Source organism: Felis catus, chromosome A1 (genome assembly GCF_018350175.1).
Source record: "Felis catus isolate Fca126 chromosome A1, F.catus_Fca126_mat1.0, whole genome shotgun sequence".
In the NCBI taxonomy this organism is placed as follows: Eukaryota; Metazoa; Chordata; class Mammalia; order Carnivora; family Felidae; genus Felis; species Felis catus.
The window spans coordinates 92,167,398-92,310,264 of NC_058368.1; the positions used below are offsets into that span (position 1 = coordinate 92,167,398).

Consider the following 142,867-nt stretch of genomic DNA (forward strand, 5'->3'; position numbering starts at 1 on the left):
TGCTGTTCTGCCTCCACGCTATGTTAAGTCCAAGATGATGCAGCCGGGGTTGTCCAGAGACTGGCACACAGGGAGCGCTTCGTTCCCCTCTCTTGGGCCTCAAGGTTGAGAAAGCCCCTCCCAGCACCCCTGCACTGTAATTAGTCCATCTGCCCCTCACTGTACTGAGAGAAGCTGAATTGCTGGGCGAGGTCAGTTGAGGATATGGAACCTCTGTTGTACATCTGAACAGATACACTACTCCATTATGCTGTGCTCGGGTGGTGCAGTGCGCAACGCACACAACTGCACCCAGCAGCACTGAGATCACCCTCTGAGGGGTAGTCATTTTGGAGCACAGCTGTTGAATCCATCCTCCTGAACTTTGGGACTTCAATCCCTTCCTCTAGCATTTAGGGTGTCCTATTTATTGTTAACCAAACCACCCTTAACCAGTCCCCAGACTCCTTTGACCACTGGCCCAAATCTTTGGCAGTCAAATGCCTTGAAGGAATGATCTGCCTTGCAGAGCCCCTCACCTCCCACTCTTGTTGGTCCCCGGCTTCCCTCCAGATAATTCCTCCAAGGTCACTCCCCAGTTCCATGGTCTCCCTCGGCTCCCCTCCTTCACCTCTCCTGGACATCGTGTGATCAGTGGTAATCTGCCCACATGCGGGGAACACTGAAGGATGCTCCTGCCTTTCATCTTCTCCCTCTCGCCTCAGAAACGTGGTCCTCCCACCCTCAAGCTATGACCAAGTCCTTGCTACCACATTTTGCCTACCCCGAGTCTGGTCCCGTGGGTCTAGTTCTGTCTCAGTGTGGCAGAATGAAGCCACCCCCACCCTAGAGTCAGAGCCCACCACGACCTGAGGGGGGCAGACTGCCCAGAAGGGCAGCGAAGCCTGGAGGGCTGTGGGAGGTGGCAGGAACCTTGGCCTTCGGCGTCTCTCCCACCTGAGGCTCCCCTGACCTTGGCGTCCCCAGCCCTGCCCTACCCCCCTACCAGCTTATAACTAAGAGAGGTGCCATCTTTTTCCCCCGTCCCCTTCCGCTCAGCCCCAGGTGACAAACTGGTGGTCCATGACACATTTGTTCGGCACGCCACTCTTTTCTGAAGTTTCAGTTAGCTGCTATCATTTAAAAACTAACTGATTTCACTCAGGAATCCAGAATTCAAGTTTCTTTTTGAGAACTCAGAAGATCTGGCCCACCCCAGGCCCGCATTCCTGCATGGTGATAGCCAGAGAGAGCTGGTCTCGGCTGTTCCCTTTCTGTGAGGCTTGCACAGAAACCTGCAGTTTTAACCCTCTGCATTGTCCTGGCCACCCATGTCAGCGGCCTGGCTTCAGAACTGCATCTTGGCACGAGGCCATCCGTCCAGGGGAAGGAAAAGCCCTTAGGTGTGGGCTTGCGAAGACGGGGAGAGCAGGGCGAGCAGGAAGGCGGGGCGGACAGTCCCAGGTGAGAGCCACGTCCCAGTCTCTCTCCATCACTCTTTATTGCTAGCAGCGTCCCAGGCACCCTGTGTGTGTCCTGTCCTGGCTCAAGCCCACCTCTGGGGGCTGGGCTGCTGCAAATGTGCGGCTTGCGGTCCGCTGCTTCAGGCCACCCCACATCCTAGGGGAGGTGGGCCCCGGGGCCTGAGGCTTTATCCAGAGCCTGAGTAAGCAGTGTGGCCTGTGGGCACAGGCTTCCTTACTGTCCAGCTGGCTCAGCCAAATGTGCACCAGGGGGTGGCAGCCTTGTCGCAGTCCAACATGATGTTGAGAACAGTGCAGGGGGCCCCGCCCACAGACAAGGCTGTGCGGGAATCCACACGGTACTTCACGGTGTTCAGGCCTCCCTCCCGGTCCACCTTGAACTGCTCCTGGGGAGGACATGGAGAGAGAGCATGCACTCAGGGCTTTGAGGCCGCCGGCTGCCCGCAGCTGCGCCCCACCAGTAAGCAAGAGGGCTGAGATCGTTCAGGTGGGCTAATATGGCTCCTAAAGAAGAGGCTGTTTGGGGGACGGTGGTTCCCGTGTCACAGGTCCGCCTGGGACGCTGGCACCGATAGCTGAGGCCCTCCCTTGTTCCCTGCCTGCATGGACGCTGAGGTCTCAGCTTACCCACGTGGCCAGGTGCCCATAGCGGCCACCAGCACAGGGCACAGTGCCCAAGCAGAATGCCCAGAGACTGGCCTGGGCCACGCAGGGGAGGGCAGGGCCATCTGGGCCGGAGGAGAGCTTGGTGAAACGCTTGGCCCTGTTGCTTCCCCACATCACCACCTAACCATCCCCAGTCAGGGGACCAGCCAGCACCTGTTTTTGAGCTGCGATGCGCTTCTGGTCCCTCTTCCGCCAGGCTGGGTCATGCAGGTGGCGAAATGTCTTGTACCCAGTTGTGATTCCCGAGGGGCGGAAAAGCTAAGAAGGCCAAAGAAGTTGGGTCAGGCCGCCCTCCTGGAGCCCCGGTTCTCACCGCTAGTCCTCTGGGGTCCCACCGCCTGCCACGGGCCACGGGCAGGGGCCTGTACTGCCATTCTGCAGAAGAGGTATGCCTATCGGGGGCCAGGCTGAGATCAGAACTGGGGGTGTCATCCCTAAGCCCCAGGAATGTCATCTGAGGGCAGGGAAGGGAACCCTGGGGCAGCCCCGATGCTGAAGAGGTGGGGAGCCCTGAGGGGAGTATTACCTGCAGCCCGGCCCCTTTGATGCGACGGTAGAACTCGTCATCTTCGCGGCCCCAGCCCCAGAAGCGGTTGGACATCCCGTTGCACTGACACAGAGACAGGGAGAGTCACTTGCCCCATCCTCCCAGGGCGCTCCCTGGTCTCTGACCACCCAGGAGTAGGCCAAAGCCCCCTTTCTCCTCCTCCTCCCCTGGAGGTTCTAATTGCACCCAGAGGCTTATAGTTCCCGCAACCTCTGAGCTACTGGAGGACAGCCATCACATGCCAGGCCCCTTGCCTGTTCTCATGGGCCCTTGAGTCTGTGTGACACGATTGGTTTCTCAAAAATGTCTGACTGGGGGCCCCTGGGGGGCTCAGTCGGTTGAGTGTCACTTCTGGTTTCAGCGCAGGTCATGATCTCACAGTTTTTGAGTTTGAGCCCCGTGTCGGGCTCCGTGCTGATGGCACAGAGTCTGCTTGGGATTCTTTCTCTTTCCCTCTCTCTCTGCCCCTCCTCTGCTCTCTCTCTCTCTCTCTCAGAATAAATAGATTAAAAAAAAAAAAAAGGCTGACTGGTGGAAGGCACCTCTTCAGGGCAACTGGCAATGGGCGGAAGTGCCAACTCCTGCTTGATTTCTGCCTGCCCGATACCCCCCTTTCTCCTGGGAGGCTCTGCCCTGGTCTCTTCCTGTGGGGAGAGGGGCAGCTGGGCCCTGCGACAGACACCTATTAGCCACCCAACTCAGGGCTTCATTTCTGTAAAGCTGGCTTCAGCCGCAGCCCGAAGAAAAGGGCAAAAGACCAGTGTCTAAGCCACTCGGTCCTTCCCACTCTCTCCCCTCACCCTCACCTACTCCCCAACCTCCCTCCACCTTCACTCCCTCACTGGCCCCCCCCCTCCACCTCCAGCCACAACAATGGACTCAGGGGTAGCCCCCTCTCCCCCACCCCTACTCAAGTCAGGCCAATCAGGAGCCAGGGTGGCGCAGTTCTGGGACTCCTGTCCCGGCTGCTGGGGAAGAGACCTCACCGTCCACTGAACCCGGGCCTGGGTGCACGCAGCGTGCATCCAGGATGGCCACCGTGCACCTCATAGGCCTGAGAACAAATCCACTCCAGAGAAAGCCGAGCTGAGAGACGTCCTTGGTGACGCTAAGAGGCCTGGCAAGCCACCCCTGAAGCCAGCCCAGACTGTTCCATTGAGAACCAACGAACCCCGAGTCTCCCGAAGCCAGCTCACAGGGGGTTCCCGCTACTGCGGCTGAATCCTCCCTGACTGGCTCGGTCCGGCTCCTGGACTCCCTTGACCGGTCAGGGCAGGACCCTCTCATCCGCCGGGCCTGGGACCGTCCCTCCTCCTGCCCATGCCCGCCCCAGGCGGGCGCCCCCCGGCCTCACCAGCTGGTAGTGCTGCTTGGAGAGCAGCAGGATGCCGCCCACGTAGGTCTTGTAGTGGTAGAGCGGGTGCAGCTCCGGGGAGGCCACGTGGAAGGGCCCGGCCTCGGGGAAGCCATAGTCCAGTTCCTCGTTGAGGGGGAGCAGGTCCACGTCGTGCATGGCGATGTAGTCCGTGCTGTTGCTGCTCTCCAGGAAGCCCACGTTGACGAGGGCCGCCCGGTTGAACCTGCACGGGTGGGGGGCGGTGAGGTCGCGCTCCCCAAACTGCGTGACAGCCTGTCCTCTGTGGCGCCCGCCCCCCCAGCGCCTGTGCCGCCTTCCCACCCGACGCCGACTTCCCCGTGGGGCTACCCCCCCGCCTGCCGTCTGCTCATCACACAGACGTCTACCGACTGCCAGCTATGTGCCAGACACCGTCCGGCCCACTGGGGCTACGGCGGAGAGAAATCAAAGCCCTGCCCTCCAGGAGCTGAGGTTCTGATAAGAGGAAACAGAAATCAATAAGGGAATATGTAACCAGCCAGCCAATGGCAAGGGCCACGGAGGAGAGAAGCGCGCGCAGGGTGAGGAGAGGAGAGCATGCTGGGGGGCGGGGCAGGTGTTCTTGCAGACAGGGCCAGCAGGAAGGCCAGGGTAATGGTGTGACATGTGAAGGCCTGAGGGAATGAGCCAGAAGCAGGTAGAGGGAGTGGGTCTCCAAGGAGAGGGGAAGGCAATTGCCAAGGCCCGAGGCAGGAGCGGACACCTGTGTGACCAAGCAGGGTGACCAGGAGGGCTTCAGGGATGAGGCCAGTGGGGGACTGGCCCCTGACAGGCTTGGGCTGTGACCCCGGTACCACGCAGGAGCCCCTGCAGGGCTGAGAGCAGAGCCAGGATGTGCTGTGACTTCCAGTTTAACAGGATCACTCTAGCTGGGGTGCTGAGAAGAGAAGGGAGGCTCAGGGTTGGAAGGCTACGATCATCTGGGTGGGAGACGATGGTGATTTAGCTCAGGGAGGTGGTGAGAAGTGGGCAGATTTGAGACACATTCCGAGGGACGGGGTGTGCTGAGGGAAAGCGAGGAGGTGACAATGACTCGAAGGCTTTTTGGCCTGAGCAACCGGAAGCGAGGAGCTGCCATCTCCTGAAATAGGGAAGAGGGCGGGTGGGAAAGCAGACATTCAGCCTTGATCATGTGAAGCTTGGGATGCTCGGGACCACCAGACGGAGGGTTATGTGGTGACCAGACACAGGGGGCTGGAGGTCAGGAGAGTGGTCTAGGCCGGGAATACACAGACTTGGGGGCCACCAGGGCACAGAAGGGGTTTAGTGCCACGAGGCCGGATGACATTCCCAGGGAGTGACTGCAGCCGGAAAAGAAGATGCCCAAGGACTGAGCCCTAAGAGCGCCAGTCGAGAGGTCAGGGAGGTGAGGTAGAACGGGCAAAGGACTTAGCAGAGGTGAGGAAGGAGGAGAACCGGAGTGCTGTTTCAGAAGTCAAACGGAGGTGTTTCCAAGAGGAAGAAGTAACCCACTTGGCCAATGCTACCTGGCGGTGGAAGACTGAGAACAGTGCTTGGATTAAGGAGGTGGGCTCACTGGTGACATCAGTGAGAGTTGCTTCAGCGTCAGGAGGGGGGTAAACATCTGAGGGGAACAGGCTCCAGAGAGAGTGAGAGGGGAGACAGGAAAGTTCTGCTCTGAAGGGGCTCAGAGCAATGAGGTGACAGGGGTGGGCAAGGGGTCACGGGGGCTTTTCCTTCTCTTTTTAGACAGGAGCTATTTCAGTATGTTTGCTAATGCAAATGCCCCAGAAGGGAGGAGAGAAAGGAGTGGATGGCTGAAGCGATGTCCTTGAGGAGGAGAGCGAGAAGGGGACCCAGCGCCAGACCGGAAGAGCTGGCCCTGGAGGGGCTGGGGCAGTGCATCCTCAGCATGGTGGGAGCCTAGTCTGTGAGCACAGAGGCTGGAGGGCTCACTTTCTTCCTGTTGGCTCGACTTCTCAAACAGGGAGCAAAGTCATCAGCCACGGCTGACGAGGAGAGGGACAGGAGAAAGGGTGCCGGGCTGCCTCAGAGGAGGAGAGGCAGCAGGCCAGAGGGCCCTCTTGGGCCAGGGCTCATCGCCGGAGGGGGGACAGCCAGCTGACCCAGAATAGGCATGGAGCAGCCAGCAGCAGGTGGGTCAGGGAGGTGAGAAGTGCGAGATGACGGATGTTAATGATGGACCGTGGACTCCAAGGTGGGTGAGGAGAAAGTGAGGACGAGGAGGGTGGGCTGTGAAGACTGGGCGGTACTGTGGCCTAAAGGGCCTGGTGGGGTCCAAGAGCCTTCGGGTCTGCCTCCCAGAGGAGCGAGGTGGAGGGAAAGGAGGTGGAGGTGGAGCGTGAGATGTGTGCAGTGGCTCACGGAGGGGAGCGGTGCGTGGTAAAGGGCAAGGACCCCAGGGTAACAGTAGACTGTGAACAGCTTCAAAGCTGTGGCCTTGACCCTGCCTTTCCCGAATCCCCACAGCCAATCCACTGGAAAGCTGGGTCTGTGCTTCCTCCCCATCACATCTCTCCACCCCTGCTCCCCTACAGCCAAGAGGCCCTCCCGTCCAACAGCCCAGCAGGCCTCCCAGCCCTGCCCCATTCTCCTGTTCTGGTAAAAGGTATTCCTCCTACGACAGCCATGGCGATCCTTTCAAAATGGGTATCACACCAGGACTCTCCTTAGCCCCAATCCTCCCCTCAAATTCCCGTCACACCGGCGAGAGGGGTTTACTGTTCCCACCCTCCCGCCACTGTGCTGGGTGGTCTTTCCCAGGCCAGGGGCGCCCCTGGCACTGGACCCTAGTGGGAGAGGGAGCAGCCGAGGGGCCTGGGCAAGGGGAGGCCTTGGAGAGGGGGGGCCGAGTTGGGAGGCTGTCCCTACCTGAAATGATCCACCTGGTTGAGCACATAGATGTGGTGCGGGACCTTCTTCCTGCTTAGGAAGCGGTGCATGTGGGGCACAAAGACCAGCAGCTCCTCGAAGCGTTCACGGAAGGGCACCAGCACTGCCAGGCGGTGGGGGCCCCAGGACGCGTCTTCTTCCCAGTGCTCGGGAGGTGGCTCCGGGGGGCAGGAGTGGGGTGGGCCTGGGGTCTCCTGCCCTTGTCCCCGGGCTGCCCGGGCCACGTCACCAGAGCAGCTGAGCTGCAGCCAGAGCAGGGAGAGGAAGCCCAGTAAGAGACAGGCAACGAAGAGGTGGAAGACGGAGCATTTCCGGGGAAGGCTGCTGGGGAGCAACCTGGACCTGGGACAAGAGCAGGGGTGGGGTCAGAAGGGAGAGTGGAGCCGGAGCCCTTTGGCAGACCCCTTCTCTGGCTTCCGCACTGGTAAGGTGCACATGACTGGTCTGCCCCACGCGCCTGGCAGTTAGTGCAGAAGCAACGTCAACGCTTTTGTTCATGCTGCTACCACACATCGGAATCCTACTTACTGCTCTAGGCCCAGGAGGTGTCACTGCACCTCCAGGAAGCCCTCCAACCCTGGGTCAGAGCTGCCCCAGTTCCTTCACGCCCTCTTACTTTCTGTAAGTGAGTCCGGGTCAGACCAAGAGCTGCTGGAGGGCAGGGGCGAGACTCCTGGTCTCTGGTACCTGCCGTTCTCCAGTACGGTGGCTGAAGGGTCTGAGCCTGAGCCGAGGGCAGGAGCCCTGCCTTAGAGATCCCACCCACCACCTTCCAATCCTCCTCCTCTGTAAGTTTACCCCCAGTATAAACCCTCACTTCAGTCCTGCTTCTCACACCAGAAAGGTCCTCAAGGCAGGGGCCTGGCATCAGTTCCAGGGAAAAGACCAGTGTTTACCCTGGGGAGATCCAACCTACCCCCAAAACAATGCAAGACCCAAACTGACAGTCGCTGTTCACTGAATGAGACTCCAATCTTCAGTCCAAGAGGCAGCTCATGTGACAAGGGAGGAGAGATGGGACAGGGAGAGAAAGATCAGGGCTAGGTATGGAAATCAGGCTCCGTTTAGAAGCTGGAAGTGCATCTGAATTGCTTGGACACCGAGGTCGTGCTGGGAGAGATCGCTGTCTGGCTTAGAGAGGTGGAATTTACCAGATTTCTCTGCTGAGGACAGAGGAGCTGAGGAACCTAAGACAAGGGAAGCTCTCTCTAGTCTACACCCCCGAAACAACCTGCAAAGCACTTTGCTTTATAGCCTTTGGGAGTCACCAGTTAGCTACAAGGTAGTATACATTCTGCCTGCACTCGCCCCCACCACTCACCCAGTGCCACACACTGGGTAACCCAGACCTTCGCCACTCACCATGTTCCTTCCTGCTCCAGCCCTGACACAGCCTGCCACTTCAGTCTGAGATGCCCTCTGATGATCCTTCAGAGCCAAACTCCCATGTCATAACCAGCAACGTCCCTCTACCTCAACTCCAACGTCAGGGCCAGCACTGCCCACCCTTAACATGCACACAAACGGACATGCATGCTCTCTCCATGGTATCTGGTCCTTCCTTCTTCGAAGCATTCAGAGTTCTGTAATCCCTTGTGTCCCTGCTGGTCGTCCCCCTAGATAAGCCATTCCTGTCTGCGGCCCCAGGACAGTTTAGACAGCAAAGGGCTTGCTTGGTGAGTTACAGGAAGGGTTCAAGCAGTCAGGGCATGCTTTAAGTCACACACCAGAGCCAGACCAACTCCTGACTTTCTCTAACACACAACTGCCAACCTGGAAGCCAGCAACCCTGAAGCCAGGTCTCACACACAGCAGAGGGGTGGCCAGCTAAGACTTACCCCCCATTGTCCTGTGGTGGGGGTTTCCGCTGGGGAAGAGCGGAGCCCAATTCTGCCAGTGGCCTGGGAAGGCTGGAACCTCTACAGATTCTCCCTCGCCCCCTGGGTTCTTTCTGGGGCTGGGGTGGAGACCGGGGATATGGACATGAGGAAATCTCCCACCTTTGGGAAAAGAAGCAGTGACCATCATCCAGGGGTATGGCATGGATTGGGCATTCCGTGCATTGTCACACGCTATTGCTTCAGCCCAGCTTCCCTTTGCAGGATCACATTCTCATAGGCAATCTTATTCTGGGCTTTAAGGGCCCAAATGGCTGAGCAACTGAATTCAGAGCCAAATGTCAATTCCTCAGGACAGCGGACACCGAGAACTCCTGGTGCCGCCTGGTGGCAAACTCCAGAACTGCAGTCCCAGCTGCTCCCAGGCCCAAGGCACCCTGCTCTGAGGGGCCGACTAAGTGAGGTTTATCTTCATCAACCTGTGCCCAGGGCTAGAAAAGGCAGAGTCAAATCCAGCTGGGCTGGCTCCAGAGCCAGCACTCTTAACTGCTACGCTAGCCTGAATCTGTTGCCTGGACCTTTGTACCCCTGTGTCAAAAGCAGGAACTGACAGCAGTAACTTTTTCTGGGAACACAGGTATGTTCCAAAGGTTTACGGAAAGGGATGTGGAAATGGAAATTCTCCTCTATTACCTTTTGTTTCTGCCCTTACACAAATCTTAGTGATACAGGTTTGAATATCAGCTGCTCTGGTTACAGCACCTCCCAACTGCAAAGGTAGATACCTCCTGCCTGCCAGGCACAGTGTCAAGAGTGTTACATACGTGGCTTCTTTTAATCCTCATACAGCCCTGTAGAGTAGATATTATGATCCCTGTTTCAGAGATGGAAAAGCTGAGGTCAGAAAGATTAAGTGATCTGTTCCTGGTCACATGGCTGTTAAAGAGGATTCCTGCCCAGGGCTGACTCCACACTGTCCAGGCTTTCTTTCTATTACATTCCTGTCTTCCTGCTTCAACGCCAAGTCTGCAAAATCCCCCAAACACAAGCCTTTTGCCCACTATGTTCCCGAATCTTTTGGCACCTGGCAAACTTAAGAGACATACGGGGGAAGAGGTGATATTCACTGGGCGGAGACCCACTATCTGGGTGTGTGTCCCGGGTGAGAAGAGTTTTGGGGGCACATCTCACGAATGAAGTGTGGGTGTTCTCCCAAATCTAGAAAGCCGAATAACTCCCCTACCCCAATACTGTTTAGGAAAACATCATCAGCTAAGGTCTGGATCAAGTTCACACCTAACACATGCAGGAGGTCCCACTCAAGTACAGCTGCACCGGAAATGAACCAGCATTACGTGTGAGGAGTGCCTAGTTCGTGCCAGTGGCCTACCAGGCTAGCATAGAGATTCTTTCTGGTGTGTTCTTCTGGGCGGTCAGCAAAGGATGGGGAAGCCTGAAGGAGGATGGGGTCTGAGGTTACACGGATGTGATGGGGGGAAGTAGACACCAGAGAAAAGGAATAAAGACCCTCAGAGGCCGGGGGCAGGCAGAAAGACAGAGATCCACTGAGAGAGGTCAACGCAGTCAGAGACCCGTACGAAGACAGATGCCAGCGGAGAAACACAGACACAAAGAGACCCGCACCGAGGGACAGACTCGCAAAGAGAGGGACAGAAACTCACAAAGGGAAGTCATCGGAGAAATACAGACCCGCGAAGTGGCGGAGACTGGTAGAGACAGAGACCTACACGGAGAGACAGAGACCCGGTATACAGAGCGAGCCAGTGGCCCACTGGGAGAACCACAGACCCTCAGAAAGCCCCGCAGCCGGGGACGCGACGGCCTCGGGCTCCTAGATTCCGCGGGGCGGCCCGGAAAGGATCGGCACCCGGGAGGACGGGGCCCGGGCCGGCCGCCGCCGCTCACCTGCCGTCCTCCCAGGGCAGCTGCGCCGCTTTCCTCCGGGAGGGGAACATCGTGGGGGGAGGTGGCGGCGCATGGGACTCGAGCTCCCAGCCGGGCCGGCCCGGCCTCCCGGGCCTACGCGGCGCCTCCGCCTCCCGCCCCGCCCCGGCCAGTCCGCCCCGCCCCTCGGTCCGCCGGGTCCGCCGCTCCAGCCGCGCCGTGTGCTCCCGGGAGCCGCAGCTTCAAAGGTTCCGCGTTCCAGGACCGCTTGAGTGCTCCTGTCGCCGGACCTCTAACTGCCCACTGGGGGGAACTGCTTGTTCTCCCGGGAAACCGAGACCTCAGAGGGGGCTCACGTCACTGGGCCGGTACTGTACTTAGACTCCAGATTTCCAGCGCTCTGGCATGATCTGTATCTCCGTCCTGCCGCCCCCTCCTCCTCCCTTCTCGGGCCCAGGTGGTCCATGCTTCCTCCCGTAGCAAGATCGGAGGGTGGCAAGGCCAAGCTCTGGACTCCGACTTGGGTTCAGCCCAGACCCCACGTAGTGGTTAGGAGCCAAGCACTGCAGACAGACTGACTGGATTCGAAACCTGATTCTGCCAGTTCGGCTGTGTTTAGAGGGCAAGCACAATCTCTTGGCATCTTTCCTCACTGGCATGTATAAATAGTTCCTGAGCTACACGTTGCTGTGAGGGTTAATGGAGAACGTAACATGCAAGGATACTTGGCACAGTGCTGGGCACATAGGCAACGCTATGTAAACGATGGCCCTTACACAGAAGAGGGGTACTTGGGTGGGGTTGTTTGAAGGGGGAGGAAGATTGGGTTCTTAGATCCGTCCTGGCACAGTGTGAACCTAGTTGGCTGGGCCAGCCTCCCACCTGGGAAAAGACGGCAGCAGAGTCCCTAGGCTTGATCTCCGCTCTTCGGAAAATGTTAAGTTCCCTCATAAATAGCTAACATCTATTGAGCTCTTACTATGTGCCCGTCATTGTTCGAAGTTGCTTACTGCTGTTCTCTCATTCAGTCCTTATGGGTAGTGTACTTACTATGCCCACTTTAAAAATGAGGAAATGAAGACACAGGCAATTCAGGGTGTAAACCAAGATACTTTGTACAATCTACGGCCTCAACCACTGTGCTTTCAAAAGGACTTTACTGTGAGAAATTAATCATCCCCAGCGACGCCCATTCTCCCTTAAACCCAGCATACAACCGACCAAAGAAGGACCTTACTGCTGAACTGTGCCATTGCACTGCACTCTGTAACAGAACTTTGGCAAATCCAGCCCAGGTTTGGCTGGTGACAAAGGCAAGGCTGACCCCCTGAAGAGACCAGTCAGTGGGGTGAGGCCAATAATGGAAGCAGGGAGGTGGGACTGTGACCTTTGAAAGCACAAGCCCTTCTAAAGGGGAACAGCTGCCCTTCAGTCTTGCTAATTGTTGTTACATCAGAATGAAGCCCCACTAGCGTCAGATCTGATTTGCCTCAAGAAATCAGATTTCACATAAAAATCCTAATTAGTTTTAAACAGTGACACCCACAATCATGTTAATAATAAGCACCCTTGGTATGATGGGATGAGAATGGCACCTTTATGGCCTTTCAAAAACCCAGAATTCCAGTTCAATCATGAGAAAAACAGCAGACAAATCCCAATTGAGGGAATTCTACAAGATACCTGAACAGTACTCCTAAAAACTGTCAAGGTAATAAAAAACAAGGCAAGTCTGAGAAACCGTCACAGCCAAGGAGGGGTGAAATGTAACTTGTCCTGGATGGGATCCTGGGACAGAAAAAAGGGCATTAGGCAACAGCTAAGAAACTCTGCATACTCTATGGGCTTTAGTTAAAAATAACGTATTGGGAGCCTGGCTGGCTCAATAGCGTGCAACTCTTGATCTTGGAGTCCTGAGTTTGAGCCCCATGTGGGGTGTAGGGATTACTTAAATAAAACTAAGATAATGTATCAATACTGTTTCATTAACTTGAACACTTGTACCATTCTGGTGCATGACAATAGGGAGAACTAACATCATGAATTTTCTGTAACGCTAAGGCTATTCTAAACAAATTTTTTGTTTTTATTGTGGAAGAGGTCTAGGAGGTAGTATGAGGTCAGACCATATCCCCTTGTCAGTTCAAGTAGTCCACAGCCTGGCCTCCTCAGCCTGTCTCTTTCTCACACCCTGCTGGATTCACCTTCCTCAAATTTATCTTCGGTTCTTGTACCCAAAACTGTGTCAAACACTGGGTAATATGCGAGTCTCTTCTAACTCTAACCAACCTCCCTTAACGGCTTCCTCAGCCCCCTCCCTAAACTCCAGTGGAAACCATGTCCATCCACCTCCATGCCAGCCATCTGCCAGGGCTTCCAACCACGGCTGCTCTGCCTTCTTACATCCGAATCCTTCTCCTTCAAGGTCCTCCTGAAATCCCATTCTGTTGGTTAAGACCATCTACATCCTCATCCCCACCAGCCCAAGGATTTCTGTCCTTCCCAAACCCGCAGTGCTCTTCTGTTCAATGCACACTACCTTCCTGAACAAGGCACCAACCCCCCACCATTCACTTGTTTTATGCTCTTGGGCAAACCCACTATCCCCTGCTACAGAAAGGTAAAGAGGGGAGGGAAAGAATGAACTTCACAGGTGGGTATTCATCTTAGAATGTTAAGTGCTTTGCATAGAAGAACTGACGTTCCCTGAGCACCTCGGTGGCACAGTCACTTTATGTGGGACAAGCGAATTTTTTTATTTTTTATTGGGAAACCAATGTAACAAACCTAGACTTGTTGAAAATGAAATCAGTAACTAAGACTTTGCAGGCCCCATCCCCAGCCAGCACCAAGGCCTCTGCCTGGCCTGACCCCAGTTCCTCAAGCCCCCAAAAGGACAAACATGTTGAGAAGCTGAGGTCAACCTCAGGGCTAGTTTCCCACACTGCAACCCCCTCAACCCCACCCTCCATTGACACACATACCCTGGATCTGCAGTCTGGGTCTAGGCCCAAGGAGGGTACAGTGAGGTTCCCAGGGTGGCAGGGAATCATGGCCACACCCCAACCTGCTCAAATCCCAAGTTAGCAAAGGAAGACAGAAAAAAGACTGGCGTGCCTACCCACTCCCCCCTCCCCAGCCACCCCAGACAACAGCCTCACATCCCTGATCAGTAACACTGTGATTCTGAGGTGCCAATGGGGCTCCTAGTGGCTTCACCAGACCCTGGGTGATTACTGCAAAGGGCTTAGAGCCCAGGGGAGGGGACAGGCATTGCCCCACCACCTGCTCAGTATTAGCCAGCCAAGCTCCTGCCCTAAACTTGTGCCTGGGGTGCCTGTAGCCCCTTTCCCCTCCAGACATCCATGGCTCGGAACCAGTCCTCCTGCTAGAGAGAAATCAGTTCCAGGAGGCCCTTTCTCCCCCAGCCCGGGAGGAAGGATGGCCTGTGAGCTGGCTACACCAGCTTCTTCGCTTCAAAGAAGCTCTTGAGGTGTCGCATCTGCCAGACGCCGATGGCTACGAGGATGAGGGTCTGCAGAATGGACCACCACAGCACCCGCTGGTTGGTGCTCTCGCTGGTCTGCCGGAAACGCTCCTCTCGCCACTGTGGGAGGGGAGAGCGGAAGAGGAGCTTAAGTTTGCTGGGCACCACCTGGCGCCACTCTAACTGCTGGGTTCCCTTTGCAGAGGATGCCCCAGAATCAAGGAGCTATGCCCAGGTTCCAATCAAATGTCTGCAAAGAGCCAGAGACCCCACCTGGGGACTGTATTCATCCTCCCCAGCCAGATGACCTCCAGGAACCCACTCATTTAAGTCTGTTTGCTTGGGGGTGCCTGGCTGGCTCAGCTGGTAGAGCATGCAACTCTTGGGGTTGAAGTTCCACATTGGGCATGCAGCCTACTTCAAACCAACCAACCAACAACCTCTGTCTGCTCATGTGTCAGGTACAGTCCTCCCCGGTCCTCTCCTAGAGCCAGTGGGGGGAGGGAGGGCGGGGGGGAGGGGAGGTGAAGTGCCAGTAGTATCACCCCATCAGACAGAGCTGCCCTATAGCACTCAGGAGTGCACGTGCTCTAAGCTTTCTGCCCAGGTCTTCCCCAACTGCTCCTCGAGGATTGTGGGCACAAGTTGCAAACTGGTGGCCCAGTGGCTGGATGTGTTTTGCCAATAGTTAAAACCTGGTAAAAATTCACATCAAAACACTTGGATCTCTAGCTCCTCTTAAAAGACAGGGTAGCGTATCTATCTGCAAGGCTACCCTGGGTTGACAATTAACCGAGGCCACTGAGGATTAGACACACAACAGTCCTTATGGTCACAGATTCATTCATGGTACCGCCTGGCTCCTGGACACAATTGAGTTTGAAATAGCTGGTCCTGGAAGCACCTGGAGCCATGGAAATAACACCCAAGGTATTAATATCAATTCCCGCTCTGTCACTGTGTACATGTAACTGGGATTTAGAGCAATGATAGCCTCTCAAGAGCCTGTCTCCTTGGTTACACACTGGAGTTAGTGATCCCCACCCCACCTTTTAGACTTGCAAAGCGGCACAGTTAAGTCCCCTGGCTTTCATAATGAATCTGACACACATGCCACTCCTGGCTGAGCCAGGGGAAGGCTTCTGGGAAGAAGCCCACCCAGGAGCTCCTGGCCCAACCACATACCCGTTGGTAGTTCTGCTCTTTCTGGATCTGCTCCACTTGCTCCACCAGCTGTCTCACTCGTAGCTGCAGCTCACTCAACTTGTCTTTGGCGGCAATTTCTGCGTAGTCGTTGGCGTGTTCACCCACCTGGATGTCCAGGTGAACTCTCTGGGGACGGACAAGGGAGAGAAAAAGAAATCGGGCAGCCCTGCTCCATCTTCCTGCCAGGCACTGACAGCTGGTCCCCCTACCTTCCTTCATTTGTGCATTTCGTCCAGTGCTGAGGCCTCCACAGTGTCCAGCCCTATGGGGCTCTAGGCAAACAGGCATGAATAAACTTGGCTGACACTTGGACCAAGGCACATACAAGGAGTTCAGGGACTGTGCCCAGATGTTCAGCGAAAACCCAAAATTATTAGGAGACACAAAATCCGCCACACTCATCTCACACCCAAAGCACTGCCAGTCTCCAGGCCCCACCAGGGTTTAGAGGTTGAAAGCTACGAGTCCCATGTGGGTCCACTCACCAGCATGCCTCCAGCAAAAAGGGAGAACTTGGTGGAATTGGAGTGAAGACAGATCTGGTGTTCGCCGGGGGTATGGGAGGTGAAAGTGAACCTGCCTTCAGAGCCATACTGCCGGGCCAGGATCACCTGGAGACAAAAGCCTTCAGTGAGTGTTATAGAAAGGATGGGGCTGGAAGGAAAGAAGTCTTAAGGCTCTCTGAGCCTCAAAAGTTAGCCAACAGAGACATAGGCACCCCACACACTAAAAGCTCCAAAGCTGCTCGGCGGTAGTTGCCAAAGCTTAGCTGAGAACTTCTGGGGGCAGGGGTGAAGAATCTAAAATGAAGCTGATGTGGGTCTGCGGTTGGAAAGGGCTCTTTATTCAGAGCTCCTGCCATTTCAACTCTTTTTTGTGTGTGGTTCTTTTTTTTTTTTTTTTTTTTTAATGAAAAGTGACAATGATTTTTTTTTTTTCTTTTGCTTTCCTTTAATATCCTTATCTGGTGAAATTAACAGCTGCTTCTTCGTTTTGGAAAGCACTCTGTCCTGTGAAACCTTAAAGTCTGGATGCCACAGCGTTAGAGTTGACAAAATTCTTTGACTGCCAGCACCACAATTAAGGCACCAACCACACCTGTAAGATAGGTGAGTTTCCATTTCGCAGACCAGGAAACCGGCTCAGGGAAGCTCAGTGACTTGGCAGAGTCACGCAGCAGTCGGTAAGAGGTTGAGAGGAGCCGCTAGCACTGCAGCAGCCCAAGCTTGGCCTAGAGCGCAAAGCCGGGCGCGATCTTCTCACAACACCCAACTGTCTTCAGCAGTTCAGCAGATGCGGCAACTGGGAGGGGAAGTACCAGCACCTGCCTGGTCTGGCGCTTAAGCGCAGGGCGGAGGGCTCCGCGGGCTTTGGGGCCGGCTCACCTTGTCCTCTGGGTCCTTCACCTCCACGAACATGCCGAGCCCGGGGGTGGCCGGCTGGTACTCCTCCCGCTGCTTGTCATACAGCTGCGTCCGGTAGTTTCCTGGAGGGAAGTGGGGCGACTCCAGGTCAGATGAGCGCGAGGTGGCGCGGAGTCGGCCCACGCCAGCACGCGGCGAGACCGGCTGCTCCCCTTTCTGGAAGAGGTGACTCTCCCGCACCCCCCGCCCCTAGACCAAGGTCTTGTTCCAAACTCTCCCCCTCCGCCCGCACCTATAACCATGGTCTCGTCCGGGATCTCCTCAATAAAGCACTTCTTTTCGGTCTCCCCGATGTGGAAGTAAAGCGCGCCTCCGCGGGCCACAAAACACAGAAGCAGCACGAGGGCCCGAATCACCCTTCCCAGTCCCCCTCCGGGCCGGGGCCCGACGACCCTCACGCCCTGCTCCGCAGCCATCTTGCTCCACCTGCCGGCGCAGTCGCAGCCCGCGGCGCCACGTAGCCCTGCCGCCGCCGCGGGGCCTGCCGGGACAGCGAGTTCGACTGGCTGGACTACAAATCCCTAGATACCCCGCGTCCGCGGCGAGGCAGTACCCGATTGGGGAGCAGCTTTTGCCTGCTTCCGAATTACGGCCCAAGAATTGAAACCTTTTTTTTGTTAATCGCCCTGGCGGCGGGGCGACTACTAGTGTTTATAAAATTTTTACAGATGCTCCAAGTAACGCAGTTTGGTTGCGGTCGCAGTGAATAACGAGCAGATACAGGATTGAAACCGAGGATCCCTGACTTTCCTCGGGATTGCATCCGACACTCTGGGCTTTCTTCTATTTAAAAAAAATTTTTTTTTCAACGTTTATTTATTTTTGGGACAGAGAGAGACAGAGCTTGAACGGGGGAGGGGCAGAGAGAGAGAGGGAGACACAGAATCGGAAACAGGCTCCAGGCTCCGAGCCATCAGCCCAGAGCCTGACGCGGGGCTCGAACTCATGGACCGCGAGATCGTGACCTGGCTGAAGTCGGACGCTTAACCGACTGCGCCACCCAGGCGCCCCGATTTTTAAAAACTGAACTTTAAAAAAATGACACAAACAGTGCACCAACTTATCTTGGAAAAAAAAATTAAAGTACAAAAACAACAACAACAAAAAGCTGAGGTCTCATTTTACCACGTCTTTGCCACCTGAAACCCATCCATTGGTAAATCTGGTCTACCCTGGTCTGTATGGTCCCCGGTATCCCCCCCCTCCCCCCCTCCCCCCCCCCCCCCCCCCCCCGCCCGCACTCTCATCAGTACCGGACATCATCCACGCGAGTGTTGCTGCCGGAGCACTGCCCTGATGACTTCTCTCCGAAGGTGGTTCGGTGTCCCAGGGGCCCGCTAGTAAAGGAGTATTGGGGTCTTGGGCCAGGGTCGCCCCGTTTTGGAGGTCTCTGCGCGCAGTGTGAAATGAACAGAGGTCTGAGTCTGCCCTTCGTGTCCTTCCTGGATTTGATCCATAGTCTACTGTATTGTGGCAGCAGTTTATGACTGTGTGCATCGTCAAGGTTTCATAGAAGTTGGAGGTTTTCTCTCTACTTCGGCTTCTCTTTGTTATTTCGTTTGGCCCTGTGGAGGGAAGTTTAATGGCAATCTGTTGACATTTCTCCCTCACTGTAAGTCTTGATCTCCTTTTTCTTAACAGTAACAATATAATGTAATCTTTGCTCATACAGTACCTTATTTTTAAACCATTTCTCTGATGAAAGTGGTTAAGATTTCTTTTCCCCTACTATTTACTCTTACATTTATTGCTGCAATAAATACTCTTGTTCATTTTCTAAAAGAGCATTACTATAGGACATAGTTTTTTGATGAAGTCACAAAATTCCCCTTTCAAACTTCATGCCAATTACAGTCTCACCAGCAGTGTGTCCTAATGCTTATTTTCCACACTCTGGTCTAATGTTCTCAACCTTTTTTTTTTTTTTAATGTTTATTTATTTTTGAGAGAGAGAGAGAGATCATGAACAGGAGAGGAGCAGAGAGAGAAAGGGAGAGAGAATCCCAAAGAGGCTCCACACTGTCAGCCTCCAACGCAGGGCTCCAACCCACCAATTTATTAGGTCATGACCCGAGCCCAAATCAAGAATCAGACGGTAAGCTGACTGAGCCAGCCAGGTTGTGCAGGTTGCCCCTGGTTGTGTTTTTCTTAATGCTATTATAACTACATGCTATTATAACTACATGCTATTAGCTACATGCTATTTTAACCATCACAAATGATTACAGAATTGGTAAACAATAACATTTTATACTAACAGTTTCTAGTATTTGTAAAATTAAACTTTTTATGTTGAGATAACTATAGATTCACATGCAGTTGCAAGAAACAATGCAGAAAGATCCAGTGTACCAATTACCCAGTTTCCCCCATTGTAATATCTTGCCCAAGTATAATGCAATATCACAAACAAGACATTGACATTGATAGTCAAGACACAGAACATTTCCATCACCATAGGGATCCCTCATGTTGTGTGTTAAAGCCACACTCACTTCCCTATTCTTTCATCCTTTCCTTTTTTTTTTTTTAAATGTTTATTTGTTTTTGAGAGAGGATGTGTGAGAGTGGGGCAGGGGCAGAGAGAGAGAGGGAGACAGAGGATCTGAAGTAGGTTCCTCACTAACAGCAGAGGGCCCTATGTGGGGCTTGAAATCACAAGGCATGAGATCATGACCTGAACCAAAATCAGGAGTTGGACGCTCAACCAGCAGAGCCACCCAGGTGCGCTCCTTGTTTTTTTTAATTTTTTTAATTTTTAAAATTTTTAGTTTTGGGAGAGAGAGAGAGAGAGTGCGTGGAGGAGTAGAGACGGAGACAGAGGATCCGGAGCAAGCTTTGCATTGACAGCAGAGAGCCTGATGTGGGGCTCAAACTCAAGAACTGTGAGATCATGACCTGAGCTGAAGTCAGCCACTTAACCAACTGAACCATCCAGGCACCTCTTTTTCACCATCTCCTTAACTTCAGACAACTGATCTGTGTTCTTCATTTCTATAATTTTGTCATTTCAAGAATGTATAAATGGAATCATACAGTATATAACCTTTTACGATTGGCTTTTTTCACTTAGTTAATTCTCTGGAGATTTAAGCAGTTTATTGCTTGTATCAGTTATAGCAAAAAAAGTAACTACTACGTACGATGTGTATACATATAATTTGTTTGATATCAGTTACAGAAAAGGGTGAGAACAGAGCTAGCTGTTAAAAGGAGCAGAGAGTTTTTGGGTGTTACTGAAGGTAAACTGGTATAAATTCAAATTGGAATGTTTTAACTTTTAGAATATTAAATGTAACCCCCATGGTAACCACAAAGAAAATAGCTGTAAAATATACACAGAAGAATGTGGGAAAGGAATTTACATGTTTAACTACTAATTTAGAGGAATTTAGGGACCCCTGGGTGGCTCAGTCGGTTAAGCGGCCAACTTCAGCTCAGGCCATGATCTCGCTGTCGGTGGGTTCGAGCCCCGCACCGGGCTTTGTGCTGACAGTTCAGAGCCTGGAGCCTACTTCAGATTCTGTGTGTCTTTTTCTCCCTCTCTCTCTGCCCCTCCCCTGCTCATGCTCTCAAAAATAAATAAACATTTAAAAAATAAAAGCTTTATAGTTTTATACTTTATATTTAAATCTATATTCTATTTTGAGTTCATTTTTTAATAAAGTGTGAGGTATAAGTCAAGTCCTGTGTGTGTGTGTGTGTGTGTGTGTGTGTGTGTGTGTGTCAAAGGATGGCAAATAACTAAGCATCACTTGTTGAAAAGGCTATCTTCAAGGGGTGCCTGGGTGGCTAAGTCCAACTTCGGCTCCGCTCATGATCTCATGGTTTGTGAATTCTAGCCCCTCATCAGGCTCTGCGCTGACAGCTCAGAGCCTGGAGCCTGCTTCAGATTCTGTGTCTCCCTCTCTCTCTGCCCCTACCCAACTCATGCTCTGTCTCTGCTCTCAAAAATAAATGACCATTAAAAAAAATAATAGAAAAGGCTATTTTCAAGAGAATGAGAAGCCAAGCCATAAATTGGGAGAAAATCTCTGTAAAGGATGTATATCAGAAATAATTGCTACCCAAAATATACAAAGAACAGACAAAAAACAACAAAATATACAAAGAACCCTTAAAACTCCACAGTAAGAAATGAATAACCCAATGAAGAAATGAGCAAGAGATCTGAACAGACTGTTCAGCAAAGAAGATCATACATGGCAAAAAAAAAGCATATGAAAACCTGGTTATGATCATATGTCATTAGGGAAATGCAAATTGAAACAATGAGATACCACCAGGGACCTATTAGAATGATAAAAATCCAAACACTGACAACCAACACCAAATGCTGGCAAGGTTATGGTGCAACAGGGACTCTTATTCATTGCTGGTGAGAATGCAAAATGTTACAGCCACTTTGGATGATAGTTTGATAGTTTCTTATAAGACTAAACATACTCTTAGCATGTAATCCAGCAATAGGGCTCCTTGGTATTTACCCAAATAAATTGAAAAGTTATGTCCACACAAAATCTTGCATAAAGATATTTGTAGCAGCTTTATTTATACTTGCCCAAACTTGAAAGCAACCAAGATGTCCTTCAGTAAGTGAGTGTACAAATAAACTGTGGTACATACAGATAATGGAATATTACTTAGTGCCAAAAAGAAATGGGCTATCAAGCCATGAAAAGACATGGAGAAACCTTACATGCAGATTGCTAAGTGAAAGAAGCCAATCCAAAAAACGTTGTTACTGTGTGATTCCAACCATGCAACATTCTAGAAAAGGCAAAAGATCAGTGGTTGCCAGGAAGGGAGGAGGAGGGATGAATAGGCAGAATGCAGAGTATTCTTAGGGCAATGAAACTATTCTATATGACATTATAATGGTAGATACATGTCCAAAACCATAGAATGTAAAACACCAAGATGGACTCCCAATGTAAACTAAGGACTTTGGGTGAAAATAATGTGTCAATGTAGGTTCATTGATTGTAACAAATGTACTACTTTGGTGCAGGATATATTCTAAAAGTTTTTATTTATTTATTTTGAGAGGGGGGAGGGAGAGAGAGAGAGAGAGAGAGAGAGAGAGAGAGAGAGAGAGAGAGAGCGCAAGCAGGGGAGGGTCAGAGAGAGAGAGGGAGAGAGAATCCCGAGAAGGATCCACACTGTCAGCACAGAGCCCAATGCAGGGCTTCATCCCACAAATTGTGGGATCGTGACCTGAGTCAAAATCAAGAGTTGGATGATTAACCAACTGAGCCACACCAGTGCCCCTATAGTTTTGATTTTTTGACTAAGGCATACAATGTCTTGAAATCAGGTAGACTGATTTCTGCCACTTTATTCTTCTTCACGAATGTTTTACTTATGCTAGTTCCTTTGCCTCTCCATGTAAATTTTAGAATAATCTTGTCTATGTTAAAAAAAAACAACAACTCCTGGGGCGCCTGGGTGGCTCAGTCAGTTGAGTGTCCGACTTCAGCTCAGGTCATGATCTTGTGGTCTGTGGGTTCGAGCCCCACATCGGGCTCTGTGCTGACAGCACAGAGCCTGGAGCATGCTTCAGATTCTGTCTCCCTCTCTCTCTCTGTCCCTCCCCTGCTCATGCTCTTTCTCTCTGTCAAAAATAAATTGAAAAAATTAAAATAAAACAAAACTCCTGGTGGGACTTTGACATGAATTGTGTTAAACTTGGGTAATAGTTTGGAAAGAATTGCCATATTTACTATGTTGAGTGTTCTGATCTATGAACACAGTATGTCTCTGCATTTATTTGGTCTTCTTTGACTTTTTCTTCATCAGAATTTTGTAATTTTCAGCAAACAGATTTTATGCGTATTTTGTTAAGATTTCACGTGAGTAATTCATTTTCTATGAACTGACTGTAAATCATATTGTTTTTAATTTTGGTTTCCTTATATTTATTGTTAGTATGTAGACATGTGATTGATTTGTACATGTTGCTCTTATGTTATACAAACTTGCTGAATTCATTTATTAGTTCTAGGAAATCTATGGATTTCTTAGACTTTTCTAAATATATAATCATGTCATCTACAAATAGGGACATTTTTATTTCTTCCTTTCCCATCCGCATGCCTTTTTTTTTCTTAGCCTTCTTACAGTTACTAGATCTTCTGATACAATGTTAAATAAGAGTGGTGAGAGGGATACCTGGGTGGCCCAGTCGGTTAAGAATCTGACTCTTGATTTCGGCTCAGGTCATGATCTCACAGTTCGTGGGATCAAGCCCCACATCAGGCTCTGAGCTGACAATATGGAGCCTACTTGGGATTCTCTCTGTCCCTCTCCCCTCTCTCAAAATACATAAAATAAAATTTTAAAAAGTTTTTTTATTATGAATTATATCAAATCTACCAGTGTTTGAGTGGAAATTAAGTCTTTATGTAGTTTTATATGCTGTAATATGTCTTCAAATAAATCTCTCCTATTAAAAAAAAAACCCATCGGGGCGCCTGGGTGGCGCAGTCGGTTAAACGTCCGACTTCAGCCAGGTCACGATCTCGCGGTCCGGGAGTTCGAGCCCCGCGTCGGGCTCTGGGCTGATGGCTCGGAGCCTGGAGCCTGTTTCCGATTCTGTGTCTCCCTCTCTCTCTGCCCCTCCCCCGTTCATGCTCTGTCTCTCTCTGTCCCAAAAATAAAATAAACGTTGAAAAAAAATTTTTTTCAAAAAACCCATCAAATTCTGAGGTCTTGGGTGAACCACAGATGGGGCAAGTAGATGTAGCACCGCAGTGTCTTCTTTTAATCTTGCAAATGGCACCCAGGTTCAGTGGTCTTGGCAGCAATTGTGGAACGAGCTTTTTGTCAAGTGGGAGGATCGAAGACTGGTGGGTTCACTGCTCTTATGTTCCTAGCCTCGTCATCGATCAGAAATAGGCTGTTCTATTTTTAACAAAACACTTTTACTCCTTGGGCAGTCATATTCCCCCTTCTTAATGTCTGGATTCTGGGCTTTGAAATCTCACTGGTGCACTATCTCCTTACATGTATTTTGATGCAAGCATTTTCCACATTTTACTCTTTGGGGGATTTCTGTGAGTAGTCTGATCAATGGGCCACTTCCACGCAAGACTGGTTACTCATATAGTGGGGTGTGGGGGCTGCCACTGGTCCATCCATGTTTGTTACAGGTCTGCAATGATTTAAGTACAGAAATTGAGTTTTTAGAACCTTTTATAGAAGTTTAACATTGATGTGATATCCAAGCACATGATTAGTTTCATTTTTAATTGTATTTTATAAGAGTATTGGCTTATGAGGGATTGCAAATTTTATTGGAAACAAAACAAAGCCAATACTTTACTCCAGGTGGTGGTAGTGCTGGTTCAGAGAACAATCAGGACCAAGGACAGCACCCCTGTCTCCCAAACCGGAGTCCTCGCTTTTCTGCCTTTGCTCCCAGCTGTAGCTACATTCCCTGGTAGACAACTAGTTCCCAAATCAACAGATGCTTTTCAGCTCTTGTTTATTTGGCCTTTATAAAGCGTGACTGTTATTATCTGAATCTGTCATTTTTGTTTAATAGTCATTCCAAATGAGGAAGTAAGAAACACTCTCCTAGGATTGTCAACGAGCCACACCATTAAAATGAGGGGACAATTCCGGTAACTAAAATATATTATCAGTCTTAAAACACTGTATTGTAATTGCTCCTTTTCTTTCAGTGGGCTCTTAGATGGCAGATGACAGGTCTAATTCATTTTCATGTCCAACACGTGTCATAACACCTGGACCAGAGTTCGTGTCAGCAAATGCCTGCCACTTATCAACTGGGTGATCTTGGGCAAGTTTTTACTCAACTTTGCAGCTGTTTCCCTCTCTAGCTATTAAACTGGAATAGCATTAGAGTCTGCCTAACAATTTTTATTTTTTTTAATTTTTTTTTCAATGTTTATTTATTTTTGGGACAGAAAGAGCATGAACGGGGGAGGGGCAGAGAGAGAGGGAGACACACAATCTGAAACAGGCTGCCTAACAATTTTTAAAAGATTAGTTCACTTAGTGAACTTAAAAAGTGATTACAGGGACACCGGGGTGGCTTAGTCAGTTGAGCTTCCGACTTCGACTCAGGTCATGATCTCACGGTTCGTGAAATTTGAACCCCACATCGGGCTCACTATTGTAAGCCTGTCAGTGCAGAGCCTGTTTCTGATCCTCTGTCCCCCTTTCGCTGCCCCTTCCCCCCTTGTGCTCTCTCAAAAATAAATAAAACATAAAAGGAATCAATTAAAAAAAAAGTGATTACAATAGTGCAGGGCATTAAATAACAAAAAAGATGATCATCAGGGTGCCTGGCTAGCTCCAGTTGGGAAGGCATGTGACTTTTGATCTCAGGGTTGTGAGTCCTAGCCCCATGTTGGGTGTAGACATTACTTAAATAAATAAAATCTTATTTAAAGGGGCACCTAGATGGCTCAGTTGGTTAAGTGTCTGACTTAATTTCTGCTCAGGTCACGATCTCACAGTCATGAGATCAAGCCCCATGTTGGGCTCTATGCTGGGTGTGAAGCCTGCTTAAGATTCTCTGTCTCTCTTTCTCCCTCCCCTGCTCAAACGTGCTCTCTCTCTCTCTTTCTCAAAACAACTTATTTTTTTAAAAAATTTCTTTTGGGGTGCCTGGGTAGCTCAGTCGGTTGAGTGTCAGACTTTGGCTCAGGTCATGATCTCATGGTTCATGGGTTCCAGCCCTGTGTCGGGCTCTGTACTGACAGCTCAGGGCCTGGAGCCAGCTTTGAATTCTGTGCCTCCCTTTCTCTCTCTGCTCCTCCCCTGCTCACACTCTGTCTCTCTCTCAAAAATAAATAAAGATTTAAAAATTTTTAAAAATTTCTTTTAATGTCTATTTACTTTTGAGAGAGAGAGAGAGCGAGCAAGCTGAAGAGAGGCAGAAAGAGAGGGAGACAAAGAATCCGAAGCAGGCTCCAGACTCTGAGCTGACAGCACAAAGCATGATGCGGCGCTTGAACTCATGAACCACGAGACCATGACCTGAGCCGAAGTCAAACACTTAACCTATTGGGACACCCAGGTGCCCCTCTCAAAAAAAAAAACTTATTAAAAAAAATCATCATCATCATCACCACCACCACCACCACCACCACCACCACACGTTGCAGAATAAACTAATGAGCATCTCTTAGCACCACAGGCACTAGGTGGTGGAAGACTTCATCCCACTACCTGGGTTGAACTACATCTTTCTACTGACATGTTTGGGTCTACACTATTCTCACAGGGCATTGTGGGCTTTGGAATTCTCTAGATTTGTTTTTTCTCCGCTCCCATTTTGTCATGTTGGCTCCACTCTCCCACCCCTTTTGGTTGTGTACTGCTATCCTTTGCCAGTGGCTTTCCTGCTATCTTCTCTCCCCTCCAGGCTCACCCACAACCTCTTCCTGGTTCCTAGTGCAGACGGAAGTACACTGGATGAAGGGCTCCCCTATTATATGGGCCTGGCACCTCCTGTGCCCTTAGATTCGGCCCAATTACCTTCACCCTCAAAGTTCCTGTAACTTTTCTTCCCCTAGTTCCTTAACTGGCCTACTGGCTGCTAGGCAATCCTAGGCCCCCCTGCCTAAATTGTTCTTGTCTCTCGCTGCTCAGGGAGATCTTAATCATCCTTCAAGGCTTGAGTCAAATCTACCGCTTCCACGAAAGCCGCGACATTTCCCTCTCCCCTTCCTGAATTGCTGCTTCAGCCTCTAAACCCCACAGGGCTTCTCTTCTCATTCCATGTCACCATGTCACCCCCTCTCCCCTAATCAATCCTAAACTCTTCTAGGTAGAAGCCCAGGTCATAAACGTCCCGTTATCCCCATCCTTTTAGCACACATCTGGGGTGGCTGCGCCGCATGTTGCAGAGGGCAACCCCCCGCCCCTGAAGCTGTTACCCCAATCGGCAAGATGGGCTAACAGCAGCTACGCCTCCCCGGGTTTCTGCGTGGATTAAGAGATGCCCTGTGGCGGAAAGCGCTCCAGAGCGTTCCTCCAGGTTGTTGGGGGCGGGGGCGGGGGGGGGGTGTCTCGCTTGGCCCCTCAGCAGCATGGGTCGGCGGGAACGCGCCGGGGGCGGGGCCACGCGAGGGCTCCCGGGAGTTGTAGTCCGTGCGCGAGTTTGCAGTCTCCGCAGGCTCCGCGCGGAGACCGGAGGACTCGCCTGGGAAGGTGGCGGGGGCCTGCGGGGCGCGAGGAGCTGGGCCCCGGGCTGGCCCCGGGCGGGGATGGGGCACAGCGCGGGCAACCGGTATGGCCCTGCCGCTGCTGCTGGGGCAGCTGCTGGCGCTGATGGGCCCCGGGGACGCGTTCTACCTCGAGGTCCGCGAGCTGGAGGAGAAGTGCTTCATCCAGGAGATCCCCGATGGTACCGTGGTCATAGGTGCGCGTCTCGGCCAGTCCTGGCCTTGCCCTTCCTGCACCTAGAGTCCTGAGAGGGGAGGGAAATGGGTGGCACCAGCTCAGGCCCGTATCTTCCCTCCCCTGCCAGGGGTAGGGCTCAGAGGGATGGGTGGACAGCAGTCTGGCCAAGGCATCCTTTCTCTTGCCTGTGCCGGGGATGGGGGCCCTAGGAGGCTAGTCTGAACCAGACTGGAATGATGGCAGAGAAGTGGGGCTGGAGAAGGGAGGAGAGGCCGAGGGCCGTGGTCGGTCTCCTCAGACTCAAGATCTTCCTGTTCCTCCCCTGACCACTGGGACTCCATCATGGGTATGGATGGGATTGCACCTCCGTTGCCTCTCCATTAGGTAACTACAAGACGGAGCTATACGACCCTGCTATGGAAAAGTACCAGCCCTCCCCCCAGTGGATCAATTTATTCGTGTTTGTGAAGGACCCGGAGAACAAGGTGAGGTAGGCCTTTACTCCTTGCAGCCTTCCACCGGGCCCCCACCCCCAGGCCCCCAGAGTCAATGTGTAGCCTTCTCTAGTCCTTCATTTCTCACAGAAGGATCTGTCTTCTCACAGGCAGGATAGCTTAAGGAGGGCCGTGCTCTTTGCAAACTGTACTCTGTATTGGCAATGCTGGGATCTGAGAATTTCTGGCCAAACTGATGTCCTTTCTTTCACACTGTCCCCTCTGGCCTGTGGGGGTGTAGACCTGGGATACCCCTACAATTCTTCTGGAAGCAGGTGTATGGCTAACATCTCTGTGCTCACTGGAGGCTGCTTCCTCTAGAACCTTCTGGCCCGTCAGTACGGCCCTCAGGGCAGCTTCACCTTCACCTCCCAGTCTCCAGGAGAGCACCAGATCTGCCTCCACCTTGAGTCTATCCGGTTCGCCCTCTTCTATGATGGCAAGCTGGTGAGTGTGGCAGGTGGGAGGTCCACCATCCCCAGGGGCTCAATTTCTCTGCCTCTAGAGTGAGAAGGGTGCAGTGGGTGGTGCCTGTTGAGTAGGGCTGGGACTTTACATGAAGTAAGCACATGGGGAACAGATCTTGAGGATAAAAGGAGACCTTGGGAGGGAGTTACCGTGACTTAAAATCCTCCCTCGGCTCCCTGCCCCATCCCTAGGATACAGACTGAGTTTCACCATGTGAAATTCAGAGCTGTTCTGCTGATTGCTTCAGGCCTCTCCATTGTCATCTCCCAATGCAGGACTTCTAGTAAACTGCCTCAGAGTCTTACCTCTGTTTCCTTTGCACATGTTGTCCCTATCCTTGGTGTTTTGAATATACAACTCCACACAAGCCGAGTCCCGATCTAGTGTTTGGACGCCCAGAGCAAGGCCAGTCAACAAGTTGGTGTGTGAGGAACAGTGTCAGGCCCAGGCTGGGATGCAGAAGCTAGATTTCCAGCAGGTCCATGGAGCTAAGCTCCCTGACTCCCACCTTTGGTTCCCCCGTTCCAGGCCATTCACTTGGATATGCAGTTGGGTGAACGCAGCAACGATTACGTGGAGTTTGCAGCCAAGGACAAGCTGACCCAGCTGCATCTGCGTGTCCAGCAGCTTGTGGAGCAGGTGGAGTTGATCCAGAAGGAGCAGGAATACCAGAGGGTGAGGGGCTGGGTTGGGCTGGCACAGTTGGGACGGAGGATGTGTCACCTCCTGGGAAGGGAAGCTTCCCGCTCTTCCCCCAGAGTGGGTGGGGGTGCAATTCAGTTCCGGACGCGTATCTACTCCCTTCTCCCCTCCCACAGTGGCGAGAGGAGCGCTTCCGGCAGACCAGCGAGAGCACCAACCAGCGGGTGCTGTGGTGGTCCATTCTGCAGACCTTCATCCTTGTGGCCACAGGTGTCTGGCAGATGCAGCACCTCAAGAGTTTCTTTAAAGCCAAGAAGCTGGTGTAGGTGGGCCCCAGAAACCCAGCCCCAACTCATTCCCCTTCTGTTCACTGATGGGAAGTGGCCTGGCTTGGTCTATTTCCTGGTTCCCAACCCCCCAACCCTGCAGGGCTTCCTTGCTTACTGGCAGGGGGACAGAGGACTTCTTTGAACTGGTTTCTCAGCCAGCACTTGGGAAAGGATGGGTTTCCCACTAAACGCTTGGTCGGGGAGCTGAAGGATTCTGTGTGGCTCTGTGCTGCTGAGGAGGGTGACGGGACCCCATCCCCAGGCTAAACCAGATGGATGAACTATCCCAAGATGGAGAATTAAGAGTGAATTATAAACTGCAGACTCTCTGACCTAAGCATTTATTGCCTCCTACTCTGCAATTCATTCCGGTGTTTTGTTTCTAATCAGATATTGATAGGTGTGTGAGGCCCCACATGTACTGGTGGGGGCTGATCCCAAAATGGATGGGGTGAAGGAAGCTTGTACTCCAAAAGCCTTAGCAACTTGTGGAGTCCTTTCCAGAAAAGTCCAATTTGGGTCCATCTTATGGGTAACCTGAGTGCTTGTGCGGATCCTCTGTCTCTTTCTGGGGTTGGGTCGAGTTCATGTGCTATTCTAGCCACTTGGACTGCTGGGTTCTTCCAGGAGGTCAGGTGGGCACCTCTGTCTTCCTACTATTTTCTGCCAATCTGTGTCTCTCTTTGTGATGTCACTGGTTGATTTTTTTCAGGAGATTCTTTTTCTCTTTTCTTTCCTTCTTCCCCCTCCTTCCCTCCTTCCTTTCTCTCTTTGTTCCTTTTTCTTTCTTCCTCTTTCTTCCCTCCTTACTTCCTCTTTCCCTCCCTCTCTCTTCCTTCCTTTCTTTTTCTTAAACAAGATTGGAAGTAATTGTTTCCATTATGTTCAGCATTCCTGTGACTCAGCCTTCACATGTGCACACAGGTATAGATAACCAGGCATCTATGTACCCACTGCATCTGCCTGATCTAGCCCACGTTTTACCAAGCCCTCTGCTGGTTGCTCTGTTGGAATATAGTCAGCGCTCATATGAATCTGATGTTTTCTGTCATAAGGAAGCTCACTCATCAATAAAATCAAGTCCAAATCATCAAGGCCAAGGGAGACTCCCCATTAGGAGGGGGAAGTTGTGACAAACCCTGCTCTTGGCCCCTGGGACAGACACAACCTCCCCTAAGATACTCTTGAGGGACGCTGCAAGCCTTGGAGATATTGCTCATTTGTGGGTGTGGTCATGACTGGCCTCTGGAAAGTATGAATGGACTGAACTGAAGGCTGAGGGAAACCACTAGAGAGTAACCAGAGTATGTGATCATAGGGTCCATTACCCTTACTTGAAGCTGGTGCATATGTGTGTGTGGGGGGAGGGGGGTGCTCTGCTGTCTGCCACAGGAGAAGCAGAGTGATCCAGAAAGGCACACTCTTGCACACGGAGCCTCTGGTCTGACACCAAATGAGGCAGGGCTTGAACAACAGCTAAGGGTGATGCATGCTTCTGAGGAGAAGGCTGTGCACTAAGATTGACATGATTGGAACTCTAGCCTAGTCTAGATGGTCAGGAAATGCTGCTTTTTAGAATTGCATTTATGATTAGGAGTTAGCTGGAAGAAGTGTGTTCTGGCCAGAGGGAATAGCACCTACAGAAGCCCTAAGGCAAAAAAGAATATGGCAATTTGGGGAAACTGAAAGGAGGCCACTATATCATAATCCCGACTCTAAGAGAGACCACAGGACAGATATGGTGTTTGCTGGGGGTATGGGAGGTGAAAGTGAACCTGCCTTCAGCCATACTGCCCCACCAACATGACCTAGAGAGAAAGGGCTTCAGCGAGTGTTACAAGGAGGATGGGGCTGGAAGGAAACAGGGCTTAAGGCTCTCACTGCCTCCAAAGTTAGCAAACAGAGCCTTAGGCACTCCACAACACTAAAAGGAAGGTCCAGAGATGCTCAGCAGCAGTTGCCGAAAACTTATCTGACAGGGTGCCTCGGTGGCTCAGGTGATTGAGCAGAGGATTCTTGATTTCTGCTCAGGTCATAATCCCAGGGTCATGGGATCGAGCCCTGTCACAGGCTCCACGTTGAGCATGGAGCCTGCTTAAGATTCTCTCTCTGTGCTCCTCTCCCCCTCTCTTGCAGGGACACACTCTCTCTCTTAAAAAAAAAAAAAAAAAAGCTTATCTAGCAAGGGAGAAGAGTCTGAGAAGAGGCTGAGATGTGACTGCTTCTGGGAAGGGCTTTCCTTCATTCAGAGCTCCTGCTCTTTCAACTCTTTTGGGGTGACTCCATTGTTAAATGAAAGGGGACAACTAAAGATTTGTTTTCCTTTGTTTTAATATCCTTATCTGGCGAAACTAACAGTTGCTTCATCGTTTTGGAAAGCACTCTGTCCTGTGAAACCTTAAAGTCTGGATGCCACAGCGTTAGAGTTGACAAAATTCTTTGACTGCCAGCACCACAATTAAGGCACCAACCACACCTGTAAGATAGGTGAGTTTCCATTTCACAGACCAGGAAACCGGCTCAGGGAAGCTCAGTGACTTGGCAGAGTCACGCAGCAGTCGGTAAGAGGTTGAGAGGAGCCGCTAGCACTGCAGCAGCCCAAGCTTGGCCTAGAGCGCAAAGCCGGGCGCGATCTTCTCACAACACCCAACTGTCTTCAGCAGTTCAGCAGATGCGGCAACTGGGAGGGGAAGTACCAGCACCTGCCTGGTCTGGCGCCTAAGCGCAGGGCGGAGGGCTCCGCGGGCTTTGGGGCCGGCTCACCTTGTCCTCTGGGTCCTTCACCTCCACGAACATGCCGAGCCCGGGGGTGGCCGGCTGGTACTCCTCCCGCTGCTTGTCATACAGCTGCGTCCGGTAGTTTCCTGGAGGTCAGATGAGCGCGAGGTGGCATGGAGTCGGCCCACGCCAGGACGCGGCGAGACCGGCTGCTCCCGGCTCTGGAAGAGCTGACTCTCCCCACCCCAAGGTCTTGTTCCAAACTCTCCCCCTCCGCCCGCACCTATAATTATGGTCTCGTCTGGAATCTCTTCAATAAAGCTCTTTGTGGTCTCCCCGATATAGAAGTCAAGCCCGCCTTCACTGGGCGCAAAACACCCTTCCCACTCGCACTTGGCATCCACCCTAGTCTCGGCAGCCGCAGCAGGCGGCGCGTGGTAACCTTGACGCCGCCGCGGGACATGCCGGGATAGCGAGTTCGACCAGCTGGACTACAAGTCCCGAGATGCCCCGCGGCCTCTGCCGGGCATTACCAGAATAGGGAGCTGCTACTCCCTGGAGTCGAATTGGCGCTCCTGAATTGAAACCTTTGCGTGTATCTTCTTGGTGATCCGGCAAGTGGTAGCGATTCTCAGCTTTTTACAGATGCTGCAAGTATCTGCAGTATGTTTGTGGTCGCAGTGAATCATGAGCTCATACAGGATTGAAACCGAGGATCCCTGACTTTCCTCGGCATTGCAAGAGTGCACGAATTTATCTTTGAAAAAAAAAATTAAAAAGAGGGGGGCACCTGGGTGGTTCAGTCCTTTAAGCATCCGACTCTTGATCTCGGCTCAGGTCATGATCTCACGGTTTGTGGATTTGAGCCCCATGTCAGGCTTTACGCTGACAGCGCAGCGCCTTCTTGGGATTCCCTCTCTCCCTCGCCTGCTTGTTCTCTCTCTCTCTCTCTCTCTCTCTCTCTCTCTCTCTCTCTCTCTCTCTCTCAAAATAAATAAACCTAAAACAAAACAAAACAAACAAAGCCTGGGAGACTCTCTTTACCATTTCCTTGCCTCCCAAACCCATCCACTCCTAAATCTCATCTACTCTGGTCTGTATGGCTCCAGGAAACAGCCCCCCTTCCCAACCAGGTAAAGGAGTATTAATGGGGGTCTTGGGGCAGAGTCACCCCGTTTTGGAGAGCTCTGTGCTCAGTGTGAGATCAGCAGAGTTCTGAATACCCTGGTTTTACTGTCCTTCCTGGATTTTATACAAATTCTACCGTATTTTGGCAGGTCTTGGAGTTAGCAGTTTATGATTGTGCCATGTCAAGGTTTTACAGAAATCATAGGTGTTCTCTCTAATTTACATCCTCTTTGGTGTTTTGTTTGGCCCTAAGAAGAAAATTTGATGAGAATGTGTTGACATTTCCCCCTCATTGGAAGTCTTTACCTCATTTTTCTTTTTTCTTTCTTTCTTTCTTTCTTTCTTTCTTTCTTTCTTTCTTTCTTTCTTTCTTTCTTTCTTTCTTATTGCTTATTTATTTATTTTGGAGGGAGGGAGGGACAGAGAGAGAGAGAGAGAATCACAGGCAGGATCCCCATTGTCACTGCAGAGCCCGATATGGGGCTGCATCTCAGGAACTGTGAGTTCATGACTTGAGCTGAAATCAAGAGTTAGATGCTTAAGTGACTGAGCTACCCAGAGGCCCCACCATTTTTTTTAACAGTAACAATATAACATAATCGTGGTTCATACAGTCTTTATTTTTTTAACCATTCCTCTGATGAAGTGGTTAAATTTTCTTCCCCCCTAATTATTTGCTCTTTTGTATTGCTGAAATAAAAATTCATGTTCATTTTCTAAAAAAGCATTACTGTAGGACATAGTTTTTTGATAAGAGATCACAAAATTGTCCTTTCAAACTTTGTGCCAATTTATAGTCTCAGCAACAGTGTTTCCTGGTGCTTATTCTCCACCCTCTGGTCAAACATTTTCAAGCTTTTTAATCTTTGCAAAATCAGTGGATGAAAAGTTGTATTTCCCTTTATTTACCACTTATTTCCTTTCCTTCCCACCCTTTTAATTTTTTTCTTTTTTGTTTATTTATTTTTGAGAGAGAGCACACACAGACAGGCAGAGAGAGAGAGAGAGAGAGAGAGAGAGAGGGAGACATAGAATCTGAAGCATACTCCAGGCTCTAAGCTGTCAGCACAGAGCCTGACGCGGTGCACCAACCCATGAACCATGATATCATGACCTGAGCCGAAGTTGGCTGCTTAGCCAACTGAGCCACCTCGGCTCCCTCCCGTCCTTTTAATTTTTGTTTCCTCAGATACTGAGTATGTCTTATTGGTCATTTGATTTCTTCTGTGAATTGCTGATTGTGTTTTTCTTGGTGTCATTACAACTACATGCTATTAGTGTTGATGTAACCATCATTCAGAATTAACAAATGATTGCAGAGTTAATAAATGATAATATTTTATAAGAGCTTATAGTATTTGTAAAATTAAACTTTTTATGTTGAGATAATTATAGATTCACAAGAAACAACACAGTTGCAAGAAACAACACAGAGAGATCCAGTGTACCAATTACCCAGTTCCCCCATTGTAAATCTTGCCCAAGTATAATGCAATATCACAAACAAGACATTGACATTGATACAGTCAAGACACAGAACATTTCCATCACCACAGGAATATAATATTGACCTGTTGTAGCCTACCTTCCTACTCCTTTACCCCATCTTTAACCCCAGATAACAACGAGTCTATGTTCTACATTTCTATGATTTTGTCATTTCAAGAATGTTCTATAAATGGAATCATACAGTATGCAACCTTTTGAGATTGGTCTTTTCCACTAAGCATAACTCTCTTGAGATTTATTCAGTTTATTGCATGTTTCAACAGCTTCTTTTTATAGGAAAAGTAACCATTACACACAATGAATAAAGTTATAATTCTGTGATATCCACAACGGATAGGTAAGAACAGAGCTGTTACAAGAGCAGAGTTTTTGTGTGTTACTGAAGGTAAACTGGTATAAATTCAAATCTGAGTGAGATAACTTTAGGATGTTAAATGTCATCTCGGTGGTAATCACAAAGAAAATAGCCATAGGAAATACACAAAAGGAATTGAGAAAGGAATTTAAATGATTCACTACTAAAAAATTAACTAAATGCAAAGAAGACAGCAAATGTAGGAAGTGGGGGACAGAAAAAGCTGTAAGGCAAATAGAAAACAAAATAGCAAACAGCAGAAAGAAGTCCTTCCTTATCAGCATTTACTTTTAATTTTTTTGAGAGGCCGGGGGAGGGCAGAGGGAGAGGGAGTGAGAGAATCTCAAGCAGGCTCCATGCTCAGTGCAGAGCCCAATGCAGGGCTCGATCTCACAGCCATGAGATCATGACTTGAGCTAAAATCAAGAGTTGGACACTTAGCTGACTGCGCTACCCAGGCATCCCCGTATCAGTAATTACTCAAAAATTTCTTTAACGTTTATTTATTTTTGAGAGACGGAAATAGAGTGCCAGCGGGGGAGGGGCAGAGGGAGAGGGAGACATAGAATCCGAAGCAGGCTCCAGGCTTCAAGCTGTCAGCACAGAGCTGGATGGGCTCGAACCCACAAACTGTGACATTGTGACCTAAGCCAAAGTCGGATGCTTAACCGACTGGCTACCCAGGCACCCCTCAGTAATTATTTAAATGTAGATGCATTAGGGGCATCTGGATGACTCAGTAAGTTGAGCTTCCGACTTCAGCTCAGGTCATGGTCTCGCAGTTCATGAGTTTGAGCCCTGCATAGGGCTCTGTGCTAACAAACAGCTCAGAGCCTGGAGCATGCTTTGGATTCTGTGTGTGTGTCTCTCTCCCCCTCCCCTGCTCATGATCTGCCTCTCTCTGTCTCTCAAAAATAAATAAATGTTAAAAAAAAAGTTAAATGTAGGTGCATTAAATTCTTTAATCAAAAGACAAAGGTTGGGAAAATGGATAAAATCATGACCCAACTATATGCTGTCTCTAAGACACTCACTTTAGACCCAGAGACAAAAATAGGTTTGAAAGTGCAAGAATAGAAAAAGCTATTCCACATAAACAGTTACCAGAATAGAGCAGGGAGTCTATACTAGTATCAGACAAAATAGACTTTAAATCAAAAAGGTTACAAGGTATGGTAATGGTACAAAAAGAGCTACATAGATTTATGCAACAGGATAGAGTCCATAAATAAACCCACATTTATATGGTCAACTAATTAACAAAGGAAGCAAGAATATATAATGGAGAAAATAAATCTCTTCAATAAATGGTGTTGGGAAAACTGGCAGCTATATGCAAAAAAAAAAAAAAAAAAAGTGAACCACTTTCTTACACCATACACAAAATAAACCCCAAAGGAATTAAAGGCCTAAATATAAGATCTAAAATCATAAATCTTCATGGGAAAAGATATTTGCAAATGACATATCGGACAAAGGGCTAGTATCCAAAATCTATAAAGAGCTCACCAAACTCCACACCTGAAAAACAAATAACCCAGTGAAGAAATGGGCAGAAAACATGAATAGACACTTCTCTAAAGAAGACATCCGGATGGCCAACAGGCACATGAAAAGATGCTCAACGTCGCTCCTCATCAGGGAAATACAAATCAAAACCACACTCAGATATCACCTCACGCCAGTCAGAGTGGCCAAAATGAACAAATCAGGAGACTATAGATGCTGGAGAGGATGTGGAGAAACGGGAACCCTCTTGCACTGTTGGTGGGAATGCAAACTGGTGCAGCCACTCTGGAAAACAGTTTGGAGGTTCCTCAAAAAAATTAAAAATAGACCTACCCTATGACCCAGCAGTAGCACTGCTAGGAATTTACCCAAAGGATACAGGAGTACTGATGCATAGGGGCACTTGTACCCCAATGTTTATAGCAGCACTCTCAACAATAGCCAAATTGTGGAAAGAGCCTAAATGTCCATCAACTGATGAATGGATAAAGAAATTGTGGTTTATATACACAATGGAGTACTACGTGGCAATGAGAAAGGATGAAACATGGCCCTCTGTAGCAACGTGGATGGAACCAGAGAGTGTTACGCTAAGTGAAATAAGCCATACAGAGAAAGACAGATACCATATGTTTTCACTCTTATGTGGATCCTGAGAAACTTAACAGAAACCCATGGGGGAGGGGAAGGAAAAAAAAAAAGAGGTTAGAGTGGGAGAGAGCCAAAGCATAAGAGACTCTTAAAAACTGAGAACAAACTGAGGGTTGATGGGGGGTGGGAGGGAGGGGAGGGTGGGTGATGGGTATTGAGGAGGGCACCCTTTGGGATGAGCGCTGGGTGTTGTATGGAAACCAATTTGACAATAAATTTCATATATTGAAAAAAATAATAAATCTTCTAAAGAATGGGGCACCTTGGTGGCTCAGTGGGTTAGGCATCCGACTTTGGCTCAGGTCATGATCTCGCGGTTTGTGAGTGCTGACAGCTCAGAGCCTGGAGCCTGCTTCGGATTCTGTGTGTCTCTCTCTGCCCCTCCGCTGCTCTGTCTCTGTCTCTGTCTGTCTATCTGCCTCTCTCTCTCACTCTCTCAAAAATAAATAAACACTAAAAAAAAAAAAACCTTCTAAAGGATAACATAGACAGCAATCTCTGGGGCATTGATCTTAGAAACATATTTATGAAAGGGAAAGCAAGGGAAACAAAAGCAAAATTAAACTGTCAGGACCGTGTCAAACTGAAAAGCTTTTTGCACATCAAAGGAAACCATCCATAAAATGCACAGGCAACCTACTGAATGGGAGAAAATGTTTGCAAATGATGTATCTGATAAAGGGTTAATATCTAAAATATATGAAGAGCTCATACAATTCCACACCAACAAATCTCACAAGAACAAAGAAACAACCCACCCCCCCCAAACAATATGACTAAAAAACAGATAGAAGGGGCGCCTCGGTGGCTCAGTTCTCGTCCAATTCTTTTTTCAACGTTTTTTAATTTTTTTAATTTTTGGGACAGAGAGAGACAGAGCATGAACGGGGGAGGGGCAAAGAGAGAGGGAGACACAGAATCGGAAACAGGCTCCAGGCTCCCAGCCATCAGCCCAGAGCCCGACGCGGGGCTCGAACTCCCGGACCGCGAGATCGTGACCTGGCTGAAGTCGGACGTTTAACCGACTGCGCCACCCAGGCGCCCCAGTTCTCGTCCAATTCTTGATTTCGGCTGAGTCTGCTTTGTATTCTGTCTCTCCCTCTCTCTCTGCCCCTCCCATCCTCCCTCCCTCTCTCTCAAATTAAATAAATAAACATTAAAAAAATAAAAAAAATAGAGGACCTGAATAGACATTTTTCGAAAGAGACAAACAGATGGCCAACAGACACATGAAAAGATGCTCAACATCACTAATCATCAGGGAAGTGCAAAACAAAATCACAATGAGATATCACCCCCCAGGAGTCAGAATGGCTAGAATCAAAAAGACAAGAAAAAACAAGTGTTGGTGAGGATGTGAAGAAAGGCAATTCTTGCGATTATTGGTGGGAATGTAAACTGATGCAACCACTGTGGTAAATGATATGGAGATTCCTCAAAAACTTGAAAATATAAATACCACACAGTCCAGTAATCCCACTACTGGGCACCCAAAGAAAACGAAAACACTAATTTGAAATCCCTATATTCATTGCATCATTATTTTGAGAGAAAAATAGAGAGTGAGCAGGGGAGGGGCAGGGGGAGAGGGAGACAGAATTCCAAGCAGGCTCTAAGCTGTCAGTGCAGAGCTCAAAGTGGGGCTCGAACTCCTGAGCTGTGAGATCATGACCTGAGATGATATCAAGAGCCAGACGTTTAACCCACTGAGCCACCCAGGCTCCCCTGAAGTATGTACTTTATATGAAACCCAATTTATTCTTTTGTGGTTTGTGCTTTTGGTGTCACATCTAAAACAAATCTTTCTCTAATCCCAGGTTGCAAAAATTTTCTGTTATGTTTTCTTCCAGAAATTTTACAGTTTTAGCTCATATTTAGATAAGGGCCTGTAATTCATTTTGAGTTAATTTTTTTGTGTGATGTGAAGTAAGGTTTGATATTATCATTATTAAAAAAATTTCTTATAAAAATGTTTTTAATCTTTATTTTGAGATACAGAGCGTGAGCAGGGGAGAGGCAGAGAGAGAGGGAGACACAGAATCTGAAGCAGGCTCCAGGCTCTGAGCCATCAGCACAGAGCCTGACGTGGGGCTCAAACCCACGAGCAAGATCATGACATGAGCTGAAATTGGATGCTTAACCAACTGAGCCACCCAGGTGCCCCTAAAAAATTTTTTTAATGTCTATTTATTTTTGAGAGAGAGAGAAAGAGAGAGAGAGAGCGAGAGAGAGCGCATGAGTGGGAGGAGGGGCAGAGAGAGAGGAGACACAGAATCCAAAGCAGACTCCAGGCTCTAAGCTGTTAGCATAGAGCCCGATGCGGGGCTCGAACCCATGAACTGTGAGATCATGACTTGAGCCGAAGTTGGACACTTCACTGACTGAGCCACCCAGGTGCTCCTATTATTATTATTATTATTTTTATAACAATGTTTTTAAAGTAGGTTCCATGCCCTGCATGGGCTTGAACTCACAACCCTGAGATCAAGAGTCACATACTGCACTGAGCCAGCCGGGTGCCCCAGGTTTGATAGTACTTTTAAATTTTTATTTGCATTTGGCCATTTAATTGTTCAAACACCATTTGTTAGAAAGGCTATCCTTTCTCCTTTGGACTGTCTTTTTTCACCTTCGTCGAAAGTCAGTTGTACAAATACATGTGGGTCTGTCTCTGGACTGTATTCTGTACTGCTAATCTACTTACCTATCTTTATGTCAATACCATGCTGCAGTTTTTTTTTAATTAAAAAATATTTTTATTTATTTTTGAGAGGGAGAGAGACAGAGCACGAGTTGGGTAGTGGCAGAGAGAGAGAGAGGGAGACACAGAATCTGAAGCAGGCTCCAGGCTCTGAGCTGTCAGCACAGAGCCTGATGCAGGGCTTGAACTCATAAACCACAAGATCATGACCTGAGCTGAAGTCAGACGCTTAACCAACTTAGCCACCCAGGTGTCCCTTTACCATGTTGTGTTGTTAAATGTGGCTTTATAATAAGTCTTTAAATCAGGTAGTTTTAGTCCTCAAACTGTTTTTTTTTTTTCTATTTTCAAGTTGTTTTGGCCATTCTAGTGCATTTCCATATGAAACATCATATTGTTAATTTTTTAGTAAAAAAATGTGCTGGGCTTTTGAGTGGGGTTTTGTTGAATTTATAGACCAATGTGAGGAAAATTATTATCTTAACATTAGTGAGTCTTCTGGCCCCTGAACACGTGTATCTTTTCATTTATGTAATCTTTAATTTTTTTATTCCTTATCATCTTCTTTTGTAGTTTTTGGTTATTTAAATCAGTCGAATGGAATAAGATAGTTCACTTTTTTTCCTGTACATGCTTTGCTAGCTATTCACAGATAATCACAGTGAAAAGTGAGGCCAACCTGAAAGTGACATATATCATTTCAATTCACTACCCATTTGCTGAAGCTAATCATATGTAAGGGGGCCAGGAAGTACAATTCTTTTTTTTTTTTTAAGTTTATTTTTGAGGCAAGGGGAGGGGTGGAGAGAGAGGGGACAGAGGATCTGAAGTGGGCTCCGAATTGACAGTAGAGAGCCTGATGCAGGGCCTGAACCCACAAACTGTGAGATCACCACCTGAGCCGAAGTCATGACCAGTGCCGAAGTCGGATACTCAACCGATTGAGCCACCCAGGAGCCCCCAGGAAGTACAATTCTCCTACCCACTTGGAAAAGAAGCAAGCCAGAAATATTTGGTGAACATCACTGATGATTATCATAACTTCCTTGGTTGCTGACCTAATAGCTATTCTCCATCCCTTATTACTGGCTAAGAGAACCCTAATTTTGTCTACTCTCTTCTGGGTGACATCTGCTACAGAAAAGACCACACTTTTCATGGTAATCCCATTCATTTCTCTTTGGTGGTTATTGGATTAGCCATATTCTGGCTACAAGACAAAAGGATGTCTACTCCTGGGACTTCTGAGAAGTCTCTTAGGGACATCAGAGGGACAACTGGGTGGCTCAGTTGGTTAAGGATCTGACCTCGGCGCAGGTCATGATTTCACGGTTTGTGAGTTTGAGTCCCACATTGGGTGAGCTCGAGCCCCACTTCAGGTGAGTCCCACCTCTGTCTCTCTTTCTATGTGCAGACATGGGATTCTGTCTCTCTGCCCTCACTCACTTGCACCCTCTCTCTCTCTCAAAAAGAAAAAAAAAAAAGGACATCAGAGGGGCACCTGGGTGGCTCAGTTGGTTAAGTGTTCAACTCTTGATTTCAGCCTAGGTCATGATTCATCAGATTGAGCCCTATGTCGGGCTCTGCGCTGTCAGCACAGAGCCTGCTTGGGATTCTCTCTCTCCCTCTCCCTGCCACTCCTCTACTCATTCTCTCTCTCCCTTTCAAAATAAATAAATAAATAAACATTAAAAACAAAAAAAGGATATCAGGCAGTGGGCAGTTACTGTTCTTGCCCTTTATTTGGTGGTGTGTTATGATGTGATTACCTAGATGTGCAACCAAGAGAGGAGTGGCAAACACTCTCAGGATGGCAGAGGGGTAAGGTGGACAGATGCTAGGTGACTGAGGGCATCATGTGCCATGTTGAAATAATCAACCCTGGAACCACCCTACCCTTAGACTTCTTGTTATATAAGGTAAGAAATGTCCTTACTTGGGTCTTTTTTTTTTTTTTTTTTTAAGAGAGAGAGGGAGAGAGTAAATGGGGCAGGGGCAGAGAGACAGGGGAACAGAAGATCTGAAGCAGGCTATGTGCTGACAGCAAAGAGCCTGATGTGGGACTCGAACTCACAAACTGTGAGATCATGACCTGAGCGGAAGGCAGACACTTAACTGACTGAGCTGCTCAGGCGCTCCACTTGGGGTCTTTTTTGCTTGGGTTTTCTGTCTATTGAAGTAAAAAGCATTGAACTATAACAGAATGCTAAGGCTGAGCCAGGAGCCAGGAATTACGGTAAGCACTTCATCTGCATAAAGGTAATATAATCTGATTTCATCCCGGTAATAACACTGTGACATGGGTGTTATCAGATCCATTTTATGGATGGGGAAATTAAAGCACAGGGAGGTTAAATAATTACATGAGGCTACACAATTCTAAGTGGTAAAAACAAGGATGAAAACTTTAGGTCTATTCTATGTCAAGGATAACTTGAAATCATTTGTAAATATCCTATACGTTCCCTACTTTAATTTTTTCTCTGAAGCACATGTAAAAAGAATTGTGGTGTTTCACCTTCAGCACCCAGATATTTCCAGGGGTAAGGAAAAATACCAGAGAATGTAGGAGCTGGTTAACCTTATAATTTATTGCTACCTACCTTTGGACAAGTATTTTTTATTTGAATGAACATATTCCCTATTCTTCGTAGGCACCAGGAATATAAGCATTTAGGCATTTAAAAAAAGCTTTAATTTTTTTTATCTTGAGAAAGAGAGAGATAGAGAGCATGTGTACCAGGCTTGCAGGGTAGGGGAAGAGAGAAAGAGAGGGAGAGAGAAAATCCCAAGCAGGCTCTGTGCTGTCAGCATGGAGTTCGAAGATTTTTGGCATTTGTTTAAAAAGAAAGGAAAGAATGAAAGAATGAACACAACATTAAATCAATGCTTGATACTTACATATTATACCATATTCACAACAATCCTATAAAATGAGTATTCAATATATCTACTTACAGATGGGAAACCTGAACTTCAGCGTAAGTAGTCAAGCCACAAAACTAATGAATGATGGAGCCAATAAATGATGAAACTAAGAAGTTTTGGAGTGAGATTGAAAACAATATGTGTCTGGCCCCATATAAAATGTTTTGTCACAGGGGTGCCTGGCTGGCTCAGTCGATGGAGTATGTGACTCTTGATCTCCCGGTTGAGAGTTTGAGCCCCACATTGGGTGTAGAGATTACTTAAAAATAAAATAATATAAAAGGAATTTAAAAAAATAAGTAAAAATGTTTTATCACAGCATATCTGGTGCATCCAGATATTATCTACCATCTGAGTTTTGTCTTGGAATGAAGCTGGCCTTCATTTTCTGCTTATTCAGAACTCATTCTAGTTGCCAACCAACCAAAGAGATTAGGAGTTCAAGGATTATGAAGAAAGTTTTCAGAGGGTAGAGATGAATAATCCCAATTCCAGATTCTAAAATATGGCTAACCAATGAATATTTCTCTGCAGTTTTTAGTTGCTGATGAAACCGACAAACAAGATAAAGGTTCCTGCGCTTGAGCTTATATTCTAATAAAAAGAGCAAATTATAAATAAATAAAATAATTTCAAACAGTGGTGAGAGTGATAACAGATCGATGTGAGAGAGCCTGTCTAGGTAACTGAATCCTGCCTTAAATGACAAGAAAGTGGCATCCACATGGGGTACTGGGAGGAAGATTGTCCTATGCAGGAGGAAACTATACAAAGTGGAAAGTTCCCTGACGGTAATGAACTTGGTGTGTACAAGGGAAAGAAAGTAGTGCATTTGAGCACTGTAAGTGAACATGAGAGTGGTGGAGATGAGATTCCTTGGAGGTAGGGCAGAGGCCAGTTCAGGCAGGGTCCTGAGACTGTCATGGTAAAAAATTGAGGGTTTTTAGTAGTTGCAATGGAGCACTACTGGAGTGCTTTATGTAGGAGGGTTATCCTACCTGGCTTATATTTTTAAAAAGATCACTCTGGTTGCTCTCTGCAGAATGGATCATGGGAAGGCCCGAGTGGAAGCAGTTAGGGTGGCTGTGACTAGGTTTATGTTAATGGAGTTGTATATAAGCAAGTCCAAACTCTCACAATCTTTGACCTTCCAAAATAAAGGGTTCCACCTTCCTATTCCATCATCTCAACTAACACTTATAACTATCATCTAACCATGTACTTGTTTATTGTCTGTCATTCTCATTTAGGATGGTCACATAAAATACGAGCGCTCTGTTAAAACTGCATTTCAGGTAGAATAACTTATTTTTACTATAGGTGTTCCCAAATATTGCATGGGAAATTCGAATACTAAAAAAACTATTCGTCATCTGAAATGCTAACAAACTGGGCAGCCTGCATTTTTATGAGCTAAATCTGGCAACGTGACCCCCACTAGAATGTGAGTTCCATACGGGAAGGAACCGCGTCTGTCCGTGCCCCAACGTACACCTTGGGCTTAGCGTAGTGCCTGTCCGAACACGGTGGGAGCGCACACCTGCTCACGGAATGAATTAAAAAAGGATTTAAGGAAAGAATGAGTCAGTGAATAAAAGGCTGCACGAGAGCCCCTTGGTGCGGGGGACCTGTGGGTGGGCACGCGGGAAGACAGAGAAAACCGAGATTAGCCTGGGGCAGCCGGGAAGCGGACGCGCTGAGGTCACCGGCGCCTGCGGCCCCGGTGACGTCATCACGCCCGCGCTGCCGACCTCGCCTGGGCTTCAGCGGCGCCGGCTCCTCCTCTGCTGTTGTGGTGACGGGGTGGGGGGTAGGGGTGGGGTCTCTGGTGACCCCGGCCCAGCGCAGACAGTCTGCGGAGCGGTCCAGTCCCGGCGGTGGCCTTCTGCGCCTGTCATTGACCGTCAGCCGGCAGGCCTGGCCGCTCCCGCGAGGGGAGAACGTTTCAGGGCCATGTCCAGGCCGAGCAGCGTCTCCCCGCGGCCGCCCGCGCCTGGCGGCGGGGGCGGCCCGGCTCCGTGCGGTCCTGGGGGCGGAGGCCGGGCCAAGGGGCTGAAGGACATTCGTATAGACGAGGAGGTGAAGATCGCAGTCAATATCGCTCTGGAGCGCTTCCGCTACGGGGACCAGAGAGGTGAGGTTCCTGACAGGGACCCCGCCGGCTGCCCCGCCTCCCCCAAGCCCGGGCCCACCGAGTGAAGGGGCTGCCTCAGAGGTGGGAGGGCAGACCCGGGCCGTCCCCCGTCCCGGCCCCCACGGCGGCCGGGGGCCACGCTAGGTGGCCCTCTGTGGGATGCGCGGCGTCCTGCGCGTCTGCAGGGTGAAGGCACTTGCCCGGCATTAATCAGGTGAAAAGAGTCGGGTTGCTCCTTTGCAGGGGGCGTTTCTTTCCCCAGAGAGAGGCCTGTAGGCAGCCTGGGGCGGCTTAGCCACAGCTTTTAGGTATTGGTAAGCCGCTACTTTTTTTTTTTTAAAGGAAATTGTGGTAGCCTTAGCGGAGGCACGTTTAAGCTACAGAAGTAGAAGAGAAGGAAATCAGGCAAATAAATGCATTGGGAACACGTAGTGCATTGTTTACATTCCGAGGGCATCACCCTTAAACACTTAAAAACAATCAGACTTTGGTAGATGAAACGTTTCTCACACCTCTTACGGTTAGAAGGCTGCTTGTCCTGGGTCACACAGTGCAGAACGGGCAGCCGACCCGCGGTCATCCGTACAGCATATTGAGTGCCCAGTCCGGTTTGCTGGCCTAAATAGGGTTACCCGTTCGTTAACCCGGAGTTTACGGTCCCGAACAGGCAATGACCTGGACAGAGTGAACTTACATTACACAGAGCCTCAGCAATAGTGTTGAACAACAAATCCAGTCTGAGATAAGTCTGTACTGTTTTGAAAGCAAAGACCATGTGGAGTTTGACGTTGAGCATTCATAATGCTTGAGCATACTTCATCATGGAAGGAAGTGAGCCTTTTGTTAATGAAGCCAGTAAGGACTTAAGTTAAAAGAGTAAAATATGTTCATCAGTCATCGTACCAATTGAAGATTCCAGCCCAAATAAGAGTAATCTTTGGTGAACATTAGAGCCTTCTATCATATGTTTCTGTAATTTTTACTAATATCGCAATTCTGGCAGACATTTAGTACTTGAATTAATATCTACTTTTCAGGTAACCTATAAATTTGATTATTTGTATGATTTTTTTCATATTTTACATTTATGTGTCTATATTGAAGTACCTTGAAAGAAAATTGTATATTCCCAAGTGGTACTTTGTGTTTTGTTTGTTTTTTTTTTCTTTTTTTTCATGTAGAAATGGAATTTCCTTCCTCTTTGACCAGTACTGAAAGAGCCTTTATTCATCGATTGAGTCAGTCTCTTGGTTTGGTTTCTAAAAGTAAAGGGTAAGCTGATAGTTTTTCTTATTTAAAAGGAATTATTTGCCAAAAAAAGAGAAGTGTTTCTCATTACATTGAAGTAGTTATTACTGTTTTAGATTCACATTCTTAATTATACTGTATGTGGATAAACTCATGTCTGTACCAAACTCAGCTTTTTCCTTTTCCTCTTATCCTTCCCTCTTTTGTTTTCCCTTAGAGATTAAATAAACAAATAAATAAATAAATAAATAAATAAAATTTAAGATGTAAGAAAAATAGCTTAAAAGATGAAGTTGCTTGCTTGAGGAGGATGTTTTCTTTTTTCATAGAAACTAAGTCTCATTTTTTAAAAAGAGTGGATGGCCTAAAGATAGTAAGTACAATTATTTACAGAACTATTTCTTTTAAGGTTCCCATACTGTAGTGGTAACTTTAGAATACATAATCGTTTTCTTTCCTACCAACTTAAGAATCTTATGATTAGAAATGATTAAATAGAATGGACCAGGAAGAAACAGTATGTATTTTTTTCAGGGTCCCTCATCTGTAGGGGGGAAAAAGTCACTTGAACCATCCAAATTGAAGAACTCGAAAATTATGTGGAATGATTTCATTTTGGGAATAAGGATGGTGGGGTTGTTATATAGCAGAGTTTCTTGGTATTGGCACTATGAACATTTTAGACTGGATAATTCTTTATTGTGGAGGGTTGTCTTGTGTATCGTAGGATATTTAGAAGTATATCTAACCGTATTGATATGTGCCAGGAACACCTCCACCCACAGTTTTAACAACCAGAAATGCCTCTAGACATTGCCAGAATGTTCTGGGGAGCAAAATTGTGTCTGGTTAAGAGCCACCGAGAGGGGGAAAGGAAGATAAAATTTCAGCTTACCAGGGTTTAGGTTAAGAAGAGAGAAAACAAATGACTGTTAGGTTAATATATTAATAAACAACAGGAATGTCTTAAGATGAAAATATTTGGTGTAGGAATGGCTGGTATTTGAATGCCCACAGTGATACATTACTGAGTGACACGGGATTTAGCTTAGGTGAATGTGCCTTTTGTTTGTTTGTTTTTTGTTTCTGTGTTTCAGCTTTTATTTATTTATTTTTAATTTAATTTATTTTTTAAATTTACATCCAAGTTAGTTAGCATATAGCGCAGCAGTCATTTCAGGAGTAGATTCCTTAATGCCCCTTACCCATTTAGCCCATCCCCCCTCCCACAACCTCCCCAGTAACCCTGTTTGTTCTCTGTATTTAAGAGTTTCTTATGTTTTGTCCCCCTCCCTGTGTTTATATTTTTCCTTCCCTTCCCTTCTGTTCATCTGTTTTCTATCTTAAAGGCCTCATAGGAGTGAAGTCATATGGTATTTGTCTTTCTCTGACTGGCTAATTTCGCTTAGCATCATACCCTCTAGTACCATCCCATAGTTGCAAATGGGGTGAATGTGCCTTTTGAACATTACTAAGGCCAGTGTGTGAAGCAATGGTTAGGTTTCAATCATGCCCATAGCATAGTCCTCTGTGTAGGTTAAATACAGCACTTGAAAATGAAAAGAGTACAGGGCCATACTCCTTTATCCAAGAATACCTGGACTAAGTAGATTTTGAGATTCAGATTTTAGGAACATTTTAGGATTTTTTTGCAGTATGTTATGTAATAACTCCTCGTAAGGTGCAGGCATCACCTTAATCACAATATTTCTGCCGAAAAATATAGGCTGTTCACAGTAAGATAAATACTGGAAATAGCCTCATGTCAATGTAGTCAGGTTTTGATACCAACTGAAGTTGTTGCTGTCAACTTTAAAACTGGCAGTTATTTTACCAGTGGAAGATGCGTTTCTTTGGAAGTAGAGAGTTGCCATGTGGGACAAGCAGGCTAGTGTACAAAACCATCCGAAAGTCCAACAAACCGAAGAGAGGAACATTATTTTATGGAGAAGAAGGAGGAAGTTGGGAGGGGTTGTTTTGAACAAAAGTCCATTGGAGAGAAGCAAGAAATTCAGGGTGATGTTGGTTTCTCAATTGGCTGAGTTGCTGGGGTGGTTGATTTCTTGTAGAAGATGCAGTGTACATCTTTTCCTGTTGGGGCTTGTAATTGAATCTGCTTTCCTCTGGAGGAGTCTTCTGTTGGGTCTGTAATTGACAATTTTTCCTGTAATTGACATGAGTGGTTTGGCTTTCCCTACCAGCCTCCTCTTCTAGCATCCCCAGTCCACTTTAATGAGGTTTCCTTTTATTAATTTTCACATTGCAAACTTAGAAAGATATTCCAGTTTTCATTGTTGTTTGGGTTGAAGAGTTGCAGATATGAGGGGTGCCTGGGTGGCTCAGTCAGTTGGCTGAAATCGGACTTCCACTCAGGTCATGATCTCACAGTTTGGGGGTTCGGCCCGCACTGGGCTCTGTGCTGACAGCTCAGAGCCTGGAGCCTGCTTGGAATTCTGTATCTCCTGCTCTCTCTGTCCCTCCCCTGCTCATTCTCTGTGTCTCTCTCTCAAAATATACAAACATTAAAAAAAATATTAAAAAGAAAAAGTTGCTTTTAGAGGTTTCAGGTCTGTCTTACAAATGTCTGTTGTAAAGCAGCTATACCATTTCTATGGTTAAACTGTTTTAAAAAAAAATTTTTTTTTTTTTAACATTTATTTATTTTTGAGACAGAGAGAGACAGAGCATGAACGGGGGAGGGTCAGAGAGAGGGAGACACAGAGTCTGAAACAGGCTTCAGGCTCCGAGCTGTCAGCACAGAGCCCGACGCGGGGCTCGAACTCACAGACCGCAAGATCATGACCTGAGCCGAAGTCGGCCACTTAACTGACTGAGCCACCCAGGTGCCCCTAAACTGGTTTTGAATTATAAATAGTTAACTTCAAAATGACCATTAGAAATTACTCTTAGAGGGGTGCTTGGGTGACTCAGTCGGTTAAGTGTCTGTCTGACTCTTGATCTCAGCTCAGGTCTTGATCTCAGGGTCGTGAGTTCAAGCCCTGTGTGGGACTCTGTGCTGGGTGTGGAGCCTACTTAAAAAAAAAGAAAAGATAAAGAAATTACTCTTAGTAAAGAAGTCCATTGGAATAGTCTACCTCTGTTTCTGTTCAGTAGCATAACTATTTAAGGGATGATCCAGAATGGAGAAACCTGGGGAAAGGTAGAGAGCAAGATAGAAGCTGTCAGGACAAGAAAAGGTGGGTGAGAAAACACTGAAGAGACAGAGAGAGGAAAAAAGATGCTAAGGGAAACAAGGCAACCCTGCCTTCTTATCTAGTCCATAGTTCCTATTCCTAGTGCTCTGCAAGCCCTCTTGGGATATTTCTTAGTGCTTTCCCTCCCCAATTTATCATTGATTAAAGGTAGTATAGTGTTTATCTAGCGTTCCTTGTGATTTTCAAATGCCTTTACTTGTTTTCATATGTATGAAGAACTTCTTACACGTTTTTTCTTTTTATTTGCATGAGAATGTGTACGTGACTTATATTTTCATGGGTTTTTTTGTTCACTTTTGAGTAAAGGTTTTTTTTTTTTCTTTCTTCCCCCAGTGCCTAGCATAACTTCATTAACTTAATAAGATAGTTTTTCTGCCTTTTTTTTTTTTTTCTTTTGTACCTGGCATCATGGTTCCTTAATATGTATTTGAGAGAGAGCCTTTGGAGGAAAAGGCAGGAAACCTGGATTTGACTCCTAGTCCCTTACTACCTGGTTCTCTGGTCATGGCCCTTAACTTAAAAAAAATTTTTTTTTTTAATGTTTATTTACTTTTGAGAGAGGGAAAGAGACACAGAGTGTATGCTGGGGAGGGTCAGAGAGAGAAGGAGACACAGAATCCGAAGCAGGCTCCAGGCTCTGAGCTATTAGCATAGAGCCCTACACGGGCTCAAACTCCCAAACTGAGATCATGACCTGAGCCGATGTTGGACGCTTAACCAACTGAGCCACTCAGGCGCCCCTAAGTAGGTTATTTAATCCTCACAATAGTCTTAACCAGTAGATTCTATTAATAATGTCTGGTACCTGTATAATAGATGGGACAGTTCAGGGTTGGAGAGGTTAAGTGGTTTTCCCCAAGGTCACATGGCTAGTGAGTGGCAGAGCCAGGATTTGAATATAGTTAATGTTTAGTTTTTGATGTTTACAGTGAGTTCATGGTGATGTCCTAGGAGCAGTGAGCAGTTAAAATCGAATTATTAGATAGGTCTCATCTTTAAGTTGCTTATAGTCCAAAGTCACAGAATGAACAAATGTACCACAATTATAGTGTCCATGATATGAGAGCAACTTTGTTTAGGGACAAAGCTAACTGGTTGGTTTATTAATTTCCACATAGTCATAAAGTACAAATTAGGATGATAATAGACTTTAATAAATTTGCAATTCTGTATTACAGTATGAGGAAGAAAATGGTTTGGAGTTAGGTCTTTCCATCTTTGTGCATAATGGAAGTATTAAACTAAGGAAATAGGGAATTACACATTTGCAAAGCATCATACAAATATGTATTATTTTTTGAGAGATTAGGTCCTTGGTGGTTGTGAACTTTTTAAGTCATTTCAGATTTTGGCTCCTTAGCTGATTTTTTAAACTGTTTATGGATTTGGAGAGTGGAGAATAATAAGGCATAGGGTGATATTTGAGTTAAGTGTTGAGTAACATACTGTGTAAATTGATAAATTGATTGATATTAAAATTGCATCAAATTTGATGAGTTATTTTTCCTTAAAAGGAAGCCAAAACTTAATTATAGCGTGTATTGATTACTTTCACACTTTGAAAGTTAGATACTATGATGTTCATGCCTATAATTTTAGCACATTTACTTTTATATTAAAATTGCATATGGAGCTTACGTTTCATTATTTGAAAAAATTATTGTGGCATTAATGTATTTAGCATCTCTTCCACATTGTGCGGCTAGTTTCTAGTTAACTTTGCTTTGAAAAGGAGTCTCTCTTTTTTTTTATTATTTTTTAAAATGTTTATTTATTTATTTTTTTGAGAGACAGAGTATGAGCAGGGGAGGGGCAAAGAGAAAAACACAGAATCTGAAGAGGCTCCAGGCTCTGAGCTGTCAGCACAGAGCCCGATGCGGGGCTTGAACTTACAAGTGGTGAGATCATGACCTGAGCCGAAGTCGGACGCTCAACCTACTGAACCACCCAGGTGCCCCTGAAAAGGAGTCCCTTAATGGTTTTGTTGAAAGAGTAGTGCCACTTTGGGATGAAAGCAAAATTAGACCTCAGCATGTTTACATAGTAGGACAAATCTCTGCTAGATTGAATGTTTTCATCCTCAAAACAACGATGCAAATATTTTACCAAACATTTCATTCATCTTTTTATCATTTATCAGTGTCACCGTGGAGCTAAATATGGTAGGAATGAGCACTGAGAGCTACAAGTAGAATCTTTTACTAAAACATGAAAACTACCAAGTTGATAATATCTTTCTGCCCCTTCACCCATGTTCAAAGTGAATTCAGTACATTTTAAATGGTAATGGTTGAGTACTCACACATGCTTAGTTTGGGTTATTTTTGTACATAAATGATGTATTCTTAGTAGGCAGGCTCTGTTAGGAAAGTTTGAATCTGACTGATTTTAGTTGTGAGCTTATTGAGGAGAGTATGTTTTACTTAACTGTAATCCCGGCTTCTTGCATAGCGCCTGGCATAGAATAGGGGCTTAATATATGATTAATGATTGATTGAATGAATGGAATAAAATTAGTTACAGGTGAAATATAGCATAGCTTTCCCAAGACAACTTCCAAGAAAATTAAAGCATCTTCTTGGAACTGGCAGAAATAGTAGAGATTTTTGAATTAAGTTGTATACAGTGTCAGAGAGATAAAATGGTTTTTGATCACACAGCTAGTTAGTTGAAAGATTTTTTACTAGCTGAACACAAGCCTACCGAGTCTTGCTCTAGTGATCATTCCAGCACACTTCCAGCCCTCTGTAGTTAAAATTTTTATGAAGTAAATGGGGAATGGATGATTAAGTCTATAACGACTGTGCTGAATTTTCAGAAAGGTCCATAGAAAAGAACCTACTACAGAGATCATCTTTTAGAATCCAGCAATTGTCATTTACCATGGAAATAGCTGAAATTCCTAGATCAGGTTAAATTTAGTTACTTCATTTTTATCCCATAATTTCAAGATGACTAAACACTTTTTAAAAAGCAGATGACAGCACTGAAAGCTTATAATCCATTAAAGCATTCCATAAAACGTTTCCAGAAATTAAAAACCTTGGTAAATCAAAAGCCTCACTTAAGAAGTCTTAGAGAGCCAAAACTGTATAGGTTAATCTCCAGTTTTATGTTATTTTTACGGTGAAGATTTTGTTGAAAATTTTAAATCTAATGAAAATTAGAAAAATTGTACACATACTTACCATTGTATTTGTGGCTTTGTTCCTCATTTCTGTAATATAATAGTGACATTAACAAATGATAGAACCTTTTATGAAGTAGTTTGGGTAACTTTTTAAAAATAAGTGATTTTTTTTCCCAGACTAAAATTATAATAACAGCTTTAATTCATTTAATGCTTATTCTGCTCAATTTACTCAAACATGAACAGATGTTTTCTCTTAACATGCGTTATCTTATTTAATCATATGAATAATCATTTGAGGCAGGTGTTATTATTATCGTAGGCTCAGAGCTGTTAAATAATTTGCTTATGGTCCCAACAGCTACTAAGTGGTGGAGCTAGGATTCAAACCCAGGTTGGTATGCTTTTAGAGCTTGCGCTCTTTTCTAGTACTATATTGTACTGGATTATAGACATGCATTATTAAATTGTTCAAAACACGTTTGAGGACTTCCTGTGTGTCTAACATTATACCTAGTACTCTAGAAGCTACAAAAGTCAAAAAAGACATTGTTAGTCTGGATCAGTTGAAGAAATAAATATACCTACATCAAATCATTTGAGAACTGTTATAAATCACCATTACCTTATAACTGAAGGCTAGAGCCAGAAGCTTTGAAAAATTTGTTTTTTTCTCCCCGTATGCATATAAAAATACTTATCAGTAATGTTGACTTATGCTTTTTTGGTCCAACCACTAAGCTTGGTTCTTTTAACAGGTTTTCATGGGATGTGACATTACCAGCATACTATGGAAACGTTCAGTGGGATATATTAGTCTGTACAGTGAACCATAACTTTTTAATGATCATTTTTAGATTCTGTTGTTCAACAGATTGGTTTTCTCCCTCTGTATGCTTCCAGCATATATTAACTGGTGATGTTTCATCCACCATGAAGTCTGCTAAGACTAGACTTTAACATTTGTGGGTAAGTAAGCCATTTTTTGCAGTTTAAAAACTGGATTGGTAGCATTTTGAAACTTTAATTGAAAATGGTCTTTTGGCCACTTCAGCACCAAACCCCTCCTTATTGAATTTTTGGGGACTTTCAGCATCTTCTCACAAAGCATTTTGATTTTTTCCAATGTTTTGCTTAAGACGTGTTGCCTAAGTAGGCATACATCATATGTGAACCAATTGACTATATATAGTAAATAAATGATTTTTATTAATATTCAGAAAGGGAGCAAATAGATACCTAACTGTGAAGAAGAAAGATGGATCAGAAACAGCTCATGCAATGATGACCTGTAATTTGACTCATAATACAAAACATGCTGTTAGGAGCCTAATTCAAAGATTTCCTGTCACCAATAAAGAGCGTACTGAACTTCTGCCTAAAACAGAAAGAGGAAATGTGTTTGCAGTTGAAGCTGGTATGTATTTTCTGGGGGAGCTTCCTTGTTTATCCTATTAATTGATGACTGTTCTTTTTCCATTTTAAATTAATTTAAAAAAACACTAAGATGAAGTAAGATTTCTCAGTTTGAATAGTCTGTTAGAAATGATAAAGAACTGTGAAAATTTGGGAATGAAATGCAGTGTTAAGGCATGTCATGAAGTTAGACAAATCTTTAAGTGTCACAGTAATAGCTATCATTTTTGGAGCACTTATTGTGTGCTAGGCAGGATACTAAACTCTTTATAGAGGGCCTCATAGCAACCCTCCCAAGGTAAGAATTTCCTCTGTTTCAAGGGTGAGTAGACTGGGGTGCAGAGCAGTTAAATAATTTGTTCAAGGCTACTCAACCAGCCTGTAAACGGCAGAGCTGGGATTTGGCTTCAAGGTCTGGACTTTGCTGTATTAATGTTGCCGAGGCACGCTAATGAGTGCGATTTTGAACTGGGGCTTTAGCTTCTGGTAAGAGGACAGAGTCTTCATTACGCTAACTTGCTGAAAGCTAGATACATGATACATTTAGGTTATAGAATGAAGCTGTAATTTTATTATTTGGAAAAATAACTTCCTAGTGAGAAAACCATTAATAACCTAAAGCAACAGATTTCATAATTTCCATCGTCTGTTGGAGTAGGTTTGCAGAGTGTAGCAAACACATGGTCTTAGATAGCGAGGGAATTAAGTTTTAAATACATGCACACAAAAATGTTTTGAATTATGTGAAGAGTATAAAACATTATGCTTTTTTATTCTTGTCTTATTAATAAAATGTAGCTGTTGGCAAAAATTTTCAATTAGGAAATTTGTTAAGCATTAGGACTTTATGTTTACACATATCATTCTATCTGTTCACATAATCTTACATAGTTAGCTTTAAACACAGAGAATATTTTTCTTTTCATAACGTGTTTTCATATTGTACATAACAGACTTTATAAATAATGCACATTGTTACCTACTTACAAAATTTTATTTTTTTGTGTCTAATTATTGATAGAAGCAAGCCTGAAAACTGTTTTAGGATATCAGAATCGTGTTTTATTTTTAATGGGTATGGAGTGATTGATTTTTGTTTGTAAATGTTATGCACGAGAAACACTTTTAGCAATTTGCTTTCTAATTACTATTGAAATTTATAACTTATTTTTTAAAGAATATTAAGCATAGAGTGCAACACTAAGCTATTGCTTGCTAACTTTATACAGACTGAATAGAGAAATTACTTATCTTTGTGTTTAACGCTTTTTAAAAAATGTTGATCATAAATGTTTTTGTTTTTTATTCATTTTCAAAGAAAACCGGGAAATGAGCAAAACAAGTGGGCGACTCAACAATGGCATACCTCAGATTCCAGTGAAAAGAGGAGAATCTGAATTTGATTCTTTCAGGCAGTCTCTGCCCGTGTTTGAGAAACAAGAAGAAATTGTTAAAATAATTAAAGAAAATAAAGTAGTTTTGATTGTAGGAGAAACTGGGTCTGGAAAGACTACACAGGTTGGTTTCTTCTTTGTTGTTTATGGAAGAAAAAATATTTTTTTCCACATGGCAGTTTTATAACAAATTTATACTACATGTATTTTAACAAAAACAACCCCTTTTGGGTACTTTAATGTTTATTTCAAAAATAAATTGTTACTGGGAGTATGTTTTGAGAATTGGTAGAAAGGAAATGTTTTAAAATATTTTTAAACTAGCACCTTGGGCCTCCATTTAAATAGAATCGGGGATGTGGTTTGGCATCATGAAAGGAATATGGACTGGGCTAGTCTTGTTAGCCTCTGTGAGCCGGAGCCCTCGTTTGTAAAATGGAGCTAATACTTGCTCCCGTTCACCATGACGTTTAGAGAGGTCTATAAAGTGCCTGTCAGTGTTTTGTGCATAGGAGTTAAACTAACAGCAATATTAATAATACCAAACGTTAATATAAAGTTGACTGTAGACGTTGAGGCCTGCGCAGGTCCCAACCTGTCTGTGGTTTGGGGTTGCTATCTGCCTCATAAAGGAAAGTAGAGGGTTTATCTTCTGGGAAGACAAAGTCGTCTTATCCTCTGAAAAAGCCTCCTACATAGTTAGCTTTGGCTCTTCTGGGAATAGGGAGGCAGGGATTGAGGCCTCCTGAGTCTGGGTTTTCAGGTGAGGTAGAGAAGACCGTGTTTATAACCAGAAAGGTATTTAGTGGTGTTTTAAATATTATGCCTACATGCCTGTTATCTGTTAGATATCCTAAAAATGATTTCTCTCAGTTTTTTGTTTGCTCTGTAGCTTTGCTTTGTGGTATCTTGTGTATTAGCTTTACTAATTATTTAGTCACATCTGTCAATCTTTTTTTTAGGGCTTTGAGCCATGCTGAGAAAGGCATTTCCTATCCCAAGATTAAAAAACATTTTCCTATAAATACTTTATTCTAGTATTTTTGTATTTATAGTTTTAAAAATCCATCTGGAATTTATAATATCATGTCAGGTAGGAATCCATCTTACTGTTTTCTTCATGTTAATATCTAGTTGTTCCGATATAATTTTTATTTAATTATCTTTTCCCCCTTCACTTAAGGTAGCCCTTTTGATCAAACGAAGTTTCTATAGTACTTGGGTCTATTTCTGGAATTTTTGTTATCTGTCTTTAATTATTTTTGCACCAGGATCCCTCTTTTTTGCTTTTTGTCGTTTTACAGTATGTAGCATAATATTCCAGTTTATTATCTTCTCTTCTTAAATATTTCCTAAGAGAAAATTATTTCCTTAAATATTTCCTATTTATGTTCATTTATGCTTCTGTATAAACTAGTCAAGTTTAAAAAAATCCTAGAGGCTGAAACATGCATGAAATGATGCTCTCTCTCTCTCACTTACAGTTAAATGAAATCAAAACAATGATTATATTTTTCAACTATCGGAGGGGCAGAAACTAAAACATTAACGATACGTATTTGCATAGGTGTTGGGAAAGCAGCATCTTCTGCTTTATGGGCAGGAGTATAAATTGTTTTGGAGGGCGATTTGATACTACTTCTCTCCAATTTAAATTTACATACTCTTGGGGTGGCTGGGTGGCTCAGTTGGTTTAGTATCTGACTCTTGATTTCAGCTCAGGTAATAATCCTGGGGTCGTGGGATCTAGCCCTGTGTTGGGCTCTGTGCTGAGCATGGAGTCAGCTTGGGTCTCTCTCTCTCTCCCTCTGCCCCTCTCCCCTGTTCTCTCTAAAACAAACAAACAAACAAACAAACAAAACCCACCTTAAAACATTTACATGCTCTTTCATTTGACCTGTGTGTGTGTGTGTGTGCGCGCGCGCACACACACACACACACACACACACACACACACACCTTTTTTTTTTAATATTTATTCATTTTTGAGAGAGAGAGAGAGAGAGAGAGAGAGAGAGAACATGAGCAGGGGAGGGGCAGAGAGATAGAGACAGACAGACAGACAGACACAGAATCCAAAGCAGGCTCCAGGCTCCAGGCTCCGAACTGTCAGCACAGAGCCCAGTGTGGAGCTTGAGCCACAAATCATGAGATCATGACCTTAGCCAAAGTCGGACACTTAACCGACTGAGCCATCTAGGTGCCCCTGCATATATATCTTTATAAAAGTTTGTGAAGATATTCATTGCAGCAGTTTTTATAATAGCAAGCAGTAATATCAGTAACTTAAAAAAACTAGAAATTATTTAACATGATATTTGTTAAATTATAGCACATCCCTAGGATGGAATATGCAGCTATTAGAATGGATTACGTAGATCTGAGTATTAAGTGAAATCTGCAAATTTTATAAACATTAAGTACGGTAATCGCTTTGTGTGAATAAAAGCCTGTTAATATACACAAATATCCTAAATTGTGTAAACATTTTTTTCCCTGAAACAGTTCATAAGAAGTAATAGTTATTTTTTAAAAATAGTTATTTTTGAAAGAGAGAGAGGGAGGGAGAGAGAGAACGTGAGTGGGGAAGGGGCAGAGAGAGAGGGAGACACAGAATCTGAAGTAGGCTTCAGGCTCTGAGTTGTCAGTACAGAGCCTGATGCGGGACTTGAACTTACGAAATGTGAGATCATGACCAGAGCCAAAGTCAGATGCTTAACTGACTGAACCACCCAGGCGCCCCAATAGTAGTTACTTTTTTGGAGAATACTGGTAGTGGTACGGCAAGAAAGACTTACTTTTTAAGTCCTTCTGACATGTACATCCCAGTATTAGGCTATTTTTGCTTTCTTTATGCTTTTCACTATTTAAAAAAATTTCAGTGGAATTTTGATTGTTGTTTCGTTGACTTTATAGAATAATTTGGATAGAATTGACATTTTTGAAGTATTGATTATTTCTACTCAAGATTGTGTCCTATTTCTTTATTCAGTTAGTGTTTTTTAGTTGTATTTTATATTTGTGGAATTTGTATTTGTGCAAGCCTTATTTCTCTGTGAATTTGGTTTTTTTCACAAATTTTTTTTTAAAGCTTATTTATTTATTTGAGAGAGTGAGCAGGGGAGAGGCAGAGATAGAGATAGAATCCCAAGCAGGCGCCTTGCTGTCAGCACAAGAGCCTGAGGTGGGGCTCGATCCTAGGTACTGTGAGATCATGACCTGAACTGAAACCAAGAGTCAGATGCTTAACCAGCTGAGTGCCCCTGTATGAATTTGTTTTTAGTATTTTCATTTTAGTTTCTCTTGTGAATCAGATCTTTGAAAATTACATTTTCTAGCTGATTGTTAGAAGTTACATAAAAGTTGTTGATTTTATGATTATTTGGACACGTTACCAAACTTTTCTAATTCTAGTAGTTTTTCAGTTGTGATTGACTTGGACTTTCTGGGTATATAGTCATGTCATTTTATAGTACTTTAAAACTTTCATTTCAGATTCCTCAGTTCCTTTTAGATGATTGCTTTAAAAATGGTATCCCCTGCCGTATATTTTGTACCCAGCCAAGAAGGTTAGCAGCTATTGCTGTGGCTGAAAGAGTTGCTGCAGAGAGAAGAGAAAGGATTGGTCAAACGATTGGATATCAGATCCGATTAGAAAGCAGGTAACCATGGTTCTCCTGTAGCCTAGCATTCTTAGAAAAGATTAATGTTTATATTTCATTAAATAGGGACTATGTTAGTCAAAAAGTTAGGTGATCATTTTGCTCCAAGTAAGTCTTTGATAGGATGTTGAGGTCATGTCTGAACTTCATAAGGTTTTGAATACATAGTTGAAGAAAGAGTTCGGGCCATGGATACAAATCCCATTTCATAGGGGGATTTATGATCGAATACAAGTTATTTTGCCTCCTTAAGGTTTAAAAAAAAAAAAAATCTATTTAATGGTTTCTTAAAATAATTAATAAAACCCTGTTAGTAATAAAAATTTTGTGAGTTCGTCAGGTATAAAATACATATTTCAATAACTTGGCTAATAAAGCATACAAACTGCTATGCTATATTAGTAACTTTAACATTTATAAAACTTACATATGAGATTAGCATTTAATGTAATCATGTTTTAATTACATTTAAGAGTTGTAATTGTATGCTTTATTTTTGTTTGTTTTTTTAAAAAGGGTTTCTCCAAAGACACTTCTGACATTTTGCACTAATGGGGTATTGCTTCGTACATTGATGGCGGGAGATAGTACATTGTCGACTGTGACACATGTTATTGTGGTAAGAATATTGCTGAGTTTAGCCGTATACAACTCAGATTGCTTAAAAATTTGAATATGTAATTAATTATATTTTTAGAATAGAATGGGGTGAAAGCCAGTTTTTTTTTGAACAGGTATTATAATGAAGTTACTTTTTATTGCCTGTAATTATTAGAAATAAATTTTACTTGTATTAAGTAAAGAATTCTTACCATTAGGTTTTATGAGGGCAAATTAAATGTATAGGTAGATTTTCAAAAAGTGCTTTTTATATGTGAAAATGATACAACTACTTAGCGTTCCTCAGAATGGGGTGAAAATTTTCTTTTTTTTCTCTCTCTGCTTAGTCATCTGATTCCACCTTTGGCTAATATGTATTTCCCAGTCTTCGCTTTACAGTCATTTAACTTCATAGTTAAGCTGCTAAATTAAGTAGCTGTTGATGAAGTAGATGAATTACCACCTTATTAAAAAGTTGTAAGCTTTTATCCAGTTTGTGTCAGAAAACAATTAGATTAAGTTTTAGAAGCTTGCAATAAGCAGCTTTAGAAAACTTATTAGTTTTGTTCATTCAAACCAAAGGGCGCACCTGTACCCTGATGCTAATTGAAGCATGTTTAAGTAGATTCTATATTTATCAAATTATGTTAAATTAGACTCCACTAATTCCGAATTTGTTGTAGTTTGTATGTCTTTTATATTATGTTAAGAGGCAGTGCTTTGTTTCAGTTGGTTGTTAATGTCTGATTATTTCTGAATTGTCCATAATACAACACTTTCACGAGTACCAATTGGCCTTGTTCACATTTAATTTGAATTACTATAAAACCCAGCAGCCCCATAATTTTAAAGGCTTAGTCATCCATAATGTTTTAACTATTCCATGGTTTTATTTTTTGTTTACTGCAGGACGAAGTACATGAAAGGGATCGATTTAGTGATTTTTTACTTACAAAGTTAAGAGATCTGTTGCAAAAGCACCCAACTTTGAAACTTATTCTTTCTAGTGCCGCCTTGGATGTAAATCTTTTTATAAGATATTTTGGAAGTTGCCCAGTGATCTATAGTAAGTTAAATTGTCAGATTTCTTCTAGGATTTTAATGAAAGTATACTTTTGGCGTGATTATATTTATTGTAATAGGAATTGGGGAATGTTCTGAAGTAGAGTGCATCCATTTCTGTTTTCTCTGAGACCTGCCTCCTAATCATTCATCTGTATATATTTCCATCCTCTCCTTTTCCACCTATACTCGTTGATATTGTGTTGTGAGGCAGTTTTTCATTCTTAAAAGGAAATGTGCTTTATTGTGGTCCTGTATCCTCCTTAAATTCTGTCCTACAGCTTCCCTTTAATTGCTAGACTCCTTGAAAAGAGCAGTCTACACTCCTGTGTTTACTTCCTGTGTACTTTTTTTTTAATATGATTTTTTTATTTAAAAAAATGTTTATTTATTTTGAGAGAGCGAGTGAGCAGGGGAGGTGTAGGGGTTGAGGGAGACAGAGGATCCCCAGCAGGCTCCATGCTGTCAGCACAGAGCACAATGCGGGGCTCGAACTTACAAACCATGAGGTCATGACTTGAGCTGAAACCAAGAGTCAGACGCTTAACCGACTGAACCACCCAGAAGCCCCTAAGCAGCTATTTTAATATTTCATAATACGAATGTACCATGATTTATTTAACCATTTATTTTTGAACACTCAGATTGGTTCTAGACTCTGCTCATCCCCCCTCATAAACAGTGTTATAATAAACATCCTGTATGTATATCCTTATATACTGGTGCTCTTATTTCTAGGGATAGATTCCTGAAAGTACAATTGTTGAGTAAAAGAGTGTATCTGTTTTTAATTTTGACAGCTTTTGCCATTTTACTTTTTCAAAGAGCTGAAATGATTTATATTTCTGTAGTGTATGGGGTTGTTCATTCATGTATTGTTACCAGTATTGTTTTGATACTGATATAATTGCCAAGCCTACTATTTAAATTTTCCACAAAAATCTTACTTAAATTTTCCATATTTCTCATGGTTGGCCCCTCTTTTTTGTATGTGAAATGCTCACATCCCAGAATTTATTTGACAACACTGTCTCCTAATTCTGCATTAGCACTTGTACCCTCATGGTCTCCTTGGTGGGCTTCTCTGTTGCATGGTGCTTATATATTGGTATTCTTTGGGATTATTCCCTTGATCCTTTTTTTTTTCTTCTTTCTCATTCATCTTCCCTTCCTTCTTCCTTCCTTTGTTTTCCTCTTCTTTCCTGGTCTGTGCTGTACTCTACTAGGTACTGGAGATGCACAGGTAGTTTCCCTGGAAGCTCTCATTCATGCCTGTGGCTTCTACTTTCTTTTTATACTCATGGACCCTGAATCTTTGTTTCTGTTTATTTTTTGTTTATTTTGAACATTTTCTTTAAGTAAGCTTTATGCCCAGAGTGGGGCTTGAACTCATGACCCCCTGAGATCAAGAGTCCCATGCTCTACCAACTGAGCCAGCCAGGGGCTCCCTGAATCTTTGTTTCTAATTCAAACTGTTCTCCAGAGCTTTGGGCTTTGATGTCTTATAAGCAGCTCATTTCTAATATGTCCCAACCTAAATATTTTATCTCTTCTACAAAAATCTGTGTTAGGGTGCTTGGGTGGCTCAGTCGGTTAAGCATCCGACTTCGGCTCAGGTCATGATCTCGTGGTCCGTGAGTTCGAGCCCCGCATCAGGCTCTGTGCTGACAGCTCAGAGCCTGGAGCCTGTTTCAGATTCTGTGTCTCCCTCTCTCTCTGACCCTCCCCCGTTCATGCTGTCTCTCCCTGTCTCAAAAATAAACGTTAAAAAAAAATTAAAAACAAAATCTGTGTTGTCCGTTTTAGTTAATCATACCATCAACCTAATCACCTACATCACAAACCAGTCTTTCTTACAAAACTTATACATCTGCTAGTTGAAAGCTCGTTTTGTCACCTCACATTTGACATGTCTAAAACCAAACCCCAGCTCCCACCAGCCAGTCTGTTGCTTTTAGCTTTGCTTGTTACCTTTGAGATTGACCTCATCATGTATCCGGTTTTGTGCGCCAGACATCTAAGAAACATGGTTGACCCTTCATATCATTCCTTCATATCCAATTTAATGCTGAGTTTTGTGTATTTTGCTTCCTATCTCTGGAGTCTGTCTCTTGTCCGTTTTTTATCATCACCAGTTTTATTCAAATATTGTTCTCTTTTACTTGAATTATCAGATGATAACCTGGTCTCTTCCATCCCCTCTGCTCTCTTATCTATCTATCTATCTATCTATCTATCTATCTATCTATCTATCTAGAGAGTGCACGTATGCACACAAGAAAGAGTGGGGGAAAGGCAGAGAGAGAAGAGAGAGAATACCAAGCACACTCCATGCTGTCAGCGTAGATGCAGGGCTTGATGTCATAACTGACCTGAGCCGAAATCAAGAGTTGGATGCCTAACCAACTGAGCCAACCAGGCACCCCCATTCCTCTGCTCTCTTTTATTTATTTTATTTTTAAAAATTTTTAATGTTTTTTTTTTTATTTTTATTTTTTTTTCAACGTTTATTTATTTTTGGGACAGAGAGAGACAGAGCATGAACGGGGGAGGGGCAGAGAGAGAGGGAGACACAGAATCAGAAGCAGGCTCCAGGCTCTGAGCCATCAGCCCAGAGCCCGACGTGGGGCTCGAACTCCCGGACCGCGAGATCGTGACCTGGCTGAAGTCGGACGCTTAACCGACGGCGCCACCCAGGCGCCCCATTAATGTTTATTTTTAATGTTTATTTATTTTTGAGAGGGACAGAGACAGAATGTGAGTGGGTTAGGGGCAGAGAGAGAGGGAGACACAGAATCTGAAGCAGGCTCCAGGCTCCGAGCTGTCAGCAGAGCCTGACATGGGGCTCGAATTCATGAGCTGTGAGATCATGACCTGAGCCAAAGTCAGACGCTCAACTGACTGAGCCACCCAGGTGCCCCTTAATGTTTGTTTATTTTTGAGAGAGAGAGAGAGAGAGAACATAAGCAGGGGAGGGACAGAGAGAGAGGGAGACACAGAATCCAAAGCAGGCTCTGGGCTCTGAGCTGCCAGCACAGAGCCTGATGTGGGGCTTGAACCCATGAACCATGAGATCATGACCTGAGCCAAAGTCCAATGCTTAACCAACTGAGCTATCCAGGTGCTTCTCCTCTGCTCTCTTTTAAATCTGTGTTATCTACTGCAGCCAGAGTGGTCTTTTCTGACCTGGAATTCTGAGGATGTTGAGCACTCTGCTGAGCTTAAACTTTGGATAACCATTACCTCAGGATGAAGACCTAAATCCTTAATAAGGCTCACCTGTTTCTCCTGCCTCATCTCAAACTACAACCCCTCTTTACTCCCCATCTCCCACCATGTTCCAGTTTGCTTGGCCAATTAGTTTCTTGAAGACATCATACTCTTTCCCATCATAGCATCTTTGCATGTGCTTTTGTTTTCTTCATTGTATATTTCTTCTGCATATATCCCTTCTCTTGGTCCTCATCTTCTCTGAGAGGATGATTTTCTTGACTCATTCAAATCCCCTATTATGTGATGGTATCCTGTGCTTTTCTCTGAGAGGATTTATTACAACTCTGTTTTCACATTTATATTCTGGATTATTGGATTAATGTCTGTCTCCCTTTCTAGTGTGTAAGCTTCAAGAGAGTAGGAGGCAGCTGTGTTTCTGCTTATGATTTGTATTCCTGGGGTCTGCCATGATGACAGACACAGGATAAGTAGATAGTAAACCCTAGAAAAGACAAGCAAATGAGCAGTTCTGTAACATGAAAATCAGAATTATATTTAAATATAATGACATGACAATATCATGGGGATCACTTGACCTTTGGAATTGCTTTTGGATTTTTATACTCCAGTTCATTAACTCAAGATTCTCATGTTTTTATGTGCATCGTCCCTGTGATGCAAACTGAGTCTGTAAAGTATTCCTATTATTTAGTACAGGGAAGACCTTTTGAAGTAAAAGAAATGTTTCTGGAAGACATCTTAAGAACTACTGGATACACAAACAAAGAAATGTTAAAATACAAAAAGGAAAAACAACGAGGTAAGCTTTTTATCAAACAAATTTAAAACAAAAGTACTACTAATACTAAGTTTTTGGTCTTATCCTGTGGAGGTACAAGGACACTTGAAAGTATTTTTCCCTTGCACGTAATTGTATAAAATCATATTAGAGTTTGGTCCCAAGTGTACCTGCTACGTGGTGGTTTATGTCCATAAATTATCATCTATAGAGAGGAATTGAAAGTGGATGCTGGGGTGGAGGAGGGTGAGTGTGTCTGTATCCAGAGATACAGCCACTGTTTTAAGGAGGCCGAAGACTATGTGCTGCCGAGTGTTTGACATGCCGCATACGGTAAGAATGCTACCCGCCACAGCACATTGCACAGGACCCGGATGGGGAGTAGGCAGGAGGCGTTGAAGGGAGTGGGATGTGAGTAGTAACAGGTTCATCTTTGATACAAATGCCAGGTTTTCAAATCTTGATTTCGTTATGAATTGCATCTGTGCTTACAACTTAGTGTTATTTGCCCATTAATACATCTCTTAATCACGACTTACAGTATATCTCAGCTTTGGAGTTAGGGTGAGATTCTTCTTGGTTGCTTTTTTTTTTCCGATTTTTTTTAATGTTTATTTTTGAGAGAGAGAGAGAGAGAGAGAGCATGAGCAGGGGAGGGGCAGAGAGAGAGAGAGGGAGACACAGAATCTGAAGCGGGCTCCAGGCTCCACTCTGTCAGCACAGAGCCTGACGTGGGGCTTGAACTCACTAAGTGAGATCATGACCTGAGCCGAAGTCGGACCCTTAACCTACTGAGCCACCCAGGCGCCCTTCTTCTTGCTTACTTTTAACTTCATTATTCGCGATACGAGATTTGGCTTCAAGCATTGTTTCCTTTGTTTAGTCTGTGTGACCTTGGACAAGAATCTTAAGTTCTTTGGATTCTCCACTTGAATAAAAGCAGTAGGAATTAGCAATTCCTATGTAGATCATAAAACTAGTAGATCTCTAAGCTTTTGAAGGTGAAAATTGTAGATCACTTGTACCTCAAACAACTGGCATGGTGGTAGAAGTTCAATGAATGGTTTTTCTACAAAGTGCTGTATGAATATTAGTCATTGTTTTAAGCAATATTTATAGTATGGCTCAAATAGTTTTCTTGAAATTTGGACTGACTTAGAAATAAACTTCTCACCAATAACGTGGAATAGATGATGTATTTAAGCATAAACATTACTGGATGTTTCTCATTAATGTATTTTGAAAAAATAAAGCCAACTTTGAAGTATTTTCAGATTCACTTAATTTTTAAAAGCACAATATATTCCCCAACGTGAAGCATTTGTGTACTTTTTTGTTGTTGTTGTTGTTACTAATTTAGAAGAGAAGCAACAAACTACTCTTACAGAATGGTATTCAGCTCAAGAGAATACATTCAAGCCTGAATCTCAGAGGCAGAGAACTGTTCCGAATGTGACTGAAGAGTATGATTTGTTGGATGATGGTGGTGATGCTGTCTTTAGCCAGTTGGTAAGACCTTGTTGATTTCACAGTGATATTTTGAGTGAAAATTGTGTAGTTTAAAGAACATCTTACGAGATTATAATATGTTACTGAATTATTACAGTGTAATTCTCTTAGTTTATCTTAGGCTACAACACATTTTTCAGAAAAACTTTCTAACACTTTTTTTTGGCAAATAATGCAACATTTTTTATTGTTTTATATGAATTTAAATTATGTCAATATTTTCTCTGATTTTTTTGAAGACAATAAAGATATTATGGATATATGTTATCATTGCCTGATATTTTATCATCTCAAAAGTTTTTTTTATTAAAATTTTTTTATGTTTATTAATTTTGAAAGAGGCAGAACATGAGTGGGGGAGAAACAGAGAGGGAGACACAGAATCCAGAGTAGGCTCCAAGCTCTGAGCTGTCAGCACAGAACCCAGTGCAGGGCTCGAACCCATGAACCACAAGATCATGACCTGAGGCAAAGTTGGATGCTTAACCCACTGAGCTACCCAGGTGCCCCTATCATCTCAAAAGTTTAAGAACCTGTGAGCTGAACAATGTAAGATAAGTTCAGTTAAGAGAAAATTGAGAAAAAACTTTTGATATTAGAGCCCATAGTCAATACTGGTGTTGTTTCTACAACCAACCAGCTATGTGACTTTATAAAATCAGTTACCTGCTGTAGACCTCAGTTTATTCTTTTCTTCTGCTTTTCTTTTTTCTATTTTGCCACAGAATGTTTTACAAATGAAATATTTTGTAGAAGCCCTGCCTGCTCGTCTTTACCGTCCAATCCCATCCCTACGTGGGGCTTCTGCTACCTTGGGTTCCATTGAAACTGTTTGAATCCAGGTTGAAAACTGGAACTAGCTGATTTCCTAGGTCCCTTCTGGTCTTTAATTCTGGTTTAGAATTCTTTAAAAGGCACTGGTGATTAGTGTGATGCAAAATATTGCTGGGCCTATGCACTTTTTGGAAAAAGAATTTAACTGTTTTGAGCATGAGAAGGTACATATGCAGGTGCATTTGGTTCAGTGAATAGCCTTTTGACCATTAAATCAGTGTTTCTTAAGCCTGGTTGCACATGAGCATCACCTCAGGAACTTATTTTAAAGCCCTTATGGAATCTTGCCTCCACCAGCAGAGGTTCTCATGAATTTGGCATCAGTGTTGAAATAACACCAGTGTTGGCCCCTGTGATGTGCAGCTGGGAGAGAGAACCACTGGTATACAAGTATATTTAGCAACATTTTGCTAGAAACACACTTAGGTAATATTTTGACTGAATCATGCTCCTTTGGTTACAAACTCATTCTCAGATGAAAGATAAATGTAAGAACAAGATCCGATATTGTAAGTGGAGTGTGTGTGTTCAGATGAGAAACTTTTATGTCAAAGCCTGTGCTATTATATGTGGTTAGTAGTTCTTGTGGCCATTGTGTCATCTCATATTCTTTGCAAGCAAAGGTTAAGCTGTCAGGTAATTTATAACCTCTGCTTTTGTTTTGTTTTTTAAAGACAGAAAAAGATGTGAATTGCCTTGAACCATGGTTAATAAAGGAAATGGATGCTTGTCTTTCTGACATATGGCTACATAAAGATGTCGATGCCTTCGCTCAGGTCTTTCACCTTATTTTAACTGAAAATGTTAGCGGTATGTATAACTTCTTAAAAAATATATTTTTTTACTCTTACAGTTATTTATGGTGGAAATGTAGTTTAATTCAGAATGTATGTACTACATTTGTTGTTCACAACCAATAATTTGTTCTTTTGGAGTACTTATTTCAAATGGACAAATCAAGATCTTATTAGCATAGTAGAATAAATATTGTGTTAAATTAGGGATTCTTTTTTTTTTTTTTAATGTTAATTTTTGAAAGAGAGACAGAGCATGAGTGGGGCGGGGGAGTGGGAGTGGCAGAGAGAGAGGGAGACACTGAATCTGAAGCAGGCTCCAGGCTCTGAGCTGTCAGGGTAGGGCCCGACATGGTACTTGAACTCATGAACTGTGAGATCATGACCTGAGCTGAAGTTGGACGCTTAACCGACTGAGCCACCCAAGCGCCCCTAAATCAGGGATTCTTAATCTAGTTGTCTTCAGAATAGCTATGTGGGGGTCTGTGAGTATATGTGCAGTTATGTGCAGAGGTATTTTTCTGTATATATATTGTACCCATATTTCTGTATATATATTGTACCCATAAATACATGTTCCTTCCCTCCCAAGGGAATATCTTTGATTTTTTGAAATTTATGATTTCAAAAAAGGAAGGAAAAAAAAGATTGATAACTTTGCTCTAGATTTTGTATTTAGTAAGTGGAGAATTTTAACATACCGTTAGTTATTTAAGCTCAAGTACTCATTCACATGCACATGCTTTATGTCATGTGATACGTTTTCATAATGACCTAGCCTGATTTTGTTAGTTGATTATAGTGACTATTGGTAACCAGAGGTGAGTTTCAGAACTCTGAAGCCTTCTAGACAAAAGACAGAATGAAAGGCCAGAGAGTCAGTACTGGAAATGATTTAGATGTCAAGTGGTTTATCCCCTCAACTAAACTTCTCAGTGTTACTATTATTATTATTGATCACTCCTTTCTTGAAACATTTCCTTCAATCAACCTATCCTATTCCAGCTGGAACTTCTTGGTTTCCTTCGCAGAATCTTCCCTTTTCCTAACCTCTAAATATGCAATGGCCCAGGCCTCAGTCCTTAGGCCTTGCTTCAGTTTACACGGACTCCTTTTGTGGTTCTCATCTAGTCATAGCTTTAAATACTTATTGTCTCTTAGTGACCAGCTTCAGGTACAGTAGGTCAATCAGCCTAAAAATCTTTACTCTTTACTTACATCAATTCAGCCGATGGTTAGTATAGCTCGTTGCCAACCACATTGTCTTAGTGATTCATATCACCTTTAAAACTTCTAGTTCTTTTTTTTTTTTTAACATGGGATTTTGTTAAATGAATGCCCCCTATCATTTACATGTTGTTCTGATTTTTCTTATTTTTATTTTTTTTGAGTTTTTAAATCTCATAATTAGATTTGGCCCATTGGTTTTGGTTAACAACCCCCCTCCCCCCCGCCCCCGCCACCCAGTTCTAATTGTTACCTAGTGTATTAATAAACCTTCTCAGTTTATTAGCTCAGAAGGACTGGGTCAATGACCATGTACTATGTATGCTAGAAGAGGCTTTAGGTCAATATTTAGGTGTAGTTGTTCAAATGGCTATAATTCCATAATGTACTAATCTAACAGACCTCTTAAGAAGGAAATGAAGATCTTTGTAAATTTAGTTTGATCTACTTTTTTTTCCAGTTTATCAGTCATTAAAAAAATAATCTGTATTTTGAAAAGTAACTTTTTGTATTTGGAAATGTGAACATTTGTTCCTCTCCAGTTTTCTGGCAGTCTTTTTTTCTCCAAAAGAGAAATGCCTTGCCATCTTACCTGAAAGTTAGGAAAATTTGAACTCTGAGGCAAGTTGCCTTAAAATATTTATGAAGCATTAATGTATTATTCTTGACCTTCATCCTAGATACTTCTTTAGTGTATACTATTACTTCGATGTCATCATCCTATGCATCCAGGTCCTGCATCTTTATAAAAGTGTCACTGGACATTTTCTAGAGTGCGCTATGCTAGTATTTTAAGCTGTGTGAAGCAAACTAAAATGTTGTAGTAATTCTTTGAACAGTTATTGACTTCCTGTCTTTTTATTTTTCTTCTAAAATCTCAATCCTTAATTGGCACCAGAGTTGAAAATACTTCATGTAATCCAGGAGACCCTGGGCTTCATAGGTTTCTTTTTAATGTTGTCAGTTTCTCCATGTGATCCTGTGGAAGCAGTTGGTAATTAGTAAGATGCAGGCATTCTTTGTCATGCTTATTGTCCTAGTTACCTATTGCTGCATAACAAATCATTCCTAAACTTAGCAACCTGAAACATTTATTATCTCACACTGCTTCTGAGAATCAAGAATCTGAGAGTGGCAAAACTGAGTGGTTCTGGCTCCTAGTGACTCATAGAACAGTAGTGAAGCTGTTGTTAGGGGTTTGGTCATCTGAAGGTTTCACTGGAACTGGAGCATCTGGTTCCGAGGAGGCTCCCTGACATGGCTCTTGGCAAGAGGCCTCCAGTCATCTCTGCTTTTGGCATAAGGCTTCAGTTCGTTGCCATGTGGATCTCTTCATAGGGCTGGCTGTCTTATTCTTCCTAGGATGTGACAGCTGGCTTCTTTCAGAGTGAGTGATCAAAAGAGAAGGAGAAAAAGCAAGCAGGAAGCTGTAGGTACCTTTTAGAGTGAGTTACGTAGTCTAGCTCTTACTCTAGGAGAATGGAATTAGGCTCTGCCTCTTGAAGAGAGGAGTACCAAGGAATTGTTGGATACTTATTAATACCCTGCTGCTGAAAATACATACTTATTCGTACCTGCTGCTCAAAAATATACACATTTTGGTTCTGTTCTCCAGGGCTATCAAATGACTATTCAGTTGAAGCTGTAATTCTCTTACAGTGAGTATAGGTCATAATCTTTTCAGACCTTTTTAAAAATGCGTGTGCCTGGCCATCCCAGACTTACCGACTCTGAATCTAGAGTAAATCATGGCTATCTGTGCTTTTAGAAATAAGAAGCTTGAGGTAATTCTCTTCTGAGTCCTCCTCCCCATCTTAAGAACCATTGATTTGTATTAATGGTTACCATGTTGTAGAGTATTATTAAACAATGAGAATAATTGGGTATCTAAAATTTTCCATTTGTAATTATCTTAAATTTTACTGCAGAGGTTCCCCCCCTGCCACCCAGTGGTTCTTTATTTTTGAAATTACCAGTTTTATAATTTAAGCAAACTGGTGCTAAGTAATTTTAATATATTGCATTCCTTGAGACATATATTCTAGGAAAGAACTTAAACTCAATAGACCTTTGTTTTTCTCATGGAGGGATTTTATGGTTTGTAAACTTTCTGCCAATGCTTTATTTCCATTAAACATCTGAGTAAGTAACAGCCTGGAATGGTGGAATGAAAACAAAACGAAAGAACAACAAAAAATGGTCTTGAACTTTGCATTTGCACTTTTAAGCATTCATTACCAGTTGCTGATGAACATTAACTTTTTAATTCTTTGTATTTTGTCATCTGATGATTAAGACATATCCAGGCTTAGGAAAATTATTTAAGGGTTCTGCAGGTTACTAGTTTTCCTCTTCTGTTTTAATTATCATGGTGAGCTTAAGACAGCTTAACAACTATCTTTCCTTCTCTTGCCTTCCAAATGATTGTCCCTATTCCATCATTTATTTTTATTTATTTGTTTGTTTGTTTATTTATTTATTTATTTATTTATTTATTATTTTTTTAGAGAGAGTGTGAGTGGGGGAGAGGGACAGAGGGCAAGGGAGAGAGAATCCCAAGCAGGCTCTGCACTTAGCATGGAGCCTGACATGGGGCTCAATCCTGTGACCCTGGGATCATGACCTGAGCTGAAGTCAAAAGTTGGATGCTCAACTGACTGAGCCACCCAGGCGCCCCTCCTCCATTGTGTTTATATTAAAAGCATATGAATGACATCTCCTTGGATGATCTGAGTTAAGGTTATGTAATACTGTTACCATGTAGTGGGTTAAGGCGCAAAGTCCCAAGTGAATTCTCCTGACAGTCATTTATTTCTTTCATTTAACTTAAAAAAAATTAAAACGATTTAAAAAATTTGGAAATGTAACCTATATTTATCTTTTCCTGTTTTTAGTTGATTATAGGCATAGCGAAACCAGTGCAACAGCTCTGATGGTTGCTGCTGGACGAGGTTTTTCAAGTCAAGTAGAGCAGTTAATTAGCATGGGAGCCAACGTGCACAGTAAAGCGTCAAATGGCTGGTAATTGTAAACTGCATCCGTTCTTTGTATGTCTTGGTCCAGCTACACATACTGTCTTTGATTTCTTACGTTTGTCTTTATGTTAAAAGCTGTTCTATAATAATTGCTGGAATATCTCTAATGGGTGAATGAATAATGTGACTAGTTTTATAATTTTGAAAACATCATTTTTCTAATAGTTTGATATCTTTGAATTTTGGCAGGATGGCTTTAGATTGGGCTAAACACTTTGGACAGACTGAAATTGTGGATCTTCTGGAATCTTACAGGTAAAACTTTATTCTGTGCTTAATTAACCCTAACTTCTTTTTATTTAAAAAAAAATTTTTTTTAACATTTATTCATTTTGAGAGACAGAGGCAGAGCATGAGCAGGGGAGGGGGAGAGAGAGAGAGAGATACAGAATCCGAAGCAGGCTCCAGGCTCTGAGCTGTTTGTTAGCACAGAGCCCGACGCGGGGCTTGAACTCACAAACCGCAAGACCAGGACCTGAGCTGAAGTCGGACGCTCAACTGACTGAGCCACCCAGGTGCCCCCTAACTTCTTTTGTAAAAGCTTAGCTGTGAAAATCAGTATGATGCTGTAGGCTATAGTCTCTTATTCAGAGATTTTCTTTTGTGTTTTGTGTTTTTTTTTTTTTTGCTTTTTTTTTCTTGCTGTTGGTTTTTGAATTCTAAGGAATTCTAAGGAAAAAAAAATTTTTTGTAGGGTGCCGGTAAGATCCACTATGCTGTAATAATTTATTTTATTTTGAAAAACAGAAGGATTTCCAGTTAAACATGGTAGCTAGAACACATGTAATTTATCTGCATTTTCACAAAACCTCGTTGAAATGGTACAGAAGGAATGTTCAAGCTAATAAAGTGAAAGAGATTGGAAGAGGTCATAGCAACTGATCGAAGAAATTAGTAAATTTTTGGGTACTAGAAGGCTAGTGGATCGGTGCTGGTTGACGTGGCAGAGCTGAGAAAACTGAAACCTGAGTGCCCACAGAGGGAAGTGCCAGTGAGAAACAGATTCATTTTAGCTTCTTAGAGGCTCACTTAACTAATTCTTTTTTTTTAAATGAATCTTTTTTTTTTTTTAATGTTTATTTTTGAGAGAGAGACAGAGCGTGAGTAGGGAGGGGCAGAGAGAGAGGGAGACACAGATCTGAAGCAGGCTCCAGGCTCTGAGCTGTTAGCACAGAGGTCGACGCGGAACTCAAACTCGTCAACCGTGAGATCATGACCTGAGCTGAAGTCGGACACTCAACTGACTGAGCCACCCAGGCGCCCCTCACTTAACTACTTCTGAATAACAGTGAAAGAAAAGGCCAAAAACAAAACAAAAACAAAAAACACAACAACAAAAAACCCCTCAAAATCCCAGAATTGATTGAAATTCTCTATGAGGAACATTTAGAATTCCAGATTCCCTTCTCCCCTCCACCAGGTGATACCACTTCCCCACCTTTGCAGGAAGTGGGAAGTATATTAAAAAATAAAGCCACGGACATGTTGGACTTGGAGGTACCAGGCACAGTGGGAGAGTAGGAGTGAGGCATCAAACAGAAAAGTCTAAAGACTGAAAGTTGAGGTACCATCCACTCGCTTCCACTGCTGTCCTGTTGCCTTTTCCTGTTTGAAGCTTATGTTCTTTAGCAGAAAACTTGAGAATTCTTTCCTGGGAAAACAGACGAAGCCGAGGGAAAAGAATTAGAATTATAGAAGGTTGGGTATTCCTTCAGTGAAATGACCATCTTTAAACTAGATAGCTCAGCAATTGTCACCTGTGCAGATGGAGTTTTTTTTTTTTTTTTTTTTTTTCATTGTCTTTAAAGATGAGCAAAATGTTGGGGATTGATCACTGGGAATCTTTGAGGGGAAAAAGCACCCACAATCCAACAGACAACAATAGCAACCAAAAAACCTGGAACTTGGATGGGACTAAGTGTTAGTGACCAGAAGAAGACTTCAAAAACTAATAGAAAATATTCATGAAAGAGAAACAATGTGTTATAAAACAGGAACAGAACACATATCTTTGTTTAAATCTTACCTTCATGGGGGCTACCTAATTAATCCTATTACTGCAGTCTACCTCCTGTGCTACTGATCCTCCTTAACTGATTCTACTTTGATTTAAAAAAGAAGAATCAGACAATACTTTTCACAGTCCTATGAAACAAAGCCTTCATTTTGGTAATTAAAGCTTTTAGGTAAATTTAGGTCAGATTGTGTAGATTTTAATGTTTATTTTTGAGACAGAGACTGAGACAGTGCATGAACTGGGGAGGGTCAAAGAAAGAGGGAGACACAGAATCTGAAACAGGCTCCAGGCTCTGAGCTGTCAGCACAGAGCCTGACGCGGGGCTCGAACTCACGGACTGCGAGATCACAACCTGAGCCGAAGTCAGACGCTTAACCAACTGAGCCACCCAGGCGCCCCCAGATTGTGTAGATTTTAGATTAGATATCTTAAGAAAAGAGAAAGATATTTTATTAAAGGAAAAGGTACCTGAAAAAAACATGTTTAGTAATACGTGGATAGCATCTATCGGTCTTCAACCTATAAGAATCAAAAGTGAAAAAAATGGAATTTGAAGTTAAAATATATCAAAACATCTTTTATTGAAGAACATATAAATGTTTTATATGAGTTGGGTTTTTGTATTTAATTCTATAGATATAGTCTCAGGTATTAGATGAAGTATGTTTGAAGTATGAAATTAGTCTTTTCGTTTTAATTTCAATTAAATGCTAATGACGTTTAGAGTGACAAAGTTCTTAGCAATGGCAGGATTTGTTGTCATTTCAGTTAATAGCACCCAGAACTTGCAGTCCTTTTAGTGCTAATACTTTGAATGCTTCACTTTGAATGCTTCTTAGGGTGCTAGGAAGTATCTCAGTAGACACTATACATTACCAAGTACAGGAGTTATCTGGATAATATTCTAATTATCCTGGCTACCTGGGCTTTCTTTTTAGTCCACAGATCATGACATTATCAATCACCAATTTTAAACATTTAAAATGCAATTTATTAATAAAACGTGTGTTGGATTATTGATAATTGATATGTAAAGTCAGTGGGTTTTTTTTTGAGAGTGCTAGTGGAGAGGGGCAAAGGGAAAGAGAGAGAGCATCTCAAGCAGGTTCCACACCCAGTATGTAGCCCGACATGGGGCTCCATCCCACGACCATGACATCATGACCCGAACTGAAATCAAGAGTTGGGTGTTCAACTGACTGAGCCAACCAGGCTCCCTTGAAGTTAGAGCTTTAAACAAAGAACATACTCCTCTCCTCATTTACCTGTTAAGAAGTAAAAAACCAAAAAACTTGGAGTATTTGAAAAAGGATCTTAAATTTAAAATACTACAATTTTAAGTTTAATATTTTCCCTATTGAGATCAGGCTTCATTTTCTGCTAAGCTCTTTAAGAGAAATGGGCTGAAATGAACTTCCTAGAAATCTTATTGATAGTTACTGGTGATGTTAGTAGTTTATATTTTTATATAGAGGATGAAGAAGCAAGCAATTATTTAATTTATGCTGATTCTGGGCTTTTGGAAAGTAGTGAAATCAATCTGCTTTTAGAATAGAATTACCAAGTTAGCAGTCATGTTAAGCTGGTACCTGTAGAATTGTGGTTTGTTTGTTTTTTTAACATAGACTTTTCTTCAGAGTATTGTTTATAAGAGTGAACAACCTGTTGAAATATAAATGATGATTGAAAATTTGTGTCTTTTAAGTTTTATTATGGTAAAATACCACATGAGTTAGTTCACCCATGTTACACAGTCATTACCACAATCAATTTTGAGAACGTTTTCATTACCCATCTCCCCCCAAAAAACGCAACTCTTCCAGCTCTCGACACCTAGTGTACTTTCTGTTTCTGTAGGTTTGTTTATTCTGTACACTTAATCTAAGTGGAATGGTATCATACTTGGTCTTTTTGTGATTGGCTTCTTTCATTAGCATAATGTGTTCCAAGGTTCATCCATGTTGTAGTAGGTGTTCTTTTTCTGACTAATAACCTACTCTGTGGATACATCACGATTTGTTTAACCATTCATCAATTGATGAACATTTGGGTTTCCACTTTTTGACTCTTACCAATAATTCTGGTATGAACATTTGTGTACACATATTTATATGGACATGTATTTTCATTTCCCTTGTTTATATACCTAGCAGTGGAAGTGGAATTGCTGGGACGTGTGGTCACACTGTGTTTAACATTTTGAGGAACCACCATATTCTTTTTCAAAGTGGCTTCACCATTTTATGCTCTCACCAGCAATGTATGATGGTTACAGTTTCTCCACACTCTCTCTCCACACTTACTTTCTTGTCTTTTTTTTATTGTAGTCCTCCTAGTGAGTGTGAAGTGGTATTCATTGTGGTTTTGATTTTCATTTCTCTGATGACTAATGATGTTGAACATCTTTTCAGTGTGTTTATTGGCCGTTCGTATATTGTCTTTGGAGAAATGTCTTCAGATTGTGTTTTCAAAAATCACTTACTGACAAATTTTACTTTGGATAATGTACTGTAAACCAAAACATGAATTGTAGCTGGGACATTAAGTATCACTTCCCTCTTTAGGGCGTATTTAAAATTTGAAGAAGGATATCATGGGAATTGTTGGCCTTAAAGGATTACTCTTTTTTGATGAAAATTGAGTTTGTGGTTTTTTTTGTTGTTGTTGTTGTTTTTGTCTTTTTTTTCCTAGTGCTTCACTGGAATTTGGAAATCTAGATGAAAGTTCTCTGGTACACACAAATGGGAGTGACCTCAGTGCAGAAGACAGAGAGCTCCTGAAAGCTTATCATCACAGTTTTGATGATGAAAAAGTAGACTTGGATTTGATCATGCACCTTCTATACAATATCTGCCATGGTTGCGATGCTGGTAAATAACTACTGTCTAAAATAACTGGAACAACAGTGTATACTTCGATTTCAAAATTAATATGTTGTGTGTACAGATTTTTGTGTAATTCCATTGGCAGTATTGCATAAATAATCTCTTAAACATCATAAGTGTCACAGTTTATTGGTACATAAAAACACGTGATAGAGTTCATTATAGATGGTTCTGTTGATTGGTTCTGGTTTGTAAAACCGGAGGTTTACTGTTAAAAACATTATTCTTCTCCAAGGAGCAATATTAATTTTCCTGCCTGGATATGATGAAATTGTTGGACTGCGGGATCGTATCCTGTTTGATGATAAGCGGTTTGCTGATAACACACACAGGTAAAAGCTAAAGCTTTATATTTGCTGCTTTAAGTAACAGATAGGTACCATAGTGTATTTTCCCTTTCATTGTCAACAGATATCAAGTCTTTATGCTTCATTCAAATATGCAAACATCTGATCAAAAGAAGGTATTGAAAAACCCGCCTGCTGGTGTTCGAAAAATTGTAAGCTTTATAAAATCTTCTTTTGTCCATTTTATTAGTCATTGGTCCTGTTTTCGTATTAACTGTAACATAACATTCCATTTTGCAGATCCTTTCCACCAATATTGCTGAAACCAGCATCACAGTCAATGATGTTGTCTTTGTTATTGATTCTGGTAAGGTGAAAGAGGTAGGTTGGAGGAATTGTATTTTATTTAAATGAAGAAGATTAAGTTACATTCCAATAAATGCTTTTATAAGCAGAATTCACTTTAGTGGGAAAATCTCTGGTTCTGCCTGAATTTACCATAGTAGTCGTTGATTTCTCTGAAGTGAATATTTTACTTTAAACAGTTCAGAATATAAGATCCAGTTAGTGTAACAAATTATATTAAAAAAATGAGCTTCTGCTGATTAAATATTAGGAAGAAAGTAAAGGGTTGGCTAGCTACACTGAAAATTTTGTCACAGTGTGGGAATTTGATTACATATTTTGTATGCTTTCCTTCTACATGTGGGCATGGACCATGTCCCTCCTGTTCAATGTTTAATCTCCGGTGCTCCACATGTAGGAGATACTCAAAAGATATTTAGTTTGAGAGAACCATACTCAGAGGAAGCAGACAAAACTAAAGTTCAGCAAATGATAGTGGACACATGGGTCCATTACCTGCTTTTATAAAAATAAATTCCGTCGGAACACTGCCATTTTCACTCTTCTGCCTATTGACTGTGGCTGCTTTCAGATGGCAGATTTGAATTAGTTGCAACAGAGACTCTCTACAAAGGCTAAAATATTTACTGCCAACCCAGTAGAAATAAAAGACAGCATTTATTTTCTTTAGCATTAGAATACTCAGCAGTTCTCAATGCCCTTAACTTTGGTAGGTCCTTTTACTGAAAGAGTTGAAAGTGAGAGGTGGTTGATTTTCAAGGAAAGATACTATCTATGTTGGGGAAAGCAAATGATCTCTGTTCTAGTGGATATAAATGATCATGTTTTAATGTGAAAAAAATTTATTAATTGCTTTATAATGTTTTCAAAGTAATTTTAAGGAATATCTTATAGAACACAAGATTTTATTATAAAATTTGGACATTTCATTATAGTTGGATACTATAAAGAAGGGATAATACATTTTGTTTTTTTATAAGAGGATAATGATGAATATTATCTTTAAAAGTCTGAATGGTGAGTCCATAAAAATTCAGATTTTATTGCCCTGAAATTAGCTAAAGCTGAACAAGTAAATTTTGAATAATTTAGAAATTAATTCCTATAGGTATCATTTATCAAGTAAACCATAGTTAAGAATATGATGATAGTGTCAGAAGTTATTTTACATACAAAATTGACAAATGTGACATTTTATTAAAAACTATTGGTACTATTTTTTCTAAAGATCCTATAATTAAACTATTATGAGAATGCATTTGTAATTGCTCTATATAGTTATCCTATGAAAGGAAAAGTGTAAGTCACTGAATGATTAAGTATATATTCTAGTTAGGAATCCACTCTTTTACAGTATTTCTCTATAGTGAATTTTTGCTTTAGAATCTTTGAGGATGTATGGAGGGAATAATGGTTCTTTTTAAAATTCTTTTTTTTTTTTTTTTTTTTTTTTTTTTTTAGTGTTTATTTTTGAGAGACAGAGCACAAGCAGGGAAGGGGCAGGGAGAGAGGGAGACACAGAATCCAAAATAGGCTCCAGGCTCTGAGCTGTCAGCACAGAGCCTGACATGAGGCTGGAACCCATGAACCGTGAGATCATGACCTGAGCCAAAGTCAGGTCGCTTAACTGACTGAGCCACCCAGGCACCCCTATTTATTTCTGAGAGTGAGAGAGACGGAGAGCGAGCACGAGCTCAGCAGGGGAGGGGCAGAGAGAGAGAGGGAGACACAGAATCTGAAGCAGGGTCCAGGCTTTGAGCTGCCAGCCACGGACCCCCAGGCGGGGCTCGAACTCAGACTGCGAGATCATGACCTGAGCTAAAGTTGGACGCTTAACTGACTGAGCCACCCAGGCGAAGAGGCTTTAAATTAAACTTGGCATGTTAAAATATATTCATAATGTTTCTTGCTGTTTCTTCTTAAACACCTTTTATAAAAGTTTTAACATGAAGAAAACTTAATTACAGAAATCCTTTGATGCACTGAATTTTGTTACAATGTTAAAAATGGTGTGGATTTCCAAAGCTAGTGCCATACAACGAAAAGGCAGGTAATGTACATTCATTCACTCAATTGCCTATAAAATGGAAACATTTTGGTATGTATTACATATTTAATATATATTCTTTCTATAAAATGTTAAGATTTTCATGTTAATCTTCATTTTTATATTTTTGTAAAGCAATCCATTTTAAAATATACTTTTTTTTAAAGGTTGAATTCAGCTTATTTTAAATTTTTTTGCGTAGTATAAGCTATACTCAGAAGATGTAAGAAACATAGACAAAATTAAATGGAAAATCTCTTCAATATTTGCTTCATAGGACAAAGGACTAATTTCTGTATTTTGCAAAAAAACCCCTTCCAAATCAATTCACGAAGACCAATACATGAACCTCACATATATCACCTCATATATGCCAAAAGAAATGTAAATTAGTGAGGTAATATTTTTTGCTTATCACCGGATTGTCATTGATGAAAATGTTTAACAGTACATACAACAGAGTTGGCAAAAGTATAGGCCAGTAAGCTTTCATGGTTTGCTGATGGGAGTGTAAATTGGTGTGACTTCTTCAGAGGACAGTTTGAAACTGTTGATCCAGATCTACCCTTTGCCACTGGATTCACCTCATAATTTGTCCTGCGTATACTTGTGCACTGTGTGCAGGGATGTGTTTAAGAATGTTTTCTGCAGCATTGTTTGTAATAGTGAAAAATCTGAGAACATTGTAGTGTCCATTAGTAGTGAAGTATTGTAGTTAGATAAATTATGCTGTAGTCACACAATGGTATACTAGGTAAGTGTTAAAAGGAAAGATGTAGATGTATGTATTTTTATAGTGGAATGGGTTTTCAGAATATATTATTAATTGAAAAAAGTAAGGTGTGGAACGTGCATCCAATAGTATTTGCTTGTGCTAAATATGTATATGTGTATGTATATATGTATGTGTATATATAGTTTAATGTTTATTTTTGTGAGAGAGATGGAGTGTGAGTGGGGGAGGGGCAAAGAGAAAGGGAGACACAGGATCCGAAGCAGGCTCCAGGCTCTGAGCTGTCAGCACAAAGCCCAACACAGGGCTCGAACCCACAAACCGTGAGATCATGATCTGAGCCGAAGTCTGATGCTCAACCGACTGAGCCACCCAGGCGCCCCAGTATATATTTAGGCACAAATGCATTGTCAAGTTTGAGAGAAATATTAAAAAAACAATTGTTGACTCTGAGAAGGTGGGTTTGTGGGGCTCTTGAAGGAGATTTAATTTTCATTTTATTGCTTTGTAGTTTGGTTACTTATTTTAATAAATAACATGCTTGCGTTACTTTTTAAAAAAGATTAAAAAAGTATTGTATTTTTCGATAATCATTTGACTGATTTTTTCTTTCATTTTAACTGATAGAACAACATCAGATACTGACTTTAAAGATGTGCCTCATATGCTGAAGATGGTGGATGCATTATTTCTGTGCTTTATACTTTCATAGGATGTTCTTGAGGGCTTGTTGCTATTACCATATCAGTTGTTTTCTTATGACAAGGTGTGGCTTGATACACTGAGCTAGGTTTATAGGCTGTTAATAGTATATTATTAGGGATGAAAATCAGAAATTGTTAAAATTTTTCTTGTCATCTCTTTCAACAGGTATTTTTTTTTTTTTTACAGCCTTCACTGTGCAAGTGTTAGGGATACAATGATCAATAGAGTCTGATGAGTAGAGTTTGAGGTGGGGGGAATGGTGTAGTTCTTCTTGGAATCCAGTAAAGTAAGCAATGATAATACTATGTGATTTGTGCTACAACTGGATTATGCTTCTAGAGGAGTTAAGGTAGAATCTGAGATAAATATGAATAAAGAGGTGTTGTGGCTCTCTGTCTCTCAAAAATAAATAAATGTTAAAAAAAAAAAAAGATGTTGTGGGAAGGCTTTTCTAGCAGAGGCAAGGCTTACGCAAAGGCCTAAAGAAAAGCGTGAGCAAGAAAGTTGTTTGGGTGGAGTTTAGTTTAGAGGAGAATGGTGAAAAGAGCAGAAAGAGGTAAGTTGCGGACAGGTCCTTAAGGACCCTTTTGTGTTTTCTGTCTTCTTAATCCAGAGGATGGTTCAGTGATCATATTCTTTTAGCTCTTTGAAGAATGAGTTGGTACAGACAAAACTGATGGTAGGAGGACCCAGTAGGAGGCTCTTTCATTAATATTTGCATTTAAAGTAAGGGAGAGATGACAGTAGTGTGGATTGTGATAGTGGAGAAATAAAGTAGATAATTCATTCAGGAGATACTAAGGGGTAAGGAATACTGTGGAGTCAAGGATGTCATACAGGTGTCTTAGAAATTTTGTGGATGGTGGTGCTGTCGTCATGGAAAGTGGGAATAGTGGTTCTGTTGGGGAGAAGAATGAACTTTTGGTTGTGTTGAGTTTGACTGGAAAACCTAAGTGGGGCTAAAAGGTTTCATAAGGGTAAATGTAGGGCTAGGATGAAGAGATCTCAGTGGATGGAAATTGAAGTCAGGAGGATAATTACGATCCCCTTGGGAGAGAGGGTAGAGCAGGAGAGCAGAGGGCTGAGGTCCAGCCTCACAGGAACATCAACATTTAAGGACTGGCAAAAGACAGAGGTATCTCAGAAGAGGCAGGAGAGGAGGGAAAGTGGATGGGTTGATAGTGAGGAAAGTACTGATGAAGGAAGCAGTGGTCCAGAGTCTATTTTTTTGTAACTTTGTAACTACAACAGTATGTTACTTATGTTCGGGGGTCTGGATTGTGAGCTTTGCCAAGATAGGAATATTTCTATATCTCTCTCATTTAGCATACTCAGCCTTGCCATTAGCGGACATGATGACTGTGGGTGAAATGAAAATAGACTGCTTTTCTTCGAGATATTTTTCTGCTGCTTCCCAGAAAATGATACAAGTCTGTACGGTGACGGGGAAGGTGGTGGGGATGCCGCTCCCTGGGAGCTGTTTAATGCCTGCTTTGTGCAATTCTAAACAGCGGCATATGCACTGAGCTCTGAGCACAGTGCTTGTGTCAGTTCAGTAAAGCTGATGAAATTTATTTTCTTTTCAAATTTTTATTTAAATTCTAGTTAGTTAACATACAGTGCAATATTGGTTTCAGCAGTAGGATTCAGTGATTCATCATTTACATATACAAAGCTGGTGAAATTTAAATTACCATGTATTTTTCTTTATTTTTAGTCTCATATGTATCTTACCTAAAAAAATTTTTTTAATCATTTCCTTAGAAGGCTTATCAGGTAGGTGTCATTCATGAATTTTTATAAATGAATCCCAGATGGGTAAAGTGCCTTCTGGAAAGATTCAGAGGGGAGGAGTATCACAGTAGGGATTTGCACTCAGATGTCCTGACCCTGGTCCATTGCTCTGTCTCCTTAGCACACTGCTTGTATAGTTTCCTTGATATAGTCTTCATTTCTTGTTTGAATCTCAATTTTTTATTTCGCTTTTAAGGGCAGGGAGATGTAGACCTGGAATTTGTTTCCGGCTGTTCAGCAGACTCCGATTCCAGAATATGTTGGAATTTCAGACTCCAGAACTTTTGAGAATGCCATTACAGGTAGGAATTTACGAAACTCTAAATTAGAGGCTATTTTTGTGGGTGACAGAGGAGAAAGGACCATTTTAACTTATACTAGTTGGACTTTTAAATAGTCAACTCCTAAAACGAACTTATAAAATGTATATTATGTAGGGTGGTTATGTACCTAACATTTTTTTCCTATACTAGAAAATCCATAAACCTCTAAAATTTTAAAGAGTTACTTGAATGCATTTAAATTATGGTACAGTTTATAAATACGCTTTTTTTTATATGCGACATTTTAGAAGTCTAACGACCACATTGTGTTCACCTTTCACATTCTCACTGAGGATTAGAAAACAAATTATTTAAGGTCCAAAAGATAATGCCACAATCTCAGTTTAAGACGCTGAGATTACGATGGTAGTTTAGAAGGGAGTCTGCTGAGATTTCCTGGCCTTTATTGTTTTGCTTTAGGTCTTCTCACTTCACAGAACAGCCAGAAATTGTAGTTTCTAGGGAAAACTACCGGAAGTACATTAATTTGATTATCTGGTGTGCTGAGATGGATGTTGGTTTCTAAACATTTCCAGAGATACTGGATCATGTTTTTGGTATTCATGTACCTGGATGACTTCCCACTTTTCCATGCCTTATGGTTTTAGGATCAAATACAAAACTCTTAACAGGAGCCTAAATTATCTGCCCTTCCTGTGTCTCTAGTTTTAATTTTGACATCTTGTCTTTTCTTCTCTCTCTGCTCATACCAGTAGTTCGAATTTCTCAAGCACACCTTGTTTCTGTATTAGGGGCTTCCTCTGTGTGCTCCGCTCTCCCTAGAATCCTCCCTCTTGTTTCTTTGATAATTACCTCCTACTCAGTCGTTACATCCAAGTTTAAGTGCTGGTTCCCCAGAGATGTTGTCTTTGACTTCCCATGGCCTCCTCCTGCCCTTTCCTGAACTTGATTAAATATTTTCCTTTACCTCTTTAGTTCTCTGTATCCTTCACAGCATTTATAAAAATTGTAACTAAGTAGTTAATTGTGTCATTATTCTGTTTTTCCCACAATGAAAAATCCACCAGGGCAGACACTTGTCTACTTTTTCTACCAACTTGCTGCATAGTCCCTAGCACCTGGCAAGCACTTTGTTGAACGGATAAAAGATTCTAGAATGTAATGTAAAGGAAAAAAAGAGACTTCTGGACAATAACTCTTACTGTTATGTATAAGAACTGTGTGAGGAGACATCGCCAGTGTGGGCAATGGTAATCTTGATAGGAGGTAATGGAGGGTGTTTATTATATTAAAGTTTTAGCACCTAGGGCAAGGTTAGAGCCTGTCTTTCATAGAAAGACATGGTTCCCTCTACTGTTCATTTTAAGCAGAGACTCTACTAGTCGGTTTGGGGACTGTGTTTCCCATGATTTCTTTAAAAAACAAAATCACCATAAATTTCAGCATTTCAACATTATTTGCTGTTCTTATTTGCAGGAACTTTGTTTACATACTAAGCTGTTAGCCCCAGTTAATTGTCCTATTGCCGATTTCCTAATGAAAGCTCCTGAACCTCCACCTGCTTTAATTGTAAGAAATGCTGTACACATGCTTAAGGTTCGTGTCTTCATAGTTTTCACTTTACTGATTTTACTTGAAATTTAAAGTGGGAATATATATCTTGCCTGATTTTTGTACTTAAAAAGATTATCTGAAAGAAGCATGTACTTTGAATAATACTCTCATGGTAATTACAGTAAAACAGTTGATGTAGATCTTTTTTTATATAAAATATTTGAAGCAAACGATGTTTTCTATAAGATGTGGCAAAAGAAAATTTACATTTTTATTTCTTTATGATTTTTAAGTATGCAGTTCGATTAAACATCATGAAACATTTTGGTCCTGCCAGATTCTGTTTTGTGTGCTTTTATTTAGACAATAGATGCAATGGACGCGTGGGAAGATCTCACTGAGCTTGGGTATCATTTGGCTGACCTGCCCGTAGAACCACATCTTGGAAAAATGGTCCTGTGTGCTGTCGTGTTAAAGTGTCTGGACCCCATCCTTACAATTGCCTGCACCCTGGCCTATCGAGACCCTTTTGTACTGCCAACCCAGGCCTCTCAAAAGCGCGCAGCTATGCTCTGTAGGAAACGCTTCACTGCAGGAACTTTCAGTGACCACATGGCACTTCTCAGAGCATTCCAGGTACTGGTCGTTGTTGTCATTTCATTTCTGAACATGTTGCTGGTTGAACACACTTCTGGGGCAAGTGTAACAAATTAAAAAAGAGCTAGGACTCCATTAATTTGGTTTCCTTATAAAGTCACATTTTATAAATAGCTCAGAAACATACATTCCTGCTGTCCTTGTGTTAAAATTATCACTGTTTTTCTCTACCTTTTTTTCTTTTATCTTCTCAGTTTTCTCCCTGTAGGAATATGTGTATGTATATATTTATTTACTTATATGTATTTTTTAATATCCAAGTTCCTTTTAATCATATCTTGGGCAGGAAATGCTCTCAAATTTTGGTTGAGAAGCAATGTATATTATGGGGTGCCTGGTTGACTTAGTCGATTGAGTGTCTGACTCTTGATTTTGGCTCAGGTCATGATCTCATGATTCGTGCGTTTGAGCCTACGTTGGGCTCCACACTGTGTGGAGCCTGCTTGGGATTCTCTCTCTGCCTCTCCCCCTCTCTCACAATAAATAATTAAACTTAAAAAAAAAAAGAGATAATGTATATTATTCAAAGTATGTAGAACAAACCGAGGAAGAAACTTATCTTGAATTTAGTATCTCTGTGTTGATTTTTTTTTTTAGAGTATGTCTTTTTCTTGTGTGCTCAAGACACGATGCTAAGAACTTAATTTTATAAAATAAAATCTAAATACCATTTAAAACTTTTTAAGATAACAGTAGTGAGAAATTGATGAACATGATAAATAAGAAAGAAAAGATAAGGAAAATAGGATTCTGAGGAAAGGAAATGATATGTAATTTAGAATTTCAGATATGTGGAGAAGAATATGTTATTTCTTGAAAAGGCATCCTTAAATTCTCTTGAATGTGGGCTATGACTATACATTTTTTAAAAATTTAATTTTGTTGGGACGCCTGGGTGGCTCATTTGGTTAAGTGCCAACTTCGGCTCAGGGTTGATCTCACTGTTTGTGAGTTTGAGCCCTGCGTCGGGCTCTGTGCTGACAACTCAAAGCCTGGAGCCTGCTTCAGATCCTGTGTCTCCCTATCTGTCTGCCCCTCCCCTGCCCATGCCCTGTCTCTCTCTCTCTCTCTCTCTCTCTCTCTCTCTGTCAAAAATAAAATAAACATAAAAAAAAATTTCATTTTGTTTATGCAGAAGAGACTCTTTTCCAGGCATAGATGATTTTTTCACTATATACGGTTTAAAGAAAACACTGGCAAGCTATTTTGTGAGCATTATTGAACAATGGATAATGCAATGCTATTGAGTCTATTAGATACCACGTCTTACAGTAGATTAGTTGAGTAGATAATAATTAGAGGGAGATTTGGAGTAGAATTCCTATGTATTCTTTGCTTTTCTCCCAGCTCCTTCAAGAGCAGAAAGGATAAATTACTGCTTTGGTCTTTCAGTTATATTCCAAAGCAAGAAAAGTCATTTTCAAAGAGAAGTTTTCCTATACTGCATATAGATGGTTTCTAGAAATCCCACTTCCCATTCAAAGATAGATTAAGAGGTTGATATAGAGCTTATTTTTGGAGGACTGGAGTGGCAGAATCCTTAAATATAAGTGGTGTTTATAATGGCTTAGTTAAAAACCTCCCACACTTCAGTGGAAGAAAATTAGCAAACACATATGAAAAGTTAAATATGTTTACACAGCTGGTCATTTAAGTTAAAGGATACGTAGTTTTCATTGGGATTTTATAAACTCAGTGACTTTCATAGAATTTGAGTATAAATTAATGATAAATTTCATCTGATCATAAAGTCTTAGATTTTATTTTTTATATTTAATTTAAAAATTTTATTTTTTTATTTTTAAATTAAAAAAAAATTTTAATGTCTATTTATTATTATTATTTTTTTTTCAACGTTTATTTATTTTTGGGACAGAGAGAGACAGAGCATGAACAGGGGAGGGGCAGAGAGAAAGGGAGACACAGAATCGGAAACAGGCTCCAGGCTCTGAGCCATCAGCCCAGAGCCCGACGCGGGGCTCGAACTCACGGACCGCGAGATCATGACCTGGCTGAAGTCGGACGCTTAACCGACTGCGCCACCCAGGCGCCCCAATGTCTATTTATTATTGAGAGACTGAGAGACACAGAGCGTGAGCAGGGGAGGGGTAGAGAGAGGGGGAGACATAGAATCCGAGGCAGGCTCCAGGCTCTGAGCTGTCAGCACAGAGCCCAACATGGGGCTCGAACTCACAAACTGTGAGATCATGACCTGAGCTGAAGTTGGTCGCTCATCTGACTGAGCCACCCAGGCGCCCCCTAATTTTAAAATTTTAATAAAAAAAATTGAGACGTCATTGACATATTAGTTTTAGGTGTAAAACACATTGATACTGTAATTGTATGCATTGCAAAATGATCTCCACAGTAAGGCTAGTTAACATCTATCATTGCATATAGTTACAAATTTTTTTCTGTTTGTGATGATAACTTTTAAGATATACTCTCTGGTATGTTAACTAGATTTATTGTGGTGATAATTTCACATTAATATATGGCTATTGGATCACTATTTTGTATACCTGAAATGAGTATAATGTTAAATGTCAGTGATATCTCAATAAAAAAAAAGTGGACAAAAAAAATTCTCTTATCAACTTTCAAATATACAATACAGTGTTATTAACTATAGTTACCATGCTGTACTACAGTTACCTTCCCAGGACTTAATTTATTTTGTAACTGGAAGTTTGTATCTTTTGACTCCTTTCATCCATTTTACTTCCTCTCCTCCCTCACCTCTGGCAACTACCAATCTGTTCTCTGTATCTTTGAGTTTTGTTTGTTTGTTTATTTATAAATGTTTATTTAATTTTGAGAGAGAGAGAGAGAGAGAGAGAGAGAGAGCGAGCGCACAAGGCAGGGAGAGGCAGAGAGAGAGGGAGACACAGAATCTGAAGCAGGCTTCAGGCTCCAAGCTGTCAGCACAGAGCCTGATGTGGGGCTCGAATCCACGAACTGTGAAATAATAACCTGAACTGAAGACGGACGCATAACTGAGCTGAGTCACCCAGTCGCCCTGAGTTTTGTTTTTTTTAATGAAGTCCTAGATTTTATCAAATAATTAGAAGGAGAATTGACCTTGAGTGGTTAATGTAGTGGTTTTCAGTTACTTTGCTGCCTAACTAAGGAGTTTGGTAAATGTGTCTCGTTATATAATTATGTTTTTGTAGGCATGGCAGAAAGCACGAAGTGATGGGTGGGAGCGAGCCTTTTGCGAAAAGAATTTTCTTTCGCAAGCTACCATGGAAATAATCATTGGTATGAGAACTCAGTTGCTTGGTCAACTTAGAGCATCAGGTAATGTTTTCCCCAGAGAACCTATTTAGGCCCCTGAGAGTACCCTACCTATACCTCGTAGTATTTGTAGTGTTAACTGATGCCATTTTACATTATTTTTATGATGTTTTTACATTGTTGTAGATCTTGTATTTATGAACTGTGTTGTAGACTCCTATGTGATCTCAGAGTTTGTTGATTTAAAAAATGATATTGTGGAGGCCTCTAGCTGAGAAATCTATGAACACCTTTTGATACTGTAGGCAGTGAGCAATTTGTAGTCTATTTGTTGGCAAAGATCATTGTAGATAATGTAGCTCTGTTTTATCACTATTAATAAACGATCATTATGTCTGTGAAATAGAAGTTAAAAAATGTAAGTAGGTTGATCTGAATGCTGGTCTTCATGTTTGTGGAACATAAAACAACTAGTAATCACTTGAAGGTACTTAATTTTTTTTTTTTAAAAAGAGAATGCCAGTATTGCTATGTCAATTTAGAATTGTATCTTTAAATTTCCTTTTGAGTAGCATGGTACATTGAAAAAATAGCCAAAGACTACCAGAGCCTGGATTCATAGATTAGCTAAAGTGTTAAAATAATATAAGGAGCGAGCCAAAGGATTTCGAGTTGTTGTAAATATCAGGAAATGTGAAGGGCGTTGGAAATTCAAGCAAGAATATATTTACTTCACTCCAGAATTTGTCTGTCATAACCACAGTGTTATTAATACCAGGTAGAAGAGTGGTTTAGATTTTCAGCTGTGACTTTAGTACATTTCTATTTCTTTTTTTAAATTTTAGTACATTTCTCATAGAAGCTTATGAAGAACTTTGTAGCAAGAGTGTGTATTTTTTAAAAAATTTTCAGCTGTGACTTTAGTGCATTTCTTTTTTTAAATTTTAGTACATTTCTGATCGCAGCTTATGAAGAACTTTATAGCAAGAGTGTGTATTTTTTTTTAAGAGTCCCACATCCCCAGTGAACAAACCTAAACTTTATTAGAATATTTAATCTGTATCTTAAACTTACCAGAGGAGATTTTATTAATTGCTCTGGAATTTGAATATCCCTAAACTTACATGGGCTATACAATTTTTGTAAAAAATGCATACGTTTAAAAGTATATTTTGCACAATAGAAAAAGTTGGTGTGGTTTTTTTCCTCCTTCTAGGTTTTGTTAGAGCACGAGGCGGTGGTGACATTCGAGATGTTAACACAAATTCCGAGAACTGGGCTGTTGTTAAAGCTGCATTGGTGGCAGGCATGTATCCTAATGTAGTCCATGTGGACAGAGAGAATGTAGTACTGACAGGGCCAAAGGAGAAAAAAGTTCGGTTTCATCCCACTTCAGTTCTCAGTCAGCCTCAATATAAAAAGGTAAAACATTTTTAATGCTGTCTTAGGCCTTGAAGTCAAACTGATCTAATTTACATAGTTGAAGATCAACCAAAAATGCTCCAAATACCAGCCTGCTTTAAGAAATTAGTTACCTATGTCTAATTCAACATTGGAACAAATTTTTGATGGAATCTTAGAGTTGGAAGAGGTAGTGTGTTAGGTAATGAGGACTACTAGCTGTATGAACAAGGACGTGCTTTAGTTTTTGCTTGAGTATTAATACACCTCATCTGTTTCATTGAGGGACTTTTTACATTTTAAAAGTATTGCTGGTAAACTAGGTGACATACAGTTAACAATTCTTCAATCCATTTTTCTAATAGATTCCTCCAGCCAATGGTCAGGCTGCAGCGATTCAGGCACTACCTACAGATTGGCTTATTTATGATGAAATGACCAGGGCCCATAGAATAGCTAATATTCGATGTTGTTCAGCAGTGACACCCGTCACTATATTGGTATTCTGTGGACCAGCTAGATTGGCAAGTAACGCTCTTCAAGAACCTTCATCATTTCGAGGTAAATGGATTATGAAGGAAATGAAAATCTATCTGCAATGAAATTTTTTTCACTGGACCAAATAAATTTTGAAATTACCGAAATTTATGTAGTAGTAGCTCCCTTTTGATATGGTAAGACTAATTAGAAACTACTGAAGTATACCTCAGTTCTTAAAAATTGATTTTTCTGAAGGTAACTTGGTATTGATTTGTGCATTTTTGATTAATCTTGATAGGTTTACTTTTCTCTCCCACTTGAAGTTAAATAACAGTTTAACATAAATAAAGGTAATTGTTTAAGGAAATAATATTAATAGTGACCCATGATCTCATTTCCCTTATGCAAACACTTTTTAATATTATTTTAAAATTATGTTTAATATTTTTACATATTTCTTAAGCTATTTTACATTGTTATTTTCATTATGCAGAATATAAGTTTTAAAAAATCTTTTATATTAATGGCTGCAAAATATACTATCACTTAAAAGTGGCGTAATGCATTTAAAATGTTCTGGCGGGAGCGGGGGGCCTCTGGGTGGCTCAGTTGGTTAAGCATCTTACTTTGGCTCAGGTCATGATCTCGTGATTTGGTGAGTTCGAGCCCCACATCAGGCTCGCTGCTCTCAGCCTGTCAGTGCAGAGGCCCCCTTCAGATCCTCTGTCCTCCTCTCTCTGCCCCTCCCTTACTTGTGCTCTCTCACTCTCTCTCTCTCAAAAATAAATAAACATAGGGGCGCCTGGATGGCGCAGGTGGTTAAGCATACGACTTCAGCTGAGGTCTTGCGGTCCGTGAGTTCGAACCCCGTATCAGGCTCTGTGCTGACAGCTCAGAGCCTGGAGCCTGCTTCAGATTCTGCATCTCCCTCTCTCTCTGCCCCTACCCTACTCACACTCTGTCTCTGTCTCTCTCTCTCAAAAATAAACATTAAAAAAAAAAAACATTAAAAACAATTCATGAAAGAACTAGCTCTTCGTTTCAGTGAGCTTTTCTATTGTGTTTTAGTCTCTTATTTCATTTATTTTTGCTCTGATCTGCATCATTTCTTTCTTTCCACTAACTTTGGGCTTTGTTCTTTTTCTAGTTCCTTTAGGTACAAGGTTAGATTGAGATGTTTGCTGCTTCTTGACTTAGGCGCCTATATTTCTGTAAACTTGCCTCTTTGAACTGCTTTTGCTGCATCCTGTAGATTTTAGAGCATTGTGTTTCTGTTTTCATTTGTCTTCAGGTATTTTTTTTTCCTTTCTTTTTTGATTTCTTCATTGGCCCATTGTTTGTTTGGCAGCCTTTTGCTTAGGCTTTATGTGTTTGTGTTTTTTCCAGTTTATTCTTATAATTGATTTCTCGTTTTGTACCATTGTGGTCAGAAAGGACGTTTGATATGATATAAGTGTTCCTAAAAATATTGAAACTTGGTTTGTGGCCTAACATGCGACCTATCCTGGAAAATGTTTCATGTACACTTGAAAAGAATGTGTGTTCTGCTGTGTTTGGATGGAATATTCTGAATATATCTGTTAAGTCCACCTAGTCTAATGTGTTGAGACCAGTGTTTCCTTATTGGTTTTCTGCCTGGATGATTTGCTATTGCTGGAAGTAGATGCTGTGTTCCGCTACCATTATCGTGTGTGACTGTTAATTTCTCCTTTTACATCTTGTAATACTTGCTTTCTATGTTTCGATGCTTTTGTGTTGGTTGCTTAGATATTTACAATTGTTATATTCTCTTATTTGATTAATCCCTTTATAAGGCTCTTCTTTGTCTCTTCTTGAAGTCTTTGTCTTGAAGTCTGTTTTGCTTGACACAATTATTGGTACTCTAGCTTTCTTTTCAGTTTCTATTTGCATGGAATATCTTTTTCCATCCCTTCACTTTGAGGCCTTCTCTTTCTTTAGGTCTGAAGTGAGTCACTTACAGGCAGCATATTAGATGGATCTTGTTTTTTATCCATTCGGCCACCCTCTGTCTTTGGAGCATTTAGTCCTTTTACATTTAAAGTAATTATTGATAGGTATGTTAGTTGTTAATCATTTTCTGGTTGTTTTTGTAGTTCTTCTCTGTTCCTTTCATCTTTTATTCCCTTCCCTTGTGATTTGATGACTTTCTTTAGTGTTATATTTGGATTCCGTTCTGTTTATTTTTTATGTATCTATTATAGGTTTTTTGTTGTGTCTACCATGAGGTTCATCTATAACAACCTGTGTATACAGCAGTGCATTTTAAATTGGTGGTTAAGTTTGAACACATTGTAAAAGCAATATATTTTTATTCCCTCACCTTACATTTTATTTTTTGACACTGTATTTTATATCTTTTTTTTTGTACATCTTCTAAGTAATTAGGGTAGGTAGGTTTTACTATTCTTCTCTTTAACCTTCATACTAGCTTTATAAGTTGTTGACCTACTACCTTTACTGTATGTTTGCTTTCAGCAGTGAGATTGTTTTCTTTCATAATTCTTTTACTTTTAATCACAGCCTTTCCTTTTCTGCTTAAATAAATCCCTATAACATTTCTTATAAGGCCAGTTTAGTGGTCATTAACTCCTTAAGCTTTTGTTTGTCTGGGCAACTTTGTCTTTCCTTCAGTTCTGAAAGATAATTTTGCTGGGTAGAGTATTCTTGGTTGTAAGTTTCTTCTTTTCAGTACTTTGACTATATCATGCCCATTCCTCTGGTCTCCAAAGTTTCTGCTGAAAAATCAGCTGGATAACCTTACGGAGTTTCCATTGTATGTAACTCATTGTTTTTTTTCTCTTGCTGCCTTTAAGGTATTCTTTTCTCTTTATCTTTACTTTTTGGGCTTTTAGTTACATGTTTGGTGGACCTCTTTGGGTTTATCTTGTTTGGAGCTCTTTGTGCTTCCTGGACCTGAATGTTGTTTCCTTCTCCAGTTTAGGGAAGTTTTCATCTGTTGTTTCTTCAAATAAAGTTTCTGCACTTCCCCACTGTCTTTTCTGAGACTCATATAATGCAAATGTTAGTATGCTTGATACTCTCCTTGCAGTCCCTTTAATCTATCCTAATTTTTAGAAATTCTTTTCAGTTTTTGCTGTTCAGCTTGGGTGATTTCTACTACCCTGCCTTCCAGATCGCTGATCTGTTCTGCATCATCTAACTTGATGTTGATTCCCTTTAATTTATTTTTCATTTCAGTTATTATATTTTTCATCTTTCCCTTCATATGTACCATTTATTAAATAATCTTTATCTTCTTTTTGAAAGCTTGCATATTGTTGTGTATTACATTTGCCATCTTTATTTTTTTTTTTAATATTTATTTAAGTAATCACTACATCCAGTGTGGGGCTCGAACTCATAACCCTGAGACCAAGAGTTACCTATCTTTTAAGTGAGACAGCCAAGTGCCCCTGGCATCTTTATCATTATTACATCTTACATTTGGCATTTTTAAACTTTCTATATATTTTGTTCCTTTAAATTTTTGCCTTTATGTTGTGCCATCTTGTTTAGTAATTTTGTTTTTCAGTAAGTTCTTATGTCTGGTAGCAAAGGATCTCCCTGTAACTCTGCCTTTCTGTTATAAGCTATTTTTTATAATCTTTCCTATTTTTAATAATGAATATTCAGTAGTCATCTTCTTGTAATCTTTTCTGTAACCAATAGTTCTTTTGTGATTTTAATTAAGAGTTTGCTTCTAGGAATATAGTATATTCTTCTATTTACCTTTTATTAAATTTAGCAATATCTTTTCTTTGGTAAGTTTTACAAAGGTTGGATATATTCTTACGATGATTCTTAAGATTTTGTTGTTGTTCTTGAGTTACTACAGTGAATGGGTTCTCTTTGTGTCATTTTCCTGCTGATCTTCTAGTAAGGAATACTATGTAACAGGGGAGTATATTTAAAATTTATTTTTTAATGTTTATTTATTTTTGAGAGACAGAGTGAGAGAGGGGGAGGGGCAGAGAGAGGGAGACACAGAATTTGAAGCAGGCTTCAGGCTCTGGGCTGTCAGCACAGAGCCCCAACATGGGGCTTGAACTGTGAGATCATGACCTGAGCCAAAGTTGGACACTTAACTGACTGAGTCACCCAGGTGCCCCCAGGAGAGTATATTGTATTTGCTCTTGCTTTACTAAGCTCTTACTAATCCTTTTGACTTTCTATTAACTTAGAGTACCTTTAAGTGGTAATTTTTAATTTGTTATAAAAATTTATTCCTTTTATTTCTTTTTCATGACTTGGGAAAACCATGTTAATGGCCTGCTTTTTCTTGTTGCATTTTAAAGGTTTAAATTTTAAAGTGATATTGATGATGACAGTAATTTTTGTTTTAATGAAAGTACTTGTATTAAAATAAGGTAGAAGGGGCACCTGGGTGGTTCAGTTGGTTGAGTGTCTGACTCTTGGTTTCGGCTCAGGTCAGGATCTCAGGGTTATGGGATTGAGCCCCATGTCAGACTCTGTGTTGAGCATGGAGTCTGCTTAAGATTCTCTCTCTCTTCCTCTGACCCTCTCCCCAACTTGCGCATGCTCTCCCTCTCTCTCTTTCTCTCTCTCTCAAATAAAAATAAATAAATAAAAAAGAATTCTTTTGAAATTTAAATTTTTAAAAATACTTATGTATTTTGAGAGGGAGCACATGTGAGTAGGGGAGGGGAGAGAGAGGGAACGGATAGGGAGAGAGAGAATCCCAAGCAGGCTCTGTCCTCTCAGCGCAGAGCCTGACACAGGGTTGATCTCATGAACTGAGAGGTGATGACCTGAGCCAAAATCAAGAGTCGGATGCTTCACTGACTGAGCCATCCAGTTGCTCCAGAATTGTTCTTTTTTTGAAGTTTTATTTATTTATTTATTTATTTAATTAAAAAAAAAATTTTTTTTAACGTTTATTTATTTTTGAGACAGAGAGAGACAGAGCATGAACGTGGGAGGGTCAGAGAAAGAGGGAGACACAGAATCCAAAGCAGGCTCCAGGCTCTGAGCGGTCAGCACAGAGCCGACGCGGGGCTCAAACTCACGGACCGCGAGATCGTGACCTGAGCTGAAGTCGGACGCTTAGCCAACTGAGCCACCCAGGCGCCCCTCTTTTTTTGAAGTTTTAAAACACATTTTGAAATTTATTAAATAGCTTGTGGGCATTTGTTCATATCAAAATTTATTTAGCCTGCTGTTGTACTGTATATATTTTCTTATGGGACTATCATATTTATCATAAGAATAAACCTTCCTTGGACTAAGGAGGACTTACTGCATATTTTGCTAGCATTTTATTTAAAATTGCTCATTAGTGAGGTATGTGTGTTGGGAATATTCATAAATGTTTATTTATTTATATCAGGTTTTAAGATTAGTTCAGACTTGTCTCATGCAAGGAATTGGCCATTGTTTGTTTTCTTCAAAGTTTGAGAGACTTGATGAACTGGATTTCTGTGTTTGGTGTTCTTTCAGGACACCTTTGGTTTCTTCCTGAAATAGTCTGGGCTTTCCTACCTCTTGTTCTTTGTTTTGGTAATTTCTTTTTTTTCTTCAGTTTGTTTCGTACAAAAGAATAGATTTCTTTGAATGTTTCAAATTTATTATTTTTTATGGATACTGGATCTTCTTAGATTAAAACAGTTTGTATTAATTTTTATAATCTTATTCTCAGCTCTGATTTTGTATATGGATTTGAGCTTCCTTCTCCCTTTATTAAACTTACCAGAGGGTTGCCTCGTCTTTTCAAGGAACTGGATTATAGTTTTGACTACTGCCATTTTGTTTTATCTAATATATCAGTTTTTTTTCCTTCACTGTTTTCTTCATTTTTTTTTTCCTTTGGGGTTTATACTGTTTTTCTAAGATGTAGTTATGGGTGTGGTTTCTCCTTTTCTTCTTTTATTTTAAAAAAAAAAATTTTTTTTTTCAACGTTTATTTATTTTTGGGACAGAGAGAGACAGAGCATGAACGGGGGAGGGACACAGAGAGAGGGAGACACAGAATCAGAAACAGGCTCCAGGCTCTGAGCCATCAGCCCAGAGCCCGACGCGGGGCTCGAACTCACGGACCGCGAGATCATGACCTGGCTGAAGTCGGACGCTTAACCGACTGCGCCACCCAGGCGCCCCTCCTTTTCTTCTTTTAAATTGAAACCTATGAATTTACATGAGCATTTCTTGTTTTCTTCCCTTTTTAAGTTATATTCTTAGTTTTCATCTTTATTCAGTTATTATTTAAAGGTTTTGTTTTGATTTTTTTTAAAGTTTATTTATTTATTTTGAGAAGGAGGGAGGCAGGGAGAGAGAGAGAGAGAGAGAGAGAGAGAGAGAGAGAGAGAGAGAGAGAGGTAGAGAGAGAATCCCAAACAGGCTCTGCACTCTCAGTGCAGAACTCGAACTCATGAACCATGAAATCGTGACCTGAGCTGAAATCATGAGTTGGATGCTTAACAGACTGAGCCACCCAGGTGCTCTTTGTTTTTGATTTTTAAGTTATAGTCTTTTTTATTTTGTTGCATTTTGATTAGAGATTATAGAGATTATGCCTTGCTTCCCCCCCGCTTTTTTTTGTAAGTATTGAGACTTAATTTGTGAACTGCTGGCTTTGAAGAGCTCCATTCCCAAACTCTTAGTATGGAGCATTTGTGTAAATACACAGTGTCTGTGTTTACGTACTTCTTTTGCTATATGGTGGTAAGAGTGAAATTTTTTCCTTTCAATATGTGTTTGAACAGCGGATGGTGTTCCTAATGACAGTAGTGATAGTGAAATGGAGGACAGAACCACTGCTAATTTGGCAGCTTTGAAACTTGATGAGTGGCTCAATTTCAAACTAGAGCCTGAGGTAAGTTGCTTTTCAGTAGTGTGGTAAGTTTCTTTCATTCTGGTAGTACGAATTGACATACAGCATGATGAAAATTATATCTTTACTATTGAGCCCTTAGTACTTGAGAATATAGTTTGTTTTTCAGTTTTCACAGGGCCCTCATGCATTCTCTGACATACCCCATGGGGTTTATTTTAATAGAGGATTTGAAAAGCCTTGGTGTGGCAGAATCTGAAGCAGGCTCCAGGCTCTGAGCTGTCAGCACAGAGCCCGACACGGGGCTCAAACTCACAAACTGAGATCATGACCTGAGCTGAAGTCCGATGCTTAACCGACTGAGCCACCCAGGTGCCCCAGAAATGCACATTTTTGGTCAATAATATTACTGGGGGACGAAAAGGAGGAGAATGTGCATTAAGTGGTGAAATCCACTAAATCAATATTCTGTTACACCAAACAGTTTAAAGACAAGGGAAATGTTGTAATATAATTTCAGATTATATTTCATTTGGCTAAATTAGAGTTTAAAGTTGCTTTGCCATGTTGAAAGTTTGCTGTAATAATTTTTCACGTAAACATTTAGACTTGAACTCTGAGACTAGATACAGCATGATTATTTTGCTTTTAAAATCTGTTAAATAGCTAAAAATTGACAATTTGAAAACTACAACAAAGAAAAAGTTGAAGCAGTGTGATTGTTACATCATTGAACCACTTCTAATTGTCAACTGTTAGTATTAAAAGATCATTCTATATCCTTTTTTGGGGGGATGTGGTCGGCTGAGCTGTCAGTAATCGACAGCTGGCTAGGTTTAACTTTTTTACTGTCTGTTCATTCATCACTTCAGCCGACAGTTGTCTCACTTCCCTTTTCACCAGCCATTCCCTTCACTGAAACTGTACTTGCCAAGGTCAGCACGTGCCCCACATTGTCCAAGCCAGCCTGCCATCCTTGAATTCATTCTTTCTCTCCTGTTGGGCACTATTTATTGTCCATACCCTTCCTTTCATAATTCTGCCCTTCCTCATTTTTCCTCCTCACCCCTGTCCCAACTTCTTTGTCACAAGTTAACCGTGAAATGAATCTTTCCTGATTCTTCTTCTTTCTTCAAAGGTCATTCCTTCTTAGGTTCTTTTACTGACTCTTCTCTATGTGTCTGTGCCTTAAATGTTAGATGTTCTCCACTACTCCGGGCCTTTCTCTGCTCTTTTTATGTCTCTGTACAATCTCCAGGGACCTTACCTCTCTGTGTAGATTCAGTAACCACTTATGCACTGATGACTCCCAAGTCTGTCTATATTTTTAGCTTAGGCCTTTCTGTGAACCTTTCTGTGAATCTAGCTGCCTTCTGGGCATCATCATCTAGATGTTCTGTAGGCACTAAAGCACGAATGGAACTAAATGTATTTTTCTTCATTTACTGTGCTGTTACCATTTCCAGTTTTAATCACACTCTGCCACACATTGTTTACCGTCTCTTCCATCGGACTGTTTCATTTGATTTTGTGTCTCTAGTGCCTCCAATATGGTAAATAAGAATTTTTATCTTGTTCGGGCAACAAAAAGAATGAAATTAATAGTAAATTATATAAAATGTAATACCTTAGAATACATTAACTCCTTACAAGTTGCAGAGTGTTCTTTGGAAACAGTTGCAGCCTTTAACTAGTAAATGGGTGTCTTGCAAGTAGGGTATACATTTTGCTTGTACCTGTTTGAACTTTCATTACAGGCAGCCAGTTTATTGCTGCAGCTCAGACAGAAGTGGCACAGCTTATTTTTACGCCGAATGAGAGCTCCATCCAAACCTTGGTCTCAAGTTGATGAAGCTACCATAAGAGCAATTATAGCTGTTTTAAGCACTGAGGAACAGTGTGCAGGTTTACAGCAGCCGTCTGGGATAGGCCAGAGGCCAAGGCCTATGTCTTCAGAAGAACTTCCTTTGGCATCATCTTGGAGGTCCAATAATAGCAGGAAAACTTCCGCAGATACTGAATTTTCTGATGAGTCTGCTACTGCAGAAAGGTACATTTATAACATTTTATCAAAACGGGGACATTTTCTCCAGGAAAATGAGTTATTTCTCATAGAATCAGATGTTTTAATAATATTTAATAATTGCTTAGAGTGTACGTAAAAGGTTACAATAAAATGCGAAGAGTGTTTTACTTTTAAAACATAGTTCTTGTAAGTAGTAAGATAATATGAGGGATTTTAAGCTACTGGTATCTGTGAGTCATTTAATAAGGAAATTTTTTATTGGGAAAGACTAAAAATGTTTAATTTCAAGACTTCACAGATTTAGGGTCTGTTAAAAAGATAGCAGTATATTAAAATTCTGTATTTTAGTTGATACATGGCAAGCAACATCTTTCGCATATGTCTTATAGCAAGAAGTATGGGTTATGGCCATTTAAAAGAACAGCCTCTTCACAAGTCTTACTTACCTGGGTATCAGTAGTGCTGACTAGTATTCCTACAGAAGATCAATTATTCATTCACTTTCTCAGTGACACATTGAATGTGTGTTGTTCTTGGTGTAAGAGAGATAGCAGTGTACCAAACAGACAAGAGCTCTTCCTTCAAAGAGTTTTTATTTTATCCAGCAGAGACATATGATACAGAAGTAAACAAATTTACTCTAGTGGCAAAATCTATTACAGTTTAGCCAGGTTCTTCTTTTCTTTCTAACATTTAGCAATTATACATGGTATTTTTATTTACTATATGATTATTATTAATAAGAGAGTTCTTATATTGAATTATTTATCAAAAAACATATTATGATGATATAATAGTGGTTATAATGAATCATTGGCCATGATTCAGAAATAATTTGTTGTGTAAAAAAAAAACCCATTTGTTAGAATCAAGTTTATATTTTATAAGAATCAGAATTTCTTTATATCAGTTTAAAATTTTTTTTACCCTGTTAGAATTGATAATGAACATGACATTCTTGCCTGTGATGCTAGTTTCGGCAGTACTGGTAGAAAGTCTGTGTAGTAAGAATATTTCATTGTTAAAAAGAAAAATAGAACAGTGGAAACATAAAAGATACATGATGTTTACTGTTTTGTAAGGATCGAATGGGGCTGTTAGTACTTTCTTTTGGTCAGATTTGCACATTTGAATGAAGTATAAGGCTTCATTAGGTCAGACTTGAATTACAGACAAGTAATTCGTACTGGTTTCCAAGTTCTTCACATACTGCATTTGAGGAATAATTCAGTCGTTTGCCAAGAAAACCTTTTCATCATGTGCGTTCCTGAATGTTTCTCTCTGATGTAGGCTCTCCTGAGCGATAGAAGAGTGAAAAGCACATTTTCTTCTTAGAGAATGCCCATTTTTTGGAAATATCGATCTAAAAGCTTACTCAAAAAATGGTTTGGAATATGGGAATAGATTTCCATAGACATTGCTAGGTGGTAGTGTTATTCCTAGGCCCATCTATAAAAATATGTTAGGTTCGTAGAGACTCTGTGTGTTGTGTATATGTGGGTCTGTGTGTATACATACAGATGTATATACGTGTGTGCCTATATATTCATATATACACACATGCACACACATTTTTAGGAGAAAGGCTACTTGTTTCTCAATAAAAGTAATACATGCTTATTTAGTAAAATAAATTTAATACAATTAAAATTATAAAGTGTAATATTAGTTACAATTCAGATATTGTTTGTCTTATAAATTCAGTTTTTCACCTGTGATACCATTTTCATTTCCTTACAAGTTGTAGTCTGGCACTCTTCATTCTTACCTGTTGAACAGGGAGATACAGAACTTCATCTACTTTCAGGCTTTTGGTGTTATTGATAGATAATGCCTTGAAGTTGATATATTTGGTGGGGAAAAGAATGAGGACTCTTAGGAAAATTTATACTTGAAAGGAGAAATTACAGTCTGTGGGATTACTTCTTAGAGAAAAAGTATCTGTAGTTCATGTTTTCACTGTACATTGGCAAGATATATGGTACATAATTTTTTTTTAATTAAAAAAATTTTTTAAGTTTATTTGTTTTGAGAAAGAGAGAGCAAGAGCAGGGGAGGGGCAGAAAGAGAGGGAGAGAGAATCCCAAGCAGGCTTCTTTCTGACAGCATGAGCCCGATGTGGGGCTTGAACCCACAAACTGTGAGATCATGACCTGAGCCAAAACCAAGAATCGGACGCTCAACCAACTGAGCCACCCAGGCGCCCTCATAATTTCTTTAAATAAAAACATTTTAGGGTGCCTCAGTTGCTCATTTGGTTAAGCATCCAATTCAGTTACGGCTCAGGTCATGATCTTATTGGTTTGTGAGTTTGAGTCCTGGTTTTACCGTCGTTAAGTTCTTTTGCCTAATTTTCAGGTCTCTGAGGTTCTAGGGTAGGAACGATGGGATTTTAGGGGTTGAATTTAGATAATGCATTGGACATCAATTCATGAAGGAAAAAAACCCTGAAAGGTTGTTTTTTATACTTCTTAAGTTGTTGATGATTCAGATGTGCATTCCTTATATATTCTTTTGTTAATACCTTTAGGCTTTAGCTATTTTATTTCATTTGTGAAAGAAATAATCCTGGATTAAAGATACTGATTGAAGCAGGGGCGAATTGTGGGGATAAGCTATTTTAACTTGTCTTGAAGGAAGAGTAATTATTAATTACAAGACTCTCTGGAAGCTTATGAATTATTGAACACATCGTTTTTTGTTTTAAACGCTTATTATAAATATTATTTAACACAGCAAACTAAATGATATACCGTAATGAACTCCATATCCGTATGTAACCAAATATTCTTTGTTCTCTCCTGCTTTTTTTGTTTGTTTACATATTTTATTTTATTTTTTTAAAGTTTTGTAAATTTTTAATTTTTATTTTGAGAGAGCCAGAGCAGGAGCAGGGGAGGGGCAGAGAGAGACGGAGACACAGAATCCGAAGTAGGCTCCAGGCTCTGAGCTGTCAGCACAGAGCCCAAGGTGGGGCTCGAACTCACGAGCTGTGAGAGCATGACCTGAGCCAAAGTCACTGACTGAGCCACCCAAATGCTTCTGGTTTAGATACTTTAAAATAAATCCCACATATCATGTCATCTTACCCTTCCATATTTAAATATGCATCTCTTAAAAATAGAGGAATTTTTCCTACATAATCGAATTCCAATGATCAGTTCCAGTAAAATGGCTCATGCATTTCTCAGGGTGTCATGTGTCTTGAGTCTCTCGTGATCCAGAGCAGGTCCTCTCGACTTTTTTGAAGAAAGTGGGGTGGTGATACTGTGAGGTGTACCACATTCTGGATTTGTCTGTTTCTTCTTGACATTATTTGTTGCCATACCATATATATTTTGTGTAAACTGGCAGTTAGCTCTCACGGCTTGATTAAATCCAGTATTTTGACAAGTATAATTTATAGGTGGTGCTGTGAACTTTACTATTGAATGACTTTAGGACGTACTCAATAATATCTTTTCTTTTTTATGTCTGGTTATTCCACAAAGACATATACTTTTAGAAAAATTATAAAATTCCTGACTGCCAGGAATGTTAAAGACCTCTTTTCCTAAACCATCATACAAGAGGCTAGGGATTTTGTAAGGGAAATCATACTTTGAGTATTTGTTAACATTAAGTTAAGGACTTCTGTAGATCGCTAATAAATATATTTTTACCTCTTTCTGTAAGTGTCCCTTAATGTCCCTGATGGTATTAAACTTCTAAATGTATGAGGGGGCACCTGGGTGGCTCAGTTAAGCGTCCGACTTCGGCTCAGGTCATGATCTTATGGTTTGTGAGTTTGTGCCCCGTGTCAGGCTCTGTGCTGACAGCTCTGAGCCTGGAACCTGCTTTGGATTCTGTGTGTGTGTCTCTCTCTGCCCCTACCCCACTTGTGCTGTCTTTCTGTCTCTCAAAAATAAAAATTAAAAAAAAATGTAAGAGAAGAATGAAATTCCCTTTTTAAATACTATTCCATAAATCATAACGCCCCTGAAACTTTGGTTTGAAATGGCATCTGCTTTCAATCACGAGCTTGTATGTAACTGATCTTTGCTTCCTCCTTCTCACTCAAGAGTATTGATGAAATCTCCATCTCCAGCACTACACCCACCTCAGAAGTACAAAGATAGAGGAATTTTACATCCTAAACGAAGCACTGATGACCGATCGGATCAGTCTTCTGTGAAATCTACAGACAGCAGTAGTTACCCGAGTCCTTGTGCCAGCCCTTCTCCTCCACCCTCAGGAAAGGTAGGGTATCCACAAGTTGATCCCTAGCACATCTAATGTTGCAGATTTAAGCAAAATTATAGAACAGTTCTACTTTTCAGTTACTCATCATGGTCTTTGTTCTTGATATAAATTGAATCTGGTAAACTTGAAACACCTTGAGTAAATTTTTTAGTCTTTCTTGCTTGCCAAACATTTCTCGTTGTTACCATCTTGGGATGTTTTAAAACTAACTGATCATTTACCGAGTTATATGCCATAACTCAGCCATCTGTTATTTCCTTTCTGTATCATTAGAACCTTTTTTGTTAAAAAGATGGTCTCAAATTAGTTTTTTTTTTTCAGTTATTTATTGATTTTTCCAATTCAGTGGTTATATTAAAAAAATACAAGACAGGGTGGGGTTAGGAAGACAGATGTTGGTAGGGAATTGAGAACTATGTATCTTTTAAAAAATTTGTAATACAAATGATTTCAAATGTTTAGAATATGTTACTTTTATTTCTCCTGTTGTTGGTACTGAGTAAGTATTTCATTAGGGTTATTTAGCTATATGTTGTGTTCTGGTGAGGAAAATATCTGCTGAAACACTCTTGTTAAGTAAGAGGAAAATAAAATGTTTCTTGTGGATTTGCATTCTTAGGTTTTGAGGTTTTTATTTTAAAATGCCTTTATTTAGATACGCACAGTAAAATTCACCACTTTAAACTGTACAATTCAGTGAATTTTGACAAATGTATATAATTATGTAATTGTATCACAGCCAGGTACAGAACATTCCCATCACCCTTGGATCATGACAACCACTGAACTGAACTGCTCTCTGTCCCTAGAGTTTTGCCTTTTCTGGAATTTGCTGTAAATGGAATCCTATGCATGTAATTTTTTGTGACTGGCTTATTTCACTTTTGAAATTCATCCAAATTATTCAGTGTATTATTAGTTCATTCCTTCTTATTGCTGAATCGTATTCCACCCTTTGGCTCATACCCATAGAATGTTTATCCATTCACCCGTTGATGGACATTTGGATTGTTTTCACTTTTGGGCTGTTGTGAATAAAGCTGCTATAATATTTGAGGGCAAGTTGTTGTGTGTACGTATGGTTTCTATTCTTGGGTAAATACCCAGGAATAGGATTGTTGGGTTGTATGGTTAAGTGTACGTTTATCTTTACAAGAAGCTATCCCCACCATTTTCCAAAATGGCTGTACTTTTTTTATTCCCTTCCATCATCTATTGAGAGTCCCATTTACTCCATATTCTTGACAATAGTAATCTCTTTACTGTTGACCATTCTGGTAGGTATATAGTGATCTCCCATTTTGTTTTTAATTTGCACTTCCCTGATGACTAATGATGGTGAGCATCTTTTTATGTGTTTATTTACCATTCCTAAATTTTCTTTGGTGTGGAGTAGCTGTTCAAATTGTTCAACTTTTTTGGTTGTTTATGGGTTGTCTTCTTTATTTAGTAGTAAGATTTAAAAATATATTTCTAGATACAAGTCTTAATTATATATGTTTTGCAACTTTTTCTAATAGGCTGTGCCTGCGTATTCATTTTCTTAACAGTGTCTTTTGAAGAGCAAGTGTTTAATTTTGATAAAGTCTACCATACCTATTTTTTTCTATTTTGGTGTCATCTATTTTTCTATTATGGTTCATATTTTTTGTGTTCTAAGACGTCTTTGTTTAATTCAGGATTACAAAGTATTTCTCCTAGAAGTGTGACAGTGAGAGCTCTTATATTTAGGCATATGATCTGTTTTGAGTTAAGTTTTGTTTATAGTATGGGTGGATCAAGGATCATAATTTGGCATTTGCCTATACAATTGTTCTAGTACCATTTGTTGGAAAGATTCTCCTTTTCCCATTGAAATTATCTTGGCATTTTTGTTAAAAATCAATTGACTGTAAATATGTGGTCAATTTATTGGACTGTATCCTGTTTCATTGATCTGTATACTACTTCTCTGTTTTTGCCTTTGCTACGGTAGTTTGATTATAGTAGCTTTATACTAAGTTGAAACCAGTTAATTTTTTTCTCCAACTCTTTTGTTCTTTTTAAAAATTGTTTTGGGGGGCCTGGGTGGCTGAGTGGGTTAAGTGTCCGACTTCGGTTCAGATCATGATCTCATGGTTTGTGAATTTGAGCCCCACATGAGGCTCTCTGCTGTCAGCACAGAGCCTGCTTCGGATCCTCTGTCCTCCCCTCTCTCTCTGCCCCTCTTCTGCTTGGTCTCCCTCTCTTTCAAAAATACAGAAACATTCAAAAAATAATAAAAAAAATTGTTTTGGTATTCAGGGTGTTCTAATGGTCTTTCATATAAGCTTTAGAAAATGCTTGTTAATTTCTACAGAAACATATTTTGGTATTGAGTGGAATTGCATTGAATTTGTAGATCAGTTTGAAGAAAATTGATAACAGTTTTTAGTTTTATAATCTATTAAGTGTGGTATATATATGCATTTCTTTTGATATTCTTTAATTTTTCACAAGTGTTTTGTAAATTTCAGAGTTCAGGTATTATACATTTTTTGTTAAGTTGATCACTAAATATTTTATATCTTTGATGCTGTTTGTAAAATTTTTAATTTCCAGTTGTTCATTGCTATGATTTAGAAATACATTTGACCTTTGTATATTTACCCAATATGCCGTGATCTTACTTCATTTATTAATTCTGTTCACTTTATATGAGATTTCTCAGGACTTTCTACATGGATAACCATTTCATCTATTAATAAAGGTAGTTCACTTTTTTCCTTTCCAGTATTGATTCTGTTTATTTTTTTTCTTGTCTGTTCTCTCTGGCTAGAACCTCCAGTAAAATGTTTAATAACAGTTGAGAACAGACCTTTGAGGGAAAACAACCCCCCCTCCCAAACCCCATCCCTCATTAAATCTGTCACCACTTATCATAATGTAACTGTGGGATGTTTCTTTTTTGGATTTAGTTTGCTGAGAGGGTTTATTAGGAATAAATGTTGAATTATGTTCAGTGCTTTTTTTGTCTTTACATCTGTTGAAATGATAACACAATTTTTTTTCTTCTATTAATAAAGTGGGTTTTGTTGACTGCTTTTCTAATGTTTATACCTCGCAGGATCATGACATATTATGGTGTTAAATATTAATGGATTTGATTTTGCTTAATCAGAACTTCTGTTAAATTTGGGATCTTTGTTCATGAGGGATATTCTATAGTTCTCTTGTGTTATTTTTGTATTGTTTTGGTATCAGGGTAATGCTGGCCTCATAAGATTATTTGGGAAGTTTTCTTTCTACTTCATTTTTGCAAGAGATGCATAGGATTGATATGATTTTTTCCTTCAATGTTTGGTAGAATTCACTACTGTAACCATTTTTTAACTTTCCCTAGTATATCTTGAATTAGTTTTATGCCACCTCAGGTATAGTTTGAGAATCTTGCAACAGTGTATTTTTATTTTACCCTTTAGTTCTTTGTGTTACTTGTCTCATACATTTTATTTGTATATTTGTTATACTTGCTGCAGTGTATTGGTTTTTTTTTTTTACTTCATAGTAAATTATCTTGTACCAAAAGTCAGAAAAATGTGTTTTATATTTACTAAATATTTACCATTTCTTGTGTTCTTTATTCTTTTGTGTTGATGAGGATTTGTATCTTGGATCATACACTTCTGTCTGGAAACCTTCTTTGAACATTTTCTCTGGTACAGATATTCTGGAAATGAATTCTTTAAGCTTTTGTCTGAAAAACCATTTTTCACTGTTATTTTTGGAAGCTATTTAAAAATTTTTTGTAATGTTTATTCATTTTTTGAGAGAGAGAGACAGACAGACTGTGAGTGGGGGAGGGGCAGAGAGCGAGGGAGACACAGAATCCGAAGCAGGTTCCAGGCTCTGAGCTGTCAGCACAGAGCCTGACATGGGGCTTGAGCTCACAAACTATGAGATCATGACCTGAGCCAGAGTTGAAAGCTTAACCGACTGAGTCACCCAGGCACCCCAAAAGCTGTTTTTACTGTGTATATAATTCTAGGTTGACAGTGGTTTTCTTTTGTTACTGCAAAGATGTCACTCCATTATCTTCTCGTTTACATAGTTTCTGAGGGAGGTTTACTATCATTTTTGTTTCTCTGTATATAATGTTTCTCTGTATATAATGTATCTTTTTCCTCTACCTGCTTTTAAGATTTTCTCTTTATCACTGGTTTTCAGCAATTTGATTTTGATATGTTTCTATTTGTAGTTTTTTTAAATGTTTTTTCTTATGATGAGAACTTTTTTTAATTTTAATTTTTTTAAGTTTATTTACTTATTTTGAGAGAGAGAGAGAGAGAGAGAGAGAGAGAGAGAAGGGAAGAGGCAGAGAGAGAGTGGAGAGCGGAGAGTGAGAGAGAGAATCCCAAGCAGCACAGAGCCCGACATGGGACTTGAAGTCACAAGCTGCAATATCATGACCTGAGCTGAAACCAGGAGTCGGAAGCTTAACTGGCTGAAGCACCCAGGTGCCCCGTTTGTAGTTCTTATTTAATCTATGTATTCATAGTTTCCATCAATTTTGGAAAAATTAAGATAATTATTTCTTCACATATTTTTTATGTCTCATTGCTTCCCCCTCCTTTCTGGGACTAGGGATATACAAGTGCAAGACCACTTGATACTATACCATAGGTCACTGAGGCTGTCTTCATTTTTTTCAATTCTTTTTTGATTTCTTTGTTTCATTTGAGATGGTTTCTCTGGCTATGTTTTCAAGTTCACTGATGTTTTTATTTGTAGTGTCTCATCTGCTGTGCATTCTTTCTAATGTATTTTTCACTTTAAATATTATATCTCCATCTCTAGAATGCCCTTTGGGCCTTTAAAAAACACTTTCCATTTCTCCTTTAAGGCACATGCATGTTTACCTTCTTGAACACAGTGAATATAATAGCTGCTCTGACATTTTTTTGTCTCCTAATTCCATCATCTGTCAGATGTGAATCTTTTCCTGTTGGTTCATTTTTTCCCTGGTTGTGGATCTGTTCTCCTCCGTTTCTTTGCATTCCTTATAATTTCATTTGGCTGCTAGATTTTTGTTGTATTCCTTTAAGTAGTGTCAGACATCTCTCTGGTATACCACTAAGTAAGTGGCAATCAGTTAAATGTTTTTAAGATTTTTCTTTTAAGTGTTATAGCAGGTCCTGAGCAGATTTTATTCTGGTACTAATTTAGTTTCAGTACTAAGGCATGAGCCTTCTGTGGGCTGATGCCCTATGTATTAACAGTTGTTTCCATTCTGGCTGGGGAGAACATCAAATACTCCGAACCCCGTGTGAGCTCCAGGAATTACTTAGTTTACTGCTTTTGTCTGGATCTTTCCCTGGCGTTAAATCATGTTTTCTCACTCACGTGCAGGTCAGTACTTGTCAGAAACTTGTGGGTACCCTTCTTCAGTTCCTTGGGAACTCTCCTTCTGTGCAAATCTCTTATATCCAGCACACTGCTGTGCAAATTCTAACCCTGGCCTCTCAATTCCAGGCTCTCTCTCTGCAGTTCACTGAGACTGCTGGATTCTGTTTCCCTTCCCTGCACTGTTGCCTGGAAGCTGTATCCAGGCGGGAAGCTGGAGCAAATTTTTGCTTTGTTTTCAGCCTTTGAAAGTGTATTAAAATAGTTTCTGAAAATACATTTGGAATATAAATCAAAGTTTATAATCCCAAATCCTTCTTGATAAGAGATTTTGAATGCTCTGAAAATGAGTGCTGGTTTTGGCTCTGTAACCTCATTCTGAGGGAGCCTTGTGTAGCTTTTCAGGCACAATGGAGCTATTTGCACTTGTTGGATATTTGGTAAAATACTTTGGTTTATATGTTTATGAAGATGTTATTTAATGGAGCCTATTGATTTTGAAAGGTCAAATTACCTTTCAAGAACTTATGCATTCTTTTATAGGGCTCAAAATCTCCTTCACCAAGACCAAACATGCCTATTCGATACTTCATAATGAAGAGTAGCAATTTGAGAAACCTTGAAATTTCTCAGCAGAAGGGTATCTGGTCTACAACCCCTAGTAATGAGCGGAAGCTAAATCGAGCCTTTTGGGAAAGCAGCATGGTTTACTTGGTATTTTCTGTTCAAGGATCTGGACATTTCCAGGTGAGCCATCCTGAACCAGTAAAATGGGGTTGTTCTGGCTGCAGGTTAGACCACAGAGATTAAAACAAAAACCAAAAACACCCTGGCTTTTTATTGCATCAGAATGCAAGAATGCATTTTGCTTGACAGAATGAGGAATGTATTGTACCTCTTCAGGGGAATGATAATAGGGATCCCTTTGTTTTCCTTGTCTTACCAGAATCTCTTTAGATAAACCATTTCTCCTTCTGGAGGTAACTTTAGATTTACTGTTTTTCAGGTGGATTAAGAGTAATGAGAAGCTTGACTTTTTTGGTAAAATGTTTATTTAAATAGGCAAGCAAGTTAGAATTGACAATCCAGAAACTTGAGTATGTTTCTTAACTCATCTTGACTTGATGTATAATATTTGGAAGTAAAACTTATAGGTTAGAGTATATCCATTTATCATGGAATAAATGTGGGTTTAGGGCTGTTAATACATTATTTAGAAAATATCTGTTCATACTAAAATTATGTTAGAAGGCTAGAAATGTGCTAATACATCTTTTTTATAAAAAACAACAACTTCTTTTTGTTTTTGTTAGATATCTATTGTTTTTATATTACACTTTACCTTAAAATTAAAGAAAAAAAAGTGGAGAGCTTTCTCTGGTAAATTTTATTCAGACATTTAATATCTTCTTACCTTTCCCCTTGCCCTCATTTGACCCACAGGGATTTTCTAGGATGTCTTCGGAGATAGGAAGGGAGAAGAGCCAGGACTGGGGCTCCGCTGGACTGGGAGGAGTGTTTAAGGTGGAGTGGGTCCGGAAGGAGAGTCTTCCCTTCCAGTTTGCACACCATCTACTTAACCCCTGGAACGACAACAAGAAGGTCCAGATCAGCAGAGACGGGCAGGTATACGGTGGCCTTTCATATTTGCCTTCCTCTGGTCTCTTGGTTTTGTTTTGCTGCTATGCAGTGGTCCGTTTGAGAGGGAGACGTAGGAGTACAAATTGTATATTCTGTGTGCACACGGGAGACGGTGCCTCAGGTTTGTAAAAGAGTTAGTATAAAAACCTGCTCGTACTGGTGTTTGACAGAGCTCATTGCTTTTTTAACATTTGGTAAATTTGACTTCTCTCCATCATTACGGACGAAGTCTTTCATAAGTTACTTCATGGAGGCTCCTGTTGTCTTAGTAACTGAAGCTCTGATCAAAACGGAGTGTAGTTCTGAAGTAATCTCACTGAGGGTGACAACAACATCTGACATCTTTGTGCCTTTAATGATGCAATATAAAAACAGCCTTTTTATATTTTTGTGACTTGTTTTGTTTCTGTTATGTTTGCCTTCATCATTGCTGCTGACATGTATTTTAAGCTGGTTAAGGGGATGGGAATTAACATATATATGGACTGCTGTGCTAGCTGCTTTCCATGAGGTCATTTAATTTAATGCATATTGCTTTATTAGCTCAATTTTAGGTAGGAGAAATAGGAGAAATTATTCTAAGGTCACACGGCTAATAATCTATTTAAACCAGTGTGGCTCGCTTTAAATCGCCATATGAAAAGTGTTTGGGTTCTTTTTAAATGCACATCGTATCACAAGAGGACTATAAATGACATTCTTTTCAGTTGTATCAGAATATTTTAATTTTTATTCTATACTAAGGATTTTGAAATAAGCCTAATTCCTAAGATAAGAATATTATATACTCATCATAATTTCTTAACAACCCCCCCAAACATCGAATACGCTAGGTTTCACAGTAAACCTTTGAAAGTTGAAGTGGAGTGCTTTTGGTAAATCTCCATTTAAAAAAAAATTCATGATTTCCACATAGTAAAAAGCTCCAGCAGAACTCCATGGAAATCTCTTTACCGTTTTGTCACAAATAGTTGCTGTATTTGAGGGTTAACTACAATCTTGAAGTCTGGAAGTGAACTTCACAAACCTGAACATAGGTTGCATGATTTTATCATGTTCTGGTAGAAAAATGAAATTCAAAGTACTTCTCTTACATTTCTATCAGCATAGGTTTTGGTGATTAAAAAAAATTCAATCCATTTCCCTTGGTGTTTGTTGTGTGACTTGTGATTTATCCAGGAGCTCGAACCTCAGGTTGGTGAACAGTTGCTCCAGTTATGGGAACGCCTTCCGTCGGGAGAAAAAACCACGACTGATTGACCTGAACTCAGGTTACACTATACTTGACTTTGAGTACTGGCAGTATTTATGATTGTTAAGGATATCTTTCAAATTACTTACCCCCCCCCCTTTTTTTTTTAACTCTTTCAGATCTCTTAACTACAGAAGAACATTGCACCTACTTATAACCACTGAATGCACTGACTTCTAAAAACTGAGGTGTAGATAGATGTGTGTGAGGAATGAATGGGCTTTTCTGGCTTAATGTTACTTTAGAACCACCATCTTTATATAAAAGAGAAAAGGGTAATTTAAATTTTTATAGTGATCATAAAGAATGATTATGTAATGTTTGTTAATTATATGTTTATACTTGAATAAAATAGTAGCAGGTAACACTATTTGGCACAACAGCAGTTACTTGAAAAACATACTTAATTTGAAGTTAAACATTTCGTTTGTTGAAAACACTGACTCATAACTCTTATTGATGATTTTTTTAATGCAAAGTAAGTTGTTTCCTTTTAAGAAGGGCCTGTATCAGTACCTCTGAGCACCATTTTAGAAGAGCTAAATAACTCTTAAGGTTTGTCATTAAAAACAATCCAATTCTAAAAATGTCCCTTTTAAAAATAGTGTGTGTTGATTAAGGACTATTCATTCTGCCATTTTAAACCTGAGCTACATTACGAAAAAAAGGAGAGATGTTCTTTTTTCTTTGATTATAAAGTGCAGTAAAATCTGAAGAAAATCAGGGTTCTTTCCTGTCTTTGACTGGATCAGATTTAGTGCTGAGTTTTATTCCTGGTCCTGCATCTTACCCCCTCCTCTCATCTTACAACCTTCACACCTCTCTTACCTGAGCACGGTAATTACGACCTCTCTGCTTTGGCTAGAGAAACTCAGCTTGGACAAGTTAAAAATGTAAACAAATGGTGCATGTTACAAAAAGTGCCCAGCAGTTAGCAGGAGCCTGGTTGGTGTATGTCTTTCAAACGAAAGCCACACCACAATTCAGCATGCCTCCTGCTTGCTTTCCAGTACTTTTCAGGCTCCTTGCGTTTTTGGATTTCTTACTGTTTTGCATTTATGGTTTAATAAACGTGTGTGTGTGTGTGTGTGTGTGTGTGTGTGTGTGTGTGTGTAATTTTTGGTAAACCAGTGATAGTGCCAGCTCTCCTATTTCCTTGTCTTCTCAGGATTATTTGATCTCTTTACCACCACTCTGTAAAGTTTCCCCAGTGGCTTTTTGAAGGAAAATAGAGGTACAGGGAAATACGGAATGAAAGAAATGTCTTGGTTATTGAGCTCTAAATAGAACAGCTTTGATAGCACTTCTCATGATATATTTGGGTTATTGAAGAAAAACCAACATGAATCTAATTTAAAGGCAAGAAGAAAACTCTTAAGGCTTTTTTGCTTCTGCATTTGAAAACAAAGAAGTGAAAAGTCCTGGGTCAACATAAGATCTTGGGAACCCGTCTTTCTCTTGGAAAGTATTGTGTGTTGGTGCAGTAGTTTAGAATGGCAGCTGTGAATTTTGCCTGTGTTTGTCGTTAACTGGCTTTTTTTTGGTTGGTTTGTTTTATACTTTGAGATACACTTGTAAATTGAGCCTATGTGAATTATGTTCTGCTGTATGTGTATTACAGGTTTTTTTTTCCTATTAGAGCAACTTGTGATTTTTTTTTTTCTCCTGATACTGTATGTATATTTTGTTTGGGTATATATTTAACAGTTTATGGTATTCTAAATTTGGAAGTGAGAACTTTTAAAAAATAAAACTTGTTTTAATGTCCTTCTGTTTTCTAATATCTAGCCCTGTATGTAAATGATGAGTTTGTTGATATTTAAAATGAACACAATTTGAATGTAATTAAAATGCTGTTTTTGGAAGAGATGAACTTTAAATATACTTATTAAATGAAATTCTGTTAAATTATTTAGGTCTTGTTATTTCTGATGCTCTATAATAGGGCTTATCAATAATATCCCTTGAGATATTATTAATGAGTTTCAAGCACCTTGAAGAATACTAAATTGATATATAGAAGGTGATGATTTCACATCAGTATCTCTTTCTTGAAAAAATTTGCCTCATTACCACAAGGGGATGGAAAAAAAAAGCTCAAGATGTGTTCAACATAAAATCTTTTGAATATGGTAAACTACGCAGCCATTCACCTTGCATTCAGTCAGGACACTGCATTTTGGTGATGTGCCACTATATCCACTGAACACCCCAGCCTCACTCTACCAATTACAGCAGAGATTGGCGGGGCGGGGGGCATAATCTCAAATGTGTACTTCAAGAAAAGACCAAATTTGAGAATTTAAGAATTTGTCCTCAGAGACTCATTCTTCACCATATAAAATCTTACTTCCTGCAGCAGGGAAAGTCTTGAGGACTGAGTCAGGTGAGCTTCACCCCTGGATCCGCTCGGACCACACATGTAACCGACAAGTGACAACACCTGCCAGTCTGTGTGAGCTTCCTGTGGCACAGGTGCTTGCTGTGCTCCAGCACTCTCCACAGCTCCTCCCCACACACTGGACCACACGGTGCACTCAGCGTGCCCAGGGCCACCAGGTGTGCTTTGGTCTTTCCAGCCAAGGGTGCAATTTCCGCTTGACTGTCTCCTAAAACCACAAATGCTGCATTTTCAAAATGGAACTAGTGTTCCTTCCTACAGCCTGTTCCACTGAAAGCTGTTCTCTCTTCAGCTGATGCCGGTTCCAGCCTTTTGGTTGCTCAGACCAGAAAATGTACAGTCATCCTTGACGCATTTCTTTCTCTCGGTCTCATCCATCAGAAAATTGTCTCGGGTCTACCTTCAAAGTAGATCTAAACTCGGACTGTTTCTCCCCGCGTTGGTCACACCCACTCTGGACTGAGCCACGGTCCTTGTTGCCTGGGTTATTGAAATTGCTTCTTGAAATTTGTCTTCCCTCTTTGACCTCTCCCCGCTGCCACCGGTCTGTTTTCCACACAGAAACCAGTGATCCTTTTAAGAACATTCAATTTGTGTCACTTGGCTGCTCAAAGCCCTGTAGTGGCTCCCTGTTTCTCTCAAAAGCCAAAGTCCTTCCCATGGCACGGATACCTACATGATCTGGTCCTGTCTTGTATCTCAGGCGGTCTCTCCCCAACTCCTATACTTACTCCACTTCAGCCATACTGACCTCCTGACTGTTTCTTGAATATAGGTGTGTTCTAGCCCAGAGACGAGTGTGAGCTCTTAATTCTGCCTGGAATGCTCTTCCTAGAACCTCTGGCCAACTGGTCATCACCATGTAGTGTTAGGTTTACTGGAAAGTTTTCTGTGAAGCTTATTTAACTTTTATTTCATTTTATTTATTAAAACAATTTTTTTAATGTTTTTATTTATTTTTGAGAAAGAGAGGGAGGAAGAGAGCATAAGCTGGGGAGGGGCAGAGAGAGAGGGAGACACAGAATCCAAAGCAGGCTCCAGGCTCCGAGCTGTCAGCACGGAGCCTGATGTGAGGCTCCAAGTCACGAACCATGAGATCATGACCTGAGCTGGAATCAAGAGACCCTTAACCGACTGAGTCACCCACGTGCCCCAAGAGCTCATTTAACTTTTATAATTAACATACAGTAAAATCAATGTTTCCTAGATGTGCAACTCTGAATTTTGACACACAGACTTGTAGAACTTTGTCCTTGATGAGGATATAGTTCCATCACCCCTGAATCTCCCTCATGCCATTTCTTTGTACTTAACAGCCTCCTCTCACCCATAATGGCAGCCAGCCTTAGGTCTGTTCTCTGTCATTCTAGTGTTCTTCTTGTGAGGATATTACATAAATAGAATCACACAGTGACTGGCTTCTTTCACTCAGCATAAGGCCTTTGAAACTGATCCCAGTTGTGTATATCAAAGTTCATTTCCTATTATTGCTGGGTAGTATCCCATTGTATAGAACGTGCCATTTTTTTAGTCATTGACCTAGGATACGCACACGTGATTATACATAGAACAGCTATTTTGTGCACACCTTTTTGTGTGAAAATAAGTTGCCATTTGTTGAGTAAATACCTAGGACTGTAATCGCAGGATCATACAGTAAGTGTATGTTTTATAAGAAACTGCCCAACTATTTCCCAGAGTGGCTTTTCTGTTTTGCATCCCTACAGCTATATTTTAGAGTTCAGGTTGCTCCACATGCTTGACAGCACTTAACAGTTGTCAGGATATTTTTTTTTTCTTTAAGTTGAAAATACACATCAATTTTATTAAATTGTTGCTTTGTTCCATTGAAGAACAGTGTAAGGAACTATTTATTATTACAAGATGCCTATTCTGCATGTTAGGTTTTCCTATTTGGCACAATAACTTCATAAATATTAGTATACTGTAATTAATTCAATTTACACCAAGACACCTGCCAGAGGCAATCCAATATATCTAAGAGGGATATGTTCACAACCTCTCTTCATCTCTTTTTATTTTATTTGTTTCTTCCATCATGGTACGTGTACTCTTGAATCCCTACCACCTATGTTCACCCATCCTCCCTCACCCACCTCCCTGGTGGTGACCATCAGTTTGTTCTCTGTAGTTAAGAGTCTGTTTCTTGGTTTCTCTCTCTCTTGCTCACTCTTTTTTTCCCTTTGGTTGTTTTATTTCTTAAATTCCACATATCTGTGAGATCATATGGTATTTGTCTTTCCCTGGCTTATTTCATTTAGCGTTAAACTCTAGCACTATCCATGTTGTTGCAAATGGAAAGATTTCATTCTTTTTTATGGCTGAATAGCCTTCCATTGTGTATTATACACCACTTCTTTGTCCATTCATCAGTTGATGGACACTTGGGCTGCTTCCAAATCTTGGCTATTGTAAATAATGCTGCAATAAACATAGGGGTGCATTTTAGTGTTTTTGTATTTTTTGGGTAAATACCCAGTAGTGCAATTACTGGATCATATGGTAATCTATTAATTTTTTGAGGAACCTCCCTTCTGTTTTCCAGAGTGGCTGCACCACTTTGCATTACCACCAATGGTGCAAGAGCTTTACTTTACTTTTTCACCACATCCTTGCCAACACTTGTTTGTTTTTGTTTTTTTTTTTTTTTTTTTTTAATATTCTGAGAGAGGGAGCAGAGCAGGGGTAGAGAGAGATAGGGAGGGAGAGAGAATCACAAGCAGGCTCTGCTCTGTCAGCGCAGAGCCTGACACAGGGCTTGAACCCATGAACTGTGAGATCATGATCTGAGCTGAAATCAAGAGTTGGACGCTTGACCGACTGAGCCACCCAGGCGCCCCTCTTGGTTTTTTTATTTTAGCCATTCTATTGTCAGTATCTTTTGTTTTTATCATTCTTTTACACGTGCATCAGTATCTGATCATGGTTTTCGGTTGTAGCTCTTTTTTTTTTTTTTAATTTTTTTTTTCAACGTTTATTTATTTTCGGGACAGAGAGAGACAGAGCATGAACGGGGGAGGGGCAGAGAGAGAGACACACACACAGAATCGGAAACAGGCTCCAGGCTCTGAGCCATCAGCCCAGAGCCTGACGCGGGGCGCAGGCTCGAACTCACGGACCGCGAGATCGTGACCTGGCTGAAGTCGGACGCTTAACCGACTGCGCCACCCAGGCGCCCCGGTTGTAGCTCTTTAATGGCTACTTACGTTGAACATCTTTCATATGCTTATTATGCTTGCTATGTCACTCAGTCCTGTCACTCCACAAGCTGTGAGATCATGACCCGAGCCGAGGTTGGATGCTCAACCGACTGAGCCACCCAGGCACCCCAAATTTTGACCATTTTAGAAGTTAAGTCAGTTATTTTCTTACTGTTGAGTTTTGAGAGTTCCTTATAGCCTGTACTCCCCTTTATGTACAAGGCTCCCCCACTGGATGCCTGAAACCATGGATTGTACCGAACCCTATATACTGCGTTTTTTCCTATATGTGCACACCTATGATAAAGCTTAGTTTCTAAATTAGTCCCAGTTAGGGATTAACAACAACAAATTAAATACGATTATAACCATCTACTGTAATAAAAGTTATGTGAATGTGGTCTCAAACTATCTTAGTGTCCTGTACTCACCCTTCTTATGATGCTGTGAGATGATAAAATGCCCGCATGATGGGATGAGGTGAGGGGAATGACGTAGGTGCTGTGACATGGCGTTAGGCTGCGACCTACCTGATGGTGCCAGAGAAGGAGAATCGTCTGCCTGTGGATTGAGACTGTCCGTAACTGAAACCGCCGAAAGGGAGGGCTGCTGCATTTGGAGTACGAGCTCTTCGTCCAGTATGTGATTTGCAAGTATTTTTTCTCTGCCTGTCGCTTGTCTTGTCATTGTCTTCATAGTAGTTTTTGTAGTTTTTTGTAGATTCACAATATTTTTGAATTAAAAAAAAATTTTTTTTTTCAACATTTATTTATTTTTGGGACAGAGAGAGACAGAGCATGAACGGGGGAGGGGCAGAGAGAGAGGGAGACACAGAATCGGAAACAGGCTCCAGGCTCTGAGCTCTCAGCCCAGAGCCCGACGCGGGGCTTGAACTCATGGACCGCGAGATTGCGAGATCCTGACCTGGCTCAAGTCGGACGCTTAACTGACTGCGCCACCCAGGCGCCCCAATATTTTTGTAGTTTGAAGTTTTGATGAACTACAACTTAGCAATTTTTTTTTTCTTTTAAGGATCGTGACTTTGATGTCATGTCTAAGAACCTTATCTCCAGTCACTAAAGGTTTTCCTCTTCTTTTTTTAATGCTTATCTATTTATTTTGAGAGAGAGAGAGAATCCCAAGCAGGCTCTGTGCTGTTAGCACAGAGGACAATGTGGGGCTTGAACTCACAAACCATGATTCTGTGACCTGAGCCAAAATCAAGAGTTGGACGCTTAACCAACTGAGCCACCCAGGCACCCCTGAAGGTTTTCCTCTGTTTCTTCCTAACAGTTATGTAATTTTATATTTTATATTTAGATTCATGATCAACTTAGAGTTAATTTTTATACAAGCTGTGTGTGATATTTAGGTTGAGAGTCCTTTTTACGCATGTGGTTATCCAGTGGGTCCAACACCACTGTGGAGAAGACTGCTCTTTATTGAGATATTTTTACATCTTAAAATTTTTTTTTAATGTTTTATTTATTTTTGGGAGAGAGAAAGAGAGGGAGCAGGGGAGGGGCAGAGAGAGAGGAAGATACAGAATCCGAAGCAGGCTCCAGGCTCTGAGCTGTCAGCACAGAGCCTGATGTGGGGCTGGAACTCAGGAACTGTGAGATCAGAAGTCAGATGCTCAACCAACTGAGCCACCCAGGCGCCCCTACAGCAGTTTGTAAAAGTGGGGTAGTGAGGACTTGCACTTGTTTTTTAAATTAAATTAATAAATTTAAATTATTTAAAATTAATTAATAAATTTAAATAATCTCTACACCCAGTGTGGGGCTCGAATTCATGACCTGGAGATCAAGAGTCTCACACTCCACCAACTGAGCCAGCCAGGTGCCCCAAGGACCTGCACTTTTAACTAAAACGGAGTAACATAGATCAGATTTACTTTCTTGCTCGAAACAACATATATATGTATATATATATTTTCATATATATATATGACATATATATGACAAGACTCCTGAGTTGAGGAGACAGAGTTGAAAGTGGGGAAACCCAACAGCTCAAGTTCATAGAACAGAATACCAGAGGGAGAACTGCTTACAGAGAGAAGCCTAGAGATGTGTAGATGGTCCCCCTGGAATGCATGCATGGGCAGAAAGGGTAGGGGGAAAAAACGTTTGAAAAGATTAAAGGGAATAGTGCCTGTTCCCATCAGCCAGACTTGTAAAAATCCAAAAGAAGACAGAAAAGAGGAAAAAAGAAACAACAAATGGAAATAAATAGAAACAAAAATAATGAACAAAAACAAAACAAGTAGCAAGATGGTAGATACACACCTAACAAAATCAATAACCATATTAAATGTCTAAAAGTCCCAACTAAGGGATGCCTGGCTGGCTCATTTGGAAGCGCATGTGACTCTTGATCTTGGGGCTGTGAGTTCAAGCCCCACGTTGGGTGGAGAGATTACTTAATTAATTAAAAAGAATTTAAAAATCCCATTTAAAAGGGAGAGCTTGTGGGGTGCCTGGGTGGCTCAGTCAGTTAGGTTGTCCCAACTTTGGCTCGGGTCATGATCTTGCGGTTCGTGGGTTTGATCCCTGTGTCGGGCTGTGTGCTGACAGCTTAGAGCCTGGAGCCTGCTTTGGATTTCGGGTCTCCCTCTCTCTCTCTACCCCTCCTCTGCTCACGCTCTGTCTCTCTCTCAAAAATAAATAAACATAAAAAAATAAATAAAAATAAAACAGAGAGCTTGTTAGATTGGATATAAAAAATTCAACACTCAACTATAGGATGCCTATAAGTAATGTACTTCAAGTATAAAGACACAAATAAGGTAAAAGTTAAAAAAAAATGGAAGAAGTTATCCCCTGCTAGCATTAATGAAAAAGAAAAAAACCACACTAGTATATCTATATTAATATCAAGCAAAGGAAAATTCAGAGCAAAGAATATAATCTGGGATAAAGACAGTCATTTAGTCATGATTAAAAGGGTCAATGGATGTAATAATCTGAAACACTTAGGCATCTATAAAAGAGCTTCAAAATACTTAAGTAAAAATTGATAGAACTGAAAGGAAAAACAGACAAATTCACAATTATTGTCAGACATTTCAATACCCCCTTTTCAATAATTGATAGAAAAAGTAGGCAGTAAATCAGAAAAGATACAGTGGGCTTGAAGAAAACTATCAACCAACTTGATCTGATCAACCTAACAGCAACAGAATACACCTTATTTAAGTGCACACAGAACATGTATCATGATAGACCATTTCATGGGCCGTAAAACAAATTTCAAAACATTTATATTTTATTGCGGTAAGAGCACTTAATAGAAGATCTACCCTCTTACCAAATTTTTAAGTGCACAATAATGTTAACAACGTGCAGATCTCTAGATCTGCAGATCTAGAGGCCCATAAGTACAGCAGATCTCTAGAATGTACTCATGTCGTATAACTGAAACTTTCTACCCTTTGAACAGCAACCCTTCATCTCTCTCTCTCCCTAGTCCCTGGCAACTGCTATTCTCTGTTTCTACAATTTTGACTGTTTAGATTTTATTCATGTACATGGCATGACCCACTCTTTGTCCTCCTGTGACTGGCTTATTTCACTTGACATAATGTTCTCCAGCTTCATTCATACTGTTGTGTGTGTGACAGGGTTTCTTTCTTTTTTAAGGCTTCATAACATTCCATCATATGTATGTGCTACATTTTCTCAATCATTCGTTTCTTGATAGGCATTTACATTGTTTCCATGTCTTTGCTGTTTTGAACAATACTGCACTGGACATGGAAAGCATGTAACCTTCTGAGATCCTGATTTCAATTTTTTGGATATATACCCAGAAGTAGGATTGCTGAGTCAATATGGTGATTTTGTATGTATGTATGTATGTATGTATGTATTTAAAGGTGGTTTTTTTTTTTGTTTGTTTGTTTGTTTTTTAGTTTATTTTGAGAGAGAGAGAGAAAGAATCCCAAGCAGGTTTTGCATTGTCAGCTTGCAACCTGATGTGGGACTTGAACCCACGAACCGTGAGGTCATGACCTGAGCTAAAGTTGGATGCCTAACTGACTGAGCCACCCAGCCATCCCTATTTATTTAAAAAAAAAATTTTTTTTTTAAAGTAGGCTTCATGCCCAGCACAGAGCCCAATGTGGGGCTTGAACTCAGGACCCTGAGATCAAGTCATACGCTCAACTAACTGAGCTACCCAGGTGCCCCTGGTAGTTTTGTTTTAAAATCTCAATGAGTTTGAAAGGATTCACGTGCCACAAAGTGTGTTCTCTGACCACAGTGGTCTTGAGTTGGAAATGAGTAATGTCCGACTTTGAACTAGCTAGAAAAATGCAATGTTTTCCTGTAAGTTCCACAATTGACTCTTCCTGGATCAGTTGGTCATGTGTTTATCTGCACACTAGTCTATTATCACTGTGGTAATTGACCAAATGTACAGTAAATGCTCACCTCAAACACATGGACGAAGGATAGGAGAGAAATGGTTCTCTAAAGGATTATCAAAGTAATATTCCCAGAATGAAAATTCTGGGGCAGGCAAAATTATTAGCTATGCAACACCAAAACTAGAATTTTCCCTCTAAGAAACTTTCTAGAACAAGTTAGTGAGTTTAACAAGGTTGCAGTATACAAGGTCAATATACCTCCAAAATATTTTAAAATCTCTATATAATAGCAACAAACAATTGGAAATGAAAATAATACCATTGATCATAACATCAAAGATATCAAATACCTAGGAAGAATAATCTGACAAAAGATGTGAAAGACTTATAGGCTGAAAACTACAAAATATTGCTGAGAGAAATTAAAGAAGACCTAAGAAAATACCATGTTCGTGGGTTGAAGACTCAGTATTGTTAAGATGTAAATGCTCTCCAAAATCTATAGAGTTAACACAATCCCAATCAAAACCCCAGGCAGCCTTTTTTTTTTTTTCCTTTTGTAGACCCCAGCAAACTGATTCCAAAATTCATATGGAAATGCAAAGGATCAAGTATAACCAAAACAACTCTGAGAAAGAACGACTTTGGAAGGTTCACACTACCTGATTTCAAGACTTACAAAGCTATAGTACACAAAACAGCTTGATACTAGCATAAAGATAGACAAATAGATCAATGGAACATAATGGAGAGTCTAGAAGTAACCCCAACATCTGTGGACAATTGTGGTTTTTTTTTTTTTTTAAACAAGCGCCTAAAGGCAATGTGATGGAGGCGGTTATAGCCCTTCCAACAAATGGTGAGGGAACAACTGGCTATCCATATGCAAAATAATGAAATTAAATCCTTATCTCACAGAATATAAAAAAAAATCAACTCCTAATAGATCATTGCCTTAAATGTAAGAGCCACAACTGTGGAACCGCTAGGCGAAAACAGGAGAAAAGATTTCTTACATCCACTGTCTCTGGGAGAACAAAAGGATAAATTTGGCTTCATCAAAATTTGAAAGTTCTGTTCTTCACTCTTTATTTTTGAGAGAGAGAGAGAGAGAGAGAGAGAGAGAGAGAGAGAGAGAGAGACAGGACAAATAGGGGAAGGGCAGAGAGAGACGGAGACACAGAATCCGAAGCAAGGCTCCAGTCTCTGAACTGTCAGCACAGAGCCTGATGTGGGGCTCAAACCAACGAACCATGAGATCATGACCTGAGCCAAAGTTGAACGCCACCCAGCACCCCAAAACTTCTGTTCTTCAGAAGACACTGTTACAAGCAGTAGACTGCAGGAGAATATTTGGAAGACATATATCTAATAACGGACTTGTATCCAGAATACCTAAAAAAAATTCTCAAAACCGCAATAAGAAAACAACCCAGTTAAAAAGCTGGGCCATGTTGAAAAGATATTTTGCCCAAAAAGACATACAGAAGACAAATAAATACATGAGACTATGCTCAACACTATTAGGCATTAGGAAAATGAAAACTAAAACCCACGATAAGATACCCTTACATATCTGTTAGAGCAACTAGCGTGTTGGCAAGGATGTTCACATTCCCTGATGGTGGGAATGTAAAATGATAGAACCACTTTAGAAAACAGTTGGGCATTTTCTGAAGAAGTAAAACACACACATAAAAACATACACATAAAAGCAGTAAAAGCATTCAACTCCTAGGTACTGGTCTAGTTTTTTCCTAACTTGCATATTTTCATTAGAGTAATTGTATTCCTTGTTTTCATGTGCTGCCTCCTTCTGCTCCACAGACCATACACTCCCTGGAGGTGGAGAATCTTTCCATTTTATATACTGAGTTTCTTGCACAATCAGGTATTTAATAAATGTTTAAGAAATTACTAACAGCAGGGGCACCTGGGTGGCTCAGTTGGTTAAGCCTTTGACTTTGGCTCAGGTCATGATCTCACTGTTCCTAAGTTCGAGCACTGCAGTGGGCTCTGTGCTGGCAGTGTGGATCCTGCTTGGGATTCTCTCTTCTTCTCTTTCTGCCCCTCCCCCACTCGCTCTGTCTCTGTCACTCTCAAATTAAATAAATACACGCTAAAAAGTTACTAAGAGCAGTAAAGAAAATAACGATGAGAAAAATTCATTATTCAATATGAATTTTACCTAGTCTCTTTTTAGTATGGAGAATATTTTATTCTATTTATTTTCATCTAAAGTTATATGATAATGTTGCTCCCATGCTATTTCAGACTTCTAATTCATTCATAGTAATGGCTATGTGATATTTAATAAATTTCATTCATTATAATAAAATCCCTAATTTTGTCTTTTTTTCCTAGTATTAATGCAAACATTTTCTTATTTTAAATAATTTCATTAGGACATATACCCAGCAGTGGTGTTACTAGATGAGAGGGTATGAACAATTATATTACATTATTTTAAAGTATACTTAGCTAGCAGTGGAGCATATGGTTCCTTAAACAGAATGATCTGGGTATGGAAATGGTCTTAGCTATACCTGGATAAATTTTTTCAAAAGGATTTTTAAATCAAGAAAATCATCTTTAAAAAATATTGGGCCTATTCTCTTTGGGTTTAAAAACCAAACACCTATTTTTACTGTTGGTGGGTCTTTCTTTTCCATGTGGCATAATTTTTTAAAATATTTATTTTTGAGAGAGAGAGAGAGAGAGAGAGAGAGAGAGAGAATGTCAAGCAGGCTGTGCACTATCAGCATGGACCCCAACGTGGGGCTTGAACTCATGAACTGTGAGATTATGACCTGAGCTGAAATCAAGAATCAGATGCTTAACTGAGTCACCCAGGTGCCCCTGGCCATAATTTTTTAAAAACAATTCTATAGTTATGAGTTTTTTTTTTCCTAAGAACATGTTTCATACACCCTTAATTTATCTTGGCCAAACATCAGAAACCCTTATGTGAGTATATAAATATGTAAAAGACTCTGTCTTGTTCCAAAAAGGATTTGAGATTGTATTAAACCAAATTCTGGTGTGAAATGTAGGGGAAAATACCAAAACAAGAAATGATTTCTTGGAGGACTGTATAACCAGCATAATGCGGGATCATCCCGCGAGAGAAGGACACCTATAATGTTCCGCCAATATTTTGATCATCCTTAGAGGAGACGTGGCTTCTGGAAATTTTGATTAGTTTTTGGTCTTTTGCTTTAAGTTAAAAGTGCTATTAAGTACATGATGAAGTATGTTGCGCTGAGGAAGAGTTACCTTTTCAGTTCACCCCTATGGATTTGGTGTAGGTATCAATCACAACCTTTGGTGTTACTTAATTGTAAGTAACACATACTGACTCAAAGTGGTGAAGGGCTTTATTGGAAGGATGTCAAACAGCTTCCAGAATTGATGGATTTGAAGGATGAGGTATGGAAACAGGCAGGGGTAGATGGACTTAGAGCTCAGGAAAGGTAGGATCAGGACCGCACCCCTGGCTCTGCTGCTACTGGGTGCTGCCAGTGCTAGATTCTCACTTCTTTTTCAACGGTTTTCCAGCCTCCCTGAAAGGGCGGACCTACGCCGGCCGACTCCATCTTGTTCTGTGTCTTCCACCTTGAGTGACTATGTCCCTGCATGCCCCCTTTCCGGGAAAATCGCAGACACCTCAGACCACGCCTCCTTCCCTTGAGTAACCTCCTGCTCACCCATTCAAACTTCCCGATCAAAACAAGCCCGGCGACGTTCGTAACCGGACTCCGACCCTTCCCCAGCCAATCGGCTGAGGCCACAGCCATTACCTCACCAACTGCCCCTAGACCCCTATAAAACCTTTGTGCTTTTGAAACTCGCTCTCTCTCCCCGGCATCTCACTGCTGCATCGGTGCAGGTAGGGGATTGAGCTCGAGCTAGCTCGAATAAAGGCTCTTTTGCTTTTGCATCGGACTCGGCTCCCTGGTGGTCTTTGGGGATCACGAATTCTGGGCATAACATCCCCTGTATCTTTGTCACATCCTGTCAAGAATCAGAGGTGGTAGGAGCAAATGACTGGGCAAGTGGATACCCTTTCTGTTACGCAGTAGGAAAAAGAAGGATCTGGGAGTGCCTTGCTGGCTCAGCCAGTAGAGCATGTGACTTTTGATCTCTGAATGATGAGTTCAAATCCCATGTTGGGCGTGGAGCCTACTTAAAAAAAAAATTAAAAAAAAAGGTGGTTTGGTTTATGGCTAAGTTAAAAAAAATTGTAACTCTGTTACAACATTTATTGATTCCTGATGATTATAGGATCATTTTTCACTTTCCTTACAATGTGTACAGTGGAGGTTCTTTTTTTTCTTTAATGTTTACTTATTTTTGAGAGAGAGAGAGAGTGAGAGAGAGAGAGAGAGAGGAAAGGACAGAGAGAGAGGGAGACACAGAATCTGAAGCAGACTCCGGGCTCTGAGCTGTCAGCACAGAGCCCGATGTGTGGCTTGAACTCATGAACTGTGAGATCATGACCTGAGTTGAAGTGGGACACTTAACTGGCTGAGCCACCCAGGTGTCCCTACAGGAGGTTCTTAAACTGTGGCCCATGCATGATTGGGGAGAGCTGGGGAAGTTCCCATATTCCCACAAAATTCCCACAGAATTTTTGGTATGTGTGCCTTTTGCATTGTTGGGTGGTAGGAGGATCCATAACTTTTGTTAGATTCTCCAAGAGGGCCACAATCTACAAAGAAGTTAAGAGATCTTCCCTGGAATGTCCCACAAAAATTACTTTATCCTTGTGAAATTTCATTTCAGTGGTCTTAATTGTCGCTAGTATTACTACCTTTTGTCCGCTAGATGGTGCTGCTGTACGCATTTTCAAACACCAATAGCGAGGTTCATTGATTTATTGAGTGGAAAAAGCGCAGTGGTTTAATGGCAAGTTCTCCAGTTCATTTTAGGTTGGGAGGAATTTTTGAAATCACGTAGTTCAGTCTTATTGTTTCATAGATAGACAACTTGATGCCCAAAGTTTAAGGGAGAGCTTTGACCGGGACCAGACCTTTTAAATAGTCAAAAGGATGCCCTGGAATTGAGGCTCTCCTCCTACCAAAGTGTACTTGAAAGATGTGCCCCTGGCTCCCATAGGACTGGGGATGGTACTGGTTGTAGACTTTAGATTCTTTGGTTCTGAGACATTTGTATATTTCAGTTACAGTCATGGCATGAAATTTGGCCCTTTTCCCCTGGGAGCTGGTGGTGTTGCAAAGAGGGCTTTATTTAGTTAAGGAGGGAACTTGGGCAGATTCTTCCCTGTGACTAATCCTCTCCTACCCCCTTCCCTGGTTGGCTTTAGACATATCTTAATTATGTGCATTATGTTCTTTCCAGAGCCAGTGGTAACCCTATAAATATATGTGTAAGCAATATTGATGACACATAAGGGAAGTGCTATGAATATTGATGTTTGGATTCCTCAGACCGGAAGAGAGAGAAAACCCAAGTCAAATGCGAAGACCACTCTGGGAAAGTGGCTGGACAGATTCTCTGTAGCGTCCTTTGTGTACAGATCACTAAACAAAGACACGAAGAGTGGCCACGGCGTGTGCTTTGGATCCACCTATCTTGGGGACAATCTTCTATGTTTCTCCCCAAAAAGAGTCTGGACATGCCTAAGTCTTCAAAAGATGTGCTTGCTTGCTCCCTTTCTTTTCTTTCTTTCTTTCTTTCTTTCTTTCTTTCTTTTTCTGTCTTTCTCTCTCTCTTCTTTCTTTCTTTCTTTCTCTCTCTCCCTTTCTTCTTTCTTTCTTTCTTTCTTTCTTTCTTTCTTTCTCTTTCTTTCTATCTCTCTTTTTCTTTTTTCCTTCCTTTCTTTCTTCTTTCTCTCTTTCTTTCTTTCTTTCTTTCTTTCTTTCTTTCTTTCTTTCTGTCTCTTTCTTTTTTCCTTTCTTTCTTTCTCTCTCTCTCTCCCTTTCTTCTTTCTTTCTTTCTCTCTCTTTCTTTCTCTCTCTCTTTTTCTTTTTTCCTTCCTTTCTTTCTTCTTTCTTTCTTTCTTTCTTTCTTTCTTTCTTTCTTTCTTTTCCCCCCACTTCCCTGTTCTCTTTGTTTCTAGATCCTTTCTGTCTTTGGCAATCTCCTCAGCCACACCAAGAGAAGAACCCAAGTGTTCACCATTCATACCTCTTCCCACCAAAGCTAACAATATGAATCAATAAAGTGTCCTTAAAAACAACAACAATTTCATCTGTACTGATACACATACCTGACTATATCTAAAGCTCAATGTCGTGTATTGAATTTCAGCAAGCTGTGGTGAAATGGTCTCCACTTGTCTCTACAGACCCATGCTTCTGACTGTGCCTGGGATGCTGACTTTTATGTCCTCTGACAACTTCTTGAGGAAGTGGGTGGGGGGCAGAGAGAGGGAGACACAGAATCAGAAGCAGGCTCCAGGCTCTGAGCTGTCGGCACAGAGCCCTACTTGGGCTCAAACACAAGAGCCATGAGACCGTGACCTGAAGCTGAAGTTGGATGCTTAGCCAACTGAGCCACCCAGGCACCCCTTTACTCTGACTTCTTGTTGGGTTTGGCCAATGGGAGGTACCAGCATGAGGTGAGAAGGTGAGAGAGAGAGCTGGAGAACTTCTTTCCCTGCATCACTGTCCGCTGGGTCACTGGGTAGCTTGGCCGTGTCCTCAATCTGCTGCTAAAAGCCATAGCTCCTGTCAGGCAGCTCTCTGCCACAGTTAGGACTTTCTCGTTTCTAGTAACTTCTCGTTCCTTCCCTTGTTCCATCAAGCCTAAGGGTGGTCGTATCTTTCTGTTATTCTAGTCATGGGGTGCCTCATTCTGCCTCATGTTTCCCGAATTCTGCCTCCTCCTTTGTAAACAGACCCTTCATTAAAATTTCTTCATTCTTTCCATCTGTTTTCAGTCCAAGCCCCGACCTGTTCAACCAGAAGCTTCACTGAATGTCTATAGTATGAGTTTCCTCACAAACAGCTGTTTATGATGCTGGAGTTACGTGTAGATTTTTGAACTGGAACATTAATGGTCACATTTTATTATACTTAGTTTGAAAACATATACTGAGTGCCAAGCTTGACATGAGGTACTTCAGTCTCTCATTCCATTTGATCCTATCACAACATTAAGTTGAATTAAGCATTTTATAGTTGACAGTCTTTAGGCATTTACCTAGTAGGTGAACATTGACATTTAAAAATTTTTTAAATTTATTTTTGAGAGAGAGCATGAGCAGGACAGGGAGAGAGGGAGAGTGAGAGAGAGAATCCCAAGCAGGTTCTGCACTGTCAACGCAGGTCCCCAGTGTGGGGCTTGAACTCATGAGCTGTGAGATCATGACCCGAGCTGAAATCAAGAGTTGGACACTTAACTGACTGAGACACCCAGGCACCCCAGAACATTGACATTTTTATTATGTATGTATGTCTGCTTTAAAACAGTCTCATAAGAATCCATGATTTACTGCTAGTCATAGTTTCTGTGATGAACACCATGATTAGCTACTCTGTACACCATTGGGAAGGAGGAACTTATTCCCCCATACTGGGTGGGCTGCTGGCAGAAGTCCTCAGGTGTCAGATCCTCACAGGTCTTCAGCCTCAGCTGAACAGAACTGCCTTGCCCAGTCATGTCCCCTACCCAGAGTGGCCCATCTCCAGTGGCTGATTAATACCCAGGACACAAAGGCTCAGTCCTCTTGTCCCAACTCAGGATAACTCTGAAGGGTCATCCCAGCATCAAGACTTCCCATGGGAAGCACGGAGACCGCCAGTGGGACTGCGTTGAGGCTCATCTTCTTCCTCTGGCCAACTCTGCTTCCTTGCTTCCCCCTTTCAGGCATCCATCATCAGAACACCCCTGGATACCATTCTCCTCCTCAGAGTCTGACCTCAAAATGCAGATGCTGGGATAAGATTCTGGATCTGGATTATGCATGAATTGTTTGACAATGAGGACTCTCATTGGCAGTGATGAGTGGGGTGCAGACAGCCTCTGGCACAAGGTGGCAATGCAGTTGTTGAAACTTTTGACCCTGCTTGGGTCACGTGATCACCTCCTGACTGGGTGAGAGGAGACCTGACGTGGGTCATGTGTTTTGTAGCTGGGAAGCAAGCGGGGTGTTGTGATGGAGATTCAATAGAGCCACATGGGGGATGGTGGGAGTTCACCCAAGAAAAGGATGTTGAGGTGTCCAGAGCAGTTCCTGAAGTCATTAAGGCCTACCAGACTCTACTCCACTTAGCCTTCCTAAACGTTACTTCCTTCCATTCTGTCTCCCCCACCATCCAAGGCAACACTAGCCTTCTAACGGTTCCCTTTTTTGAAGAAAATGTTTACTTATTTTGAGAGAGGGAGAGAGGGAGTGCATACACATGAACAGGAGAGGGGCAGAGATAGAGATAGGGAAAGAGAGAATCCAAAGCAGATTCCACGCTGCCAGCACCGAGCCCAATGTGGGGCTCGATCCCACAAATCATGAGATCATGAACTGAGCCCAAATCAAGAGGCAGATGCTCAACTGAGCCACCCAGGCATCCCCTTACTGTTCCTTAAGTAAGCTGAGCATTTAATTCCTGCTTTGGGGCCTCTGCAACTATTCTCTTTACTCCAAAGGCTCTCCACCCACCTTACCATGATCACACCCTCACTCCATTTGGTCTCTGCTCAAATGTCACATACTCAGGGAAGTCTTCCCTGACCCCTTTCAGGGTCATTCATTCTAGTCATCTTACCCTTCACCTAGCTTAATTTTTCTTCACAGCATCAAATTGCACTTGACATAAAATTATTTTTGATTGTTACTTTGTGTCATCCACTTGACTATGAGCTCCTAGAACAAGAACTGTGCCTTTTTAGGTACTGTGGCCATACTCCTTAGAATAGGGCTTGGACGATCATAGGTGCTGGGTACTAATGATTGACTGAATGGAGACATAGGACAGATGGTAAAATAGAGATGCAAAGTAGGGAAAGGATAATCTTGATCGGAGAAAGCAACGATAAAGACTTCATGGAGGGGGAAAAGCATTTGAGTTGGCTCTGGGAAGATGGGTAATATGGACAAGCAGAAATGGAAAAGTTCGGGTAGAGGGATGTTTGTGGGACCTGCAGAGAAGTGAGTAGCCCATTGTGACAAGGGTTATGTTGTAGTCTGGTGACCCAGGCCATGTGGTCTTGGGGCTGCTTCATGCTGTGGTTCAGGTTCAGCTGATACGCAGTGTGTAACTATGAAATTCATACTCTAGGAAGATATTTCCACTGCTCATCAAATAATTCCTTACTAAACGGCACGCAAAGCACCGGTTTGTGGTTCCTGCTCATGGTCCAAGCTAATCTGCCTGCCTAACCACCCGGGTTGTCGGTGGTTATCTATAGGATGTCTTAGTAGAATGGTTACCCTCCCTGCTAACTCTGTGTTCCTATAGGGTCCCAGCACGCTGCACAGGAGACCAGTACTGGTAAGCCAGTGTTTAAAAGGGAGTGGGTGACATGATTTCTCAAGCCTGTGTCAAAGGTTCACACTCGAACAAAGCTTAGGTAAGTACTCTCAACACTGACCGTCAGAAGAGGTTTTAGGTGCTTGCATTTTTGGTATCTTTTCTTGATATTCAGTAGTGTATAGCTCTGCCTATTTATTTAAATTAAAAAAATATTTATTTGGGGGGCACCTAGGTGGCTCAGTCGGTTGAGTGTCTGACTTTGGCTCAGGTCGTGATCTCTCGGTTCATGGGTTCGAATCCCATGATGGGCTCGGTGCTGACAGCTCAGAGTCTGGAGCCTGCTTCGGATTCTGTGTCTCACTCTCTCTCTGCCCCTCCCCTGCTCATGCTCTGTCTCTCTCACTCGCTCACTCGCTCAAAAATGAACATTAAAAATTTTTCAAAAATATTTATTTTGAGAGAGAGAGAGAGAGTGAGCAGAGGGGGAGGGGCAGAGAGAGAGGGAGGGAGAAAATCCCAAGCAGGCTTCACACTGTCAGCATAGAGCCCGACGTACGGCTGGATCTCATGAATTGTGACATCATGACCTGAGCCAAAATCAAGAGTGGGATGCTCAACTGACTGAGCTACTCAGACTCTCTGGCTCTGCCTATTTAAATATACAATATTTAATCAAACTTTGATGAATATTCAATATTTTTTCCAGTATTTAAATATTCATATTGGAGAAATTTCTGGAAAGATGATAAAATAAGAGCAAGTTTACCTTATTCCTGTCCCTGAAAACTATGGAAGTGAATAAAATGTATCAAATATAGGAGGGCAATATCTATAATGAAACTAGGAAACAGCTAAATGCTATGTCACAGGTTAAAGAATATCTTCTAGATACAACATCATTTAAACCAAATTGAAGAGGGATACTTAGCTGACTGCTGTATCCTTGGATATTGGGAAGGGACAGATCTCAAAAATGGAATTTAGTGGATTCTAGTAATCTTTAACTTGATGGATTAATCTCATGGGTGGATCAGGGAGAAATATGGAGACCTTGGCTGGGCACATTTCTATTCCAAAAGATGGCAAAGGAGATGACGTTGAAAGGGATCATATGGCTACCCAATGTTGGTGACCTGCTCCCAGAATAAGATGACTTTCAGAGTGGCCAGGATCCTAAGAGAGCACCCTCACAGAACCAGTATGTTCCCATAACAGCAGATCCCTCAGCTTCATAAGAAAATATTTTATATGAAGCCTAGGTTTCTATGGAAAGGAAAAAAAAATTAAGAAACCCAAAAACTAAGAGGAGAAAATGAAGGTTGTGGCAGAGAGATTCTAAAGCAAGGGGTTTTGACGTTAAACGATCAAAAAAGTCGTTGTGAAAATGTGATAACTGTCATTGCTCTTCTGTCTTGAGGAAATGTCTAATTCCTGGTTTGCACGTAGAGAAAGAGGGAGATTGGAAGAATTCTGGAGTCATTTGCTCACATGTGCCGTGGACTCTAATTCTGACTATTGTTTCCCTGTAACTCAAGTTAATGTTAGATCTTTGTGCATTAGTTCTTCACAACCTAATTTAACCTCTTACACCAAACAAGAAAAGGAATTGGTGAGGCAGATTTAGAGCTTTTCACAAGATTTCCGTGGCTTAGGTCTTTTCTGCTCTCTGTATCCTGACGTGACCAAGAATTGACCTGAAGTGAAAAGCACATTGAAAATTTTCATTATTGGGGGATTTCTTTTTCTTCTTCTAGAATTTCTAACATGTGCAGGGTGCCACTTGTTCCTTACCATTATTTCCTGTAGAGTTTCTGTGGTCCAGAGATGAAGCATTAATTGATGGCTCTGCTGTCTACTTGTGCACTTGACTTGGGAGCAAGTTTCTTAATGTGTTTAGGATTTGCCTTTGTAAAACACAGGTCATATGCACCTTGTAAATTGTGGGGATTGAACAAGATACCATGGAAAACACCTGTTTCAGAGTCTGGGCGAGAGAGGACATTCCAATAATGCACTGTTGTTTCTTATTCAATAATAGGAGCTCATAACTCATGAAATATGATAATGCCAAAAAGAACACTTCCTTCACTGAAGGGTTTTGTCCCTCCTAGGTAGTGGCCCACCCATGACATCTGTTACATTACTCTATATTCTTAAAATTAGCATAGCATAGCATTCTGCTGGACATTTTATGGATGGAAATAATTAGAAATTTTATTTTTGGTTCAGATAATGGCCTCTGAGCATATGGAAGCCTCCTAATTCATTGGCAACAAGTTCATAAACTCTGTTGGATCTGCAGCTGTGAACCTCCAGGACCCATCCTCTGGGTATTTTTAACAGATTTTTATTTGGCGATAATTAATAAATTAATAATTGGTGCTAAGAGAATTTTATTTATCATGCAAGGAGAAGCAGACATGACAAGTAAGAAACGCCTGTTTCTATATGGGACATTGCTATTAGAACAAAGGGAAAGCTTGAAGAGTGTCTTGACCTTGGCTGACATGCTAGCATGGTAGATTACTTACCCTCCACTCCCTTGTGAGATGAGTCAAATGAGTGTCCATTTTTAAACACTGATCACTGATGCAATGGAAGTCATCGGACTTTGTTGGAATAGTGGTATGGTGGGAACTCTTGAATTATTAACGATTAGTGCTGAAGTATTACATTCATATGGAATACATCTGCAGCTTTTTAAGGAAAAGTGATGCACATACTGTCTGAAAAACTATTGATGCAGAAAGTCAGATTCTTCTACCTAATTGCTCTCCTTTACTGAGCAAGAGCTCTGTGTCCAGTCTCGTCATCATTCTCCATGAGCACCTATGTTCAATATGTTTGTAGGCACCCAAAAAGAAGAGCTCAGAATCTATACGGTGCTCTTTAAGGAGTTCTCTCGAGTTGTTTTGAGTTAAATGTATTATTATTATTTTTATTATTAGTATTAGTGTTATTTAATGTCCAGGGACTGGGAATAGTTGTATATCAGAGGTTATAGGTTATAGAGCTCTTCAGATAGAGTCCTTACCTGGGAATGAGACTGTCCCAGTTAGAATAGTGCCTGTGACTTCATTAGTTTCTCCAGGAACTGGAGAAAGGAATAAGAAAGATGCACGAAGTAACTATTGTTTTTGTGCCTTTTCTTTTCTTTCCTTCCTTCCTTCCTTCCTTCCTTCCTTTCTTTCTTTCTTTCCTTCCTTCTGTTTCTTTTTTCTTTCTTAAACGATAAACTCCTGTGTGTGATCTGAAGCCACATGACAGCTTTTTTTTTTAATGTTTATTTATTTTTGAGAGGGGGGGAGAGACAGAGCATGAGCAGGGGAGGGGCAGAGAGAGAGGGAGAAACAGAATCTGAAGCAGGCTCCAGGCTCTGAGCTGTCAGCACAGAGCCTGACGGGAGGCGGGGAGGAGGGGGGGGGGGGCGCTTGAACCCATGAGTTGTGAGATCATGACCTGAGCTGAAGTCAGAGGCTTAACCAACTGAGCCACCCAGGAGCCCCTGAAGCCACGTGAAAGGCTTTTAAGGTCCACACTGTCCACTCAACACTTCCACAGGATGTCTCCAAGGAAAGCTAAACCACCATGTCTAAAACTCTACCAAGCTTACTCTTGGGACACCCCCCCCCCAACCCCCCCCATCACATTCCCCTTTTTGGGTTTCCTAACTCAGCGAAAGGTACCACAATTCCCCCAGATGTGCATGTCAGGAATTGGGCATTGTTCTTCATCCAGATACATCCTTTGGCTTCAACTTCCCCAACCACAACTGACCATTTTACTTCTTCATATCTTCCAGATCAATCTGTGTCTCTCCCCTTTCATTGCCACTGCCCTAGATGAGCCATTAGCATATCTCACCTGGAGTGCCTTTGGGGCCATGTAATGGGTCTCTCCTTTCCACTTTTCCCTGCCAGTGTGTTCTCTGTAACTCAGGTAACCATTTAAAACCCAACTGGATCACGTCACTAACCTATTTTAAATCTTTGCAGTTGGGATAAAGCCTGTCTGATCTGGACCCTGCTTCTCTCTCCAGGTTCGTCTGCTTGCTACATACTGTCTTCTTAGAATCCTTCAGCCCTGTCGTGCTCCTTCCAAAAGCAAGGATCTCATCTCAGTTAACTCCTTTGGACCTCAGAGCAAAAGTTACTCCTGGGAAGATCTCAGACACTTCAGGCTTGGTCAGATCTCCATTATGTGCTTTTATTGCACCAGGTACTTTTCCCCTGGACATTTATTACACATGTTCATTGAGGGATTGCTTGCTCATTATTGTTTGTGCAGGTACCTTATTAGGTCATCATTGTGACATGCTGCTTGGGACATTGTAGCTTTCTCTTTCTTTTTACATTAATTCCTTAGCTCCATTCATGACTCTTTTCTTTATTTTTCTTTTTTGAGAGAGAGAAAAGAGAGAGAGAGAGAGACAGAATGTGAGTGTGTGCGAGTGGGGGAGGGATAGACAAAGAGGGACAGAGAATCCCAAGCAGACTCCACATCCAGCTTGGAGCCTGATGCAGGTCTCGATCCCATGACCGTGAGATCATGACCTGAGATGAAATCAAGAGTTGGATGTTTAACCGACAGAGCCACCCAGGCGCCCCATGGCTCTTTTCTACGTGACATCTTCAGGGTTGCTTTGGAGGGGGAAGCAAGAGCCTATGATAATCAGCCATCTTGTCAGGATTTCCATTCCCTATAATTTTTCACAAATAGTATTTTAGTGGCATCTGTAATCGTGATGATGTGCTACAATATGAAATATTCAGTAAGGCGGGGAAAACTAAACTATAGTATTGAGGATCATACACAGCTAGTAAAGTTATAAGAAAATCAATAAAGTGGTTGCCATAGAAGTCAAGATAGATCTTATCTTCGTGGGAAGAAAAGGGATTGTAACTGGGAAGGGACAGGGTGGGGCTTTGGACATAAGGCAATTATTTATTTCTTGACATGGATGGTCATCAGGAGGAGCTACATAAATTGTGGAGTCTATACAACATGGAAATGTGGGGTCCCTTGTTTTTAAGATTATTAGAAATATCAAGACAGTGACACTAGGTCATCAGACCAAGCATGGAGCCCCTCTAAGTGGGAGTCCCTGTGTAACTGCGCCCCCATGAAATCAGCCTTGGGGGTGATTGTATGAATATTCACTCTGCAATAATTTGTTAAACTATATATTTATGTTTTATGTATTTTCCTCTGTTTTCATGTTTCACAATGAAAGAGATGAAGATAATAGAATAGAATGAGAACTCAAAAATATAAAAACATAAATTAGAACCCTATATAATTACTTTGAGGAACTGCCACTGATTAAGAAAAGGAACAAAAAGTAAAGAGATGTGAATAAAGAGATATTAGCATCTGTATAAAAATAGAAAGCTTCAAAGGAGAAGAAAAAAATAAACAGAGAAGTAAATATTTTATGGAATAATGACTGACAACTTTCCAGAATGAGCGAAAGTAGAAAGAATTCATAGAGTACAGAATAGGAAAAGTAAGAAGAAACCTACACCTACATATGCTATCATAAAATTTAAGAACTAAAAAGCAGTTAAAATTCTGAAAGCTTCCAGGAAGAAAGAACAGATAACTCATAAAGGAACAAGAATAAAATTGATGCTTACTTCTCTTCCATGACATGGAATGCAAGAACATAATGGAGAAGTAGTTTTAAAGTGTTAAAGGAAAAATCCTTTAACTTTAGATTCTTACTTTTAGCTAAGCTGGTAGTTTTAAAATGTTTTGATATTGGAACTCCTTAACATTCTTAAAAATCATTGAGGACCCAAAAGACATGTCATTTATATGGATTATATCTATCAATCTATCAATATTTAATGTAGTCAATATTAAAAGTGAGAAAAGAATTATATTACTTCATTGAAAAAGCACTAGTTACATTTTAACACAAATAGCATACTTTTAATGAAAAAGAACTACATATTTTGAAACAAAATGCAATTAGTAAGAGGAATGGTCTTGTAGTTACCTGACCTGACTCCAAACTATGGGAAAGGCTCTATCTCCAAGGTGTTTGTCAAGAACAATAAGCAGCAATTGTTTGACATCTGGGCTGCTTTAAGCTGTGATACCAGCTGGGACAAACAAGCCTGGCCGAAACTTAGAAGGAAAATTTGGGAAAGAAGATATACACAGCAGGCTTTGAAAAGCTTTGACCTTGGCACAAAAACAGACACATAGACCAATGGAATAGAATAGAACCCCCAGAACTAGACCCACAAACGTATGGCCAACTCATCTTTGACAAAGCAGGAAAGAACATCCAATGGAAAAAAGACAGCCTCTTTAACAAATGGTGCTGGGAGAACTGGACAGCAACATGCAGAAGGTTGAAACTAGACCACTTTCTCACACCATTCACAAAAATAAACTCAAAATGGATAAAAGACCTAAATGTGAGACAGGAAACCATCAAAACCTTAGAGGAGAAAGCAGGAAAAGACCTCTCTGACCTCAGCCGTAGCAATCTCTTACTCGACACATCCCCAAAGGCAAGGGAATTAAAAGCAAAAGTGAATTACTGGGACCTTATGAAGATAAAAAGCTTCTGCACAGCAAAGGAAACAACCAACAAAACTAAAAGGCAACCAACGGAATGGGAAAAGATATTCGCAAATGACATATCAAAGGGCTAGTATCCAAAATCTATAAAGAGCTCACCAAACTCTACACCCGAAAAACAAATAACCCAGTGAAGAAATGGGCAGAAAACATGAATAGACACTTCTCTAAAGACATCCGGATGGCCAACAGGCACATGAAAAGATGTTCAGCGTCGCTCCTTATCAGGGAAATACAAATCAAAACCACACTCAGATATCACCTCACGCCAGTCAGAGTGGCCAAAATGAACAACTCAGGAGACTATAGATGCTGGAGAGGATGTGGAGAAACGGGAACCCTCTTGCACTGTTGGTGGGAATGCAAATTGGTGCAGCCGCTCTGGAAAGCAGTGTGGAGGTTCCTCAGAAAATTAAAAATAGACCTACCCTATGACCCAGCAATAGCACTGCTAGGAATTTATCCAAGGGATACAGGAGTACTGATGCATAGGGCCACTTGTACCCCAATGTTCATAGCAGCACTCTCAACAATAGCCAAATTATGGAAAGAGCCTAAATGTCCATCAACTGATGAATGGATAAAGAAATTGTGGTTTACATACACAATGGAATATTACGTGGCAATGAGAAAAAATGAAATATGGCCTTTTGTAGCAACGTGGATGGAACTGGAGAGTGTGATGCTAAGTGAAATAAGCCATACAGAGAAAGACAGATACCATATGGTTTCACTGTTATGTGGATCCTGAGAAACTTAACAGGAACCCATGGGGGAGGGGAAGGGAAGGAAAAAAAAAAAAAGAGGTTAGAGTGGGAGAGAGCCAAAGCATAAGAGACTGTTAAAAACTGAGAACAAACTGAGGGTTGATGGGGGGTGGGAGGGAGGAGAGGGTGGGTGATGGGTATTGAGGAGGGCACCTTTTGGGATGAGCACTGGGTGTTGTATGGAAACCAATTTGTCAATAAATTTCATATAAAAAAAAAAAGAAAAGCTTTGACTTATTCCTGGGAATCTAGAAAGCCATCTGCCAGGCTGTGAGCATACCCAGAAAAGACCTGAGAAGGCCTCAACCCCTGGTTGACCTTGAGGCCCTGGGCAAGCAGAAGGTGAAGGCTAAGACAGAATTGTAATGTTTTGAGCATTGAACGTGTGCTCCAGCCCAAACCCAGAGTCTCTCACCAAAGCTTTCAATCTCCTCATAAAATGGTTCTGAGAGGGGGAGACACAGTTGGGGGCTAAAGAAAGATGTCTTACACCTAGAAAATTAGTGTTCTTGGGGCGCCTGGGTGGCTCAGTCGGTTAAGCGTCTGACTTCAGCTCAAGTCATAATCTTGTGGTCCATGAGTTCGAGCCCCGCATTGGGCTCTGTACTGACAGCTCAGAGCCTGGAGCCTACTTCGGATTCTGTGTCTCCCTCTCTCTCTGCCCCTCCCCCACTCATGCTCTGTCTCTGTCTCTCAAAAATGAATGTTAAAAAAAAAAAAGAAAATTAGTGTTCTTTTGGTGACCAAGAGAGAGGGTATGAACATATTCAGACATTTCTGTCTTCTCTACAGATCCTGCTCAAGTAGTAGTTTCATTGCAGTTTTTCTCTTCTCTGCCTACACATTGTCTAGGGTGGTTCTAGAGCCTTCTGAAATAAGAATGCAGATAATAAGAGGATACCGGGTTATCTCACAAGGAATACCCTAGCATGAGGCTTCATTCCCACTAAACATAAAAGTCAGGAAACAAAAACAAACAAAGGAAAGAAACCACCTATTTGGTTTTAAAGAATAAAAATGGCTCTGAGGTGGAGTAGAATCTAGGACAACAGTGTTTTAGAGAAATCAAGAAAAATAAATAATGCTGAAAGCACACAGGAAATGAAGCCTAGGCTTACTGCTCCAAGCAAAAAGCCTACATCAAAAATAAAATCTTTCTTGGGGCAAGTGGGTGGCTCAGTCATTTGAGTGTCCAACTCTTGGTTTTGCCTCAGGTCATGATCTCACAGTCGTGGATTCAAGCCCTGCTTGGGATTCTCTCTCTCCGTCTCCTTCTGCCCCTCCCCAGCTGGCACTTGCCCTCTCTCTCTGTCTCTCTCTCTCAAACAATAACAGTGAAAACAACAAAACTTTCAGGTGGTTCAAGTGATGTAAGAAGCATGCCATTAGCGAACAAGTTATAAATAAGGAGGACTCCAATATCTACTGAGGAACCTTTTCCCATTTAGGCTTGTAAAACCAAGCTCTGTCATGTAAGGGTTTATCCTTTGAAAAAACAAGCCAGTATCAATACGGTTGTCTTGGTCTGGCAATTTTCTTTCACTCTTGAGAGTGCAGACGGTGTGCAAGGAGGCTGCAGCTGTCTCCCTAAATCCACAAGATAAGTGAGTCATGTCTTCATGGGGTCTACTGTACCCTTTAAGCATTTTTAATCCTATTATGGACAGGACTGGGGAGGGGGGGGCAGTGGATTCATGTGATTTTTTCGTCCTGTTGCTCTTTCTTAGACTTGTCTCATTCCTGAAGCATAACTATTTTTGGAGGTTAGGAGAGAGAGTTGAGCTGAACCCTCTAGGTTTTTTCTTTCTGCGAAGTGGTAGGTGAAGGAGCCCTGTTGCGTGCCTTCCTTCCCACACCCAGGAGTTACATGTATTGGAGACTGAAGCAACCAACAGACAACTTAACATTGCCATTCAACACCGCCATCAAGTGTCGACACAGAAATGGCTTTAGAACTGGTTGGATGAAAGACGATATTACTGTTTTTCAAATTCAACCAGGCGCCGACATGGTACCAGACACTGAGCTAGGTGCTTACACATCTATTATTTCATTTTATTCTTAGCATCATTATTTCCTCCAGAGCTCCAATGGGAAATTAAGTGATACTGTAAGCCATTCGTGGGTGAAATTGCTGCCAAATGCTTAGAGAAAATTCAGAGCTTTAATGAATGGTTTAATTCAAGCCTGAGCTGAGCCAATCCCAAGTGCCCTCCTATTTCCTGTTCATATGGTATTGTTTTCGCCTCTTTCCTTGAATCTCCCACAAAAGGTCTCAGGTTTGAGACTCTGTCACTGTGAGCCCTGGAACACACAGATTTGAAATGAACAAATTCTGCAAGGACACCAGGACTGACCTATTCTTGTCAAAAAGTCTATTTACTAAAAAAAAAAAAAAAAAAAAAAAAAAAAAAAAAAAAAAAAAAAAAAAAAATTTATTACATTGATCCAGCTAAAAGTTTTTATCCAATAACTTCTTTTGAGATTTCCGACCTGTTTTTAAAACCCCCAAGAAAGAAGAACCAGATGTGTGCCTGCCTGCAATGAGATTTTTAATTTTTTTTAATGTTTATTTATTTTTGACAGACAGAGAGAGAGAGAGAGAGAGAGAGACAGAGCATAAGTGGGGGAGGGGCAGAGAGGGAGGGAGACACAGAATCCGAAACAGGCTCCAGGCTTTGAGCTGTCAGCACAGAGACTGATGCGGGGCTTGAACTAACGAACTGTGAGATCATGACCTGAGCCAAAGTCAGACACTCAACCGACTAAGCCACCCAGGCACCCTTGCAATGAGATTTTATGACAAGTGGGGAAGTGCATCCCTGAAGCTTAACTTGGAGTCCTCCACACAGATGAGTGGTTGACAGAGGGGCCAGGATGAAGACCAGGCACATAGGGCTGTCAGGATGAAAGGACCTCAACATGTTTCTAGTCACATTCCAACTCCTGATAGAAGGTACTTTCTAAAGGCCACAGATGGGTTTACTGCCTCAGTTTGTAACCCTTACTCCAACTCGTGTTGAAGGCATTTGGACTCAGAGGTAATATGGTACTTCCAAGCAGGTTAGGGTCCACACCGGCGGGGCGGGGCGGCGGGGACATTCATGTGGTCTTGTGCAAGGTCAGAAAGAAGAGCAACTAGAGTACAATAAAACCTTGGATAGCGAGTAGCTTGTTCTGGGAGTGTTCTGCAAGACGAGCAAACATTTCTAACAAATTTTAACTTGATAAACGAGCGATGTCCTGTAATAGGAGTCGTACGTGACACTGAATGTCACATGATCACAACTGAGCCAATGGTTCTTTTCTCTCTCACTGCAGGATTGTGGGTGATTATCAGTGTAATGTCACATTTCCTTGACGTCCTTAAAAGGAGGCAAAAGCAAGTGTCATTGGATACGTCCCTTGTTACAGTTGCATGAAAAGAAAAAGATTCCATTGAGCCAAAAGATAGCAGTGATTCCGTTAGTGATCATGAAAGTCGTCCTCCATAATAACCTCCCTCACACCAGCCACAAAAGTTTGCAAAGGTAGGTACAGATTAGTTTATTTTTTTATAGTTTGTATTTTCTTTATTATTTTGTATTATATTACAGTACTGTAATCATTTTTATGTGAATACTTTTGGGTTGCGGAATGAATCACATGAGTTTCCATTATTTCTTATGGGGAAATTCACATTTATATACAAGTGCTTTGGATTACAGGCATGTTTCCGGAAGGAATTATGCTCACAAACCAAGATTTTACTGTATTCTCTAACTTCCCCATCAGGACCCTTCACTTCGCTTCCTCAGTCAAGAGCTAGGGTGAGGCCCTGGAGGTCCTGGCTGTCCTCCCTCCCTGTCTCACACTGTTTCAAACTGTTCTGAAACTTTAATGCATGTTCAGAGTGATACCTGTCATTGCCGGGCTGATTTCTGAGCAGGCAAAGAGCCCTTTGGGTTCAGCTGTCACCAAGAGTGGTAGCTGTCACCTGGGGCAAGCAGGGACGTGTCAGAAAGGGGCCAAGATGCTTTAGCCTGAGAGACAGAAGTCCTGGGGTCCTCCTCTGCCTCCTCTAATCCAATGTGAGGAGGGTGCCCCTGAGGCAGAGGAAGTGGGTTTACAGCAGGTGAAAGTGTGCTTTCCAGGACTGGGACCTTAAAAAGAAAATCAAATCCTCAATCGTACATAAGCAAGTACAAGAGCATATTTGAGGAACATTTTATATTCAGAACAAGGACACAGTTCTAGGAGGGGGTGTGTGTGTGTGTGTGTGTGTGTGTGTGTTTATGTTGTGGTAAAATATATATAATGTAAAATTTCCCTTTTAACAATTTTTTAAAGTTTATGTATTTTGAGAGAGAAAGAGAGAGGGAGAGAGTGCAAGCAGGGGAGGAGCAGAGAGAGAGGGAGAGAGAATCCCAAG

General features: G+C 41.5%; 4 protein-coding genes across 11 annotated transcripts; 2 read left to right on the forward strand and 2 right to left on the reverse strand.

The window, feature by feature from the left end:
• Positions 1-1,147: 1,147 nt before the first annotated feature.
• On the reverse strand, positions 1,148-10,894 carry B4GALT7 (beta-1,4-galactosyltransferase 7). Of its 4 annotated transcripts, XM_023254211.2 has the most exons (7): positions 10,711-10,853; positions 8,785-8,946; positions 6,926-7,288; positions 4,031-4,256; positions 2,656-2,739; positions 2,283-2,387; positions 1,148-1,849 (listed from the first exon to the last, which is right to left on the reverse strand). In XM_023254211.2, exons 1-7 carry the CDS (start codon positions 10,758-10,760, stop codon positions 1,694-1,696), a joined length of 1,146 nt encoding a protein of 381 aa, XP_023109979.1. In that variant the 5' UTR covers positions 10,761-10,853; the 3' UTR covers positions 1,148-1,693. The 4 variants fall into 4 exon arrangements, with proteins under 4 accessions (XP_023109979.1, XP_023109989.1, XP_023109986.1 ...); XM_023254221.2 differs by lacking the exon at positions 8,785-8,946 and having other exon boundaries at positions 10,711-10,894; XM_023254218.2 differs by lacking the exon at positions 2,283-2,387 and having other exon boundaries at positions 10,711-10,856.
• Positions 10,895-13,424: 2,530 nt separating this feature from the next.
• Positions 13,425-17,252, reverse strand: TMED9 (transmembrane p24 trafficking protein 9). The gene is made up of 5 exons (XM_003980660.6): positions 17,039-17,252; positions 16,768-16,868; positions 15,868-15,993; positions 15,362-15,508; positions 13,425-14,296 (listed from the first exon to the last, which is right to left on the reverse strand). Exons 1-5 carry the CDS (start codon positions 17,220-17,222, stop codon positions 14,147-14,149), a joined length of 708 nt encoding a protein of 235 aa, XP_003980709.1. The 5' UTR covers positions 17,223-17,252; the 3' UTR covers positions 13,425-14,146.
• A 9,692-nt stretch (positions 17,253-26,944) lies between these two features.
• Positions 26,945-29,456, forward strand: LOC101099424 (transmembrane emp24 domain-containing protein 9-like). 3 transcript variants are annotated; one of them, XM_019830937.3, is made up of 5 exons: positions 26,945-27,202; positions 27,568-27,668; positions 27,999-28,124; positions 28,674-28,784; positions 28,964-29,456. In XM_019830937.3, the coding sequence occupies exons 1-5, from the start codon at positions 27,073-27,075 to the stop codon at positions 29,111-29,113; spliced, it is 618 nt and encodes a 205-aa protein (XP_019686496.2). In that variant the 5' UTR covers positions 26,945-27,072; the 3' UTR covers positions 29,114-29,456. The 3 variants fall into 3 exon arrangements, with proteins under 3 accessions (XP_019686496.2, XP_023110004.2, XP_003980748.2); XM_003980699.6 differs by having other exon boundaries at positions 26,948-27,202; positions 28,674-28,820; XM_023254236.2 differs by lacking the exon at positions 27,999-28,124 and having other exon boundaries at positions 28,674-28,820.
• A 14,936-nt stretch (positions 29,457-44,392) lies between these two features.
• On the forward strand, positions 44,393-113,575 carry YTHDC2 (YTH domain containing 2). Of its 3 annotated transcripts, XM_019830944.3 has the most exons (30): positions 44,393-44,749; positions 45,931-46,021; positions 53,563-53,759; positions 55,077-55,276; positions 58,648-58,814; positions 59,331-59,433; positions 60,324-60,480; positions 64,402-64,509; positions 65,849-65,997; positions 67,506-67,641; positions 71,747-71,873; positions 72,077-72,142; positions 76,596-76,774; positions 77,025-77,121; positions 77,201-77,288; positions 77,377-77,457; positions 79,410-79,492; positions 82,918-83,023; positions 84,482-84,601; positions 84,923-85,195; positions 88,390-88,516; positions 89,670-89,875; positions 90,220-90,415; positions 97,075-97,184; positions 98,900-99,192; positions 103,230-103,407; positions 109,315-109,518; positions 110,215-110,397; positions 111,592-111,683; positions 111,784-113,575. In XM_019830944.3, the coding sequence occupies exons 1-29, from the start codon at positions 44,569-44,571 to the stop codon at positions 111,670-111,672; spliced, it is 4,287 nt and encodes a 1,428-aa protein (XP_019686503.2). In that variant the 5' UTR covers positions 44,393-44,568; the 3' UTR covers positions 111,673-111,683; positions 111,784-113,575. The 3 variants fall into 3 exon arrangements, with proteins under 3 accessions (XP_019686503.2, XP_044913584.1, XP_019686505.1); XM_045057649.1 differs by lacking the exon at positions 109,315-109,518; XM_019830946.2 differs by lacking the exons at positions 44,393-44,749; positions 53,563-53,759 and having other exon boundaries at positions 45,939-46,021.
• Positions 113,576-142,867: the final 29,292 nt, after the last annotated feature.

What these genes read in the sequence shown, in the direction of transcription:
- YTHDC2 (XM_019830944.3), top strand. Translation starts at nt 44,569, where the DNA reads ATGTCCAGGCCGAGCAGCGTCTCCCCGCGGCCGCCCGCGCCTGGCGGC. An exon ending in CAAAAAGGAAAAACAACGAG is followed by an intron (nt 64,510 to 65,848) that starts GTAAGCTTTTTA and finishes TTACTAATTTAG; the next exon opens with AAGAGAAGCAACAAACTACT. An exon ending in TTTGCTGATAACACACACAG is followed by an intron (nt 77,122 to 77,200) that starts GTAAAAGCTAAA and finishes CATTGTCAACAG; the next exon opens with ATATCAAGTCTTTATGCTTC.
- LOC101099424 (XM_003980699.6), top strand. Translation starts at nt 27,073, where the DNA reads ATGGCCCTGCCGCTGCTGCTGGGGCAGCTGCTGGCGCTGATGGGCCCC. An exon ending in CGATGGTACCGTGGTCATAG is followed by an intron (nt 27,203 to 27,567) that starts GTGCGCGTCTCG and finishes CCTCTCCATTAG; the next exon opens with GTAACTACAAGACGGAGCTA. An exon ending in AGGAGCAGGAATACCAGAGG is followed by an intron (nt 28,821 to 28,963) that starts GTGAGGGGCTGG and finishes CCCCTCCCACAG; the next exon opens with TGGCGAGAGGAGCGCTTCCG.
- TMED9 (XM_003980660.6), bottom strand. Translation starts at nt 17,222, where the DNA reads ATGGCTGCGGAGCAGGGCGTGAGGGTCGTCGGGCCCCGGCCCGGAGGG. An exon ending in GGACGAGACCATGGTTATAG is followed by an intron (nt 16,869 to 17,038) that starts GTGCGGGCGGAG and finishes ACTTCCCTCCAG; the next exon opens with GAAACTACCGGACGCAGCTG. An exon ending in AAGAGCAGAACTACCAACGG is followed by an intron (nt 14,297 to 15,361) that starts GTATGTGGTTGG and finishes CCCCTCCCACAG; the next exon opens with TGGCGAGAGGAGCGTTTCCG.
- B4GALT7 (XM_023254211.2), bottom strand. Translation starts at nt 10,760, where the DNA reads ATGTTCCCCTCCCGGAGGAAAGCGGCGCAGCTGCCCTGGGAGGACGGC. An exon ending in CTGCCCTGGGAGGACGGCAG is followed by an intron (nt 8,947 to 10,710) that starts GTGAGCGGCGGC and finishes CTTTTCCCAAAG; the next exon opens with GTGGGAGATTTCCTCATGTC. An exon ending in CCAAGCAGCACTACCAGCTG is followed by an intron (nt 2,740 to 4,030) that starts GTGAGGCCGGGG and finishes TCTCTGTGTCAG; the next exon opens with TGCAACGGGATGTCCAACCG.